The sequence below is a fragment of the Ptychodera flava genome, chromosome 1, assembly GCF_041260155.1.
Source record: "Ptychodera flava strain L36383 chromosome 1, AS_Pfla_20210202, whole genome shotgun sequence".
Lineage (NCBI taxonomy): Eukaryota > Metazoa > Hemichordata > Enteropneusta > Ptychoderidae > Ptychodera > Ptychodera flava.
In genome coordinates this window covers 27014435-27157485 of record NC_091928.1, presented here as the reverse complement: position 1 = coordinate 27157485, position 143051 = coordinate 27014435, and the positions used below count along the sequence as shown (strand labels likewise).

The window sequence follows — 143051 nt, the reverse complement described above, 5'->3', positions numbered from 1 at the left end:
GTTATCCCTATATACCAAAAATCAGACCTCTAGCTCTATTGGCTCGCTCAAATTAGATATGCGCATAATTAATGAGGTACAATATGTGGCGTCATAAGTTGTCCCATCATACCATATATGAAGGGTGTAGCACTTGTGGTTACTGAGTTATGGACAAATATATATATATTTGAGGTAAAAAAGTCACCAAGGTCACGTGACATTTTGTCAAAATATCTGAGATATCTACGTGAATGGATGGACTCACGGATGGACTCAAGGACGGACATGACCCAATCTATAAGCCCCCTGGACTTCATCCGTGGGGACTAAAACCTGTGTCACTGCATCCTTTTTGCAATATGAATACGATGAGAAACTAAATTTTTATTTTTCTTGGCCTTATACATGGGAGTCTATGGACTACCTTATACATGGGAGTCTATGGACTGCCTTATACATGGGAGTCTATGGAGGTGAAAACTAAAAAGTCCTCTAACACGGCCAAATTTGATCGCATTGTGAAACAAATCGACGTGCATCTGTATGGGGTAGGGTACTATCCTTGTGCAAAGTTTGAAAGAAATTGACCTGGGCATGTCTGAGATATCTGCGTGAACGGACGGACGGACGGACGCACGCACGCACGCACGCACGCACGTACGCACGCACGGACATGACCAAACCTATAAGTCCCCCCGGACGGTGTCCGTGGGGACTAATAATGCACCCCCTCCCGACCCATAATGGACGAAAGCAAACTTTGCACTTCATAATGTACTCGGCTTCGCCTCGTACATTATGTCGTGCAAAGTTTGCTTTCGTCCATTATGGGCCGGGAGGGGGTGCATTATTGCTTAATTGCAGCAAAGTGAAAGACAATAGATAGCCCTCAGCATATTGAAGAATGCACTGAATTGAGATGAATTTGTCGTTTCTTAACGCAAGAATAGTTTTAACGCTATAGTGCAGGTTACTCAGTTCTGAGACAATTAAATAATTTTGTAACATAGCTGGTACGGTCAGATAGTACAGATTGCTTCAAACTATTTTCGTCTCACAACTACACGCTACGGTAATCTTCTCAACTCATGTCAACTTTTTATCTCATAATTCGACGAACAGCATTGTAAAGTTGGTATCTATTAACATCACAAGGTATGTTATACAATGGTAACTGTTCTGGTTGCATTAATTGAGATCACAAGAAAAGATCTCGTGCGAACAAGAAAAGATCTTGTGATCACATGCACAAGAAAAGATCTTGTACGCACAAGAAAAGATCTTGTGCTCACGAGATAGTGTGTTCAGACCGTGTTTGCATACAAACTCAGACTCCCTTTTGACCTCCACTGCACTGTGCGTAACCTACTTTACCACCTTTGTGCTAAAAATAGCGTCTCTACAGTGGTTAACATATAAATTCATTGAAATGTGAAACTTTAAACCATACTACTTTGATATGTTAACCATATAGTCATAAGCTACAGGTAGTAGCCATTGGGGGTATCAATGGGAAGGTATAGCCATATCATCATGTCAACGTCATTCACAGCGTTGTGCCGAGACTGTGGTTGAGCTAACCTCTAACTACCGCGTTCGTCAGTAAATACAGCCTTACATGGCATTACAAAAATGGCAGTTTAAAATTTACGTATCTAAAGCTCAGAGGCAATAAATGACACTACCATTTTAAATCTCTTGCCAATAATTATAATAAACGGAATCAGGGATGTTTTAATGATCTGATTTATACTTTCACTTGTCAAAAATTAGGTTTAAGTTGCTTCTAAATTCGACTGTTATGGTGACACCGGGCTTTATTGAAAGAATGCGACTTTTCGTGGGAATTTGTTTTGTTTTGTTTTGGCTACACTGAGCTTTGCTTTAAGAATATTACTCAGTGGGAATTTTTAAACAATGCACCACTCCCTGGACTGCATACGCAATTTACTTTGAATCGTTTGTTTTTCGCACGATGGTAGACAAATACCCTCGTGTCTGAATGTGTCTTTTTCGTAAAATTACACGAATACCTATCAAAGTTTGTGTATAAACCCCTAACACTGCAAACATTGTAGATAATATCAGGCAACGTGAATGTCTGAAATTATTATTCACAACTATGACTAAAAGAAAAAGACATCACAAATAATCCACTCAAAAATATTTTCGTTTCCTTTCGCACACTCGGAAAATAACAGGCCATGGATTTATCAATGCTTGAGATACAATTACGTATATTTACGCAATGATGAATCCCGCACCAGAACCATAATGGACGAAAGGCAACTTTAGAGAGCTTTCGTTTTTATACGGGGAGGGGGGGGGGGGGGGGGGTCGGTGGAACTTGATCGACAAATGCAATTAAAACAGCGACCCCCTCCAAATCAAAATTCTAAAATTTGAACCCCCAAATTCATCAATTGTAAAATGTGAAACCCCCCCCCAAAAAAAAAAATCATTTGATATGATTCATTAACCCTTCGCAACCTATGGCCCCGGGCTGAAAAAATTAGGCCCTTCAAAAGTGTTTGCAAGAAGAAGAGTTACCCATCCCAATTTATACGCACAAAAAACAGCGACCCTCCCCCTGATGTCACAGTCCGTATCAATAATATCTTAATTGACTTATCATTTCCCATTACCCTTTGAACTTTCAAAGAATCCTTTTTGAACTTTACAAATAATCACTGGGCGAAATTCCAATATCATATTTGTTTTTCAGAAAAAAAATTATTCATAGTTTCCCCATAGACCAACATGTGAATCAACATCTCGGCGAAATTCCAAAATCCAATTTCTTGTACAAACATCCACTTGTAACTACCCTAGTCTGATAATGTACATTGATATCAATAATCAAGAGTCATAATACACAGATCTAGCTCTAGTTTTTTATTAAAAAGAAATTATTCATAGTGACCTTATAGACTAATCATAGATTATGTATGTAGGATCAAGCAACATTTCGGTAAAATTTCAAAGTCACTTTTTCCATAACTCCATACAAACCTTTGCAAAATTTGACCCCCTTACAATCATTGATTGTAAAATTTACCCACCCCCCAAAAAAACAAAACAAAACAAAACAAAACAAAACAAAAAACAAAACGGTTTCGTAAAAGGCAACCCTCCTGATTACCTCCGACCCCCTCCCTGTAAAAAAACTAATGCTCCCTAAGGCGAAGAAAAATTAAAAGTTTGTTTCTCATCCTAGACATATTGCAAAAATGAGTTTTGACATTGCCAGGGACTTTGTAGACTTAGAAAAAATCTGGGTCCACAAGAATGGATAATGCGATACATTATCAGTCATAATCTGGTGATATCATCACAAATTCACTGGTTTTGACAAAGCTGTAGTATAATATATTGTAACGTCTAACTCTTCAGAATGAAAAGCCAGTCCCCAAATTAAAGCTGTAGCTGTCAACAGTGGTTCGCAACTTTCTTTTCTACTTTGTAGTGTATATAGCCTTCAATATCATCAAAATTCTTCAAACTTTAAAGTGCCCCTCCTCACCAATAATGCTTGCTAGACCGATGTGATGCTAATTATCACGGGGCGAATTGATGCATGCGATTGATAAGCATAACCATGCGCTGCAACCATACACAACACCGGAGTATTTACGCACCGGATCTCTCTGAGCCGTGTGGATTTCAACGGGATGGACTCTAGCGCCATCAAACGACAATTTTATAGGAGACAGTTCAGCTACTAGTATTCAACCTTTGGCCCGCTTGTTATTTTTTTGAAAAGCGTCCAGGCGTACACGACTACAGGTCAGTTCAACAAACACAAGTACCCGACTAAAGTAGGTATGTTGAACAAGTGGTAACGCATGCAAAACAGTGTATGCCATTTAAGGCAGTATTTGCCGACGAACGCAACGACGCGGTAGTTAGAGGTCTGTTTAACCACAGTCCCGACACAACGTAGTGTTTGATATTGGCATGATATACCTATACCTTCCCATTGATACCTCCTGTAGCCACTACTTGTAGCTTTTGACTATATGGTTAACATATCACAGTAGCATGGGATAAAGTTTCACATTTCACTGAAATTTTATGTTAATAGAGACACATCGTTTTGCATTGTTTTTAAAAGTTAGATTTTTAAGTGCAGTTCTATTTTTAGCACAAAGGTAGTATGTTACGCACGGCGCAGTGAAGGTCAAAGGCCGGGAGTCGGATTTGGTAATGCACACAAGATTTTGACACGGCACTATCGAGCCATAGTCGTCCATGCCATTCAGTGTACATGTTCTCTGGGGATATTTGGGGACCAGAACAGAACTGTCATATATATGCCAGCGAATGGAGGTAGCTACTCACTCTAACAAGGGCAGTTTCGCAACACCCGGAGGTCATGAACTGGGTACCCTTGAATAGAATAGTATGCAGCTGAGGGTGTGTCATTTTTAACGTGAGGCAAGAGGGCGACTAATCTTGTGTTTTAATAGGCCGTGGTTATATTCTACTTATGATACGTATACCCACATTTTGAAACAATAGCCACAAAAGCTGCGCTGGTATCAATCAAAGTGGATGTTGAAAGCGTAGGGGTTTCGCACTTTGAACAGGGAGGGAAGATTCAAGTAGCAATGTCCCCTATTAACAAATCATTGTGGTGGAAGCATCAAGCAGATTTTTCGATTGCATATAATTAGACCAGAAGCATATAATACTCGTGGGACCGATGAGGGCGGTGGAAGGGGGGGGGGGGCAATACGTAACCTGCGTTTCTTTTAAAAATTGTCCCACGCTCCGAAATATACGTATATAAGTTAATTTCTATGTGTTAGTGGCAGATTGTCACGACTTACTCTTAGCCAAAGAGTGGCGGAATATAGTATTCGTGACGTCATGTCGCCTGGCTTACACGAAATTGCGAATGGCAAAGAGAATAAAAGTACTGTCAAATCTACTTCAAGTTTGCGAACATAAATATCGTGTAACTGCATTTTTAACTATCACACACACACACACACACACACACACACACACACACATATATATATATATATATATATATATATATATATATATATATATATATATATATATATATATATATATATATATATATTGTTTATGAATTTGTTTTAAACCATAGAGAATGGCGTCTTCCCTGGAAAGCATATACAGCGACATCGAATACTATTTCTATACTTACGAGCTGTACGGACAGAGAATGACCACTGCATCTGACGAACAATGGAAGGCTGAATGGGAGAGCATCATCAAGGGTTTGTCGGAGAGGGCAGTAGTTCAACCTGAAGATGACGTTGGGATGTTGGCAGTAGCAGCGGGACAAGGTAGATTACTATCATCAATATTTTCGTAAACAGCTCAGATCTTAATTTAAGAACTACTTGATAATCATTATATGGCTGTACGTTCCAATGTGCGTCTTTAGGTGGTGGGCCCTATCATGTGCGTCGAAATCGAAAGACTTGAAAATTTGCTGATCTTTCCTTAACGAAACTTTCAATTCTCTTCTCTTTTAAAATCAAGAGTAAAAATCTGGGGTCACGTGCACCTTGCAATTGTTGGTACTATGAATACAAGTTACCTTTCAGGTTTTTTAAAAGTCAAAACGGCAACATCCTTTTGATAACTGTACACAGAAATTTTCGACTTTCACAAAAATAATGCGACGGAAACGTTAACTTTACTAACTCGGTAGGCCATGATCTTCAAAATAAACTCCACAAGTTGTAGCCCACATGAGCGTAGCTGTGATATCGCAGCTATTGTGGCGTATATCGAACGCGCTCGGGTCATCGGGGTGGCCATGACCCCAATGACCCGAGCGCGTTCGATATACGCTGCAAGTACCGGCTTCGATATCAAACAGCTAACATGAACGATGTACGAGTTTTAGGCACATTGTATCTTATACTAGAAATTTAATCATTTTAATAACAGTTTCACAGCCTCTAAAAGTTTTCGAAGTGCAACCTGTCATCCATTTTGAATTTGCCGATTGAAATTTAGCTGATCATATCCGTCATAAAATTAATGCAGAAAAAAGTACTGCTCTACGGTTACACACGCCGCCGACTAAAGTAAATTTACCATTGATACGGTCACTTTAGTTTCCCTTTTTTACGATAAATGAGATGTCAAAGGTTAAATGACCAAAGCCCCAAAATAGATGAGCGGGAGTTAATTCTTCCTTGCTCATGTGACAAGTGTAAATCGCCATTTTGTCTTGTTATTCCTATATGTATCTGAGCACTTCGATTGGTCGCCTTAACTTATACGGTATGTAAATGGACAAAATTCTTCAATCTTCTGCAAACTTTAAAATGAGTGCCACGGATAGGGTGCATGGTGTATGACATTAACTATTTTAATGTGATTATTCAATCTCACTAGAGCCTTGGATTTTGGACCTCAGCATTCAAAACGTTGTACTTGGTATATTTCCCCTTTGCATTCTAGGGCATACAGATGCGAATGCAGGAAATAAAGTGTAACACGAGTGGAACTAATTTGGGATAATTTGATTTCATATTTTTTGAAATTTCTCAAATTGTTAGGTGCCAGATAGTTTAATGTTGCAGTAATACAAATTACTCATAAAAACAAGTGTGTAATGTAAACAGAAATGTAGATAAGTTTACATTTGTAGATTAAATCGATATTAATTTACCATCCAATTATCCCTAATTAGTTCCAATCGTTCTGTGCCCTTTCTGTGAAAAACAAAATCTAGTATTCCAAGAAGATAAAACTCATCTTCTCAGTGTATTTTCCAATTTACATAAAACTACACAGGACTTATTGCCTAGCCTTATAAAAATTAGTAACCATGCACGAGAGAAAGTGGCATCATTACTTTCAACACAGAATACTGACATTTTATTACAGCTGCCGTCTTTATTTATAAATCCATTGATAAGAGAAGAAAATGTAAAAGCACTGTAATTTATATTTTCTTCTTTTCGGAAATAATAAGTTTTTGTGTATACTTGGTTCAGGTGTCCACTTCTGTATACTTGCTGTATCGTCGTAGTTCGATGATGGGCGATGGCCCTTTACTTGATTAACGATTTCATTTCATATTTGCACGATAATCGTTGTGATATGTTTCGAAATTAGAGAGACACGGACTTGGGCTCACCTGGTCTCGTAATTTCAAACAATATTTTCCCAAGTTGTGCCTAATTGATTCTTTAGGATACCGTCGAGAAAAGACTAAGTGATACATCTATACGCCCAACGATTAAGACCAACCTCCCTCGCTCATTTCTCTACCTTTGGTCTTTTTATAGGATACTTAGAGAAAAAGATCATCGAAATACTGATAAATTGTTCCCTAATTCAAAGCTAAAAGTCGAGATTGTCGAGCCCGCCAAAGAACAGCTTGACAAGTTCAAGGCAAGTGCCAAGGACATGACCACGGAACATCCGAATCTCACATTCACGTGGTTTGAGGACACATTCGAGGGATACATGGCTCAAAAACAAGATAATGGAGACGATCACAAATTCCATTTCCTGGTGTGCTTAAATGGTCTCCACTACTTCGATGACTGGGCATGCGCAGTCGACCAATTTTATGATCTTGTGTTGCCAGGAGGAGTTATGACAAACACGATCGACAGTGGAGACAGTAAGTTACACATTCCAAGTAGTAGTGGCGCTCCAAAAATACTTCACCACAGGTTGCCAGAATGAAATTAATTAACTCACATGGCCACTGAAAATTGTACCAAAAAGTCAAGATACATGTTTAGCTTGATGACCTTTATTATGGGGGAAAGACTTAGATCTAACCATTACCAAGCCGAAAGCAGGTCAAAGTGATATATCACACGAAATGTGCACACAATCCGTGACAAATTACGTCCACTCCTTCTGATGTCGTGATTCTTGATATATCATATTCTAAAACACTTGTTTTGACATTTTCGATTTGAAATTTCGATAATCTAAGTCGTGACAATGCCCCAGTCCTCAAACGTTCACAGTGAATAAAACAGAAGGAAGATGCACGACATCCTTCTTTTTATATATGTAAATACAACGGCACCAGACTTTAAATCAAATAAGTCAAAACGTCTTTTTAGCGTGACCAATCACGTCCAGGTGATGTGTCATCTTTCAGCTGTTCTGGGCTATCATCGTGCCAACTATATCATTGGGCACATTGCTTTTATTCCTTCTGGCCTATACAAATTTAATATTCGATAAGGTACACTTCTTGCATGTGAGTTTGACCCAGAGTTTGACCCACAGCGCCCTCTATCGTTAGTTTGATGGAAACGGGGCAGAATATACAGGGCAATCATCATTGCTAAAAAGGTTTAGCTAGAGAGTGAGATTGTTTAATGTTTCTTGTACCGTGGACGAAAACGAAAATTCTCCGCGCTGTGTCAATATCTTCGCGCTGTGTAAAAATCTGCGCGCTGTGGGAAATTTATCTCCGTGCTGTGTAATCTCCCCGATGGAGGTAGTCTCGGTTACCCAGACTCCTCTGCGCTACCGGCGAGAACTGTTCTCGCCGGTAGCGCAGAGGAGTCTGGGTAACCGAGACTACGATGGAGGGAAAACCGGTAAAGGGAAACCTAAGTCTAGGGAGTGTCACCATTTATCCCTTCTAAAATCCACCTTGAATAAAATGCAGCTCAAATTTGCCACATGTTTGCACCCGCCAGCGACTGCGGCGCGACGAAGGAGACGTTGAAGTAGTCGACATTTACGAAAATAAACTCGAAATCCCATGGGCGCGAAAGGGCTCATGGGAGGAGCGTGCGTGATGTCATCGGCGATACATGAGCGTGTGTGACAGTAAAAAAACAGAGGATAAAAACTGCAACAAGTTAAAACAAATACAGTAAAATACTGACCGACCAGCGGGAATTAAAACACTTGCAAAGCACAGTGAATAAAAACGCAGACGTTTCGAGTGCGACACTGACGAAGGGTCGCACCCGAAACGTCTGCGTTTTTATTCTCTGTGCTTTGCAAGTGTTTTATTTCCCGCTGGTCGGTCAGTATTTTACTGTATTTGTTTTAACTTGTTGCAGTTTTTATCCTCTGCGTTTTAGCAAGTATTATCTCTCGCTGGTCGACCTAATTTTTACTGTATTATTTTCCACTTGCTGCAGTTTTAGCCCTCTTTTGAGGTCGTTTGTAATTTTTATCGTGTGTGACAGCTTACCGTAGCATTGGAGTCTATGACTGTCTAGTGTAGTTCTGCACGTTACAACTTTTTCATGCTCAGTAGAATGAAGAATGAATTAAGTGCAGTTAGGTGCAAAAACGACTAAAGGAAGAACAAAAACGGTGTTAGCTTTTACTGTTTTCCCACAGAGCAGCTCCTTCGAAGACAGTGGCTATTAAAAGAAAGTCCGGCGAGTCGGAGGTAATAGGGCCTAAAATGTTAAAAACTGTCAAGATACTAAGTTATGTTCTGCACTTTTCAAAGGTCTGCGAAATTGCCGAGATAAACCGATAAATATGGGCAATTTCGGGACTACACCTCAGCCTAGAACGACTTCTTGCCTATCGTTTCTTGGCACGCTGAGAAATAGCTGATATTTACCCTATAAATATTGGCAATTCCGAGACTCTGATATCGATACCAAACGATCATACTAGATTTCCTTGCACTGTGTCTCGACACGCCGAGTCTTCAAAATCACCAATATTAAGCCGATAAATATAGGCGATTTCGGACTTTAACTCTGATACTAGACGATACTTTGTCAAATCGTGGGTAAATATCCAATGTATATCGGAGATCTAACCACCTAAGGGAGCATTCGTTTTTACGGGGAGGGGGTCGGTGGAATTTGAGGGACAAATGAAAATGTAAGCTACCCCCCTCCAAATCAAATTTCTAAAATTTAACCCCCCCCCCCTCAATTCATCAATTGTAAAATGTGACCCCTCAAAAAATCATCAGATTTGATAAACCTTCGCACCCTATGGCCCTGGGCTGAAAAATTAGGCCCTTCAAAAGTGTTTGCAAGAAAAAGAGCTACCCACCCCTTGAATTTTCATGCACAAAAAAACAGCGACCATCCCCCAGATGTCAAAGTCCGTATCAATAATATCTATTGAATTATAATTTCCCATTTGACCTTTGACCTTTCAAAGAATCTTTTTTGAACTTTACAAATAATCACTGGGTTAAATTGTCATATTGGTTTTTCAGATCAGCTCTTTTAAATATAATATTCTCGTCACGTACATTTATATCAATTGTCAAACTTTTTTAAAACACTTATTTTAATAGCTAGTTTTGTATTGTAAAAAATACATTCAAAGTTTCCTCACATACCACAATTTAAAGAGAATCAATATTTTTGGTGACGTTCCAAAATCAAATTTCTTGCACACACATGAACTTGTAATCGCCCTTGTCTAATCAAGAACGTTAATGTCAATAATCAAGAGTCTATAAAAAGACAGATTTAGCTAGTTTTGTATTTAAAGGAAATTATTCATAGCTTCTCATAGACTACTCATAGATTTTGTATGAAGGACCAAGTAACATTTCTGTGAAACTCAAAAGTCAAATTTTTTCCATAACTCCATACAAACCTTTGTAAAATTTGACCCCTTCCAATCATTGATTGCAAAATTTGACCCCCCTTAAAAACGGTTTCGTAAAAGTCAACCCCCCTGATTTCCACCGACCCCCTCCCTGTAAAAAACGAATGCTCCCTAACAGATCTGACCACCCGACTACCTCTGTCCGACTCTTAGTTCAAAAATAGCATCCATGGCCGGTAGTCAAGAATCCTGCATGTTTTACATTATTAAATTTATTTATACAAGAAATACATTTTTACATTTAAAGCATTTTATCATTAAATGTCCACATGAAACTTCATACACATAATTACTAGCGGGACTTCGTCGAAAGGACCGATCGGATATCATCGGGAGTTTCCGGGAGGGCCTTGCACGAAATACATTCTTTACATGTAGGCTTTAAAAAAATTTACTTGACGATCAGGACTTGGACAGAGGACCGATCGGACATCATCGGGAGTTTTGGCTTGTCTTCCACGAAATACATTATTTACAGCGATAGACGATACTCGTAACTGGATTGTCCATATCGCGGGTAAATATCCAATATAAGCTTATATCGAAGATTTCATCACTTTACAGATCTGAGCAAGCACGACTTCCTCAGTTCGACCCCAACTTCGAAAAACGGACGTTACTACAGATTTTTCAAATCGCGGTAAATACTTTCCGATATATATCGGAGATTTCGCAACCTTACAAAGACCAATTTTTTTTTGTAAAGATCTGGCCAAGCTCGCGCGAAAACCAGCCTTGCAAACAAATTAACATCGCGATGTAACAGTCTGTAATTAACACTATTTCTAACAACCACTCGGCTATTTACTATCGACGATGAACATTTTCTATCCTGTAAATATTTTTCGTTTTTCTCATCAGATTTGTTACATATTTCATAATTTTCTCTGGTTGCACTCCTCGATGAACGTCGACTTTAGAAGTTCGATATCGCGATGCTCTTTTGTTCATGTTGTTTGCAGGGCTGGTTTTCGCCCGAGTGCACATGGGTTGAATCAGATTACAACCATTTTCAGTAATAGATATCGAAGCCACGGCAGTGAACTGCAATAAAAAATGCTCACACTAATTACGAACGCTTCCCCGCATATAGGCCTAGAGAGAAAATTGGGCTCTGCGTAAATTTACAAGCGCAGCTAAGCACAGTCATCATGTACCTAAGCGAGGTGGGTGTGCTCGAAAAAGTAGATCAATGCAAGTTTTGGATTCAAAATCGGCTGTTTCGGCGGAGAAACTGCGGGCCGTATTTCCGAGGTGCTACCAGCGATTTTGTCTATGGCAGTCAGCCGGGCTGTGGTGGGAGGCCGTACAACTCCGTAACACACAGCCATGCAGAGCTACGTTAAATGCGGCCGTACCCTTCTTAGTAGACACCCGTCGTACTGACATTTGTTTAGCAGTGCTGTTTCATTTATGAGTGTTTTCTTTCGCTGTTTTCGCATTCTGGTAGCTAGCAAGCATATAAAAACTGGAAACTAACACCGACCGCACAACAACTCCGTGGATACGTACAGCTACCCTGTATCCGCACACGAGTAGCGGGTGCTGCCAATGAAAGCCGATCAACAGCTGCGACCGGCCGCCCGTGCTGGGTGATCTCATTACCGTGCTCGAGCTTGACTGGTACATTTTATAACTAGCGAAATTTTAGTTTTTTAAAAATCTTGATGGTCGTAATGTGACGTTCATAAAATATTTTGTATATATATGACATCTTTAACAATTTGAAAATATGAAAGATTAAAGTCGGTGCTGTAGCAAAGCCTTTTTAGTAACATGATTGCCATGTATTCTGCCCCGTTTCCATCAAATTAACGATAGAGGGCGCTTTGGGTCAAACTCTGGGTCAAACCAGGGTCAAACTCACATGCAAGAAGTGTACCTTATCGAATATTAAATTTGTATAGGCCAGAAGGAATAAAAGCAATGTGCCCAATGATATAGTTGGCACGATGATAGCCCAGAACAGCTGAAAGATGACACATCACCTGGACGTGATTGGTCACGCTAAAACGACGTTTTGACTTATTTGATTTAAAGTCTGGTGCCGTTGTATTTATATATATAAAAAGAAGGATGTCTTGCATCTTCCTTCTGTTTTATTCACTGAGGACTGGGCATTGTCACGACTCAGATCATCAAATTTCAAATCGAAAATGTCAAAACAAGTGTTTTAGAATATGATATATCAAGAATCACGACATCAGAAGGAGTGGACGTAATTGTCACGAATTGTGCACACACTTATATTATCATATATTCCAAATCACTGTGGCAGTGCTACATCACTTGTTAGAGCGCCGCTACTGAGTTTTTTGCGTTTTTTCTTTCTCGTTTTGTTTTGTCTTTGTTTCTTTTTTGGAGCAGGTGCGGTGTGTACGTGCACTCTATTCCTTTCTGTTGTCCATTACATAATTGGATGGCATAGTTAAACGATGCCGTGGTAGAGCCGACCGGCACAGTAAGGGCTTGGAATATCGAGTTTGATACATTGAGCGAAGCAACAATATTAATATGAGAAAATAATTGTATTTCACCCATATTTGTTATTTTAAGGTGAAAACCTCAGTGGAAAATCTAACTAATTTTCTCTTCTCTGATACAGATAACTTCAATAACCTCTATGGGATTGATGAAATAATTTGTCCTTAAATTATTATTTTTTATATCTTATATCACTTTTTCCAACAGGTGCTTGCGGTATGCTGTTTACAAAGTACAGGGAGTGGGAAGGAAATCCCATGAACCTCCTAACCGCACACGATATCACTTCCTACATGAAAAGGAAAGGACTGAATTATCAAATCTATTTGCGTGAGGGCGCTGTTGATGTGGCCGAAGTATTTGACGACAAGTCTGCAGAGGGCAACATGATTCTTGATTTTCTTGTGCAACGGAAAGACTTCAGGAAAAACGCTCGAAAAGAACTGTTGAAAACAGTCTTAGATTTTGTAATGGAACATTCTCACGAAGAGAAAGGAAAGCGTTTTATGAGTGACGATGAGATTGAAATAGTTGTCATAAAATCTGCGTAGTGTCACACTTTACACTCAGCAAGCAGACTAGTAAAGCAAGACTCAATTTAAACTGCCCTTATTTCACTCCTACCAAGATTGAGAATAACACTGCGAGATTAAATCAAATTTAGTCCAGTACTGCACATACTTCATGTTGAACACATGAATAATGGTAACAGGGGGCTTTCAAATGCATCCATATTGTATAACAAATTAGTGTAAAATTACTAAAGTACAACATATACATGCTGCCAGAATATTAAATTACTCACTGTCATTGACTCTATGACCACAAATGCATTTGGCAGCCCTGTGTTATTACATACACTAACACCTAAATGTGTAATCACGTTTCACCAACCTATATCATGGTGCAAAACTATATCGGACAGGTCAGCAAAAAGGAAATGTATGTGGTGGGTTTTGAATAAAATGATAAACCAGATCTCTAAATAGTAGTTATTTTTACCAACAACGTATCACACTGCTGTTATTGAAGGATAATCGGTGTAAGTGAGAAATAAATATTCACGATGTTCGACCTTTGACATATGACCCGAGGAGAGTCGTCTTGATTTTACCTGTTGGACGCGTGCTTTGTCACTGACGTTACTCGATTGTTGGGAGATCAAGTCAAGTTCATGCAGAGAAGAACGCGTAGCAATCCACCTAGTCACGTGCGCGTTTTGTATTCGATTTTTCTCTGTCTTCAAAGCATGGTATCAGACATACAAAGACGTACTGTACAAGAAATTTCAGACATCAAACTAAAAGTCATCCCATGTGTAGACAAAAATGCAGTCGTTGATATTGTCAATATCAAAAGTTGATGGGTAAATTTATTCAGCCCCCCCCCCCCAAAAAAAAAGGAAAAACTGTTGTTCTTCCCTGACAACCTACGCATTGAATTCAGTGATTATCGACTCTCAGAAATATTAACATTGTAGGTCAAATTATCACCGCGAAGACGTATCTATACAGAGTTAAGGACGTTGCCTTTTTATCGGTAGATTAAATGAAAAATTGATCATAAATTAAAATATAAAATAGTGGGAAAATCATCCAAATTTAGTATGACTGGCAGTTCATCACATAATAATTTTCGAGCTACAACAATTACAATGTATACACAGATGACGATTTCATCATTTGAGAGAGCGCATTGACGTGCAATACGTTTGACCCTTTCACCACCATGGTTTTGCCCAAACCCTTTGTTATCTATGGCATTGTGGACCTGTTTACAGGGAATGGGGTGAACAGCAAAACATCTCAGCTTGTCAGCGATTCCTTGCATCTAGCGTACCTGTTTCAGCTGTTTGCCGGGTCATGATATTGTAAGAAAACAGTTCAAAGGTCACCTTATGAGAAGCCTGGGTAATACAGTACACGACCTTGAAAACGTTACCGTACGGCGACTTGAGCCTCACCATTACATTCGCAAACATTTCATGCGACTGCACCAGAAACAACGTTTCATAATTGTCAAGTGTGGAAATTCAAAGTGCATTTATGACAAAAACAACCAGTGGGTTTCGTCGCGGATCGAGGCACAAGGTAGCTCCATGGGAGAAGCAGTTGTGGATCAATAGCGTCGACCATTGTATACCTACTTGACTATTATTAGCGACTGACACAAATAAGTTAAGCAGAGCCACTGTAATACGTATATTGACCGCATGACGCACTGTCGGGGTGCTCGTGTTTGTGTCGTCGAATGCTGACAAGACGCATATGGCTATGTAAATCTGATGGTCATTAAATCATTAGTGACAACAAGGCTGCGTAGAAGCGGGACTTCATAAAAGCAGACGACAGGCTGCAGCTGTAGTAGACTGGCTATACAGGCCAAAGTTGATCGCCCTATAAGAGGGTATGCGACAAAATGAAACGAATACGCAATTGTAGATGAGTACGGTCGTCGTCTTATATGCTACAAATTGTATGGGATGGGGAATTTGAGCAAGGTTCTGAGTCAGTATAAATAACTGGATCGACACCCGAATCAGCGTTCAACCGCTTATTGACTAGAACTCAACAACACTAAAACTAGTACTGAACAGTAACATCTAGAACGTGAGAAATGTATCCATTTTTGGCGGGATACCGCAACATCACAAACTCGATGTGATGGCTAATGAATACTGAAAGCTGATTGGCTATCATAGTTCAAAGTCTGAATCCGCACAACAAGTCCACGAAAATAAACTTTCATCTCCGATATTTCTCCCGGGCCGCGGAATTTTTGAGAAATAGCTCAATCAATATATCGAATGAAACATGAACATTGTTTTATCTAAACACAAATTAAATGTGTCTTTACTCAGTTCTTGTAATGCACATTAATGAGAGCAAGAGTTAACTTCTAATGGGTAAAGTTTGTTCACGGGTCTACTTGTATGTCCCATGGCTGTCTTAATCTCCGCTGATCTTACAAGGTTGTCGCGTCCGTAGTTGAGTCTTTCAACTTTAGCCAAACTCCAATTTAGGCGTCGCTTTACGTCGTCCTGCACAAGTACTATGTCTCCAACCTTGATGGCATTTGCAGTTTTTCCGGACAAGTTATGGCTCTCGCGTAGAGCTGGTAAATACTCCGACACCCATCGACGCCACAATCGCGTGTGAAGTGTTGTTAGCAGAGTATAGCGTTTGTTTAACTCATCGTGGTTGCCATATGTAGGGTCGGTAAGTTCGTCATCGTCAACAGATAGATATGGCAACGTAGTCAAGGGACGAGCTGGAGTTAACGGTATATTGTCTCTAGCGTCGGCAGAGACGTACGTTATCGGCCGATCGTTCAGCTTAGCCTCGACTTCAGTTAGCAGGGTGTTCAGCTCATCGTAGGTTACATATGCACATCCCAGAGTTTTCTTTATGGCGTTCTTCATTAGCCCAATCAATCGCTCCCAAACCAACCCCTCCCCAAACCATGGGACTCCATTGGGTATGAATTTCCATTCAACTCGTTTATTCACCAAGTAGTCCTTCACTTCAGGCGCGTCGAATAATCGGTTCAATTCGTCCGATGCTGATATGAAGTTAGTCGCGTTGTCCGAGATCATTTTACTAGGAAGTGAACGTCTCGCTGCGAAGCGACGGAAAGCTTGCAGGAAACCTCTCGTCGATAAGTCAGTGACTAGCTCTAAATGAACCGCGCGTGTTACTGCACAGGTGAATAGACACGCGTACACCTTTGTGTCACGTACAGTTTTCGTAGATTTGATGTACAACGCTCCAGTAAAGTCTACTCCTGTCACAGTAAACGGTGGTGTAATGTTCACACGGTCTGTTTGTAGAGGTGCCTGTACTGGATATGTGTACGAAGTTCCGCTTATCTTACGGCATGTGACGCACTTTCTCAGGAGAGATCTCGCAGTATGTCGTAGTTTCGGGATCCAGAATCGCTGCTGTAAGTTTGTTACAGTTGACTGGACTCCAGCGTGAAGAAGTCGTGAATGTGCGTCGAGAATTAAGAGACTGGTGAATCGATGATTGTTTGGCAATAAAATCGGGAATTTCACATCGTAGCCGATAGGCGCGTTCTGTAATCTTCCATCGCATCTCAGTATTCCGCTTTCGTCGGCGAAAAGTTTCAGCTGTTTCTGTGTTGTAGCAAACTGTCCTTTCTGTTGCACTGAACGTCTGCCGTAAGTCTCTTGTTGGATATGTTTGATCCAAACGAGTTCCGCGTGTTGTATTTCATCTGCAGTGATGGGTCCGCGTTTCCGATCAGCTGATTTCTTCAAATTCGAGACGAATCTTATGACCAAGGCAGACACGCGAAGGAGTTTTGGCAGGTTGCTGTATCTGTTCGCGTCCACAATGAATTGTATACCAGTCGCTGGCATTTCGCGTTCCGGTTCGCTGACAATTTTGTTATCTCCTGTCTGATCTGAGTTACCAAGGAGATCGTCGTCTCTTGCAGCTGACAGTGAAACGTGGTGTATGGCACTGTCAAACAGTTCGCTGATTGGCCAGTCGCCGTGGTGTAACCAAGAGGGTCCATTCCACCAAAGTTTGTTTGTCTCAAGGTTACGCGCAGAAATCCCTCGGGTTAGCAAATCTGCTGGGTTTTCCTTGGTAGGACAGTATTTAGCGGTGCAAGAAATTCCTCTGATTTCCTTGACGCGATTGGCAATAAAGACTGGAAGTTTCTTGTCGCTGTTTAACCAGTGTAGAACTATCTCGCTGTCTGACCATAAAGTACACTGTTGAATACGTAGTTTATCTGTAAATGCGTTGCACAAGAACTTGATTAGCCTCGAGCCAACCAAGGCAGCCATCAACTCCAACTGAGGTAGAGTTAGTTCTTTGAGAGGTGCAACTCGAGTTTTGGCCATCACGATTGCGGTCTTGTTGCCATGACGAAGGTATGCGACCGCACCATATGCCTTCTTGCTTGCATCAGCAAACACGTGTAAGTCGTAGTCTTGGCTGTCAGGTTGAATTGTAGAATCGAAGTACTGTCGCTTGAATTTCAGCTCTGTAGTTTTACTCAGATCATGCGCTATATCTGTCCACTGTTTACACATTTCGTCACCAAGGGGTTCATCCCAGGCCAGTCCTTTCTTCCACAATTGCTGTATGAACACCTTTGCCTTGACATGAACTGGAGAGAGGTAGCCAAGCGGGTCGTACAAGCTCGCTGTTGTTCTGACGACTTCGCGTTTCGTGGTGAGACTATCGACCGTTTGTGATCTTCTTGGCGTACGTTAGTTCATCTGTTTTGGTCAACCAACGAAGTCCAAGTGCGTTTACGGTAGTGTCCGGTTCGAGTTTATGGTCTCTTTCTGCAAGCACGCGAATGTCTTCACAGTTAGACGACCAGCTTCGTAGATTAAATCCGCAGGTTTCAAACAAGTGGTTTGACTCTTCATAGTATTCGACCGCATCTTCGTTGCTATCGGTTCCGCTGAGGATATTGTCCACGTAAATGTTGTTCTCGAGGTCGGTCGAAGTTGGGGTGCGTTCGTGAGATTCTAAGTGGGTCTTTACAAGTGCGTTGAGGATGAATGGGGAGCTGACGGCGCCAAAGAGTATCACCTTGAAACAATACGTTTTGAACGGACTTTCCGGGTTCATCGGTTCGGATAACCACAAGAACTTTGTAAACTGACGGTCACTTTCATCCAATCGCACGTGTAGAAAGGCCTTTTCGATGTCGCTCGAAAAGGCGATGCGGTTTACCCGAAATCGAAGTAGAATTTGCGTTAGGTCGTTCAGTAGAGGCGGGCCCGTTAGTAGGCAATCGTTCAAGCTTGGAGAATCGGTCGACTGCTTGCAACTACAGTCATAAACAATCCGTATTGGCGTCGTGGCTGAATCTTTCTTGACTGGGTGATGTGGCAGATAGTGGCCGCTGCGACGCTCGCTTTCATCATCTGTCGTTTCTTCGATGAAATCCCGCGCCTTTTGGTCGGAAATGATTTTGTCATAAGCCTCCAGAATGTCCGGTGTCAGTCTGCGAGCCATAGAACGCGTACGCATCTCCGCGATATTGTAGTTTGTAGGTAGGGCCGGGTGGTCTGGTTTCCATGGTAACCGTGCCACATACTTGCCATTTTCAATGCGTAAGTGAGTGTCTCTGTACAGTTCGAAGTCATCTTTCGTTTTATTGTTTGCGAGCAGTTCGTCTTTGATACCGATTGTCTCGAGATCCCAATAAACTTTGAGTTGAGACTCCTCTTCGTAGGTGTCTGTGAGAATGTGTAGAATCGTGGCTGGGTTTTTGGTCGCCTGTCCTGAGTGAATGGGACCGGAAAGGAGATATCCGAACTTTGAGGACACGGCGGTAGGTCCTGAGCCACGAATCACGCGATCTTCTACAAAATCCCAATAGTAGTCTGCACCGATCAGCACAGATATCTCGAACGAAGTGGCATCCGAAACAGGGTGAGCTAGGGTCAATTCTCGTAGGTAGGGTACATTGATGAGCGATCGTGTGACAAAGTTAGTCATTCTTGTGGTGATCTGAGGAACTATGAGCACAGAAATGTCTATTTTCTGTCCAGAGAGCGTATTCAGTGTAAGCGTGGTTACATCGATTGATCTTTCGCGGGGTTGATTGTCACCGAATGATGTCAGCCGAATTACTTCAGTGCCTTTAATCTTCAAACCGAGTTTTGTAGCGAAAGTTCTCGTGACGAATGAACGCGTAGCACCTTCGTCGAATAACACCGTGGCGTCAACTGTTTGGCGTTTCGTAGAGACTGGAACGACGGCTGTTTTGAGAAGGATTGGTCCGTTTCGCGAGTTACTGGCATTGTAGCTCTCCTCCGTCTTGGCAAATTGAACGTGTGTCTCAGTAGCTGGGGTATTTTCGGTTGCCTTTGCAGTTTTATCAGTGTTATTGTCCGTGCGATCTTGATGGAGAGACGTGTGATGTTTTCTGCGGCATACACGACAACTGAATCTTGATTTGCACTCACTCACTCGGTGCTTTCCCAAGCAATTGAAACAAAGTTTATCGCGTTTCACAATATCAAGTCGCTTGGCGCGATCTGAGACGACAATGCAGTCGTTGGGAAAATGAGGTTCCTTACAATAGGCACACGATTTCTTGGGTTTAGCGGGAGAAGCTTTGGCGTGAAATGCGGCAGTCATGGATGGTTTGTCGGAGGAACCGCAGTCAAGTTCATCGGTTGAGTATCCAGCCTGTAGTGCGTCGATTTCCTTGTAAATCGCTTTCCGTAGATCGGCTAGATTCCATTCGTTGTTACCGTGTTCCCGTGCGATTTGTTTGCGAGTATTTACTGGAAGTTTTTCCAAGACTATGGGTACAAGTAAATCTCCGTACGATTCTTCACTTTTCCCAAGAGATTGAAGGCCGCGAATGTAGCTCTCAAGGGTGTCGTAGAAATTTCTGAGACTACTGAGTTCTCCTGTGGGAGTAGGCATGTCCCACAACGCTTTCATGTAGGCGCTTATGATTTTGTGTTTCTGGCCATACCGTTCATCCAAAAGTTGAAGTGCATGTCCGTAGTTTGAACTTGTGAGAGATAGACCTTCGATGGTCCGAGCTGCCTCACCTTGAAGCTGAGCGCGTAAGTACTGGAATTTCTGTACGTCTCCCAGATTTTTGTCGTCATTACAGCAGACTTGAAGGCGTCAAAAGAAACTCACCCATTTCAGTATGTCCCCGGAGAAGGTGGGTAGTTGAAGTTTCGGTAGACTAGTGGTTTTCACAGAAGTAGACTGAGTCGTGGGTAAAGCTCCTCCGTTGTTAGATCTGACTGGTGATGAGCTTTCCGAATTTCTGTCGATAAATCTGCATATCTTACGTTTCCTGTCGAACACGTTATGGAGATAGTCGTCAGCCTCCTCGATGACTCCTTCGAGTGCACCCTCGTCAACACTTTCGATATTTTCAAATCTACTGATGCAAGAATATCGTACTTAGAGTTTATCAACTCACTCAGAGTGATGAGATTGTCGAGGGCAGTCGTCTTGTTGGCTGCAGAGTCGAAAGAGGCGATGAGATTTTCGGCTTTGTTGAAGAGTTTGGTCAGCGAAGCCCGATGGCCTCTTCGCGTTCCCTTCAGTCTCGTGAGTGGTGTCGATACGGGTTGCTCCGGAGCGTCTGCCATCCTGGTCTCGGCACCAAAAAATGTATGGGATGGGGATGTGAGCAAGGTTCTGAGTCAGTATAAATAACTGGATCGACACCCGAATCAGCGTTCAACCGCTTTATTGACTAGAACTCAACAACACTAAAACTAGTACTGAGCAGTAACATCTAGAACGTGAGAAAAGTATCCATTTTTGGCGGGATACCGCAACATCACAAACTCGATGTGATTGGCTAATGAATACTGAAAGCTGATTGGCTATCATAGTTCAAAGTCTGAATCCGCACAACAAGTCCACGAAAATAACTTTCATCTCCGATGCTACAAATTAACATGATACTCATCAATACATTTAAGTTTATTATGTCATTCATTATGTCCATAGTCCCTCCACCCTCGTGATCTGGCCTTTATGTCCACTCGGGCAAAGAGTGGGGTGTAGAAACTGCCGTACTTTTGCTGCACGAATCCGTGACTCCGAATGGCGAATTTAGATCTAGGTCAAAACGGCAGGACGACGTCTGACCGTCTTGTTTGTCGTGAAGGATATTTTGTTTGACCGAGATTTTTTTCCTTTTGAAATTCTTGTTTTGGTTAAGTGGTCGCCTCGACGCTAAGCTCTTATGGGTTGATGTTTGATCGGTTCTGAGAATTGCATTGTTATTCAAATATGCAGGGTGATCAGGAGCTGCCATTTTGTCTCACAGACCTCGGAAATCGGTTTGCCCACTCTCGATCATCGCACAACGGGCCAGTCACACCTGGCAAACAATCTGAGTACACCTAATGCAGGTCTGCTTGTACAGGTAGGTTTATTCTCTCGTGTAAATCTGATGCAATTTCGGATTTGTAAGACCGTTGAACTAAAACTGCCCCATTGAAGACTGCATGACCGTTAATTGCCGCGTTGCTGTAACGTAACCCTACCGACCATCATAAACAACTCTGCGCGTCGAATGGCGACGCACTTACAATGAGCAAGCTTAATGGGTCGACTAAAGAGCATTGTCAGTGCAGCAAGATTGCATTCTTGTTATGCCCGGACCTGTAAACTAAATAGTATACCTTGTTCATTCGGAAGTTGACCTCAGCTGACCCGGAAATGTTACCAAGAGTACAGACGGCTGCACCGTGGCCGCGGAGATGACATATCCACCATCATTGGCGTTCACATTCAGTCAACCCTCGTTATAGCTGCAATAATTGTAGCCTTGGTTGGCCGTTGGGCTTGGGCTTCTATCGTGCGGCTCGCGCCTTGCCCCAACCAAGCAAGGCGCGAGCCGCACGACAGAAGCCCAAGCCCCACGGCCAACCAAGGCTACAATTATTGCAGCTACCCAAGTAGTGTGAAACCTCCCTGCCTCTGCCTGCCACATTCGCTGCTTGTGACCAACAGCGCATTGTGACAAAAACAACAAGTGGGTTTGTATTTTATACACTTTGTAAACGTCTTTCGGCTCTCGTAACTATTGATGTATTTTCCACACAGCAGTTCATTAAATTTGTTGTGTTTGTTAAATATTTATTTGGGATATACGTGTACTCAAGGAATCCTGTCACAATGTTTAGTGTTGCTGGTGTTCAACTTGTATTACCCCTGTCTGTATTTGTGCAGTACATTCGTTTATCTCGAATCGCTTCTAGTGCCTATGATCCAATGTTATTTTAGACAGCCAAATTCAAATCCGCACTAAATTACATGTCGACACTTACACTGTATGTCTCGCTTCCACTGCATATGATGCTACTATACATATTAGTGCCGATAATAAGGCTAATAAATACATGAATATCTGTTTCGGAGTGATGTAAAAAGTATCAAAAGTTGCAACTACCGTGCTTTTTTATTCCCTCTTTCAGCATAGACCCTATGCTTTCAGGGAGGCACACGCTAAGCTACCTGGTTATAGGCCTACACACAAATAATGGAAATTACATCTACATTAAATCAACCATCTTGTTTGCATTTAAATTTCCTGGTATTCAATCTTAACTCCTGGATGTTATTAATGCAGATCCACATCTTCTCAGTTGAAATTATACAGCAATGGCTTCAAGGAGTAGCATACGACCGTTGAATGCATTTTATCTGGAACTACAGAGACAGCTGTCATCATCAGATGTCACTAAGATCAAGGATCAACTACTCCATAGCCATGTCGACAGAGCAGATTACGAGAGATTGGAAACAGCAACTCAAGTATTCCAATATTTAGAAGACAGAGGATATATAACAACGGAAGACCTATCTTTATTATTCGAATTGTTCCATGGAATTCAACGACCGCATTTAGCGGATCAGGTGAGAGAGTTTTTAGAAAATCCTCTGTCACCTACCTCGCCACTACGGTCACCACTTTTATCCCCGACTCAGCGGTTACCTCCAACACCGTTACCTTCGCCATCACTGGTGCAATCATCGCCATTACAACGGTCTCCACCATTGCCAGTGTCACAGCAACAGCAGTTGCTCCCTTTCTTTGAAGGAAGTGTAGGTGAGAAGCGGCCTCAACAGGATTTTGGAGGTAAGGTATTTGAATAAGCGTATTTTTCAACTGCCAAGAACAAACGGTGCGTTTCTCAGAAACGAAATGAAAGTCAGAAGGTTTAACGATCAGAGTCAACGAATGTCATCATTTAAAATTTATTATAAAATGTACAGGTGTTTTTAGGGCCGGGGGTTGTACAATTGTGTGAATTCAAGTGGGGCACATCGAATGCATTTTACTCAACAAACCATGTTTGATTTGGCATTGGGACCCACAGACCAACACTTTCAATGCATCTACTCGAAAGCAACAATATTTATCATTTCTTCAGACCGACAGGTTGCCAAGAGACCTACAAGAGAAATCATGATTCCACAGCCTCACTTTGGTAAATATTTCAATTATTTACTTTATTTATATTAGTATGGGGTTACTTCCAAGCTTGGCGGCCAATTGTAAAGAAGTAAGATTAACAAACTACGTTCCTCGTTTTTGACTTTCTCTTTCAGTGAAAGGGAAGCAGAGCATGCTGTTCGTCAACTCTGATTGGTCGAATGAAATGCACAGAATCTCAATATTGAGCCGCCTTCTCGCCGACGTTCTGGAGTCAGAAGCCGTCGATAGGTATGCCACTACCTTGGAAGTCAGCGATACAGGTTTCACTGTCGACAAAAGCGGTGTCACCGTCGTCAACGCGCTGGAAAGTAAAGTTGACATTCTCCAAAACAAGACACCGACTCTAGACTGGCTTATTAACTACCCGAACGCCATCTACGATCACATGCAAGGCATCGAGAACATTAGACTTGTGGTTGGACACATGTCGACCGGAAGTGACGAACACTTACACCAGGCCGGCCTCGCAGTACACGAAAACATGAAGAAGTCCAAGTTCTTCTTGTTCAACCATTCAATCCCGGAAGGTATGTCAGTGGTCACTCCTGATGTTGAGGTCGCTGCCAAAGCCGAGGTGGTATTTTCGGTTGGTCCGACAGTATACAGTCACTTCCAAACTCAATATCACGTTCCTCCTTCCCCAAAATGTCACATCTGTTTTTATCCGCCGACCAGTGCACAGCTTATGGGCTTAAAAGTGAAAGTTCCGAGTACAACCGGCATGCAGAGAATTCTCACATTCTGTGAAGTGAAAACGACAGAAGACTTCAAGAAATACAACGAAATCGCAATCGCCATGGGAAAAGTTGCGGAGAAGTTTCATGGCACTAAACAATCTGTACCGATATGGGACGTCATGGTCTCGACCAAAGACCTCGCTGGCAAATTTCGCGAGCATCTGAGAAAGGCCTCGGGGTCCCCGCAACTTCAAGTTTACACAATACCAAGCCCATCCAACCAATCCCTAGTCGTAAAATTACAACAGAGCGTGCTACTCGTTGTTCCAGAGAAACGAGACCCATTCAACTACGTAGCCTACTTCGCTATGCAGGCAGGGCTGCCCGTGGTCGTAGCAAAGCGCTCCGGTATGGGTGAATTTCTGTTTGAACTGTGTCCGCTCATCTGTGATGCTTATATGGTCGACGCAGGAGTGCACGATTTCAGTACATCAGATGCAGACAATTGGCGGCAGAAGATAATCGATAACTTGAAAAACCAGGAACTGTCTTTCGAGAGAGCAAAGCAAGTAAAGGAAGCCCTTGCCAATAATGATCTCATCAGGAATTCGACGACAACATTCGTAGAGTACTGCAGGCGTGCATTTCAGGGGAAAGGTCAGTTACGACTTTAATTATATTGCTCCAAGTACAAATTCTCAGATGAATTGTAAATATTTCTGGTGCATAAGTATTTTGAGTGTTGTTTGGACTTGAAGACTACACATCACTTCGTTGTTTGCTGGGGAAGGCAGTTAAATGGATGTTGTCGTCGGAACTGTGCGTGTCTGACTTTCATGTTTACAAACAATGTTTACAAACAATACATCAAGTCAACATAGCTGCAACATTTAAATTTCACGATATTCATTATCAACAAAAATGTTTTAACTTTCATCAATCGTCAACGTACCCCAGATACAGCGTTTACATCGGTCGTAGAGGTCCTTTGCAACCTTTGAGCAGAGTTCCGACGACTGTCTCCCTTTAGATTTGTGTAAACGCCTAATGTCTCCTCCGACGTTGTTAGAAATATCATGAGATAGAATTTTACGAACTTACCTAGCCAGTTTAAATCAAAGTGAGGCCAAGAAACTATTTGTTCCGATAACGCATCCTAACCTATTACACTAACTTCACTGTATAATACTTTTATTTCCCCTTTTTCAAAAACAGTGCATCCATTGACTATTTTTGCCGTTTTCGTGGACTTTAGCTGCAGGAAACGTTCACGCTTTTACTATAAAGGCTTTTCGTGTATGTGCAACTGTTTACACATATGAAATATTTATATTACGAGAACATTTTGAAAAATTAATGCTGTGTGTATACATTTTACTTCTACATGCTACTACGAATATGGCGTACCTGAACGCAGAAGATCTTGCAGCGAGCAATCAGGGCGGGAATATTCAAGCAGTGTTGCCTTCAAGTGATGACGGTAAAGTAGACGGAGACCGGAGAAATGATAGCGACGATTCTGAAGGTTTGCAGGTGAAGAAACTTGTTATGTACTGCTGACATCAAATTGACGAAAAATTCCTATCACTGCGACAAAGACAGATTACGGGTTTTTCGACTACTCTGATTGCGTTAATTACTTTTAAGGTTTCCGATCTGTGGACTGTGGAGAGAACTTAATATAATTTCCAAGATCTTCTTCCCATGTTAATGACAGATGCAGTACACTTGTCTCTTATCCTGTCTAATTCCTTTCGATTTAGATCCACTTTAGAAGTACCGTTTGGCAGGAAAAACTGGAAAAGTTAATGGCGATGACTGATGATCAGCGTATTCAATACTTGGGTGACGTAAAATTATGTATGACGGATGAATTCTTAATCGCTAGAGGGTAAGTTCCGCCTGGCTACTGACCAACTTGAAAGGATTCGACAAACCATCGAGCAACTTCTTTTTAAACTACGAGATTTGACGACGGTTTTCGTTGCTGGGGTGGAAGGTCATTCCCGATAGACGCTCAGAGAAAGTAAATCATTTGTGGAGTCATAGATCCTAAATAGAGAAGTCAACAATTGCACAAAATCGCTACTTTCGCAATGTTAATGCCAGTGGAATCAACGGCCATGTAAAACATTTTCGGCCTCACTTTGCAAAAAATAATAATGTCATATTCAATATCAAATTCTCTCGCGAGATCACAGTAAAAAGAACGACTGTATATCTTCATTGTTAATGACACATTTATGGATCCCTTTGATTTGATTTTTGAAGTTAGTAGATAATACTATTGATAGTCGGAAGTTTCATTAACCTCTTTTACCTCTAGTGGGCATCTTACGGAGGTGTACGTCGGAATCGACCTGAAAAAGGAAGTAGAAGTTGCTGTGAAGAGAATTGATCCAAAGGGTGCTTCAATTGAGAATGAAGTAGCGGTGATGAAGAGAGTAAACGGTTTATCGATGAACATTGTAGAACTGTATGTAAGTACATCTTCCTGCTTATTTAATAAACCATTATTTAAACCATAGTTTAATGAATCATTATTTAAAAATAATTGGTTTGTTTCATATAATTTCACTCCTTACAAACTGTTTAGAATCTATAATTAGTGTCTGTAGGACAGTAAATTATTGAGAAGCTTGGTCAATCATTTTTCAACTCGTTTTACTGCCTTAGGATCACATACACCCGAACACAATATACGATCGAAGTCAATATCTTGTGATGGAACTGTGTGAGAAGACCCTAGAGAGCTATATTCACCAGCTGAGCACAGGTTCAGATGAGAAAACTCGCCAAGTCGCCTACAGAGATGTCATCATAGATTTTCTATCAGGCTTGAGAACTCTGCACAAAATGAAGATTGTTCACAGGGACCTAAAGGTAAGCAGACGCGATGAAAGTAATGATTGCAAACGTACGCGTGATAAGGGAAAACTGACCATAATGGATGAAAGACTTCATAAACTCCGTTAGCGATACAATCTGAAAAAAGAAAATATTTTCAGTGTCTATCTGTAATACGATAACCATACTAGCAAGTAAACAGGCAAGACCAGTAAAAGTTACGGAGACGGAAAAGATACCATTGATTATTGTTGAAGATTTTGCTCTTCAATTCTTACACAGCCTCGGAATATCCTCATAGACTATAGTGGAAGAACAAAACTCAGTGACTTTGGCATAAGTCGGCTCCTCGCTGATCAAACCCGCATCCATACGAAGAAAACGGCAGCTGCAGGTAGGCATCATTATAAGAGTATCATTCTCACTTTTTTTGTCCTCTCAAAGACTCAACGTCGTGGAGGATGTATTCGTTTTGCATACAAAACAGGTAGATAAGTATAGCCTTTCAGTTTGAATTAAATGTTCCACACCAGTCCTGCATGCTACCAACTGATGTTAACTTTTTGTACCTTCCTCAACACTGACTAATCGGACTTGTCGTTATCAGGGACGGAGTGCTGGGAATCATGGGAGACGGTGGCGCCGCTAATTGAAGCACGAACGGAAGCAAAATATAGCGACAAAAGTGATATTCAGGTAAAAAATAATGGTTGACTATTGTTGCGTCTGTGTTCTGCATTTCATGGTATTTGAATCAGTTTGTTTTTTTGTTTGTTTGTTTGTTTTGGATTTATCAAACTGAAATTGTAGACAGACGGACTGACAACTGTACAATCTTTAATGTGCTGACGTAACACTGGGGCTGACAATGGGAAGTATGCGATTGCCTAATATTCAAATTTTCCTTCGTCAAGTGTTTTTGGTTGGGATTTGGATAGGATATTGCGAATCCCCACCTTGTATTCAAGTCAAGATGTACGCTCGCCACACAAGACACAATAATAGGCTACTGCTGACTGTGAAAGCGATAAACTTTGATTTTAGGAGCAATTTCTAAAATGAAAAGTGCACACAAGGTTTGTATAATTTCTTGCACAACATCACAATTATTTATTAACACGTAAAAGTTTGCGTGTGCGTATATTAAAGTTCACAGAAAAATGTCATACAAAACCATCGCCTCTGTGAATTTGCAAACACTTTTATTAATCAATCAATGCATTTAATGCAGGTGTTTCAGTAATATGAAGTGTCACTTATTGCATAATTATGATATGTAACCAGTCTTTCTCAGAACGACATTTGCCCTGAATGTGTATATCGTCAGGTTTCTGCTCTGTATCATAAATCGGAATGTGAAACGAGAGTGTCCTTCCGCGACAGAAGAGGGATCTTGTGAGAAGAACTGGCTCAGCGTACGGTCAGAAATTGAACTGTAATTTTGCCAAATCATGTTGGACTCTGAGCTTTGCACACTGGCAAAGCAATAATGCTGCAGTTGAAACTCAATGAATACCAGTTTGGCCAGAAATATTACACATGCACAAAGGTTTACAGGTGACATATATTAGTAGTGACATATGACAACGCATTTGGTGTGATATATCATCTAAGCATAGTTTCTTCTTGATTCTAGGTCGCTGGAATGCTTGTCTTCTACACACTTACTGGTGGGATTCATCCCTACGGAGACATGAATAGTCCCATTGGAATCGCCATAAATATGAAAGATGAGAAGGCAGTCAACATGGATAAGCTGAAGGACTGCGTGGCAAGACATCTTGTAGAATGGATGATACGGAAGGACAGGAAAAGGAGACCCGAAATAGATGAAGTGTTGAGGTAAAGATACAATAAGGCTGGCCCATCTTATCTTCAGGATGACAATCGTTGGTTTCCATAATAAAATAAGTTGTAACACACGTTAACACTTACTCTAAGAAAAGACCAGATATGAACTGAATATGCTCACGTGTTTTACAACAGGTTCATTAATAGTAGAACCCTTCACAGAACAATAAGATATATGTTAGCACTAAATGAAGCAGGTTTTTTCAACATCGCACGGTACTCTCAGATTTTAATCACTAACTACAAAACTTTATTTAATATGCAAATGAGCTGTTAATTAACTTGACACTGCTCAATGCTTCATGGGACAATTAGATATCCATCAGATCAACATTTGTAGCACGTTTTATTTAATTTAATGCAGTAATTTTAGAGTAATGTCACTAATTACAAAATTCATTAAATATGCAAATAATCCTTATATTAACTGACACTGTTCAATGATTCATAGCACAACTAAATATTTATCAAATCAATATCTGTAGCACGTTTCACAAAATTTGTGCCGTAATTTCAGAGTTATATACCTAATTACAAAGTTTATTAAATATGCAAATGAACCCTAAATTAACTTTACACTAGTAAATGCATTACAACACAGTTAGATATCTGTCACATCAGTATATGCAGCAGTTTTTATCACATTTGATGCAGTTATTTCGGAGTTATATGACTAATTATAAACCTTCACGAAATATGCAAATGAGATAATTATTAACTTGACACTGTTCAATGCTTCTCAGTACAATTGGATATTTATCAGATCAACATCTGTAGCAAGTTTCATCAAATTTACTGCTGTAATTTTGGAGAATATCACTAATTACAAAGTTCATTAATATGCAAATAAACCCTTAATTAACTTCACACAAGTAAATGTTCTACACCACAATTAGATATCTGTCGGATCAGTATCTGCAGCATATTTCATCACATTTGGTGCAGTTATTTTGGAGTTATATCACTAATCACAGAACTTCATAAAATATGCAAATGACCTATTTGTTAACTTGACACTGCCAAATGCTTCTCAGTACAATTAGATATTTATCAAAACAATATCTCTACCCAGTTTCACTGACTTGGGTGCCGTAATTTCAGAGTTATATACCTAATTACAAAGTTCATTAAATATGCAAATGAACCCTTTATTAATTTCACTCTTCTAAATGCTTTACACTACAGTTAGATATCAGTCGGATCAGTATCTGCAGCAGATTTCATCACATTTGGTGAAGTTATATCGGAGTTATATGACTAATTACAAAACTTCATAAGATATGCAAATGAGCTATTTATTAACTTGACACTGCCCAATGCTTCTAAGTATAATTAGATATATATCAGATCAATAGATGTTGCAAGTATCATCAAGTTTGGTGCAGGAATTTCAGAGTTGTCTCACTAATAACAAAAGTTCATTAATATGCGAATGAGAAGGTAATTGACATGACACTCACAGTATCATCATTATGTTCTGAGATTGTCATCTGTGAAAAGTTTCATGAAATTTTGTACAGTATTTCTTGATATATGTCTACACTGTCATTACCGTCTCCATAGGGAAACCATTGTACGGAAAAAAAAACGATATTGCATAACTTCATTAATATGCAAGCCACACTAACCAAAATCTAATAAGTTCTTGCAAGTAGCACATGGTACCTGTGCATCAAATCTGACTTGTATCCGTTCAGGCGTTTTTGAGTTATCAAATAAAACAGATAGACAGACAGACAGACAGACACACGCACACACACACACCACAACACACACACACACACACACACACACACACACACGGACAGACAGACAGACATCGCTATGACAATAGCCCACGTGTTTACACACGTGAGCTAAAAATGGTAGAGGAATCTTGGGTGCCGTTAGAGTCCCAAACTTCGAAAAATCTTCACAAAGAGCCGCTTGTATCGAAATTGGATCATTTCCTGAGACAAGAACAAGAACAACAACGCACACTGTCCTTGTCTCAAGTTTTAACAACCAGATATGAACTGAATATGCTCACGTGTTTTACAACAGGTTCATTAATAGTAGTACGCTTCACAGAACAATGAGATATATGTTATCACTATATGTAGCAGGTTTTTTTTAAACTTCGCACAGTACTCTCAGAGTTTAATCACTAATTACAAAACTTTATTTAATATGCGAATGAGCTGTCAATTAACTTGACACTGCTCAATGCTTTATGGGACAATTAGATATCCATCAGATCAACATTTGTAGCACGTTTTATTTAATTTAATGCTGTAATTTTAGAGTAATGTCACTTATTGCAAAGTTCATTAAATATGCAAATAAACCCTACATTAACTTGACACTGTTCAATGATTCATAGCACAATTAAATATTTATCAAGTCAATATCTGTAGCACGTTTCACCAAATTTTAGTGCCGAAATTTCAGAGTTATATACCTAATTACAAAGTTTATTAAATATGCAAATGAACCCTTAATTAACTTTACACTACTAAATGCTTTACAACACAGTTAGATATCTGTCGTATCAGTATGTGCAGCAGTGTTCATCACATTTGATGCAGTTATTTCGGAGTTATATGACTAATTATAAGACTTCATGGAATATGCAAATGACCTATTTGTTAACTTGACACTGCCAATTGCTTCTCAGTACAATTAGATATTTATCAAAACAATATCTGTACCCAATTTCACTGACACTGCTCAATGCTTTCAGTACAATTGGATATTTATCAGATCAACATCTGTAGCAAGTTTCATCAAATTAAATGCTTTAATTTTGGAGTAAAATCACTTATTACAAAGTTCATTAAATATGCAAATGAACCCTTAATTAACTTCACACAACTAAATGCTCTACACCACAATTAGATATCTGTCGGATCAGTATCTGCAGCAGATTTCAGCACATTTGGTGCAGTTATTTTGGAGTTATATCACTAATTACTAAACTTCATAAAATATGCAAATGACCTATTTGTTAACTTGACACTGCCAATTGCTTCTCAGTACAATTAGATATTTATCAAAACAATATCTTTACCCAATTTCACTGACTTGGGTGCCGTAATTTCAGAGTTATATACCTAATTACAAAGTTCATTAAATATGCAAATGAACCCTTAATTAATTCACACTACTAAATGCTTTACACTACAGTTAGATATCAGTCAGATAAGTATCTGCAGCAGATTTCATCACATTTGGTGAAGTTATATCGGAGTTATATGACTAATTACAAACCTTCATAAAATATGCAAATGAGCTATTATTAACTTGACACTGCCTAATGCTTCTAAGTATAATTAGATATTTATCAGATCAATATTTGTTGCAAGTATCATCAAGTTTGGTGCAGGAATTTCAGAGTTATCTCACTAATAACAAAAGTTCATTAAATATGCAAATGAGAAGATAATTAACATGACACTCACAGTATCATAATGTTCTTAGATTGTCATCTGTGAAAAGTTTCATGAAATTTTGTGCAGTATTTCTTGATATATGTCTTCACTGTCATTACCGTCTCCATAGGGAAACCATTGTATGGAAAAATACGATATTGCATAACTTCATTAATATGCAAGCCACACTAACCAAATCTAATAAGTTCTTGCAAGTAGCATATGGTACCTGTGTATCAAATCTGACTTGAATCCGTTCAGGCGTTTTTGAGTTATCGTGTAAACAGACAGACAGACACACACACACACACACACTAACACACACACACACACACACGGACAGACAGACAGACATCGCTATGACAATAGCCCACGTGTTTACACACGTGAGCTAAAAATGGCGTTGTATGCTGATTTTTAGCTCCATAAATGCATATGTATATATGCAAATGGGAGGTATTCTTATTAGGTGGAAAAATGTCGTCTGTATGTATGTATGTATGTATGTATGTATGTCCGTCCACGTCAAAAACTCCTAAACCGTAGGACCTGCTGTCTTAGTATTTGGTGTACCGGTGCACCTAGGGGTGGAGATGTGAATTTGTTCAAATGAACATGTCAGTGCCAGAAATATGCAAATGAGGGGGAAACAAGGAAAAATTCTGCAAATGGCTAAAACTCAGTAAGCATTGGTCAAATTTGGTTGAAACTTGGTATGCAGATTTCTTAAGGTATTTTAAATTATGTGTCAAAAATTGGAGTGAAATTTTTATGTTTCTATTTTGGGGTATTTTTTCATTTTTAGTCAAAATATGTTCTTCGCTGACACCACTAGTCTGATTGCCTCGGAAATTGTATGCATGTTCTTCGGATGATCTCATTCAAGCTTGTAGAAATTGTATTTATATTGCCATATTTGTAATTTGGGCAATTTTCCCAATTTTTAATATTTTTTTTTTATCCAAAAACTACTGATTTGATAGCTTGATATTTGATATACAGGTATCTAAGATTAATCTCAATATAATGTATTGAAGGTATGTTGAAACTGGCATTTTTTTATTTTTGGGGCAATTTTTGCCTTTTTGGGTCAAAATTTTTTTCTCCTAAAACTTCTGATCTGGTAGCTTTGATATCTAGTGTACAGGTTCCTAGGGTTTATGTTAATTAGATATATTTAAAATTAGGATGAAATCTGCAACTTTGTATTTTGGGGGCAATTTTTCTCATTTTTGGTCAAAAAATTTGTTTTTCAAAATTTACCAGTCTGATTGCTTTGATATTTAGTAAACCGGTTCTTAGGGTTTTTGTTAATAAGATATATTGAAATTAAGTTGAAATCCGGAATTTTGAATTTTGGGGCAATTTTGTGAAGCTCTCAGTTTTAGTTGGATATCTTTCATTTTGTATTTTAAAGATTTTTTTGGGGTAATTTTATACCTACTGGAACTAAGAGAATATAATGTGGTGATTTAGTAAGCATTTGATATGGTAAACTGTATTTGGTGTTGAAATGCGGTAAAAAAATCCTGGCAGATTTTAAAAAATTCCAAACAAATGCTAATAAAAAATTCAGCCAGGGAAGATTTTACAGAAAGAAAAGGTTGGGAAACTGGGAAAAAAAGAATGTACAATATATCGGATAAAAAAGATAATGTATCTCATCGATCTTCCAGACACCATCCCTTATCAAATGGTCCACCCTGATGTATTTTTGCACTCAATTAACCATGCAGTGTATTTTAGTTTAAGATGTCAAGTTAGGTAAGGATTTGAAAGGAATAGTCAAGTTCACCACAGTTTAACTTTATCTCTTGTGTCATCATCCCTGTGTAATTGGTTAAGTTTGTAAGTTGTTCCAGAGTGGATGCACCAGCTGTTCTGGAAGAAAACAATGTTTACTTTTCCTGTAGGGTTTCTGAGTTGATGATTGTACCGGTATGTTGAAATTTCTCCATGTATCTTGTGTATGGGCAAAGTGTAAACATTGGTTGCATGTTATGTATTTAAGTCTATGTCAAATTTTGTAAATGAAAATCAAGAACAGTTTGCTGTGTGCTTGTAAAAGATAACATATTGTCAATACATAAACTGCCTTGCAGATTGATTGTCTTAAAGATTATCACAGAAGTAGAAAAGGAAAAGAAACTAATCAAATTGCTGTAACGTATTCACTCTCAGTGCCTGTATAGGCCTATACTTAACTATTTTATCATTACATTCAGCTGTTTGTTATATCTTTATCACTCTCCATGGGCCAAGGCACACTTGGGGTCAATGTCATCACTCTGTGCCAGTCTGTGTTTGTCAGTCTGTCTGTATGTATGTCCATGTTTCATACAATTGTTGACTTGTTTTGATAACTATATGGTAGCGAACAGTGATGTTGTCACTATTTTTGTAAGATGGTTTAAGACATTTCTTCTTGTATAGACAATTGTAAACTTGGAAAAAAGTTAGTCAAGGCTTCTCTGATGCACATGGTACATAGTTGTCCACACTAAAGTAACACAACATGTCAAGTTGTCACCAATTGTCACAGTAAGGCACAACATGCAGAAAGTGGGTAAAGTTGGTCCTTCGAAGTGTAAAACCTATTTCCTTGTCCAACAAAGTCCTTCATGAACGAAAAGGTTTGTTTGTTTGTAATATCTTTAAACAAAGATAAATATTAAAGGAATCGTACTGGCCGTTTTGATGAAAAAGCTTGGGATGTAAAAATTTGACGACGATGCCACACATTCACCTATTAGATAAGCTCTGCGTCGCTAACAGCAAAGCTAAAAACAGTAACAAATCGAGATCAAAAGACGTGCTGATCTACAATACAAAATAATCTAAGATTTGGTAGGCTATGATCAACTAAATGTTACTGGAGCATAAGTCTTTAAAGACGTGAAGTCTCCTTCATCAGATGCAAGGGTGGAATGAAGAATTGAAGCAGAAAGCGACAGAAAATTCAGAGTGAAAATTTCAGAAAATTCAGAAATTCAGAGTGTACATTTTTCACTCTGAATTTTCTGTCGCTTTCTGCTTTAATCCTTCATTCCATTCTTGCATCTGATAAGGGAGACTACACGTATTTGAAAGCTTATTCTCCAGTAACATTTAGTTGATCATAGCGTTCTACCAAAGCTTAGATAAATTCAGAACAAAAATACAGAAACATATCAAAATTCAGTTACTGACCCTCGAAAGTTACTCTACATTAGAGATGAACAGAGGTTCTAAAAGATGTTTCCAGGCAGCTACCTGTACACTCATCTTCTTCAATTTCTATACCATCAGCTTGTGTAATAACTCTTCGATTACCAGGTCAATCCAACTTTTCACATCCTGAAAATAATGCAACAATAGGTAATATGGCGACTTGAGACTTTAAATGAAAGACAAGGTAACCTTATTAGGTTAAGGAACAGGAGTGACTTTGGTATACAGTACCTCTTTTCGATACTGTTACAAAATATTGGCTTCTTCTTGTCATCAACTGATGAAAAGTAAAAAAAAGCAACTCTCATATGCTGAAACAATAGCATGTACACTCTGCGATGTTTAACTAATGTTTTACATGCGATTGTGATTACTAAAAGACATGTGTTAGCTGTGATTACGCAGCGGTAATGTGGCATATCGATCGCGCTCGGGTCAAGGGTCATCGCCACAGTAATGTGGTGATGACGCTTGACCCGAGTGCGATCGATACGCCATGGCCCAAAACACCGCTGCGTATTCACAGCTAGTGTATGGTATACCAGCCACTGAAAGAAAAAAGGTTTCTTCACGTATTTTAGCTATTCCGAAGTACTATACAAATAATTTCAAAGGATAATAATACAGATGCTTCAAAATTTAACACGTTTTACTATTTTGGAGAGAAAACTTACCCTTTCTGGTCTTGCTTCCGCACGATCACGACTTCGGCGTGCGTTTACAAGAAAAATGTCGCAACTTCCGTTTTGATGCATGACGGGATAAGAAAAGGCACCAAACTTGAACACCAAGTGTTTAGAAGTAGAACGCCTCTTGCACGCCAATGTTAAAATTAAAACGTTCATGGTGGTTATCTGATTTTCATTTCAAAATTTTAACCCGTAATAAACGTGTAAAATTATTTTGTACACTTCCTTTTTTAGAAAAAACTTGCTTTCAGCAATTTTAGACCGGAGATATTTTTCACTTAGTGGCAAATTCGTTACTTCAAAATCCGTGTACGTTTGCCGGACAGCGAGGCAGTAATAAATTTAATTTAGCCATAGAAAAGTGAAAAACACTAAAGATTGTTAATTGTTTCACAGCATTGTAAAATTTCTGTAATGCTGAGTTTTTGAACACTTGAAGGAGATGGTTGTTAACACTCCGTGTTCAGGTTTTGAACATCAGTGTTAATAATATGAACACTAGTGTTAACAATATGAACACTAGCCGTTCGATTTTGAACACCGACATCTACATTTTGAACGCGTAAAGACGGTCTAGCATCCGCTATTTTACAGTGTGTGTTTGTCAGTCTGTTTGTATATGTATGTCCATGTTTTATACAATTGTTGACTTGTTTGACAACTATACGGGGGCGAACAGTGATATTGTCACTATTTTTTCCTTTAGCATGCGTTTAAGAAATAAATGTTTGTCCAATAAATGAATGTTATGGCTGAATTTAATCAATTTATTTCTGTATCGTTCTGTTGATCACTTTTCAGTATGTATGTATGAATTGATGTGTAGTCATGCGTATATATGTGTCTGGTAATCTAATACTTTTTTTCTCTCGGCATCTTTATATTTGTCTGCCAGTTTGTGTCTGTTTGTCTGTCTTTCTGTCTGTCTTTCTTTCTCTCTTTCTGTCTGTCTATGAGATTGCTCTCCTAGTACTATCCGATTGTCTTACCGGTCTTTTTGTCCATCATCGGGAGTATGTATCTATACTCGTCTTCATACAAGAGCTTGCATGAAAATCTTTGTGGTTTTTTTTCACATTCATTGTGATATCCTAAAGGAGGCACTTTTATCATTTTTCTTTCAGGCATGCTTTCTTTTGGCCAAACGAAAAGCGATTTGGTTTCCTCGTTGCAGTTGCTTCAGTCTTGGTATCCGGACAAGCGTATGTAGTTTGTTAAGACTTTCGGTAACTTTTAATGAACCATCGTCTTGGTAACTCACTTTTATAGAAGGGTCTTCAGGCATGAGAATTGTTCCTTAGTGCCAAATGACTTACTGATGATCTAAAGTATCGTTAAGAATTAATTATTCTACGTAAAATCTTGAATGGCTGTGTTTTTTAAGTAGTCGTTTAAGAAGTTCAATGGTAGACAGGGAGATGTGGTATCGAAGTGTTACACGACTGTCTCAAAATGTTATTCACTGCCGTCCTGGCTTTCTGGTACCCCCACTAATATATTTTGAGATGACCCTATTGTTCTTGTGATTTTCTATTTGTTCATTGACTTTGTTAAATTGTTTCTTTTCATTGTTCCTTGAATGACGTCTTGTTGCAAATTCCAGCCGTATTCTGCAATCGGAGATCAACACATCAGGAGAGAAGATGAACATTGTGAATTGGGTAGGAATATAACATTTGATTTGATTATATCCAAAGATAGATTTATCTATAACTGAAACGTAATGGGAGCATTAAAGTTGAATAGTTATTTGACTTATGGGCAAAGGAAAACAAGATTTAGTTACCAGTTACCAGAGAATTGCAGCCAAAAAGAGGATTAAACGAACCTTTGTTCCATATTCGGTTTATTTCAACTAGCATGATAAATGCGTTTTATTTGTTTATTTTTCATACGACTAGGTTGACAAAGTGAGGACAGGACCATATTCTTCAATTGTCAAGGACGCCACCATTGGACCAAAAGCTGTCGAACTGTTGAAATTCATGAAAACATGTTACTATGCCGACACTTCAGTGCCAAAGGATAGTACGTAAGTGGATCAACAATGATATCGTATCCCTCAAAACAAGCTACATACGTATACAGACTGGTATTACCACATCCTTTATGTGTAAGGCATTTAGTAAGATATTGTTTACTTTTTATACTGTTGCGTATCATGTGGTGTATTTTTGAATAATGGCAAAATCTTTTAGAAAATTAATCATGTTACTGACGGTTATCCATATATAATATGAGGCATCGCCGTTTTCATTATGATCTCGATTTTACCATTGCTTCATCAGTGTACACTGTCCATAGACCTGTTGATTTGGTTTCTCAGCCTTGCCTCAATGAAACTGTTTCAAAAGTGTTGCAATTGATACGCAGTCATTATCTTTCACAGAACCAACGCTGCTGCCACAGAGACACCTGCTGCCTACTTTCTTGAAACGTTCCCGGATGTATTTCTGACTGTCTATGACGTCATCCACCAAAGTCGATACAGCACTGGTACTAACTGGACCAAAGACGAGGCTCTTTTACAATTCTTTTCCCGCGATGAGTTTTAACATGTGTAGCTTACATCCTTTGCAGAAAAAAAAGTGTAAGAAAATTCTGACCAAACACAATTGCCAACACGCCAAGCGTGGTTTATTGTGATATTATTGTTTTAACCGAGAATAGACCGTACACATATTCAGGCAGCTTTTGCTCACTTGCTATATAAACTAGCTTCCTTTGCGTATTGTTCTAGTTCTGCCATCCTACCAAGAGCGCCCTCTTCAAGTGAAGAAAGTAAGATGTACTTATGAACGGAAAGGATAGAGTGTTGTAATAGCATTTAAAGTCTATAACTTACTTTGAATTCGTTAATATTGACACCAAAATATTATTGATATGAGAAGCTGAAATGTCACACGTGCCGATGATAAGTAATGATTGGATATTTCTTCAAAGCGCACTCGATGTAGTAGCTTTTAACTTAGCCTAGATAATGTGAATTCTCATTCCAGGACAAAACCTTGATATTGTTGTCTTGTAAGTTATTTCAATTTATATTTTTACCTTTTCTAAAAAAATGCTGTACTTGGAATGACCTGTATTAGTCGATGTGTCTAGTCAGGGGGAGAATTCGTGATGAATATATGAAATTCTGTACTGATATTACGATAGCACAACCATCTTCATGAACATACTACTAATGACATTTGCTTCATTTAGCCTATGAAATGGCATTGAAATACTCGGACAATTTTGTGAAAGGTACGTCGTCGTATATGTAGAATACAATTTGAGGTGTATTAGAAAGTTCTAGTGACGTTCTGACGTGCAAGCGATGGAAAAAGTCGCTATTTTTCAAGTTATTTCGTTTCATTGTTCGAAGCTGTTCTGCTCACTTAAACTTGAACATGTCGAATTATTAATCCTTTATTTGCTCACACGCAATGTTAAATATGCTTATGACGTATAGACCACAAATTACGACTTCTAAAGCACTTGTTGTAATAACTACGATCAGGGGTGGGGGTCTAGCGACTGGCAATGTTGCGTGTTTCAATGAGCAGAACAACATGAATGGTTGCAGTCGCTCAAATTAAAAAAGATGACCGAAATATTTTAAAAGATATCGACTTTGTCTCTTTAACTTTAGCCGAGACCCTGTTCGTTGTTTTCAGCCTTCGTCCACACTCTGTCTAGCCTTGATGCCCACTTTTAGCGCTGTAACATAAAATACAGCTCATTTGAAAGTGTCACTGGCGTCCCTATTTAAGTCAATCTGTCCAAATGTTCCACTCATTTTTATAAACTAGCCAGAGAACGTTTGGTTTATTGGCTAGTTTATGGACAACACCGAGGCTAGACGGAGTGGGGACGAAGCCCGAAAGCGACCAATAGGGTCTAGGCTACCTTAACTTCAACAGACGTAACCTGTATTTGATGACGTATTGCTAAAAAAATGTGTCAGTGTGTGAACTTACGAGAAGATCTTTCATACATGAAACCACAAGTTTGACCTTCTTCCACATTGAACTTTGTCACCGTGTAAAGCTTGATATAGCCTGCGTTGCTTTGTAACATTGACACATGAATGCAGAGAAATCTTCCATCCTTTACCAAGAGGAATCCTTTCTGAAGCTTGGCTACAACGCACCGGCGATTGTAGTTGGTTTGTTCGTGTGTTTTCTTGAGGTGGTGTCACTCAGTGCGCCTCGGAAGTGGAAAAAAAACTAAACTTTTGCTCAAACTTTCCTATGTGAAACGTTCAACCAAACCACGAAGACAAATGAGCGGTCTCCTTGCAAAATTTTGTACTAGAGAGAAAAACAACCTAACATTTACCGACATTCGAAATTCAAAATGGCCTGTGCTAACTCATTTAGGAAAACAATTCGATTTCTTACTCCAAGAACTTTAAAATGGCCCTTCAACTGGTAGATCAGAAAAGAATTGTAAAGATATGAGAGTCCGAATATCCCCAATAAATCACGCACGGTCCCTTCTTCACAATTTTTGGCAATTTAAAAGCAACAGTTTTCCTCTTTCTTTACAATCTGAGGCTTTCTTTTAAAACCAGTATAGATATGTACGACAGAGTATATGATGCATATTTGCACGGTCACCATGCAGGGACTTTGTCAAGGTCGGGCAGTCAACGAACTTTAGAGTTTGGGACACAGCTCCCCTAGAGTTGACTCTATTACCGCTGACGCAAGAGGGAATTCCCTACCACATTTGCATATGAACAATGCCAACGATAAAGTTTTACAAAGAAAATACAGTTATCCATTCAGTTATTCATTCGCAAAGTCGCGCACAGAAGAGAGCTAAGCGCGGGAACTCTGTCTGAAGGACTGTGAAGGAATTCATACCAGCTCGATCGTCTGTTGGACATTTCCGACTGGGGCAGCTGAGAAGACCAGCGATCTTCGAGTATTTCGGAAGGTTTTACAGGCTGACTTCCGTCACACTCAAACGGAGACCTGTTGATTTGTAATAAGGTCATCGCTTCAGTCCAGGTATAGTGTACTTCAAATATAAGTTTCATATTAATGCCGAAGCTCAGGAACAATAATTCGGGAAATTATCGGTCGCCCATATCGTTGCAGATATGTTCATTCTTTTCCATGATATCGTTGAATTACATGACGGTAGTTGTGTCGTTTCTGCAACAGTAAAGGGCCGCCCTCGGGTGACCCTGATCTATGATTCAAGATGGCTATGTTTGCTTTTTATGCTCATTACCGCCACTGCCGCTAGCACCCGCACGTACTCAAGTCAAACACGGTGACACACTAACGGTGACGGCCCATGACGCGGTGCACGTGACATCCAAACTGAACATCCAGTGAATCTGATTTACATAACCTAAATAAATCACAGATCCCGAGGTTTGTAGGTTTGTCTTTGTCTCACTAAAAAAGTAAGCTTCCACATTAGGACATTGACTGAATCATGACATGCCTCATGTCACGTGTTGTATTGCTATACCCACTCGTCCAAGCGGAATTTCCCCTTGCAACTAAAAAGTACCTGATCTTATCTGCGTGTTGTATTGTAATAAATCACAATAAAAAAGAAAACAAAAATAAATAAGAGTCAAGCAGGTACGTCGCGAATCCTTTGCAGGCGGTGCTGACTTTTGACTGCAAGTCTACTCAAGAAACTGAATGATGTTTTCTAAAGCTTTGTTACTGTGGACGATAACGACAATCGCCGCGCTGTGTTAAAAAAAAAGCGCCGCGCTAGTGTTAAAAGCGCCGCGCTGTGTAAAAATCGCCGCGCTCTGTTAAAGAAATGTCCGCGCTGTGTAAAAATCGCCGCGCTGTGTTAGAAAAATTGTTCGCGCGTCCATCTCTCGCTGCATCGGGCAACACACTCTCAACAACTTTCATCACAGTTGCAGTCATCGCAAGTCTGGCTTATTTCAAAACTGCTTTTTTTCTGGTACAAAATTAATGTCCAAATTATCCATGAAAAATAGATTCAAAACTACACTGTGCCACCTCTGAATGTCGCGACGGATGATATATATCGATACCGTATACGCGTACCGCGGTACAGAATGAGATAAATCTATTTTTAGTATGCCAAAAAAAGCCAGGACTATTGTTTACGAAAAATATTGTTACTTTTTTCTTTTGATTTGAACTCTTGATCCATTTTCTGTGTGACTGCAGCAGGTATTTTTGACAAGTAGCCCTACCGGTATTATAAGTGTTCGTGTTGCATGCGAATAAAATGTAATGTCGATATCTGTACGTAATCCCAACTTTAAAAATGCTCGGTCTCGGGAGCAGAATTTCCGACGTTCGATCTATCGGACGTTCGTTTTCGGCATTTTGGGCTTAGAGTGATGAAAATAGTCCTCCCCCTCCCCTGTGCCCTAACTAAAGTTACTCAACTCTGGTCTAACACAGCTAGTCTGCATTGATTCTTTTGAGTCCTCCTACAACTAACTCAAGCCCTACAAGTAAGACAACAAAGACACGCAAGTTTATATAATATAATAGCAATAACCCCCTTCGCCGGGTATACACTCGATTTTGGTACAATTCGCTCCATATAGCACTCGCCTATCGGCTCGTGCTATATGTCGCGCATTGTACCAAAATCTCGTGTATACCTCCTGCGGCGGGGGTTATCGCTTAAATGAACATGTAATCTGATGTAATTCTTGGTGTGTCCATTGAAAAACAAAATATTGTGGACAAAAATACTGAATTAAATCAGCAAATGCTGACAATTACTTGCCTTTAACATTTAATCGCTTAGTTATGTTTATATAAGTATATATACCTTTGCACATGCACATAACTGACTTTATTTCAAAGTTACACAACCTTTAGTGATAAATCCAGAGATACATGAATGTCTGTGCTTGATGCACATGGCATGAGGGGATTGTCCTATAGAATGCTGTCAGTTGGCCCCTGCCTTCTCCGGTATTTTCAATCTATAATCCATCATGGCATATACTATGGTATAGTAGAGCTTATGTGCGTAAATCGTGCCGGTCTTCCCAAAACAGATCCTAGCTGACACTTCAGATTATTTTAATATACATAAATCATGGATAATGTTACCGCTACCATTTTGTACTTTCTTATAACTTTTGGTCCTTATTTTTAATTGGTAGTCATTAAATTTTCCTGGAAGCAGTTTATGTACATCTTTTAAAAATCCGATTACTGGTTCTAGCGTGCTAAATTCACGCTAACCCGATGGCCCGAGACCAGCTATTTTCATGCTGGACCAGTAACTCCTAAAAAATGTCCTGCAGTTCCTAAAGACGCCGGCCAGTAACTTTCACTATATGGAAAGTAAGTTTACACAAACGTTTTCCCAAGCTAAATACCAGACAAAATTATTCAGAGAAACGAAATTTATTCTTTCAAGAGATTTGCAAAACGTGAAATTCGCAAATAAAAACCGAACAGACTGATCGGTACTGCATCCAGGCGAAAGACCTTACCTCACCTTTTCTCGCGAGAGTAGTGGCGCTATTTAATACGCTCCCCATTTGCTTTCTGTTCGTGATCTCCTTGTGGCCATAAAGGATTTTTATTGTTTAGCGTATGTCGAGGTAAAATGGATTTCCAGGACACCGCAACATTGCACTTTTATATGACATCGGACATTTAGCTACTGGACAACACAATATCGAAATTAGAATTATTTGGTCATATATTATATGTGAGTTGGTGAAATCGCCAATATAGGATATTTACCCACAGTTTTAGACAAGTCCAGGCTCGTATAATTTAAGTTAGAGTCGGACTACGGAAATCGGGCTTGGCAAGACAGCGGGGCCAGATCTGTAAGGTATAGTGAAATCCCATATATACATCTAATATTTACCCGCAATCTGACAAGTATGGTATCGTCTAATATAGAAATAAGAGTCGGATATAAAGGAAAATGAGGGCAACTCCACACATCGGCTCTACCAAGTTTGTTTAATATTACGATACGGTCCGGGTGAATAAAAGGATCATTTCATTTATTTTGTGTGGAATACATGGCGAGACACCGGTGAATCGACAGTGTCTAAACTTCGAAACTAGAAAGTAAATGTCCGATATTTAAACATTGTGCAAAATTGCGCCTTCATTGTAATTTGAACTTGATGGCCATTTGCCTTGGTCGCCTGTATAAAATATTAAATTTTTGTGATTCGTCTTTTAACGCGGGTTTCGACACTTCGGTATTTTTTCTCTTCATCACTAGCCCAAACTTTTTGTATTCCCTTTCTTAGATTTGATGATAGTCATCTTCCCTCAAAGAGGAGAGAAGCCAGAATCATTTTTGAAAGAGTCAACTATTGTAGTGACTGGATTAGCGTGTGATCCTGTGTTTAGTGCCAAACATTATCCATCCCTGATCGGAGTTCTGGACGCTTAGCCTTTCATATCGGGACATATTTCAACTTCAAGCTGAGCTTGTGCTCGTTTTCTCAATGTTAGAAATATTTGTCGTGAAAGCTGTTTTAAGGATACAAACGTTTATGTGTTTTGTTTAACCTTTCACTGATTTCACATGTTTTGGCACTGAGATCAGATGCCCAAACTTTTGGTTTGATAGTCATCATCATTTGCTTCCCTTTCAATAAATTAAAAGGCACAAAAAAGTTTGATGTTAGGATGTTGAAGTGGTGTGTTTTTATTTTTTTAATAAAATGTTCTTGGCCCCCTGAGAGCGGTTTACGGCCAGTGATTTTTTAAAGTTGCTGGCACGCTTGGCCAGTGGAGATTTTGCGTGACTTTCACACGTGAGATGTTCATCTTCAACATGCAGGTCAATGTCACACAGTGTGTTGATTTGAGAATAGCTCAGCCTTTGTTGAACAAATATGCAGAAAAATCATTTCGGATTGCTTGCTGTTAGCACTTTGGTTTCCAAGCATCCCAAGAAATTTGCTGTTTTATATCAACTTGTTAAAGGTGCAGGTTTTTTATCAACTTTATCTCTAAGCAAATTGAAGAATGCAAAGGAGAATGCACGACATTCACATAATTAGTCAATGTCAACAACCACCTATGTAGAAGTTTTTAAATGGAAAAAGTCCCTCCCTTTTACCTCTTCCTGAAGTACAATACATATATTTATAGAGATTTTTTTAACACAGCGCGGCGATTTTTACACAGCGCGGACATTTTTTAACACAGCGCGGCGATTTTAACACAGCGCGGACATTTTTTAACACAGCGCGGCGATTTTTACACAGCGCGGACATTTTTTAACACAGCGCGGCGATTTTTACACAGCGCGGCAATTTTTTTAACACAGCGCGGCGATTGTCGTTTTCGTCCACCGTACTTTGTCTCTTTGATAGTCGTGTTATATAGTGTGGCGAGGTGAGGCGAACTTCACAGCCAGCAAGTTCCGCGTATTTATGAGCCCGAACAAGATACACCATGAGAGCTTAAATACCGAAAGGAATCAAACCATTCAAACACAGATTCTGAAGAGATTTCAACAACTGATACAATATGGGATCTCCTTTAAATATACCAATAAAGTCCAGGAGGCTATTTGGTATGTTTGAGAGCGGTTTCAAATCGCAAAATCCCTAAGTTTCGGTGAATGGATTTTCCAGATTTATATGAGGAAACCTTTCATAATTTTTCTTTCTCACGGGCTAAAATGTGAACGACGACACAATCGGCTCATATTTGTGTTTCTTTTGGCGACTAACGTATCAAATAGACAAAAAAATAGTGTGCGCCGAATGACGCTTGCCGAATGAATGTCGTTACCTGGAAGTATATTGAAATAGATTGTGGTCATTACATGTGGTCATTACAAACTTGGAGGTCGACTAAGAAATGGTTATAAATTTTGTAATTTTAGGACTGGTTAAGGAATCTCTCATCGTCGAACCCTTATGACATCACATTTCAGAGCAAGCATGAAGATGCTGACCACTGTGATCACCCTCACCACTTTGTTGTGTTTTCTTGCAGGCCAGGTACAGTAAAGTTATGCTTTGTTCATGATACTGAAGTATATGTAGAATATGGAACTTTGTACCTTCGATTGAACAGAGATCATCCGTTTTTATGTTGAAAATTATACTTACTTTTGTATCAATTGAATTAGAACTTTGAGCTGTCTATTGTTAATCGATAAGACATATTTTACTCGCCTCATGAAATCCTTTCTGCCAACCTCCGGTCAGTGAACAAAACGTCAACTTCGGCTTAATTATAGAATGCGCATCGGGTACAGAGTTTCGGACTTTCAAACTTTTATGATATTTTTTTGCCTACCTTTCGTTGGGGCTCATTTACAGGTTACGGACTTAACTCTTTGAGCGCCAAAGTCAATCTTTGTCACCATTATTAAATATACCCCAGTCATTTTTTTTCAGATTTTTTACATAATTTTGATAAAAACACGTTAGCCGATGAAATGTGATATCCATTCGGCCCAAAATTATCAAAAGAATTACAGAAAAATTAAAAAACTTTGTGAAATCTTGCACTAAAATTTTGCCGGGAAAAATTACAGCACTCAAAGCGTTAGCCTAATAAAGTTTTGCCGCCTTTGCCGTAGAGATAGTGCAGGGGTGGCGGCCATTTTGAACTTCATGAAATATTGGGTAATTTGTTTCAGTCTCCAGTACCAAAATTTGCGCGGTGAACCCCATTTTTATTCTTGATCATAAAAGAGAATGGTTGAAAGTTTTCTTGAAGAAACTTTGATCAAAGATTTAAGTCTTTCATTTTCAAGGCGCGAACTACCTTAATTTCAATAAAGTGATGTGGGCTTCAAGTTTCACTTCGCTAACTTATCATCTGCGTTTGAGTGAGTCTAGATATTTAGTGACTAATTTCAACATAACATTTCCCCTTGAGTCAACGTCAGTCCGTCAGTCGATATAACAAGTAATCCAAACAACATTCTAAATGAAGAATTTTAGTGTGCAAAAGAGACAGACAGATAGACAGAGAGACAGACAGACAGAGAAGACGGACAGAGAGAGACATAGAGAGTCTGCAATAGCTTGTAAAGGAGATAATCACATACTCCCGTATTTAATTGCCTACCTTTATGAATCTTACAAAGTTGATATGAAAGTTCAATGAACAGTATGTTTTTAAGAAATTAAGGGACTGGAGAGAAATTGCCCGTGAGGGTCGGGGTATTTTGTCAAAATGACGCTGCGCGAAAAATTGTGATCCTGGTGACCTCTTCCTGCATGTCACAGTTCATATCAATAAGGTCTTTATTGACATAATATCTAGTTTAACCTTTGAAGTTTGACTTTTGAAAGTTCAAGGAATAATTGTTCACGTTTACAAATAATCACTTATGCAAGATTTCAATTAAATTGATGAAAAATAGATCATATTTCTCAGTGTCATTGAATATTCTATCAACTACTCAAAGGACAATTGGCTATTCGACTTAAAATGGACAATAGCACTAATTTTTCATAGTTTTGCTTGTAATTGTAATAGAGCACTTTTATGGTTTGTCAAGAAATTGATACAGCCTTGCAAGTTTTGTGGCTTAAAACTGTTTAATAGTTAAGTCCTAAATTAACATGAGAAGTGGATTAACATTTTTAGTTTATTATAATCATATTTTTGTTCCAGTCATATCTACACTGTCAAACACCCTATTCTAACCAAGTTCATTCATATCACTCATCAAACGTATACACGTGCGCAAATGTTGCTAGCTTTATATTTGAAAAAAAATCATAGTTTAGGTTTACACATAGACTATACCATGTATAATGGATTAACATTTTCGGTGAAATTCAAAAATTAAATTTCTTATACACACATGTACTTTTTACCATCCTACTCTAACGAAGTACATTCAATATCAATCATCGTACGTCTATAAATGCGCATATATTGCTAGTTTTATATTAGATAATACTTTTCTCATAGGCTACCATGTATAGTGGATTAACGTTTTTGATGAAATCTAAAACCAAATTTCTTGAACAAACATGCACTTTTCCTCCGCTTCAAGCAATTAGTACATTTACATCAATAATCAAACAAAAGTCTAATAGAACAGGTATATCTTGTTTTGTAGGCGAACATCGATAAACGTTTGTCCTGTAAGCTCTCATGTATTACGATTTGATATTTCGGGTTGAAGCACTTTATCAGCCACATCCTGCCGTCTTCTTATAGTTACGCACAGAATGGTCACCCTCCAAAAATACGTGAAGTTTCACATGACCCTTCAAAAATGCTTGCCCGAAAAAGGGCGACGACCCATCCCCCCCAAAATACATCGGCCCTCCTCCTTGTTCGTGTAAATCTGTCCTGTTTCTAAAGACGTTTATGTACTTTTCTCATTATTTTTTTGTTTTTCTACTGTTAAGGTCTGCTCGGACCCCCCTCGTCGAAGCAGATGCCACCAGGTTAACTGCCCTCCCGGGTATGGAATTTCGGGTCCTTGCTTTGTCGACGAGCCGCCGCCTGTCTGTAAAGCGTGCACGAACGGAACTTTCTCTTCTCACTCCAGTCGATCCGCCAAATGCCGACCGTGCAGAAGATGCGACCCAGAGCGAGAAATGGTGCTGTGGCAGTGCAGCCCGACACTGGACACTGTGTGTGTCAAGTACCGACGACGACTCGATGACGGTAATGAATTTGTGGTACGACCTCGAATCTTGATGCAGAAACCTATAGACAGTCATGTCATCGCAGACATCTATAACAAATCGCGTCAAGAACACGCTGAAAGAGAGCGAAAACGACAAGAGCTTGAGCGACTTAGGGCAGAAAACATGACTTTCGACAGTAACGTTACGGAGAACACTGGAGACTTCGGTATTGCAGGTCATGAGTTCTCGACGGAGATGGACATCACGACTTCATCGCTTGACGCAACGGTAGCAAAGATTGATACGATCAGTAAGTACCAAGATCATATTCGATTTAATACAAAAACAAAACGCGATCATTCTACTGAAGTTTCGTTGTTAAATTCATCAATAGGTAATTAAGCTACTTATTGGGAAGCAGATCTTCTCGTACATATCTTTATATAAACATTTTGAATGGTCTAACAAGAAATACATATTTCGACCACAGAGAGCTGACTATTAAAATCAAAAGTTTTTAATAAATTCTTAGAAGATTAGTTTAAAGTTACAATGTAAAACACGTATCTGCATTGATTATTAACAAACTTCTAACTTTTAGGTAAAACGTCACATGCAAATGACAAGCATTTCACAACGTCTTTACTTAATCACCTGACCGTTGTGACGATTGAAGACCCCGGTATCGACCTAGAGGAAGACGATGGCACGCCTGGTCAAATTCATCGGAGCACAACCCTCTACATCGCGATTATCTCGACTGCCATTTTCTTTGTTGTAATCGCAGTCCTGACGCTTCTTATAATTTGGCTACGAAGGTAAGACGTGCAGGGATTATGAATTTGATTGTACCTATCACCCAAGCAAATATGCTCATAATGTTGATTACGTCATTGAGTAGACTACTCAGACACTGTGCGGTGCAAGTTGTCAATGAACTCCGTTGAGAAACAGACTTACATCAGAAAAGCATCTGTCAAAACGTGCACGTGCGTATCAGACAAAAATCACCCCATTTGGATGTAACCCTACGCGTTGTTCTAAAATAATCCGAATACATAATAGTTACTGAGTGAAAATAAACACGTGGCACCAAATCAAAACATATAACACGTTAACAAAATTGCAAACTCCCAAAATCAGCAAATGAAAGTTATTGCATAAACATCATTTGTTCCCCGATTCATTCACTGTTGCTGGCACTGAACAAAGTGTCACTTAATTAGACCATACGTTAACTGGTCTTTTATATACGCCACGCATAATTAGTGCACTTTCCTGGACCGGAAAGCATGCAACTGGTAAGGCCAAAGACGTGTTTTGTTTCCGTCATCGCGCGCGTGATGTGAAAACATGCGCGTCACGACTTTTTTTTACGTCCAGGTTTGTTTCTTTCAGTGGCAGCCATTTTACTTTATGGCGGCTATGTTTGAAAAGTGGGTTTGCCATTATATCATTTCCAAAACAAAAACAAAAAACAAACCCAAAAAAACAGAAAAAAAGACCCTATCATTTTTCAATCCGACCATGGACGAGAAACATTTTTTGGCCTCGGGAATCGAGAGATGTTGAAAGTGATATTGACTTCACCGTTGGTGGCGCTGTTAAAATTAATGGCAACAAGGTCGACACGTCGACACACGAGTTGCTCAACACTGGGGCACGCACTTGTCACAAGTACCTCAGATTCTGTCATGTACCTCAGAACCGAAAAACAAATGCTCGTTGGCAAGTTCCGAAAAAAATGCACAAATCAGGCTATTGACAGTCTAAGGTGGTCGTGCCTATATTGTGCCTTACACGTAACATGTCGTACAGCATTTTTTGCAAGTGCGTGCTTTACGATGGATTTTGGCCGATTTATGACCGAAAAAAAACACGCGCTCGTCCAGGCAAGAACGCGCACTAGCCCAAAATGTTGCGCCGTAAACGAAGCGAGGTCAAAAGGACCACGGTATCTCGAATATACACCGTATTGACTGACTGAGTCTTCAAGGAGGTTGCCAACATACTGCGTGGCCTACCTTTTCAGCTCTCATTGATATGTTGATGTAGATGCCATACTGCATCTTGCTCTTTTGTTTTGTTTGAACACATCGCGTTTCAAGATTTACAGGGCCAGTATCTGGAACTTTTGATGATTTTTTTACTTTTTTTTTCGGTTTTTAATGTCAACCATAATTTCTTGTTCTACTTCCCAAAGCATATGTTGAGGTACACAGTATTCACAATGTAAACTTATTAACTGCATTGTTATTGTTGATTTAAACTGGTCTGAGACAGAATTCTAATATAACGAACAGCTAAATTGTGGGTGTTCAACATGCTTTGGGGAGTAGAATAATAATGACACACAATACAGTGAGAAAAAAGTCAGAAGTTTCAGTTATTGATCGTGTACAAACTGAATTAAAAAACACAACACGCACACACACATACATACAATCACAAACTGACTGTGACACACATTTGAAAGGAGGTAGAAAGCTTATAATTAAAATTTCAGAGATTATTTTTTTCTTATTAAGTTAGTTCGCGCCTCAACATTAAAAGACTTATCTTTGCTCAATCGTTTCTAAAGAAAAAACTAACAATTCCCTTTCGAAATCAAGAATAATAATCAGGGATAACAAAATTTGGTAAGAGAGAAACAAATTACTTAATATTTATCGACAATTGGCCGATATCCTGTGTATACTCTATCTATGGAATAAAATAAAATGTTCGACTTTCACAAAAAAACTTTATTAGGCCTACTCTATCATGAGCTTCAAAATTAACTCCACAGGTGATAGACTAAAGATGTACTGAAAAAGTTGGAGAGGCCAAATATCTGTCCCCGAGGCGCATTCTACCTTGAGTTAATGCGGGAAGGTTGACAAATCTTTCTGCATTTGCTTTCAGCAATGCTTACCAGTACCAAAGCGTGTATCTTTTATCAGTGAATCTTATTTTGCAGGGCCCGTCTGATTATGAGAACTACCGGGGACGAATGTCGAGGAAGTCCGTCCGATGCCAACACTGCAAATGTTACAAACCGGGAGGTAAGTCTACTATCTTTGCTACTTTGATGTCTGTGTGTCTCCGTAACCTTCTTTGTAATTTACTTTTCAATCTGCAATCTGCACTTCCTTCAACAACTGACGCATTTCTAACAAATTTACCAACAAACGAATTTGTTCCTATTAGTATAAAACGTTGTACAGTAACCCCTAATTCTATTTTCAATTTGCTAAGAGAACCGAGTAAAGTTTCAGATATTTGGACTCTCAAACTTTTGCAATAGTTTTGGTCTACTTGTAGGGGCTCATTCGGTGGCTTAATTGGCTTATCGAACGGTGTATAAGTGTTAGAAAAATTTGGTAGTTTGTGTTGGTAACCGAAGTTAGAACGGTGACTACTGATTTTGATCTTCATTTTGCAAGTGACTTGTCATGTTAAAAGTTTCTTTACGAAAGGTTTGAGCAGAGGTGACATTTTTTAACTTTCGAGGTGCATACTACTTCAACCATTATTCCCACTGCACACTGTCATTCTGCGATGCACAAGTATGTCACACACGATATAGCTGCCAGTGGTATACACACGATATAGCTGCCAGTGGTTTTAATGAAAATTTGTTTTTATAAATTACAGTGCCATCAGAATGGGAGTTGTTTAGTTGTTTCACTGGATGTGAACGGAGAAGTTACAACAGGAGTGATAGGAAAGAGTAACAATCCTGCCAGTAATTACTTGCCACCGATAACTCTTGACACCGGTGAAGATGGTCAGTTTTCCACCTGTCACGGAAGTGACGTTTCATCAAAAAGAGTTCAAGATGTACAACTCCTCGCAAGGTTACTAACAACAGCGAGGCTGCCGTGAGCGCGACGGAGTCACCATTGACAAGCAACCACCTGCACAATCCAGATAACATCTACGACATCATTTTCGAGGGACTTTTCGACCAGAAAGGCGGAGTTTGTGCCATGAAGATTCTGACGTTCAGTTGCACATTCCAAGAGGGGCCATACCGTCTGGTGAGAAACAGCCAATCATCGTTAAAGTGAGTCTGAGAGTGAGCTATTTCAACGTCGGCCTCACAGACGAACAGATACCTCTCACGCCTGTCGTTGAATGTCTCTCTCCCGGACTTGAGAACTTCCTCGATTATATCACTGTAAAGCTTCCACATCGCGCCCTGCTGCTAGGAAAAGATGCCAAGTCATGGCGATTTCTGGTACACTACAACCAATCAATGAACCCGAGAGACAAGTCTTGGCTTAAGGTAGACCAGTCAGAGCTCAGCGTGGAGAACAACGTCGTCGTGCCGGTAAAGTTCACCGTCGATGAGAAATACGTGAACGTTCGGACGAAACACTTCACCAAGTTCACCTGTTCAAGCTGCGGCAAACAGCGGCCGATATTCGCCATGGACGCCGTGGCCTACGGAAAGTACATACCAGAAAGAGAACAGGTTGCAGTCAAAGTCTACCTATGCGATACCATCAAGGAAACTAAGGTGAGAGTTGCTGCCGAGGAACGTTGCTATTCGAACAAATCAGCAATTGGAATTAAACCCAAAGTAGCGGACGGTGACTGGCAGATCTCCTGTCTGGACAATCCATCAGAGAAAGACTGGAAATGGCAGATCAACGAGACTGAAGGTCTTCTGCCTCGAACGCAGGTAAATGTTTAGCTTTGCATTCGGCTGGGGTTGCCGAATAAAAAGCTGGCACGCTAACCCCATAGCTCTCCATGAAAATGAAATTTTTTTATGATTTGCGTAGCGTGCGTCCTTGTTTGAAGATTTCGTCTTTATCGTTTATGATGTGATTTTTTATGAACTACATACTTATACATGTTCGTTGTTACAATATTACCAGGTATTTTGTATACGTAAACCATTTTCGTATATTGCTTAATTATGAGGGATATAACGGCGCCCTCCATGTTTAGGCTGTACCACACATGATGTTGTAATTATATGACAAATGCGTATATATGTGGAAATGATCTGAATGACTCTATGTGATTTCCTTTCAGGTTAAAACCATGAACGAGATCGTCAGCTGCTGCTCTGAGAGCCTTCCACCCTACGCCGAATTCTTGTTTGAGCCCAAGTTGACTTCCGAGTGTGGACCGCCTAACTATTTCAAAGTTTACTTTGCTTTGCAACAAAGTCTACCCGGTGAAATGACAGAACAAGAACAGAAGATTTTGTCATTAGATCTTTCCGTGAATAAGGTGAAAATTTGAAAACATTTTTAATAAATGCGAAACATATAATGTAGGTGGAAATTTCTAATACTTATAAAAGGCGTGATGAAACTAGCTAAATCACACACCACTCAAGCACATCTTTTCAAGGTTTCGGGATGAAAAAATCAAACCGAAAATTTTTATTGTCGCCGAAGCAAAATTTAGATACACTGTAAGGTATTTCGCATTTTTGTCTGAACACACCAAATGCTCACTAATATTTTTTCAGGTTTAAATAACGTTAAAGAATGTTAGACATTTCTACATTCAGAAATAGGACTGTTGTGTAAGCCTACTGACGTAATGTTGGTAATTTCTTTTCTCCAGGTACCAACATCAGGCGAGCAAGAGCAAGGGAACTTTGATCCACAACACAATCTTGGTCTACCACGTGATACAAGTATGTCGCAATATTGAATTCATTGAATGACCGGTTTTAAACATAAATACGTACAGATAGATACACCTCTACAGAGCATTATTAGATATAGGAAACGACAACAACAACAACAACAACAACAACAACATAACCAGCAATTTTAAAAACAATAACAATAACGATAATAATATCTTTATTTATTATCATTACAATTATCAGGTATTAATAACACCACTCTCGATGTATAGGTGACAAGAAAACCTGTATTGCAAAACATCAACAAGGTATATTAAAAGTGATAAATGTCTCATCGAGAATATGGTAGTGGCAAAGAAATAAAAAAGAACAGTTATTGCAATGTTAAAAGTCTTGAAATTTATTTCAATTTTTAAACAAATGCTTTTGTTTTTGTCTTATATCACAGTATGTGACCCTTCTGGCTTACAAAAAGTGTGCAAAGAACTTGATCTTTTCCAAGCGAAATCACTTGTTCGTACATTACTTCCGAACCACAACTGTGAAGCAGATCTTGAAAATATCGAACACAATAATCATGATACACGCGAAAAGAAATACCAGTTCTTGATTTACTGGCCAAAAGTTGCTGGGATCCGGGCTACCTATGAAGCCTTGTATAATGCACTGATCAAAGAGGAAATGCGGAAAGCAGCCGAAGTTGTTGCAGAAATATGGCGCTATGAAGCAGGACGAAAAAAGCCAAAGATGACGCAAGTATAGACATGATATGTGCTTGTTTGTTGATTTCACTGTTATTGCAAACTCCTGTGAATAACAGTACTAGTACAGATTCACTTAGCTTGATCTCACCATGCTCACAGCACGAGCAGAAGGTCTTTAGGTGATTGCCATGATTGCCTCACATCTTTCACTGGGATCTGGAGTTTATCACTTCGCCGTTGGTGGCATCAGGTCGAAAGAGACTGGCGTCGGTATAAACGGCTGATGGGTGGACAAAAATCGCGCTGATCGAAATTTGAGATTTGTTACTACGCGCGTATGATGGCAGAAACTCGGACAAATTTGTTGTTTTGCAACAGTGTATTACTGCTGTTGGTTGTTTAGTAAATTGACATGTGGTTTTTACAGTTTCGATCTACAATGTTCGAGAACAATTCTGCATCAAAATGTAATGTATTCTTGATGTACATATTTAGACTAAGTCTTGCTGTTATGTAAACCATCTTACTGTGTGCATACTATTAGTAAAAAAAACACAGGGACATACATAACAAATACATAATGATATCATCTTGTTAAGAAAAGGAGAACGCGTTGAATTTCTGATGATATAGTACACGGAGTTCCGCGGCGGTTTTTGTATTTCGAATTTTTCTATTGTAAATTTGAAATATAAGGGCTTAATCATGTATTCTTGTATTTCCTTCAGCGGGGCGCTTTATTCAAACGGTTTGTTAAACTTGGATACTTTGGAGACCAAATGTAAAATGTGTAAAATGTTAGCAAAGAACGCTTTGAGGTCAAATCATGAACTTCTCCAAATTTTTCGTTCCGAATGTTACTCATCATAAATATCAAACATGTGTGACTTTCAAAAGCAGTACAAAACGTAAACACAATATTTAAATTGTGTAGGATGTTCATCTCTAATATAAAGAGTGTAAATGTCTAATTCTTCACGTCTTTTTCCTTCTGAATTTTTTTTCTGATGAAGTGCATCAAGGTTTTAAATATTTTATTATTTGTTTTAAACATTTTATCATTTGTTTTGGTGGCGACATTTTAAACCAAATCAGTGCGTATGTTTAACAGCGTGGATATACAGGCATCTATTATGATTGTGTAGTTTTTCTTTTCAAAAGCTACACATATTCAATGCTGATAAATCTCTACAATTAAACAAACGCTCTAAGTTGGTTTTAAATTGACGCCGCCAAAACAAATATTACTCATCATTTCATCCCCACCTAGAAACAAAGTATAATGGTACGTCCTGACAACAATACACATGTAAATAACAGTGAAGCACTAGGTAAAATTAAGTTCAGATATCCGTGTATCTGCCTGAAGATTGCAGGGTGCATGAAACTAAGGTAAGAGATATTATTACTTTGTACTTGAGGGAATTTGTGTTATATGTTACTAAAATTTCATGCAGCTCACAATCTTCTGACTTTTTACTTGGTCTGTATTCCCATCTGTATTATTTCGAAAACGAGGATGAACACCTGAGAACAGGGGAAAATCTAGTCTGAAGATTGCGAGATTCGTGAAACTCAAGTAACATATATTATTACTCTGGATTCAAGACAGTTTTTATTATTACTTGGAATGCTCTGCTTTTAGTATCGAGTACTGTAACTTTTACACAAACAAACAAATATATATATATATATATATATATATATATATATATATATATATATATATATATATATATATATATCGAGAAGTATACAGATGTCCTTGTGGGAAATTACAGTGCTCGATGTGGAAAGCAGAGCGTTATAAAAAGTAACACAGATTACTTCAAGTACATAGTAATAATATCTGTTACTTCAGTTTCATGAAACGTTAAAACAAACCAGATATATATAGAGAGAGAGAGAGAGAGAGAGAGAGAGAGAGAGGAGAGAGAGAGAGAGAGAAGTATACAGATGTCCTTGTAGGAAATTACAGTGCTCGATGTGTAAAGCAGAGCGTTATAAAAAGTAACACAGATTACTTCAAGTACATAGTAATAATATCTGTTACTTCAGTTTCATGAAACGTAAAACAAACCAGATATATTTTTTATTGTTTTGATATTGTTGAAAATATGCAAATTAGCACAAAAAAGGCGTTTTTGATAAAAATCTTCTTCTTCATAACCGCTGGTCAGACAGCTTTGATATTTGGTGAACAGGTCCCCAGGGATAACTCAACTTAGATTTGTTCAAATTGTGATGAAATATGCAAATCTGTATTTTTAAGGAATTTTTGTCAAAAATTTATTTCATTAAAACCGCTTGTCTGACATCTCTGATATTTCGTATACAGGTTCAAAGGGATGATCAAAATGTGGTATATTCAAATTATGATGAAATCTACAATTTTGTATTTTGGGGCAATTTTTTTTCATTTAAAGTAAAAAAAATTAATTCTAAAAAAGTTCTAACCTGATAGCGTTCATATTTAGTATACAGATTCCTACAGATGAACTAAATACGATATATTGTAATTATGATGAAGTCTGCAATTTTGTATTTTTGGCGCAATTTTTGGCATTTTAGTCAAAAAATTTGTTTCTCAAATGTTACACATCTGATAGCTTTGATATTAGGTATACAGGTTCCTAGGCTTTATCTTAATATTATATATTGAAATTATGATGAAATCTTCAATTTTGTATTTTTGCAGCTAATTTTGCCATTTTTGGTGAGGCCATCCTGAAATGAGCTATCAAAGATTTCCACCTTCATCATCAACACATGTGTCACAAAAATTTATTCTCTACATAACACAGTGGAGCTCTTTTGACTGTTAGATCGCTTGTGTTTTTAAATTCGCTGGTCAGACAGCTTTAATATTTGACATACAGATCCCAAAGGATAATTTCATACAGTCAGGAAATACTTAATTTTGTAGCCAGGTCTATAGTACCTTCAGGGACAATGGCCCTATGCTTAGACTTTCTGACATTCAAGCGATAGATAAAGTTGCTATTTTTCAAGTTATTTCTGGTGTTTTCGTTTCATTATTCAGAGTTATTTATGTTGTTCTGCTCACTGAAACGTGTTGAATTATTACAATTATGTACTCACACCTTGCGTATACACATGACAATATACTGACGACGTAATGCATTGTATAGACCATAAGTTATGACTTCGAAACACCAATTGTTCAGTACGAGCAGGAAGAGAGTAGAGGTCTGACGACTGGTAATGATGTCTACCATTTTTCAGTGAACTGAACACCTTAAATGGCTGCAATTGCTCACATGTAAAAATTTCACCGAAATACTTTTAGGCCTAAAGGACTTCATCCCACTACCGTTGAAATTTTACATGGCTGACTTTTATCAACGTATTGATAACGTAGATCCTTAAATTGATATCTCGATGTTAATTCAATAGATCTTTCGTAAATGTAAACCATAGCTACAATCATTTGTCCTGTTTTCTTCCGTGACAGGGCTCGCAATTAACGGTAGTCCCGCGTCCACAGACTACCAACTTTCCTCTTTGGCTACCAAAATCCATGGGTAACCCTCACGGACTACCAAAGCCTGAGACCTGAAATTCGGTCAGTACTTGGCATGCCATGCCGGGTCCGCCACTTTTGGACGAGCTATTAAAATGCAGTCAAACCCAGCTGGACAAATACAGGCCAGACTGTGACCTTGTTATGCAAATTACTAAGACAACTAGTCATGCGGTGGAACCTCGCAACAAAGTTTCAATATCTGAACTGACGTACTTGAATGACAGGCACAGGAAATGATGACCAATGAAAACGCATTTTCGTTGCATTTTGATCATAATGTATCAATCACAATTATACGGAAATTATTTCTCCATCCTACAGAAAGTCCCATGGTCTATTTTTAGCCCTGCTACATTATGTCTCAGTGCTGAGAAGGTCGTGTCATTGTCCTGACGACTATCAAAATTTAATACAACACTGAGAGTAAAACGGGTGTCACCAAACTTTTGAGTATAACTATCGTCCATTGTACCTGTTTCGTTGGGTATTAAAGGTGTGCAATATTCACACCAAATGACTAGAAAATTCACTTTATCATGTTTATGGGCAGAATCTTGAAAAATAGCCTTTTTGTCTCGGTAGCCAAAAAAGATATCCCTGAACTAAAATATGCATGGGCTACCAGCCATTGTCACTGGGCTACCAACTTCAGAAAGTGCTAGCCCAAGTGGACTACCAGGGAAAAAAGTTAATTTCGAGCCCTGCGTGATGACCTAAGTCACAGTGTAAAGATTGTCCGCCTGACAAATAGGCGAGCGGCAGACACACCCATTTTTCACACTTAATGTACCCACCTTACATACGGCCACATCATACATCATTTGAAAGCTTATTATCTCTACTTCAAGAAAATTGACGATGTGGAGCTGCCAAGTAGGGCCATAACCCCTAATTTGCATAATTCACATGGGTACCCAATTTGCGTAAATGTGATATAAAATTAGGAAATTCATTGTTAACTACTCTAAACATACTTTTTAAACTATTGAGTGATATATTAAATGAAAGGTATTTGCATGTAGAATACAAAATTGATATCCAAAAAGATATTTAAAATGGTTTTACTGAAATATTTTCATATTAATACTGAAAAAAATATTTAACCCTTTTGAATAACAATATCTCAAAAATTTGAACACATACAGCCACATCATACAGCCATATTATACATCATTTGAAAGCTTACTATCTCTACTTGAAGAAAATAGACAACATTTAGTTGTCAAGAACGGCCGTAGCTCCTAATTTGCATAAGTCCCACGTGTACCCAATTTGCATAAATGCGATTAATATTAGATATTTATTATTCACTACTCGAAAAATACTTTTAAACTATCGAGTGATATATCAAATGAAAGGTATTTGCATGTAGAATACTAAAAAGACATCCAAAAATATATTTAAATTCATTTTACTGAAATATTGTCATATTTATATTGAAAAAATATTTTCCCCTTTTCAATAACAATATTTAAAAAAAATTAATACAAAAAGCCAAATCTTACAGCATCATCATACGTTATTTAAAAGCTTACTATCTCTACTTCAAGAAAATTGACAATGTGGAGCTGTCAAGTACGGACGTGGCCCTTAATTTGCATAATTTACATGGGTACCCTATTTGCATAAATGCGATATAAAATTAGAAATTTATTAACTACTATAAACATACTTTAAACTATCGAGTGATATATCAAATGAAAGGTATTTGCACGGAGAATACAAAATGGATATCCAAAGAGATATTAAAATGATTTTACTAAAAATTTTTCGTACTAATGGAGAACAATATACTTTCCCCTTTTTAATAACGATATTATAATAATTTTAACACATAGAACCGCATCACACAACCACATCAAACGTTATTTGAAAGCCTATTATCTCTGCCTCATGCAAAAAGACGATATGCAGCTGACAAATAGGGCTGTAATGATTTAATTTGCATAATGCAAACGGGTACCTAATTTTCATGAATACAATATAAAATTACAAAAATCAATTGTAAAGTACTCTAAACTTACTTTTCAACTATCAAGTGATATATTAAATGATAGGTATTTGCATGTAGAATAGAATCATGAACTCCAAACGTGTATTCAAAATATTCTTATTGAATATTTTCAATTAAATCGTAAACGTTTTGACTAGTTTATAATATTCAAAATATTGTGTACTAATAACGAATAATGCTAAAGTTTTGGGGATAAATATCTGAATTCGTTTTGCAATTGATTTTTTGTTTATTAAGGATACGAAAAACTGGATCATTTTCCTGTCTAATTCACATATAGCTGAACAACAAGAATACATAAAACCAATTGGAACTAATTTGGGATAATTGGGTCTTCATATTTAGCAAATTTTCTAAAGCGTGTTTTGTGCTCCATAGTTGAGTGTTGAAATATAACAAGTTACTCTTAAAAACATTACAAGTAAAAAGAAAAGCAGATGAGCTTAAATTTGCAAATTAAACCGACATTACTTCACCATCCAATTATAAGTGGATGATGCAGTCTAACCTTTCACCGATCAGAATGCATTGACTATCTTCTCAAACAAATCGTGAAGAAATAAACAACATACATCAAAGATACGACAGATTTTACACGGAAAATTGAGACAATAAAAGTTCCGGCCAATGCGACATTGGTAACACTAGACATTGTTTCAATGTACACTAATACAACGCACAATGAACCAATGGAATCAGTCGACAGAGCATTAAATCAGGAAAGATCATCAAATGATTGCATAATCAAACAACCAACAACAAAATACATGATAGCTATGCTGAAAATAATCTTGAAAAACAACACTTTCAAGTCAACAGTGAACTTTACCGTCATGTATTTGGGTGCGGTACGAGATCTCCAGTTTTACACGAAATTCCCGACATTACATTTCACAAGACAAAATGAGAATAATTCAGCAACACACTGAACAAATTATCGCTCTGACTGAGATTCAGAAACGATGTATGATTCTCATTGGAACTCAACACAAGCTTAATGAATTCATATCAAACATGAAAAAATGCATCATACTTTCAAATTTTCGAAAGCTCTTCTCAAGAAATCATATCGTTAGACCTCATTATCTATAAAGGTCATCGGTGGAACAAAGAGGACATTCTCGACTGCAAAACACACACAAAACCAACAGATACATTGCGGTTCACGAAACCAAACGGCAACATTCAAGGGCCTTGTTAAACGCGAAACATTACGATACATTAGAACAATCATGCAACAACAAGGCAATAGAGAATACAAGATATTTTCGAGATAAAAGTAATGAAATGCGACCAAACGATTCTAAATCTTGTTAAATTATTACTAACTTTGGACAATTGGAAGACATTTAAATGTTATTAAATTTTCATTAAATTAATTTCAAAACCTTGGAATCGTAAATAGTAAAAGGGAACCAAAACATTTTCAGGTCCCCTATATGCTGATCAAAATCTCCAAGTACCCCTCTACAATCTCCAAAAATTTTCGAATCCAACCCGAATTCCTCTGCCTCTCACCGTTATTTGTGAGCGTAGCCTAATCACATACATAAGAAACGGAAATATAAGCGTTACGATGATGCCAAACTTCACAAAACCTACAACAGTCCGATCTCCGATTCAAATGAGCGTACACAAATACAGCCTGAACGAACAGTAGACATCCTAGCTTCCGTACTTGAACAAACTGAACTTTCAGTGGAACAACTCGATTGGCCTATACAATTATTCAATCAGTGCACATGTTTCACCAAAAAAATGAAGGACTGATGAAAACAGCTCAGTACTCTCAAAAGGTAGCATCAAAGGATCGCGGTGTCACATTAGTCTTGCTACCCCATGGGGCAGAACACGTAGATTAGGGTTACGTCTCGCCATGGCAAATCAACACTATACATAAAACGACCAAACATAACATAATATACACTTACAATATACACATGTACCGTACACAAAATTCAAACAACTAAGATATGAACGATTTGCGGAGCTGTTTTCTCTTATTACATGTCACCAATTGTGTCTGCTGTCAAATTAATCTTCCCTGCACAGACCTTTGTTCCTGCCAAGGCAGCGATAACTGTGGCAACCCTTTTACTCATGACAATGCTGGTGAAGAAGAGGATGATGAATTCCTACAATAACTAGATTTACTGGAAATGACATGAATGATTTGGATCATGAATCATGCCATTACTTTGACTGCAGCTTACTCTGACACATTGTTTCAGCTACAAAGCTACATTTTAACAACTACAATAGTGCCTTTCGTGTGGATCTTTTTGTTGCATTGATACTTAAATTATTTTTTTAAATACAATGATTGAAAAGAGGAAATATTTATTTTGACAGAAATATGAAAATATTTCCGTAAATTAATTTAAATATCACTTTTGATATCAATTTTGTGTTTTACATGCAAATACCATCACCACAGACCATTATCACGCGATAGTGTAAAAGTGTGTTTAGAATATTTAACAATGAATTTTCTAATTTCATATCTCATTTCTGCAAATTGCTTACCAGTGTAATTTACGGACATAAAGGGGTACGGCCTTCCTTGATAGCTCCACATTGTCAATTTTCTTCAAGTAGATATAATAAGCTTTCAAATGACGTATTATGTGGCTGTATGATAGGACTCTATGTGTTAACATTTTTAAAATATTGTTATTCTAAAGGGGAAAATATTTTTTCCATATAAATATGAAAATATTTCAGTGAAATCCATTTCAATATCTCTTTGAATATTCATTTTGTATTCTACATGTAACTACCTTTCATTTGATATATCACTCGATAGTTTAAACGTATGTTTAGAAAAGTTAACTATAAATTTATAATACTATATCGCATTTATGCAAATTGGGTATGCGTGTTTATTATGCAAATTAGGGGGTTATGGCCCGATTTGGTAGCTCCAAATTGTCAATTTTCGTAAAGTAGAGATAATAAGCTTTCAAATGACGTATGGTGTGGCTGTGTGTTGTTGCTGTATGTGTTAAAATTTTTAAAATATTGTTATTCAAAAGGGGAAAATATTGTTTTCATATAAACATGAAAACATTTCAGTATAATCAATTTCAATATCTCTTTGAATATCCATTTTGTATTTTACATGGAAAGACCTTTCATTTGATATATCACTCGATAGTTTAAACGTATCGTTAGAAAAGTTAACAATAAATTTCAAATATTATATCGCATTTATGCAAATTGGGTACCCTTGTTAATTATGCAAATTAGGAGGTTATGGCCCTACTTGGCAGCTCCACATCGTCAATTTTCTTAAAGTAGAGATAATAAGCTTTCAAATGACGTATGATGTGGCCGTATGTAAGGTGGGTACATTAAACTCCTAAAATAAGGCCCTTTTTGTGAATTCGCCGCTCGCCTAAAAGGACACAATCTCTCTATCACATGATATGCAGAGAACGTTTCAAGCCTTATTGACATTATTTGTGATTATGTAATTTGTAATATCTAGAACAAAAAATAATTCAGATTCTGATCATCAAAAAATAGAGAGTGTTTTTATACAACTACCAAAACAATAAACAATATTTAGGCAATAATGTATCCCCCTACGCCCACAATGGACGAATCCAAACATTGCAGGACCTGTATGGAGGTGAAGCCGAGTACATTATGGAGTGCAAGACTTTGCTTGAGTCTATTTTTGATTGGAGGTGATACATTATTGCTAATCATTATTTCACAGTTTTGGCATTGCCGATGAAAAAATATTAGGCCACAACGCTTGATAATCGGTTCATTATCAGTAATAATCTGCACGCAGTGCTGCAGAATTAAAATAATATAATATTTTCATCATCGTGGGAACAACTAGAATAGCTGTGTGACCAATGGTCGGGATTTCTGGCATCGCACGGTTCTCCTCCTTGCAATTACCGTAAAAGAAGATGATTCTCCATTTTCCAAAGAAAATAATTTCCGTTTGATAGATGAAACAGATGTCGTCCACGGTTATGTCAATGTCAGCGTTTGGAAATTTAAACAACTCCCTCTTGAGGTCAGTTCTTGATGTATTGCGACCCCAGACTCCAACCCCAAAGGCTGAGTTCGATTGTAACCCGAGTAGCGACCCGAGTCGCCTGAGTTGCAACCGAACGATGCAGAGTTGTACTCTGATGACGCAAATTACGTCATTTGACCTTTCAACTCAACTCGGGCTTCTCCTGCGTCGGGAGCTGGGTTGGTCGAGTGACAACTCGGCAAAATGGCCGCCAAGCAGATGTAAGTAATAGATAGATTTTACTCGTTTACGTCAGTTTCAGGAAAGAAAGTACCAATATTATTAGCTGTGGCTATCGCATGAAGTTGTTAGCAATTTCCCTTAACTTTCATAGTGAAAGGTACTTATTGTTTCCGTGTGCAGACGACAAATTCCACTGCATGAAAAAGCAATAATACAGATAAATTCACAGTAATGACTTGACTTTATTATAGAATAATACACGTGAATTCACATGAATCCACATGAATACAGGCTTGCTGAATACAAGCAATGGATTCTGGACTGTATTCATCTGTATATGCACTCTTCAGCTAAAATACAGGCGATAAGCCATGCTAATACAGTATGTATTATTGGGTTTTCATGCAGTGTTCAATTTCTAGCGGTCAAAGTAGTAATGTGTAAAACTATAGTTTTATAACACAAATTGAAGAAATCAGACCGGACATTTTTCAATATTTTGCTTTGATGAATGCAAAATGATAATCAGACTTGACTTGCTGATGAAAAAGCATTAATTAAAATATTTTTGTATTCGTCTTTGTTTAGTTTCCCGATAGAAATTGTTGATAAACGTGGTGCCTGAACCGTTCCATTTAGGTACAAAAAGATATAGCTTTGGGTGAGTATGAATTACATGTCATAATGATTGTAAGCGGAACCAACATTTCACTGTCGAGATCCATTTCAGCATTCGTCCACCGCATTCTGTTGACGGCATTTAGCATGTTTGTTTACATTTTTGTAATGCGCCCGTGAAAGCAGAGAGAGAGAGAGAGAGAGAGGAGAGAGAGAGGAGAGAGAGAGAGAGAGAGAGAGAGATTGTCCAGTCAAACCATTTTCACCAACCATAATCTCATGATTTCTGTAAAACAGATGCTAAAAAACTTGCCAGGTGTACATTTTCAGGGCTTCAAAATCAAAGTGCCCCAATACTTGCCACTCATGAAATGCATGACAGATCAACAATTTTTGCATAAGGACAGGCTGGTGCTGATGCTGTTGACCTTCAATGTTGATCAGTGTGTGGATAATTATTGTTTGGGCTCAGTAGCCCCTTTGGTGAACAACAATGTTGTATAACCCCTCTTAATTACATTACATGCACAATGATGCAGTATAAACATTAAATCACTGACAATTAGTCACAGTTTCACAGGGTTTTTTTTTGAGGCGCTTTGATTCTGCCATGAAAATGCACACCTTTCATGTTTTTCACGTCAGAGAAATTATGTGATTTATGGTCAGTGAAAATTACTTTCCCCCATGAACCCAACCTAAAGAAGACACATACTACAAAGTCAGCCTTGGTAAACTTTCCCTAAATTTGATGTATTAAATAAGATATAACTCAGAAAAAGTCAGAGATTGAGTTCTATGTGAACCACCCATAAAAAATATTAATTCTCTATTGAACAATATATTTTGACAGTTGCCAACACAAATCAAGCTATCTTGAATCAGGCTATTGAGGCAAATAATGGAAAACAACACGAAGGAGATGGAAAACATCAAGACCAGGTCTGTCAAGAAAATGCCAACCAAACAAATATAAAGAGAAACAAGACAAAAATCAACACCAACAGGAGCAAGCCCAGCCACCACATGAAAACATACACAGCAAAGATGTTGGTAACTCTTATGATAAAGTTCATATTTGGACTGATCGCGAAGAAAGTTTACTTGTTGTATTACGTTCAGAATATGGAAGATATATTTAGACAGAGTGTTAGACCATGAAAAGTTGTTGCAAAAAATTGTATCTGAAATGAAAGAATCTGGTATCAATATCTCCATAACTCAAGCTAGAGACAAGTGGAACAATTAAAAAAAAATATACATGGAAGTGATAGATAACAAGAAACGTACAGGCACAGATAGAAACATGTAGACATGTATATGGAATGAGAGAATCAACTCAGCCAAAAGTTAGTATGGATTTTCTTGATTTTGTAAAAAAAGAATAATCAAATGAAAGATACTGAAACCAAAACGGTAACAACAACAACAGCACCAACAATGACAGAAACAACGACAGGGACAACAACTGAAGTAGCACATGAGACAACTGATAATGCAACAGCACCTCAGATTGTAAAACAGAGAAAACAAATCAGCAAAATGTCTGACAGAATTTACCACAAGGATAAATTGATGGCCACAATGTCTAAACTTGAAAAGAAAAATGATGATCTGTTTGAACTCATGGAACAACAATACAAAGAAAAAAATGAGAATGGATAGAATGTTGGATTGATATGAGCACTCTATCACTAATAAGAATTAAAGATGTAAAATTGTTCAAATTGTAATGAAATCTGTTATCTGATGGTGTTTTCAACATAATCTGGCCCAAAAGGTTAATGCAGTTTACCATGGAAATAATGATTGTTTTGAATGTGCAGTGATAATTGATCTTGAAAGTATATCTAGTATTGTAAAACACTATGCAATGTATGCGTCAGTGTTAAATTTAAATGTAATTTTTAGAGATTTTTCATGTTATTTTTGAATGACGTTTATAACCCCCTTTCAGACCTAATCCGAAAATCTAGCAATATATTTATGAAACCTTTGTAATTTTAAAGAAAACCAAAAGATAGAAATGCATCATAATCTTTTGAACACCTATATGTGTGATATTGCCTGGCAAAAAAACCTATGTATTTAACCCTGAAAGGGCAATTCATTGAAGAGCAGTAGCTTGTAATATCATTATAACTTTTTATCATTATGATTGCTTCATATAATGTATAAATTGTGTATTTATTAAATAGTATTAATATATTAAATATTATAAAATATAAAAATTGATGAACTAGTGTCAAATTTTTAAAATACAAATATCAGAGGTTTGTCCTTTCAATGGTCTGGTGACCCAGATATGTTTTGTGGCAAGAAAATGATGTATTTAACCCTCAAAGGGAACCAAGCAATATTATTAATGCCTAATGTTATTTATAAATTGTTAATTTGTGAATTAAAGTTAATATGATATAAACTTAAAATCAATGGTGCAAAGCCCATTTATTTCCTCCTGACCCCTTTCCCCCAGTCTCAAAAAATAATGGTACTGTAGTGAGCAGCAGAAAAATTGAGAGGGACAGGAGCCATCTGTAGCTTTGATATTTTTTATTGTTTTTTAATCTGCGTAACATGTATGCACAGCATTGTTAATGTTGACAGGTGACTTAAACTCTGGTTTACAAATTGATGTTGACACAATGATCATTATTGTCACATTATGCTGAGAGTTGTCTGTCTATGGACGGACAGGGAGTAGAGGTCATGTTGAGAATTTCTGTCTATAGACAGAGTAAGGTTAAACTGTAAGATATAGTGGCATGCAGGTGCTGCTGTGCCTGTCACCCTGGCCTTGGAATGAAATGCACACAACCCCATATGCAAATGTATTTTAGAGTAAACCCTTTGTGGGAGAACTGCTGTTGGAAGGGTACAATTTGTACAGTGATTTTGACAATCTTTATTATTGATGTAAATTTTGACAAATGAATGATTGATTCATTGCATAATCCCATGACTATGCCCATTTCTTCCACAGGCCTATGCATAACTGTGTCATACGCTGATGGCTTGGAAAAATACACTGCTGTTTTAGAAAAACGTGCTGAAAGAAGCTCCCCAAAGGGCTGCATGTATGAGTCAGCGCACCCACTCTGGGTCACATACTTGTGCCCTGTCTAGCCATAGGAACATTGTTCAACCCCCCAAAAATTAGTGTCAGTCAAAGAGATTTTTTATTTCCAAATGGTGGCTCAAAAATGACTCAGAGACAATCTGATCACAAGAAATGACAGACTAGACAAAAGGCCAAAACTTTACAAATATTTTGGCATTATCTCTCCAATTGCCATTCACACCTTTCTCTAATCAAATTTAACAAACAATATACAACCATTGTATCAATAGTAGATATCTATTCCCAAATTTTGTATGTATGATTAATTTTAGCATTGTGATAGGCCCTTTTGTATACTGCTTTGTTTGATCAGGAAAAGGAGTGAAATGGTATACCATTGGAGTGATAGCAATAATCTCCGGAATATTCTACCACATGGAAGTGTGAGAACATTGATCCACAACCACTCAATAAAGACATTTCACAATCAGACAAGTTTTAATTACTTTATTACCAACAACAAGTGAAATTGGCGGAAAATTCCATCTTATCTCTAAAGCTGGTATTTATATATATTCAAAAATATGTTTGTTTTTAATTTCATTAAAAGTAACACTTTTTATAAATATGTACTCATAAAAAGATCATTTTTATTTTGTTATTAAATATTAATTATTTCAGAGTGTTATCTGAAAATCATGCAAAATTCTAATAAATTTATTTTTTTAATTGACTTCATTCATCATCTGAACATTGGCAATTCCTAAAATTAGACTACTCTTTTTTTTTTATAGGTAAGTTAATAATTTCAGAAACACTTCTATAATAATATTATATTGTTAAATTGCCAAACAATGTTAGCACAGAAAACTCTCAGTGCAAAGCATTCATAAGTTGCTGCCTTCTGGCTACCCCACCTGGTGCATTTATATGAATATTAGGATATTGGTTTGGATCATCGATGTACTGTGGATCCAAATCAATATAATTCTCCACATCATCCTGGTGAATGATGCACAGATTGTGAATGATGCATCCAGCAATGACAGTCTCACACACATATTCTGGATCATGCATTGGCAATTCCCTTAGCCTTCGGACACGCCCCTTTAAATGCCCAATTGATCGCTCAACACTTTGACGGCAGGAGGAAATTGCACGATTGAATCTGCGTTGCTGAATAGTTAGGAAACCATTATCTCTGAAAGGAGTAATAAGCCAGTCTCTCAGAGGGTATGCAGAGTCACCAATGATGTAAGTTCCAGGAGCCATCATCATTTCATTGGTCTCCATTCTTGTAGACAGGGAAGAGTTTCGGAGAACACGAGCGTCATGTGTACAGCCTGGCCATCCAGTGTAGGCATTAGTTATCAACAAGTTATCATCGACAATTACCTGAATAAAAATGAAAAGTATTTAAACCTTAACAGATGCACAACTGTCAATGGATAGTAAAGTAAACTACATTATTGATCTGTAAAATTTATTGATTAGCTGTTCATTCCATCATTTTATATTAGTTCAAAAATATTTACAGTATTCTCAAGCTGGGACATAATTGAGTTAATACTTCTGGTCTAATACAATAAAGGAAGAAATGAGTATTCTCAGTTTGCTCACCTGGAGTTGCATTGATGGATAACCCTTCCTGTTCACATAATCTTGAACTCCACCGATGCAAGCACTCAGTCTGATGTGAGTGCCATCAATAATGCCTGCTATCCCTGGTAAACCATGTTGAAGCTGGAAGTGCTGTGAAATTTCCCTCTGCATATCATGCCTCGGCCATCTGATAACCTGAAAAATATTATTTTATACGTTTTGAGTTTTCATTTGTAGAAAAAAGAGGAGACTGGTAGAAATTGTTTTGCAATATAGAGATGTCAAAGATGCATTACAATGCTGTCTTAACAATTTGATGCTATCAAACAGATTAGTTAAACAGATAGATTTTGTTCTAGGAAACATTTCAAAGCACATTCCGAACATTATTTGTGCTGCAGCAGATAGATTTAAGACTTTGATTTCTGATATTTAAGCACATTTTTTTACCTGCTCCAGAGGGAAGTAGCATGCTTTTATTACAATCAAACTTTCAGGTTCCACGACGCTTTTTTCTTTGTTCTCAATTGGTGCAGTGGCCAGCTTCTTTACCTCTCCCCAAAGCAAATCAAGTCCCGGCTCTCCCCTTTACATGGAAAATGAACCATAAAGTACTTTAAAATTTTACAAATCTGATATGCTGAAAGTTGAACATTTTCCTGAAAATACTTACATCTTTCATCTCAGCAATGACCGCTTTGGTGACACGTTTTATAATGCCATGCACTGTTGACTTTGAGAGGTTGAAAATGTGCCCAACCTCTCGTATAGACTCTTGGTAACCATATACCATATGAATACAAGAAGCTGTTTCTCTGGAGACACTTGAGACCGTCCACCAGCATGTTCCATCAATAGCAGGTTGGCGATTCTCTCCAGCACGAAAACGAAAATACCCTTGCCAAGCCGGAAGTGCACACAGAAGTCTTGCAAAGAGTATTGTGGCACGACATCTTCTGCAAAATTCCGAATTCGAGGAACAAATTTCGACGCAAAAATAAACAAGTGAGCGAAACAAAAATGGCAGCGTTGATCCGAAGTTGAAAAAATATACTAGGGTCTAAATCTTCGTTAAAATCTTCAAAAAAATTACGCAAAATGAAAAATTCTTCGAACTCTGTCGCCATATTTGTTTACGAGGGTTGCTAGGGTTTGTCGTTCGTTTCGAATCTCCGGGTTACATTTTGCGCATGCTAAGTAGTGTCAAATGACGTAAGCCTTAACTACTCGGGTCACTACTCGGGTCACAATCGAACTCGGCCAAAGTGAATGCTACCCATGATGTCATTAGACGCTTGCACGAGGGGTTTCCCCACCAGTATATTTGCATATGAATCACTGCAAAGTTTCCAACAAGTTATCCACTCGGCGTGAGCACCGCCAGTCCATCGCGGGAATTCTTGCAAGACTATTAGGTCGATCCACAGTGAATTGATCGTCTGTTTGACATTTCCATATGTGTATGTCTTGCCAGACAAAGCGCTGGTTTTTGTGCTGATTCAACTAGTGGTTCAGAGTTTGCTAAGGATTTTACCAAACAACTTCCGTCTTGACCCGCGTCAGAAACGGATACCTGTTGATCTGTAAAATTATCCGTTTTACTGAATAGCGTCCCACGGCACGCGGTTGGCTGCCAGCGTCACAGACGAACATTTTGAGAAATTGTAAGCTGGTCTCACGTCCAAGGTATGTTCCCCTCTTTTTCCTTCGTAAAAATTACATTTCTGCTGTTTCTGCCATCTGCTTGAAGTCCTGCTGAGCACCACGGCATTGTCCACTCACTGTCCCACGCGGCCATGTTCACGCCGGTCTGTTTGTGCGTATTTGCATATCGATTTGTATGTACAAAGTATCAGTTGAATAAACCAATGCATGTGATGCTCGGTGCATGTTTGCCAATGTGATTACTCGATTTCATTTTCACCTTTTTTATAAAATTTGGCGGAGACAATTTTTAGTTCACAGTTTTAGACTGCTGTCATACCAATCATGCGCTATTGTTTTGAGCCCAAGCAATAGCAAACAAAGCAATGTCACATTTTACCGATTCCTCAAGACGGGGAGAGGTGGGAAATCTGGTTGAGAAATATAGGGAAAGCAGATGTACACAGTCCAAAATTCACTCGACTGGGTTTACATTTCGAAATAAGATTTGAAGGTTAGTACCCGATCATTTCGACCAGAATAAATAATTACGATTTGATACCGTCGAATTAATTGGAAGTTAGCACTGCTGAAATAATTTAGTGGTCGAATTAATTGAAAGGACGATGAAACTGCTTCAAAGCGTGGACTGTGACGTAAGGTCGAAAAAATTTGTCATTCAGCAGTATTGTGTTGTACGTTACAAATAAAAAAAAAAACAAGAAAAATCGCACTTGGGTATAATGTCGAAGTCAAAGTGACTGCGATTACAGAAGGAGCGGTCTGTGACATTTCGCCACTGGCCACTCGATGGCCATATCCGAAAGACTATGATCAGTTCTCAGCAGCGTAACTCACTCTCTCTCTCTCTCTCTCTCTCTCTCTCTCTCTCTCTCTCTCTCTCTCTCTCTCTCTTCATATCTTGTTTTATTTTGTCGACATTTATCTAACGGTTTTAGGTCACTTGTCATGACAATGCAACGTTGGTGTAAATTTCCCGTATCGGGTATGATCTCTGTCTTCACTCACGTTAGTTTTTTCCTGCTAATTTCAATATCCGATCAAAAAAAACAACGCGAACAGCGCTTATAATACTGCATCCTTCATATCGAAAGACGGTAAAGTTGGTAACTGGCGACATGTCACGGTCTGGGGCAAGTTATCATCGTCGAATGTCTGTAAACTTTCAAAAGCCCGTCTCGAAATTGACCGGGATCAGGGTTAGTGCCAAGTTTGGGTGGGCGTTTTAGGGACACGGCTCTGCATAATAATCTGTTGGTAACGGTGGCGATCGTTCGCATTATCTGCGTAATCGGTTTGCTCTCAAATCTTGAATCATGCTTGGACTAAATTATAGGTACGTACAGTTCGTTTCAAGTTCGTTTTAGTTATACCATGGCAAAACTTGAAAAAAAGAAAGAATAATAATAAGTTCATCAAATTGGGGCTTGCTGAGTGGATTTACTAAAGTTTTGAGGCCATGAGAATGATTCGGCTACTGACTGCCATGTATGTACTATACGGAATAGGTGCCATACAATCATCAAAAAAGTAATGAACATATAAATAAAAAATAACCCGAAATCGGCAATTTCGTATGTGAAATCACGAATTACCGATGAACGTTGACGAAACTGTATTCATCTGAACATGGACGGAAGAACTCAGTCAGGAAAATGGTAGGAAATAGGTGAACGACGCGACGAAATGACCGATGGCTAAAATCAGGAAAGCAAGAAAGTTCACCACATCACGTAAGGATCGAGACTTCTATGTATCACGATATGTGCAATAGTGATCTCAGTGGGCCACTCGGCTGCTTGACGGGTAATCTCGACAACTCATCCCGAGACGAGTTATGTTTATTTTCGGAGCAATTTTTGAACGAAGCGTTTGTTAACCATCGACTAGAGTCAATGACAGACTTAGTTCATCTTCGTCATCGAACTCCAGCCTTTGTCGGAATTTTACGATGTACGCGGACTCAATGAGCTGTCCTCGAACACGCTTATCCTAACGCCTTTGAGATCGGGTGATGCCGCTTAGTTACACAACGGCATCATGTACTGGCTACGAGATCGATAATCCAGATTTCATTGGGAAACAAATTTCGATTGATCCACTAACACACCAGAAAGAGCGTTTTCTTCAACTTGAAAAATTAAGTCGTCGCCTTTCCTTGACATTCCTGTTTTCGTTTGAAAATACTCTGTCCCCAGTAGGTAAGAATGCCCGGGTTTTGCGTCGGCTGTAATGCCCGACACATCGATATTTCTTCAGCTATTTTTTCAGCATTTCGCAAAAGATACCGCCAACTATTCCTTTTAGTGGACGGGGCACATCTCTCTTCGTGTGTCAGGAACAAGTAACACGTGGTTTCGAACATAACATGTCAAATTAGGAAGAATACTGATTATGAAAATACTGTGCTGGATTCACACGCAGAAAAACTGAGTCAGTAAATTTCAATCGACAAGGGATGGAAAGAATTCGGAAAAGACGATGGGAAATTAAAGAGAGAAAGAAGGTAATGTCTTTTAATTTCTTTCTGCTATCAAGGTGGGAAAATAATTTAAACTGAAACGACCAGAGATTAAAAGCGTTTGTACTTCACACACGCTGAAACTTCACGCATATTCAAGTTGTGATATCGAACTTACCAGAATCAGTAGGCCTACGGTTTACCATTCGGCGAAAATTACCGTGTCCCAGTGGAAACCCGGAGTATAAAATCAATCTGAAAGCCGGTTACAAAGCCCTTTGCGTTTCAACATTTCTGCCTTTTGTTTGCACTGACCGTGGTTCAACACATCCAACGCTCTTGTTTTCGATGTCCTGAAGTATCGTTCATTTACCAACTAAAGAAATTTTTGAAGGCTAAGTCATTCGATCGAATTAATAGAGATTGAGAAAGTCCAAGTTTCCGTCGGTGGTCGAATTGATAAGGGTAAGAATAAAATTATGTTTTGAGAAAAAACATATAGGGTGGTCAAATGAAAAGAGTGGTTGAATTGATCGGGTAAACAGCACCACAAAAACTAGATACTGACAGTTTATTTAACTGATCCATTGTTTATACAAGGATACTCCGTATGAACAATAGATATGCAAATACGCACAGCCTGGCGTGAACGTTGGTGAGTGGACAATGCCATACCCATTGGAAGATGGTCCCTTCCATATTACGTTATGAAAGCGCCAAGTTTGGCGCTTTTTACCCATGATTCAATTGACATGGAGTTGATGAAGCCCTAAAATGCAACCTCCGGTGTTATTTTTATCGTTTTTTTTTTGTAAAAAATCGGGCGAGTTATGAATTGTGAAAATGGCTTTTCCGGAATAAGCAACCACAAAGCTAGCACATATGTAAAAATCATCCTTTGTGAACTTCCCCTTAACTTATGAATTTACATTACGTCAGTTGAAGAAACCGAATACTCCATGGGACAATAGGTTTGTGGGAGTGTATTATGTGACTCTCACCTGCCACGACGGGCCAGTGTGTGACAAGAAATCATAGTATTTAACTAGGTCATCGGCCGCGGCCGTGTCGATTTTTAAATGTAAATAAAAGGTAACTGATTAACATGTGTTCTAGTGCTCTGAAAGAACGTACAAAAAGTTAAGTGAGAAGTATCGAAACAAGTACGTCACACTTCTATTTACATAGCTGTTTTAACTTTTTCAAATCGTTCGGCTATGACTCAACAGAATAAATTTAATGAGTAGACTTTAGCACACCCAACTCATGTCTGTGAGCAATCTTGCGTTGTTAGTTGCGTACTCGGTTTGTAGAACTGGCAGAGGGCTGGAACGCCGCAACCGACTCCAGAATTTACGTACATGCCGTAAAGCTAAATATATAGCAATTTAGGCTCAACTGTAATTACTTTTTAACTTCAAGCGAATAGAAAGCTACTTTATATCGTAGTAAATCGCACATTTTTTTCAGATTTCAGCATAACTATTCAATTTTTGTAGATATGGAAATTTGAAATAGACTATATTCTAGTGTGCGACACGATCAATGATAAATTTAAAGAAATTTGAACTTTTACAACTGATTATCGTATTAAATATATCAATAAATGATACAAATATAGGCATTAATTTGCTTGTGAAATTGACATTAGACAATAAACTTGTTTGTTTATTGTTTTGTCAAGCACACAACCCTTAATGCTGCGACGAGTGTTGGTCGGTCTCGCGCGGCGTCGTTTACAGTCAGACTCAATATCGAAGGCTAGGTTAATAGTCGCGCCAGCGGCTTACTGACTACGCATGCGCTTATTCATAATATACTATGCGAGTAACCGGAAGTGTACCCTTCTTTCATGGAGGGCGCCGCCATGTTTTTTTTTTTGAGTACTCGTAATAAACAAAAACGAAACAAATTACTATTATATATATTAAACATGTCTTTTATAAAATATACCTCTTTTATTAGCCAGTAAATGTTATTATGCACCTTGTCGCTGATACAAAATATCGTTAATATAGATAAAGGGAGAAAACTGTCGCGTCGTGCATATGAACGGGGGCATACGCAAAGAATGCTGGGATCGAATATAGAAGAGCGCCCCCTGTGTCAATAATTAGATTCAAAAATTGCCAGTTTTTAGACGGAACGCTATACTTTTCAGCTTGCAAGTGGAAGGTGGGCAGTGCGGTTACCATTGCAATTATAACGATTGCATAATACGTCCCTTGCTAATCGCAATAGGCTGTTATCATTGTAAAAATTGCCAATTTTTGTCCAAAATTTTACACACTACAGAAAATCTATACCTGCCCTGCTGCAGGGTTTGACGTCGTGTACGTACGTGAACTGCTTTCATCAGAGGGAAACTGGGCATAGTTGTCATATAAACGTTTATGAAGTAACAATTACAGTTTATCATGAATCAATACAAATAACATTGCCAATCTTTAATAACCCCTGGCGCGACACCAAGGGCTGAGCCCTATATAATATTAGTCAGCGAAACGGCTGACGGACCGGGTACCGGACCGGGCCTGGCGTACTGCAATGGTTACATTATTTATACAGTGTATCACACCTATCAGCTCGCCGATACGTTCAAATTTAAAATGACATGGTCGCTCGTCCTTTTTGATCACACTGAATAATTTTTTATGAGTTAGTAGAAACCTAAAAAATTTTCATTCCCGTATAGACCGCTGGGCTGCTATGCCGCAGTCTGCCATGGTGTCTCACTGTTGAAACAGTTTGGTTTATTTAGAAAAGTTTGATTTTCATTAAAAGATGACTCTTAATCGTTGTTTGTAAAAAATAGGCATGGTGACGCTTGTTATTCCCTTATGTCGGAATTCAATTTTTAATTGTACATCCCTAAAAACACACATCGCCATGCATCACACAGTAGTGTGGTTCATTGACTGAAAGTGTATCGAAAGATGAAGTCTTAGCGTGCATTCATCACACTGTTTTGGTTTATTTAGAAACGATTGATCCCCTTTTAGGATTTATTCAAGAAACCGAAGGCGTTGGAACCATTCACTGCGTCACGCTCAAGACCAAGCATGAAAAACCTGATGATCATAATCGTTTTCGTTATACTAAGTCAAGTCGGGGTAAGTGCAATAACACGCTCACTGAAAGGAGGTGGAATGAATATTCTACTGTAATTTATATTTTGAATTCGCATTCCGAACTTTATGCGTTTCAAGTCGATTAACGTTTAAGTACATGTATTATAACTTGATTATAAAATCCTTTCTGTCGTCGATTTTTGATCAGAAAAAAATGTCAAGGCTTCCAAAATTACTTGTTATTTGAGACATACAATTTGAATGCTAAAGGGTTTCTAAAAAGTGCCTTAAAATGTCGAGAGCTTAGGTAACTTGTCATATGTTTTTAAATAAAACTACTATTTACAATTTACATGAGCAACAATATGAATCAGAGAGAGACAGAGAGACAGAGAACAAACGAAATTGTGTCACTCCACGAAATATGTTGATTGATAAATGATAGATTTCAACAAAATGAAAGAAGAGCATGTACAGTTTAATTGGTCATTTGTTGATTGATTGATTCATTTATCGGTCAACCAATGGGAGAGAGGCCATATGAAGTTGTGAGTATGAGGAAGTTGGTAAACACTACAGTAACTGTAACAGTATAATGATAATTACGGTTTTTTTTCGTTCAGTGTTTTTTGTTAAGGTCGGTACCCTGGTAAATGTTACCTGGGTTCCCCTTGGTATATCAATGCAATCAGATCAGGGGACAGCAATAATGTTACTGGGGTTCCCAAATCATTACCAATATTCCACAAACGTATCAAAAATTCTGCCATTGAACGACTTTACTGATGATTTTTTGTCTTATCTAATAATGTAGGTTTATTCCGACTCTTCGCGTCGCAGTAGATGTCATCAAGTCAACTGTCCTCCGTTACGGAATTTCTGGTCCTTGCTTTGTCGACCAGGATCCACCTGTCTGCAAAGCGTGTACAAACGGAACCTTCTCATCGCACTCCAGTCGATCCGCCAAATGCCGACCATGCAGACGATGCGACCCAGAGCGAGAAATGGTTCTGTGGCAGTGCAGCCCAACACTGGACACTGTGTGTGTCAAGTTCCGTCGACTCGACGACAACGGGAACGAGTTTGTGGTACGACCTCGAATTCTGATGGAGAAACCTATAGACAGTCATGTCATCGCTGACATCTATAACAAATCGCGTCAAGAACACGCCGAAAGAGAGCGGAAACGGCAAGAGCTTGAGCGACTGAGGGCAGAAAACATGACTTTTGACAGTAACGTTACGGAGACTTTGAACACAGGCATCGGCGTAGAAGGTCATGAGTTGTTCTCGACGGTTTCGCCGGAGATGGGGATCATGACTTCATCACGTGACCCAACCGTGGCAAAGACTGGTAGGATCAGTAAGTACCAACATCATGTGCAATTTTTTAAAACAAAACGCTATCATTCTCCTGATAGAAGCTTCACTGTTAAATTCATTAATGAGGTTATTAAGTTGCTTAATGGGAAGCAGATGTCCTCGTATATATATTTTTATAAAACGTTTTGAATCGTCTGACATCATTCATTACACACATATTTCGACCACCGCGAGCTGACTAGTAAATCATAAGATAAAATAAAACCCCTCAGAAGATTTGTTCAAAGTCACAATGTAAAACGCGTATCTGCATTGGATCATTAACAAACGTTTAACTTTTAGGTAGGCCTAAAGCGTCACGGACAAATGACCAGCATTTCACCACATCTTTGCATAAACATCTGAACCTTGTGACTGTCGAAGATCCCGGTATCAACCTAGAGGAAGACGGTTACACGCCTGGCCAAGTTCGTCGGAGCACAGGCGTCTACACGGCGATTATTTCGACTGCCAGTTTCTTGGTTGTAGTTGTAGTCTTGGTGCTTCTTACAGTACTAGTTTGGCGACGAAGGTAAGACGTGCACTGATTAGTAATTTGATTGTACCGATCACCAAAGCAAACGTGTTCATACTGTTGATTCCGTCATTGAGTAAACGTAACTACTCAGACACCGTGCGGTGCAAGTTCAAGTTGTCAATGACCTTCGCTGAGAAACAGATTTACTTGTACACCAGTAAAGTCTCCTGCTCTGCTCTGCTCTGTCTGCTCCTCAGACAAAAATCACCCAACTTGGATGTAACACTGCTTGGTCTAAAATAATCCGCGCACGTAACTGAATAGTTACTGCAGGAAAATCAACACGTGACACCAAATCAAAGTATAACAAGTAAACAAAATTGCAAACTCGTCAAAATAATTAAATAACAGTTATTGCGGAACATCAATGACATTCCCTGATTCATTCACTGTACCTTTCCTTTGACCTTCGGGTAACTTTTCTTTTATCTACGACATGCATAATTCGTGCAGTTTTCTAAGACTTGAAAGCATTCAATGTGTAAGGCCAAAATCGTGCTTCCCGTTATCGTGCGCGTCATGTGAAAACATGCACGTCATAAAATCTAGGTTTGTTTCTTTCAGTGACAACCATTTTACTTTATGGCGGCCATGTTTTAATCGCCCCAAAGAGGGTTGGCCATTTTTCATTAAAAAAACATAAAACAAAAAAAGGAATTCGCTTGACTGAGAAACACTCTTTTTGGCCCAGGGCATCGAGAGATGTTAAAAGTGATATTGACTTCACCGTTGGTGGCGCTGCTAAAATAAATGGGCGGCTACAATGTATATCTGGAGACGCGAGTTCCTCAACACTGGGGTACCGACTATTACAAGTACCTCAGATTCTGTCATGTACCTCCGAACCGAAAACCAAATGCTCATTGGCAAGTTCCGAAAAAAGATTGCACAAATGCAGACAGGCAATCGTGTCTACAATGTGTTTATAATTAGACGCAGCAACTTGTTGTACAGCATTTTTTGCAAGTGCGTGCTTTACTCGATGGATTTTGGCCGAATTCAGACCAAAAAAAGACCCGCGCGTCGAAGGCAAAGAACGCGCACTAGCCCCAAATGATGCGCCGTAACGAAGCGAAGGCAAAGGGGCAACGGTAGACCGAGTATACACCGTGTTGGCTGATTGAGTCTTCAAGGTGTCCAACATACTGTGTGGCCTACCTCAGCTCTCATTGATAAGTTGATGTAGCTGCGATACTGCATACTGCATCTTTTGGTGCTTTGTTTTGACCACATCGCGTTACAAGATTTATAGGATGAGTATCTGGAACTTTTGATGATGTTTTTTTCACTTTTTTTATTTTGGTTTCTAAAGTCAACCATAATTTCTTGTTCTACTTCCCGAAAGCATATGTTGAGGTACATAATATTCATAATGTAAACTTTCTTTTGGGAGTAGAATAGGTATGACACACAAAATCAGAGTTCCAGTTATTGATCCTGTACATACTGAATCAATGAAATACTGTGACAGACATACAGACAGACAAACACACATGCACACACGTACATACAATTACACACAGACTGTAACACACAGTTGAAAGGAGATAGAAAGCTAAAAGATAAAATTTCAGAAACTAATTTTTTTCATGAAGTTATTTCGCGCCTCAAAATTAAAAGACATATATTTGCTCAAGCTTTCCGTAAGACAAAAATTTAACATTCCCTTTCGAAATCAAACATGATAACAATCAGGGATAACAAAATTTGGTAGGAGAGGAACAAATTACTCAATATTTTCGACAATTTGCCTATTTCCCGTGTATACTCTATCTATGGAATAAAATGTTCGATTTTCACAAAAATTTTATTACTCCATGAGCTTCAAAATTAACTCCACAAGTGATAGACCAAAGATGCACTGAAAAATATCTGCCCTCGAGGCGCATTGTGACCTTGAGTTATGGCGGGAATGTTGAAAAATCTCTCTACCATGTCCTTTCAGCAGTGTCTGCCAGTACCACAGCTTGTATCTTTTATCAGTGAATCTTGTTTTGCAGGGCCCATCAGAGGATGACGTATTGTGCAAGGGAGGAATGTCGAGGATATCAGTTTGATGACAACGCTGCAAATGTTCCCGGGGTAAGGCTACTATCTTTGCTACTTTTGGCAAACGTCGACGTAAGTGATTTCGAAAACACTCACCCTGTGACCAATTCAAGGTAGAATGCGCCTCCGGACAGATATCGGACTCTCAAGTTTTTCAAATACTCTTCTGACCTACCACTTGTGCCGGGCGTGGGGGCGGGCTTAAGAGTCAGAAAAAATCAGTGCTGTCCTAGTTTTTCAAAAACCATTTGTTATTTTTCTGAATGAATTCAAAATAGCGATTTTGGCCATTTTGAAATTCAGAGATCGATGAAAGTACGGTAATTTCTTCCTGTAAGTATACAATTTTGTACGGTGACCCCTGATTGGCATTCTGATTAATTTGCGAAGAGAATCGTGTGAACTTCGAATTTAGATATTTAGACTCTTTGTTTTGGTCTTGTTGTGGCTCATTAGTGGCTGAACGGTTTTGTTTTTCCGTTCGTAAGCGTTGGTAAACACTACGTAGTTTGTCTCTCTCGCACCAAAGCATACAGGGTGACTCCAGATATTTGGTCTTTATTTCGCGAGGGAACATGTTAAAAGTTTCTTTACGGAAAGTTCAAGCAAAAGATGGGATTTTTTAACTTTCGAGGTGCATACTACTTCAACCGTTATTCCCACACTGTCATTCTGCGATGTACAAGTATGTCACACACGATATAGCTATAGCTGCCAGTGGTATACACACGATATAGCTGCCAGTGGTATACACACGATATAGCTGCCAGTGGTATACACACGATATAGCTGCCAGTGGTATACACACGATATAGCTGCCAGTGGTTTTAATGAAAAATATGTTTTCATTACTTACAGAATCTTCCGAATGGGAGCTCTTTAGTTGTTTCACTAGATGCTGGCAGAAACGCGACGACAGGAGTGATAAGAAAGAGTGATAATCCTGAAAGACACTACATACCAGCGATAACTCGTGGTGAAGAAGATGGTCAGTTTTCCACCCGTCGCGGTTGTAGTGTTTCATCAAAAACCGTTCAAGACGTACCGACTCCCCGCAAGATTACTAACAAGAGCGAGGCTGCCGCGAGAGCAACGGAGTCACCATTGACAAGCAACCACCTGCACAATCCAGATAACATCTATGACATCATTTTCGAGGGACTTTTTGACCAGAAAGGCGGAGTTTTGTCTCATGAAGATTCTGACGTTCAGTTGCACATTCCAAGAGGGGCCATACCGTCTGGTGAGAAACAGCCAATCATCGTTAAAGTGAGTTTGAGAGTGAGCTATTTCAACGTCGGCCTCAAAGACGGACAGATACCTCTCACGCCTGTCGTCGAATGTCTCTCTCCCGGACTTGACAGCTTCCTCGATTATGTCACTGTAAAGCTTCCACATCGCGCCCTACTGCCAGGAAAGGATGCAAAATCGTGGCGATTTTTAGTACACTACAACCAATCAATGGACCCGAGAGACAAGTCTTGGTCGTGCTTGACCAATCAGAACTTGGCAAGGAAAACAACATCGTCAAACAGATTACATTCACTTTCGATGAGAAATACGTCAACATTCAAACAAAACATTTCACGAAGTTCACCTGCTCCAGCTGCGGGAAGACACGGCCGATATTATCCTTTGACGCCGTGGCCTACGGAAAGTACGCACCTGAAACGACTGAGGTCACAGTCAAGGTCTACCTGTGCGATGACATTAAGGACACGCAAACCGCAGTTAGAAAAGCGGAAGGTGATAGGAACCCTAACTCAACTATTGGAATTAGGGCCAAGAACGGGATATGTGACTGGAAGATTTCGTGTCAAGGCAGTCCTGGGAAAGACTGGAAATGGCAGATTAACGAGAGGGGCGGCCACTTTCCTCGTACACAGGTGGAATATACACTACTTCTATGATTCTCAAGCGAAACAGGCATACATGATAAGTGCTCTACGCTATTGTTAAGCTTGGGATGGAATTAAAAAAATAATAAAAAAATTACCTGTATTGAATTTCAAATGGCAGTCGTATCCTGTAATCACTGTTTGAAAAAAAAAACATATGAGGTGAATTGTTCAATCTTATCCAAACGGAATTTATCTCATTTCCCTCCACTGGCAATACAGTGAACGCACACCATCGTAGCATCATATGCTGGAAAATTACTGTACAATGTTTAGCGCTCGAAAAATCCGTCCAAGGGGCGGAATATAACTTTAATCGCAATTAATTTTTTTTAATATTATACTTATTATCATTTCAATTGAATTGATCGTGGCCTAGAGTTGAAATGCATGTAAAAGTCTGATTGACTGAATGACATTCCATTCCAGGTCATACTCTCGGATGACATCGCCAGTTGTTGCTCTAGGAATCTTTCACCGTTTGCTGAGTTCGTGTTTGAGCCAAGGAGGTCTTCCAAGTGGGAGCAACCGAACTATTTGACGTTGTATTTACCTTGCAACAGCGCCCACCTGATGCAAAGAAACGAAAAGCAATGTCACTGGTGTCGAGGTCAATGTCAGTGAAATTCCCTGTAAACGAGGTAAAAAACTTTAAAAAAATTATCGGAACATCGAGGATATAGACAAAGCTACATGTACCGTCATCTCGTCGTGTCATCAGGTATCAGAATGCATGTAACATGTATAATAATGACTATTGTTTGCTATGATAGGTGGCACAGGCATTGATACTATAGCAGTGTTCGATGTGAAAAGACCAAGAGCTTCGAAGTAAATCTTTTGAGTGATAAAATTAATTTGGCAAGATTTAAGGTGATGTTTACACATAGTCAATTCTCCGCCAACTCTCCCCTTGAACAGGTATTGGCTTTGAACCAAGTCGAGCAATGTGATCCCTTGAAAAATCTAGGAGCCCTGGAGGACGCAGGTACGTTGGTAACCTTTATATTGCAATTCAAGACGAACAAGAACTAGGGTTCAAAGGCAATAACAGAAAGTCTATTTCAAAAATATCTTTAACAGCTACAACAACAACAACAACAACAACAACAACAATAATATGGGGCAACAACGTGGCAATTAAATGAATAGATAAAAATCAGTGTTGTTGTTGTTGTTGTTGTTTGTTGTTGTTATAATTAGTTCTACTTTTCAATAGCGCCTTCTCAAGTCAGCCAGTAATCCCTCGTCATTACAAATCACCATATATCGCTCTTCTTGAGTGAGGAAAAGAGACTTTGCTTTTCTCCTTAACAATTGGGATTGTACGTCTAGGTACGTTTAGGTTATTAGTGAGAGAGAGACAGACAGAGACAGACAGACAGACAGACAGACAGACAGAGACATTTGAATACGGGAGAGAAGCGTAGAGTGTGTTCCAAGTGAAACTTTTAATTCTTGAGATTTCTATCCGCTTGCTTGTTCTTTAAAACCACAGAATGTGACGGCGCCGCCTTGGATAAAGGCTGCGAAGAACTGAACGTTGCCAGGGTTAGAGAATTAGTTCGTAAGCTGCTTGTAAATTACGACTGCAAGTTTGAAACATCCCTCGAAGACATCGAAGAGAGACACAGAGATACACATGAGAGGAAGTATCAGTTCATGCTGTACTGGCAGCAGGTTACGAGCTCCGAGGCAACCTATTCTCGTCTATGTACAGAACTCATCCACATGGAGATGCGAAACGTAGCCGAGGCTCTGGCAGAGCTTTGGCGCCGTAAAGTAGCAAAAACAACACCAAAATTACCGCTGTGTAGATTCTGTACTTACATGGAAAAGGTGACCATCTGACTTATAGTTGCCCTTGAGCATTGCCTCACTGAATTTATTTTTCGATTGTGACCTTCTTTTAGCCACAGCCCTACAGATCTTTATGAAGGATCTACATGTAGATTGCTTGGTCGATTTCAGTTACATGTAAACAAGCCAATATATCAACTTCGAACATTTCTAAGTCTATACATCTCAACATTTCAAGGAATGAAGATGAAGAGAACTTTTGGACAGGTTTTGGACACTGAAAAAAAAAGTTGACAAGTGAATACCAGTTGAGTGCTTGAAATGTAGACTCAATCTTAAAGCTGATATAACCAATTGCTATTGTCTTTGTAACCGTAGCGAAACTTACATTGAGCCTGTTGTTTTTCTCTTAAAATCGCTTCAAGTTAAGCGACTCCATCTTGGGTATTGTAAATTTCAAATAATACGTACACCATATTTCTTTCGTTTTCTCCATTGGAAGATCAAATCAAGGTTGTACGCTATTAAGAACATTTCATAAGAACGCAGCTTCCTTAAAGTTGCTTTAACTTGAATTTCTATTCAGTTTCAATTTCTGATTGATTCTCAGAATTTTGCGAAAAAGGTATGCTGTACTTTTAATCGCAAAGTTGAACAACTTTCTGTGTGGAAGAATTGTATCTTACTACACACCGTTTTGTATAGCCCATAGGAACATTTGCCGTACAATTCAAAACAATAGACCAGGTTTGAGCCACAAGTTTCATTGTCCGGCTGGCTATACATTATGGTTTTTTTCTGTTGATTTAGAAGATAAGTTTTAATTATATACTAACTGAACGGTGAGTGTCAATTTTAACAGAGTCTGATTTCATAATGATTTACTGAGCACATGATCAATTTGGTTGTTTCGGCTAATAAATCTGTTTGTGTGTTTCCATAACAAATCAAGGAATTACACACGCCTTGGTTTCTGACTCGCCCGTTGTTTAACTGGTGGATAAATTGGCGTTTTAAATGTACAAGGCCATTATTATAGTAAACAGGATGTTAATATCGTTTTGATTCTCACAATTTGCAAATAGCTATACTATTTTATTCGCAAAGTTAAAACATTTTCTTTGGGGAAGATTATATCTGCCGATGACCATTTCTCATGCACCATTGTGTATTGGCAATAGGAACATCAGTGGTAAAATTTAAAACATAGACCGGGTTTGAGTCACGAGTTTAAGTGTACGGCTGGCTATATGATAGTTTTTCTTTTGATTGAGGAGTTGACTGTTCATTACATTAACTTAAAGGTACGTGTCAATTTTTATTAGGACTGATTTTATAATGTTTATAGTGAGCACATTATCAATTTGGTTGTTTGGATGAGAAATATTTTGTGAGTTTTTCATAATAAATCAAGAAATTAAAGACGTCATGTTTTTTGGCTCTCGCATTGCTTATCGGGTGTGAATGAGTACAGAATATTATACAGTGGGGGAAACCACAGTGTCACGTCAATGGTGTTGCAATTTTGTCATGGCGAATGTGCATGTGACACGGCCTGAGTCTGCGCTTTCACACAAGTCGATTTCACACACAGGAATCACACACGTACATTACATACACAAACCTAGAATACTGGTGGTTCAGTATCAGTATTTGGGATTCCTATCCACTCCGCCTAATCAATCAAGAGTCACTTTCAGTGTTACAGTTGCTTTATCGCTCTCTACACAAGTTTACCCAACTGTTTAGCACTTTTGGTGTACATGAAAGATATTGGACTGTGTACCAAACGCTCGGTATCGACTATCGGGAATCGATCACGGTCACTAAATCTCTAGAAAGGTTATTTGTGACCGAAAGTGCACTCGGATTAGTTCTTCGGAGTATAAATCTGTAACGTTTAATCCAAGAGTAATGTTTCAAAGTAAAATATCGATAATATGCCTACAGGGAAAATATGAAAAAGCAAAAACATAATAACTTTGAGATTCCCTGCCCCTGTATAGAAGTTCAAAAATGTTCACCATTGTAAGGTTATGATTCCGACAAATTCTCAAGAACGTGCTCATGGGACTGGATCGAAGTGAAATAATACAGCAATTTTGCGCCGCATAAAGCAACACCAAAATATTATGCAACTATTTTCTGTGAATGTTTCATCACAGCATGGACGTAACAGCTACTAATATAGTCGACTGCTCAGCGTCAGTGGAATGGAGTCCGGCATTGTTTTGATTTGTTTACAAAGCCAACACCTTGACGGATAAGAACGATTAAAAACACTGCCTGAGATTCACGCTGTTGTTTACATAACCGTTAGTTTTATTGACAGCGATTTTTCAATACACACGCCATCGTTTGTCAGCCTCTAACTTTTTTAAAAAAATCGACGAAGGGCAAGTGTAAAGCGGTCAGATTTCAATAGTAAGCGCTTTAATCGAGCGTTGATGTATTTACGGACGACAACATTAGTTTTTGTGACGTTTTTATCGAAACAAACTCAAAAAATCTAGATTTTCTGGAGCTCTGTCCCCATGTTGCTCTGTCTGCATCTTAAATAATGAGTTTCGCCGCCATCTGCCTCCTATCATATTACACCCTCCCCTTTACTTAATGCAGTTGGCGTTATTGTCTGTCGCCAGAAACTTTTTTTCTAATCACCAAAGCATGTTATAATTCCAAGCTATTTTGAAATTATCTGTAAATTGTATTAATTCTACCCACTTTAAATTGTATTAAACTTGGGTATAATATCCAGCACCATGGTGCGCAGTGACAGAAAAAAAAAACACTCCAGGTAATATAGGGCAATTATCAGGCATTGATTTAAACTGTTATGAGCCTTACGACATTTAAGGCAGATTGTAGCAAGCCAACTCCTGCAAGAAACTGAAACAGAACAACTATAGTCTATTTATTATGAATGTCACTAAATCACTATTTCTTTCCAATCGTGATGCGTCTAGATGCTCTTTTTCGCCAGATTATGAACAAAATGTTAGAAATTTTATTCGTGAAATACTGATGTTCTTGTGTAATATCACCGAGTGCCGACTTTCCGACATTCACAATGTTTCGATCCCAACCGGACGAATCTCAGTAATAGTGTTATTAAAAGACTGCCTTTTGTCAAGAAAGCCTCTTCGAAAAGCTACGGTATCTAATCAAAATAACTAGTTGTAAACGGTTGCATTTATTATATTGCCATTGTGTAGACTTGTGCATAAGTTGCCGAGGGTTTTCAAATTTATCATTTGGAATCTAAGGATGCTATTACAGTTGATCGTCAGTGGAATTTTCTGAATGAAAATTTCGACAAGACATTAAAAGATTGTATGTCGAATAATGTGTACAGTCACTACTCGGAGAATGATTGCATATAGCATGACCTGTTCATCGATTAAAATTACATCTCACAAATCCAGAGTAATTTACTTTAACGACGGTTACTGAAAGAATGACACTGGATGCAATCTGAAAAGAACAGAAAGAAATGAAAGAAATGTGTCTTAATTGTCGAAGCCCATGTTTACGTCATCATTTCAAATCTCCCCTTTCTATGAATCAACAAGAAGACCGACAGGTTCAACATCGTCAACAATTGAGATACCAAGGTCAAGTTACAGGAAATTTTAACGCGACAGGCTTGACTCATTCTCAGACACCAATTACATTTCTCTCCTCTGCACTCCAGTTCGACACATTGATGCACTCATTGTTGTATTGTATTTCCATGGTACGTAATGCCAGATGCCTCACTTTCAGACACAACCCATTTGTTCCCGAAACAGGTTCCAAGACAAGAAAATCGCCCTTTTAAGCTAACAATTCTCTAGTGGTTAATAAGCTCAGACCCCCCCCCCCCCCCCCGTAGATTATATATTTTCGGAAAGCCTAGATATAGGGAAACATTTTGGTTACCATAGTGTCACCATTGTTTACATAACTATCACGTGACAGGTAATTTGCATAACCTTTCAAAAATCGGTTTTCCCTATGTTTTGTTCAATGCTTTGAGATATGTGGCTGAAATTTGTGTGTGTGCAAGCTGTCCTAAGGATCTTTTAAAGAGTGTCTCAGAAGTTTTTTACACCTTCTAAAACAATTTTTTGCTAGAAAAACTTCCAGAGCGGTGAATTTAATCCTAGTTGATTTCTTTAAAATTGTGCTCAAAAAAAAACTAAGCAAGATATAAAAAATCTGAGACACACTTTGGAAGAGCGTTGTGACAGCTTGCATTCCAGCAAGTTTTAGTCAGATATTTTGAAGTATTGACACAAAAGACAGGAAAAACCGATTTTTGAAAGGTTATGTAAATTACCTGGCAGGCGATAGTTATTTGAATAATGGTGACCCAGTGGCTACCAAACAATTTCCTATATCTAGGCTCAGAGAAAATGTATAATTTATGGGGATTCTCAGCTTATTAACCACCAGAGCATTGTTAGATTAAAAAGGTCAATTTCTTGTCTTGGAACCTTAAGAAGCATTGTCTTTGGTGCATGTTCAAGACAATTGCTAATAAGCGAGCATGATTGCCAAACTAACGCCAACTGCAGTTAATCACTGCCGAATCCATCGTTTTGTTGCCATCGGCTACGCACTCGAATTCGACCCTTTGATACAAAGGGCTAACCAATATTGACGCTGTTGGTAGCGTGGGTGTGCGCGTATACGTGAGTGGATGTTGTAAAGTTACGCTATTTCGTCCACACAGACGAATCCTCTGAAAGGTAATGGTTCCGAGTCACGCTTTAAGGTGCAACTAAGAAGGTAAGATTACCGCTGTTGTGTTTGTGTAGCATGTCACGCAGATGACAGCTAGGCCCTTAACCTTCTCACTCTGTCCATTGTAGGGTGTTAGCAATCATTCACAGGTGACCATAACTTTTTCAGCTACCTGCAGAGCCCTGCTCTGCTTGCTCGTTGACGTCCTTCCAAAGTTCACGCCCCGACTGCGCTGTATGACCGGCGAGGCATTTAATTTGCCCCTGGATTCCATGGAGGCCTCATCATTCGAGCAAAGAGTAGAACGATTTTGTTTAACACCATGTCAGCCGTTAGAGAAGGTTCTGAAAATGTGTTACTAGATACATGAGAGGCTTGGCCGAAACTTTGTTCGATGTGAATTGTGATCTTGTGGTGAACAGCCGTATTAGAAAAACAAGATCAAAGTTCGTTGATCATTGAGTTGGAGCAGCTGGACTGAACAATGGAGTACAAATTCATCAGCAGATATCGTAAATTTCGCGTAGCATTACAGTAAAGCATGCGCCAAATTCGGAAAAAAAACCTTCGAACTCATTATGGAGATATATATGTATTTAATCGAATCGTGGAGATCTCGCTCGGCAAACAGAGAAATCCATTATACTACTCGCTGCAGTACACCAGTTGTTTGCTCAAAATGTCGCGTCACGGTAGGCCGCCATTGTAGCTATGATTTCGATACTAGGCAATCGACAAGTGCGTGTGTGAGAGACGTCATCACTCAAACTGTACTTTCCCGGTCACTTTATATGCCACCGTATTTACAGGTCTTGTGCTCTCATAAAGAAGCATAAATAATCGCATTGGAAGGTTAACTTATCGGGATGATTTGCTACGTCGTTATGGCTGCATTCTATTTTACATATATTGTCACTAATTACGCTATGCATTGTTAATCAGGAGATGTTTGATGCGAAGAACTTCTGCGAAACGGCTGATAAAATACATGGATCGTCTCCCACAAATTACTTTTGTATCCCTGTAGTCCTTTTGTTTGTTTGTTTTTTATCTTGAAAGCTAAATTATCAAAAAGAAAACACATTATCATACACCGATTCATAGCCTTGCCGAAGCAAATGTTTCATCGTTTGTTCAGAACGCCATCACAATCGTGATCTTTCATTCTGGTATTATTAGTGTTTTGTAAAGCATAAAAATGTTTACGATTGTGCAATAAGAAAAAGTTCATATTGTTATCAATTTCTATAATTAATTACATTGGCAAGTTATGTAAACTTCAATAAAAATGGAGGATTCTTAACAATTAAAGGGGCAATTCTCTAGTTCTCGCATCAGTTGTTGTTGACTCTGAGTATTAACATGGTGTTAGTCTATTGTTTGTCTTTGAATTTTGTATCATTTTTAACAGTTTGCTTTAAAATAAACTTAAAATGACCTGTCCCTTTAAGATAGACTGCGCCATGGGGACAAATGTTTTGACTCTGAAAGGTTTACAATTCTTTTCTCGTCTACCACTTTTGGGGGTTTCTTTCAAAATTCCTGGAGTATGATAAGTTTTACCGTCATTGTTTTCGAAAATGGTGAATTTTATTTTTCCCCATAGAGTTAATTTTGAATTTCAAATATCGGTAAATGTGAGGTAATTTGTTTCCCTAGTACCAAACATTGCAGGGTGACACGCCTGATTTTTATTCTTGATTTTGTATGAGAATGGTTGAAAGTTTCATTGAGGAAAGTTCTGAGCAAAAGTTGATTACTTGTCTTCCACTTTCGAGGTGTATACTACCCAAATGAGCGGGGCGGAGTTTAGGCGATGAAGGATGGCGGGAACATTAACGACAACTTTAAAAAGTAATAAAATGCCATGTGTCAATTGGCGCTTACAATATTTTATAAATAATTTTTACAAACTTTTAAGTGCGATGTTTTCCTCTCACCGACATTGGTGTATTTTGTGTTTGTTAACACTAACGTTTTTCCAAATTTCCGATGTTGTAATTTGAACAGGAAGTACTTCCGATCGGTAGGTGAAGTTTAAGCAAGGCAGCATTGCAATTACCGTGCAAGATCACCAAGAACTATTATTTAAAATACCAAAGATTTTGCACGATTTGCCCATAACTCAAGGAAGACTTGATAGAAGCTTTGTCCTTATATTGTTAGGGTAAATAGCTCAAGGTAATATGGCATTTCAAACCTCGCATGTGATAAGTAGGCTTCGACTAAACTTCAAAATAAAATTGAGGGAATGGATCAAACTGCTCACGTATAATGCAAGAACTCTTATGAACACAGACGAAGGGTTTCATAATCTCTGTACAGTAACATTACTGCTGATTCCATTATTTCCGTGTTCATGTAGAGATGAGAACTTCGGCAAAATAGCCCTGAAATTCCGATGAAATTAACAAGCCGACACGCCATAGACCCTGATGGATACAGAACACACGTGTAGATATACTCACACACATACACATGTACATGTATTACCTAAAACCTACATACCTACCTACCTACTTAGCCACCTATACACAAACATACATACATATACATACATACTTACATACATACATACATACATACATACATACATACATACATACATACACATACACACACACATACATACATACATACATACATACATACATACATACATACATACATACATACATACATACATACATACATACATACATACATACATACATACATACATACATACATACATACATACATACATACATACATACATACATACATACATACATACATACATACATACATACATACATGTGCATAAGAAAAACATTGATAATCACATGAATGTGTGTTGACAATCCAATGACTATATTTGCTAAAGATTATTCCCTAAAAAGTATCAAATTTTCTTGCAGTAACATGTCGGAGAAGAAGGGTATAAATATGCAAGTGGTAGAACCACTGATTGAGAAAACTACAAAACGGAAAGGCCAATGAAGACACTGGACAACCACAATCATCGGACGATAATTTGATACTACTTGTGGAATCTTTAATTTCAGGCCAAGATGGCTCCAGCGATTTGCGACCATAAGAGTAATGTTTACATTATTAGCACTTACTGTCTTATCATTTTCTCTTGCTATGAGCGTGACGATTGTAGGTATATCTAGTTTACAGAAACGGTATGGTTTATCTAGCAGTTTCATTGGCCTGTATCACACAATGAAGGATATTGCCGAAATTATATCTGTGATTGTCGTGACATATTTTGGCGGGAGACCGAACAGTCATAAACCACGTTGGATCGCCGGAGGGCTAGCCCTATGTTCCCTGGCTTCTTATTGAAAGCATCGACTCAATTCGTTTCGGAGCCCTTTGACTACGAATCCTCCAATTTGGTGCGAACGCCAGCGCCGAGATGGAAGTCTGCAAGCCAGAGAGAGACTTGGATGACGTCAGGCAATTCCAATATGGCGACTCTGACGTCTGCAACGACAACTTTCTGTCGTCCATCATTCCAAAGGGTTCAGAAGGAGTCCTACTTCTGATACTTGGTAATATTCTTCTCGGATTCGGTAACACTCCCATGTTCACGCTTGCTATAGCATATATTGATGACAATGTGCCCAAGGAAAATCACCCATGTACACAGGTAAGGTTCTGATCTTCGAGACAAAAATGTTTCGGCAATGTTTTAGGCTGGAAAAAAGTGTCGCGGGGCATGTGGAAAGTTTACCCAAACATCCACCTATCCAGAAAGGGAGAGGGAGTAGAGCGACGGAGGGAGGGACACAGAAAAACTGAGACAGACACACAGACACACAGACACACAGACCAGGAGACAATGCCACATACCCAGGTACAGGTCACGTTGATAAATTTAGAGTTGTCCTTTTATCTGGATAAGAATTGACTTTATATTTTAGTTAACTTTTCATCTTGATTGTGCTGAAGAGTTAACTCATTAAAGTGTGAGTTGGATACTCATCTTTTGGGTGTTTTGCTTTTAACTTTCTTACAGACTAAAGCTTTCAAAACTTGGTTGTCATCAGGCCAAGGCTATCGTCCCTAAGCTATTGTCGATACAATCTGAAGGTACAATGTACCCAGGGACAGATATTCGATTTACTACCACTTGTTAAAGTTCATTTTGATGCTCATGGAGTACATAAGGTTTTCACCTGCTTATAGTAACGAAAATCGAAAACTTTATTTCCCCAAGACTTAACACAGGGAAGCCTAACATTTGAAATACAACTGTCGGTAAACATTTGGTAATTGGTTTCCCCAGTGCCATACTGTGCACGATGACCCTGATTTTCATTCCTTACTTCTTAAAAGAATAGTTTTCAGTTTCCTAGGGAAAGTGGGGCAAACGTTTAAGTCTCTCGCTTTCGGGTTGCACACTATCTTAATCATTCTATAGAGCATTGAAAATCATAATTGAAAATTGTTATTTGAAAATAAATGTACAATTCTTATTTCCTATTTGTCGCAGGGACCTTCTTTTCAATTTTTGGCATTGGACCAATCGTTGGAATGCCCATGGCTTCGTACTTTATAAATCTGTACGTCGACTTTTACCGAGTTGACCCGGCAGACGTGGACCTACACCCCAGTGATCCACGCTGGGTTGGTGCATGGTGGCTGGGCTACCTGCTGCTATCCGTACCTATCATGATTCTGGCGTTCCTGGTGAGCTTTGTCCCGAAACGCATGCCGGTGAAAACTGATTCCCAGGAGAAACCAGATCAGAGTGCTGTACAAGATAATAAGACGGCAGGACGAAAGTTTAAAGGTATATTTATTGCATATTCTTGTATTATTGACCGTTTCAACAAAATTGATTTGTCAATCGCTTGATCTCGGCCGTTATTTACACTTACTTCAGACATGAAGCTAGATGTTTTTACCCGTTTTTTAGTAAGGTTTACATCCGAGTATCCGAGTATGCATTAATATTTACAATTCATGTAAAAAAAAATGAATGCTTCAGATAGTTACTGCTTTCACGCTGTTAATACACTGTATGTATGTATGTATGTATGTATGTATGTATGTATGTATGTATGTATGTATGTATGTATGTATGTATGTATGTATGTATGTATGTATGTATGTATGTATGTATGTGTGTATCTATCTATCTATCTATCTATTGTGTATCTATGTAAAACTATCTACTAATGTATAAAATTGACGTACATGTATCTAACGCAAGTATCCAATATACGCTTTCTGTACAATCTTTAGTTTAGTGTACCTGACAAGATAGCGTCTATGTGTATTAGTGATCTAATCTGTCTTCTATATTTGAACCAACCGTACTATGATATCATCAAGTACCCTTGAAAGATCCTTTTTAGATTTCATGTAGGCCTAATTAAATTATAACATTGCAATTTGGAACATTTTAGAATTCCCAAAGGCGCTGGGGAGGATATGCTCGAACGTGACCCTGATGGCAGTAATTTTCGCACGGGCAGCCATGATGGCGAACCAGGGCGCCATCACGTTCATTGTCAAGTTCACAGAAGAGCAGTTTCGCGTCACGACGACAATATCAGGCATTGTTAGTAAGTTCACTTGATATCATGATTTATATTCGAGATAATTACAGAAAGCCCTTTTGCAATGCTGGTAATTTTCTAGCTTTTCTAGTCAGAACTAATAATCACAAAATTTTTATTTTTTGTCTCGCGACTATTCTGGGTTTAGCTGCGCAACAAATAAACAAATACGTATACCTGCGTTTGTTCGGAATAAGAACGGATCCTCCCGACTGATGAATTAATACTCTCTTGCAAACATAGTTAGCGGTTATCATGATACATATAGTTATATCGTTAATGGTCGGAGTATTTCAACTACAACTCCAGGTTTTAGCGTTTGGTTTTGTCAATGATGGGACGAGATAGATACGAGAATAACCAGGACTGTGTGCAGATATAAAAATGCGTAGAAATGCAGTACTGTTTTTGTTTTTTTAATTGACAGAAGACTATTACGACCTTGGTTTGTGAAATAATGAAGTCTTTTGGTTTCTTTTGCAGTTGCAAGCATGATTCTTCAGCGCTTGTTTGGGATTTTTCATCGGCGGTATCATTTTACGGCGATGGAAACCAAGTCTGATTAAAATGGCGGCCTTCATGGTAGTCGTTGATATTTTCTCACTGTTGGCCCCCATGGTGCAAATGTGGCTGGGATGCGACACTGCTGTATTCGCTGGAATCACCGAACCGTATGTCGGAAGGTGAGAAGCCCCAGCAATCGGAACAATGGCGCAGTCAAGGATGGGGTCATAGGGGTCATATGTAGAAAAGGACAGTCGAACAAAATCACAGACTCGATACACTGAGATTGGAGGATAATATTGCGACCGACAGACAAACAGACATAATTTTGAAGCCAGGCGCAGATACATACATACATAGATACATGCAGACTTGGAGCGAACGACACTAAAAGTTTAGTTGCAAACACAAAGACACAGAAAAAATAACGAGAGAACCCTAGGTGTAAAAGGCTAATCCTTACTCCATCTTTCACTGTTGCAGAAAAAAATACTACTTTGTCAGTCATCTTGTCTAGGAAGTGTGTTCCAAGAGGTGACAGGGCAAAACCCAGACACTATGCACAGCATGTCTTCTACAAATAATTAAATAAATGAACAAGAACGCAAAAAGAAATTGACAGAGTATCTATGTAATTTAATTTGAATTGTTTTGAAAAAGACATATTTTGAGATAGAAATGAAAAACAGTAAAAAAATGATATAGTATGAGTTGCAATTTGATCGTTTCAACACATCTTATTATGACCTGTAAATGTGGTTTATTTTTTGACAGATAAGTTGTAAATGAGCTTTGTTTGATTGAAGGAAATGTTCGTTGGTGTAGGTAGCGATGACCCGTCCATTCCGCAAATGTAACGCATTCCTATGTTATCTTTCTTTCCTATTATCAGCACCTTGGACGTACCTGTCTATGACATCGAAGGCCTCAACTCGAGCTGCAATGCAAATTGCGCGATGCTCAGGACATTACAAGCCGATGTGTGGTTCAGATAATGTTACATATTATTCACCTTGTCATGCAGGTTGCAAGATTACAAAGGACGCTCAGGTAATCTCTATGACAACTAAAAAGTCCCTTGACCCTATACTGCAGTCAATGTTCCGAGTCTTTTGCAATTCATAAAATCGAGATTTCTCATAAATTTATGTCTCAACTATTCGATGTAACTTTAAAATGTCATGACGATTGTGCTCTAATGAAGAATGTTACTATTTACTGGTCTTATGACGTTTATTTTCGCAGCGAAACAAAAATGTCATTAACCTTTTAACAACTCATTACACTTATCAACATTGCAAAGGAAAGCAAACAAATGAATTCACAAAACAAGTAGTCCTGAGCATTTATCGTCAGGCGGACCGGCGATATTCATCTTATCAATTGTTGGAGTAAAAACAACAAAATAGTCGCGGGAAATGTTTTATCATATCGGTCTGGGGGGAGTATCTTTTCTCTTCGGTTAACAAATTGTAGAGAAGGTCAGCGGAGTTTACCGAGGTGGAGGCAAAATCATGTTGCGAGGAGAATTGAAAGCGACTGGGAGACTTGTAATCAGCATGGACAGGGGTTTCGTAGCGGGGAGTTGCATGAAAAATAATGGACAAGACAGGGGATATTTCTTGAATTTTAGCAGGAGGAAAGCTAGAAAAGAGTTCACTTTCTCAGAGAGATGTCAGTTTTGTTCAAAATGAATACTACGTTGTAAGGTAAAACACTACGGTTGCGATGTTTTTCGAAGTCAGACACTTGGCGTGTCCTAATTACAAGAGAAAGAAATGTTTTTAATCTCAAAAGTTCTCTTACCTCAGCTTTTAAGCAAGTTCATTTGATAAATCGTGAATGACCGCTAAATAATTAACAAAGTGAAAGTTCTTAAGATCTTCCTGAAATGATCTCGAAAGAGCACTGTCAGAGAAACCAATTCAAAAATCAACAACATTTATAGGACATTGTAATTTTCCCCTTTTCACATGGATGCATACATTTGAAGCCAGTTTAGATTCTTTTCCTTGGAATAGTAACAATATGCTCAAAAAGTCCTGTCACAGTCTTCTTGAATCTTTTGAATTTACAACTCACAATAATTTGCTGAAAATCAGAATGAGGTTATATAGGCCCATTATTCATGGTTGTACCGGAAGGTAGTATAAGTCTCAAGTCGAAAGTGACAGATTTTTGCTCAAACTCAACTCAATGAAACTATCAACTTTTCTCTTCCAAAATCAAGATTGGTAATCCGGAGTCATCGTGTAAAATTTGATACTGAAGAATTACCTAACATTTACCAATGTTCGAAATTCAAAATGGCAGGCACCCCTGTGTTAACTCGATGAGGAAAATAAAATGTCTGATTTTTCGAAAAACTAAATCGGTGATGATTTAGATCTTTAAAACGAGTTACCACAAGTTGTGGATCAGCGGAGAATAAGTAACTTTGAGAGTCCGAATATCTGTCCTTATCTGGCAGCCACCCCCCCCCCCCAAAAAAAAAAAAAAAACTGGAGGCGAATCAATGAGGGACATATCTCGCAAATTCCCTTGCCTGACTCAAATTTTGCGCTTCCACAGTTGCAGAAAATTTCATGCGGTTTCAATGCAGATGATTAAACCTATTTTGAATCACGTGGTCTTTCAAGATGTTCACCACATATTTGTATGGATATTATTCGGATTGACTAGTCATTTTTTGTGTCAAATGGAAATCATGCTGAAAGGCCATTTTTTTTACCTTGAGGTCCATAATTCGGCAGAAAACAACTAAAATTTCTCAATAACTACGAAAACAAGAACTTCTAAATAAACAACGTCATAAAGATAAGTTGACAGAATTTTGAAAGTGATCTATTGACTTGAAGTTTCGTCTAAAGTCAGCTGTTGCAAGAAATACCGGTCAAAGTCCCCGATTACTGATTTGGACAAATAATTTGATAAAGCCTCCGTCTCTCACCAAAGAGGAAAATGTTCACTTACGAAACTCTTTAAAATGTCAACCACATTTTTCTGCTAATTCTCTGCTAAAATAAAAAATAACCAAATGCACACATGCATGCGTACGCATATTTTTAGAGAGACTTTGTCTTCCTTCGAGTCTCTGTTATGAAAGTGGACCGATATCGTACTTTATTGACTTTCTGCAATGCATGTCTTTCATATTTATTTCTCCTCATTGTTACACTTGTAACTATCCTCTGCAGAATTTCACCAGCTGTGGGTGTGTGCTTAACCATGAAGAGTTCAATGGTATAAGTTACGCCGTTGAGGGCGAAGCACACGCCGGGATTTGCGGACATTCCTGCTTCTACGAGTTGATCTGGTACACCGCCGTCAATTTCGTATTCACTGCTCTAGCCGCGATGAGTATGACTGCCGAGCTTACTTTATCTCTAAGGTAAGTCGAATGATTGATACAGGAATTCCATTTCAATGAGTATCAACAAGAATCATAAACATCGTACTCAAATTGAGTTTAATGGTCAATATATGGTCAGTGTCCTGACTAAATATAAACTATGTCTTTGGTTTCTTTCATATTACTGTCAAGGATGTAAACTACCCTAAGCATCGTCATTATCATCATCGTCATCGCTTTTAATGACGTCATTGTCGATAACAGAAGCAAAGACAACATTATCGGCAACATGATGATCGTCATCATCATTGTCATCATCATCATTGTCATCATCATCATCATCATCATCATCATCATCATCATCATCATCATCATCGTCGTCATCATCACCGTCATCGTCATCATCACCATCATCATCATCATCATCATCATCACCATCATCATCGTCATCCATCATCTCATCGTCATCATCATCATCAACAACAACAACGGCAGCAACAACAACATTGTTGTTGTGGCCATCGTCACCGTCGTTGTCGTCGTCCTTATCACACTTGTTTGGACCAATAGCTAATTTTTAAAAGGTAATTATATTGTTTCATGTATAACAAGAATGTCCAGCAGTGCAAGATTCAAAGAGAATAAATTTGAATTGAATTTAACGATTGCATTATTTTTTGTTAAAACTTCAATTGCACATCAATAGATTTAGGACAGCGTCAGTTTATAAGCTTTTACTTTGTTTATCATCTCTTGTCTCTCAAGGTGTGTTGCCCCGTCGGATAAACCATTCGCTTTAGGAGTAAGGTCTTTTGTTTCACAACTCATAGGTAAGATACAATCAATGGCTGACAATCAAATGTCTATGCTGAATGAAATCGTAATTAAGACACAAGTTTCATAGAAATATCTAGCTAATGTGTGTATTTATGTATGTATGTATTTATTTATGTATGTATGTATGTATGTATGTATGTATGTATGTATGTATGTATGTATGGATGGATGGATGGATGGATGGATGGATGGATGGATGCATGGATGCATGGATGGATGGATGGATGGATGTGTGTATGTGTATGTATGTATGTATGTATGTATGTATGTATGTATGTATGTATGTATGTATGTATGTATGTATGTATGTATGTATCCTCAAAATTGTGTTTTCTTAAAAGCTTGCTAACAAACAAATAATTTCCAAATAAAAGACACTTTTAGTTATTTATGTCACAAACGTTTCAAACTGCAATGACAAAGTATTTGCTAAAATGTGACCGTTACCATGTTACTGATTACACCGACGTAGGATCTTCATAATTAGTTTCCTGTTATTTTTACCATCTTTTTCATGTAAGACCATTTAAAGAAAATTCTTTGTGTGCCGTCCTTGGATTTTTGGAAAACCTACCAGCCAAACAGGGAAAACCACAAACAAACAAACAACACAAGTGTATTGACATAAGATCAATGTTTAGCTGGGGTTTTTTTTGAAAAATGATATTTTTAAGTAATATTTGTAATAGTGTTAACATTGTGTTTGATTTCTTAATTTCCTTTGAAAATCTACAAGCACTCGGATGGCAAACAAAGAATTTTATTTAATGCGCCTAAGCATGTTTTCGCCATTAAAGTTACAAGTATTTTTCACTTTCGCAGGAACGCTGCCCTCGCCGCTTTATACAGGACTTCTCATCGATTCGGCGTGCATTCTCTGGGGTACAACAAAGTGTGACGAGAGAGGAGCGTGTTTGCTCTATGATCTGCCAGACTACAGATTCAAATTCATGGGTTTGCTAATAACCTTCAGATCCATAACCATACTGCTGTACGTGGTGGCGCTGCTGTCACTGTTGAGGAACCCAGATCCCGGGAAGACTGCCGGACTTACTCAGACAGGCAAGGATAAGGATGCCATTGGCAACTTTGATGAAAAGTCTCCCCAAGTGGTTCAAATGGTCACCAGTATATGACATGCGTGATTGGCGTCTTTACTCAGCCGGGACGTTGTTAGCTAAACTAATGAAGTCATGGGAATTTTAATGGAAAGAAATCTTAAGATTAATTTGCTGTCTATATCAATTGTAGCCAGAACCTGGCTTGTCGTAATAATCTTAGTGTGGAAAATTGATCAAATTTGTTTTATAACGATTTATTGGAACACGCAGCATGCAATACACACGTGCTGTAATGGTCGGCGTGTACGTGTGTCATGATCCCGAACCGGGGGTATTTTGCAGCTAGGGTATTGTGCCGGGCAATGATACCACTAAATATGCATATTGCTGGGTTTATCCTACGTTGGTACACTTGAATGACGGATGTTTCGCTAGCGGATATTTAATCGTAGATTATATCTAAGATATCGGCGATTGCCACTTATGAAAGCTGTGTTTTCAGTAGAGAACAAAATTGACAATTCCATTTGCTATTATAATCGACTGCAATTTAAGCCGAAGACTATTTCTGAGTATTGACATCATGTGGCCAATTGACTTGAGTATACCCTTTGGCAATGTAGCTCATCATGGTGACCTATGTATTTAAGTATATCATTTGACAATGTTTTATTTCTGTGTTTTGCAAATTCATGATACTTTAACCGTCCGAAATTTATGGATTAAGATAAATGGATTGGCAGAAACTAGAATTGAATGCAAGAAATCCTTACAGTGCAGTGAAAAGGCAAATCAGTTATTATATTCCAAAATGACACACAGTAGTTGACACACAGTAGTTCCCTCGTTTACATTCGAAAATAATACTTTTTTGACTTTCGAAAATTACACTAACCAACTTGAACAGGCATCTAAAAAATAGTACGTTTTAAATACTAGCATTAAGGTTACAAAAAGTTTAATGTAATTTCTTCCACTAGTGTACAGCAATAAAACATCCAGTGACGCAAAACGCTGCGCATGCGTTGCTGTATTTAGTTATAAACCTACAATTGAGATCACCATTGCTTTCATAAAAATATGCATCACACAAGGCAATAAAAATGAAACAAAGATAGTCTAAGACCTGATCGTTTATCATTAATTTAAAATAGTACTGTTCTTATACTTCAAAGCAGTACTGAGTTCTAATATACTCAATATACACTGGCAAATTTCGACCTGGAAAGTGTTTTACAACGTAATGTCTTCACTTGCAATATTGAGTGTGCGTTTTGAAGGCAATTTTCACCATACCCTGTTACAAAAATATGAAAAGCAAATTTAAATATGGTCAATATTTTTTTCTATTTTTTCCAATGGCAGCAATGTGCAACAAAGTCTCAAATATCTGGAAATGTCGTGTAAATCAACTTACTCTGATCAAGAGAACGCAATTTGGTGAAATACTAATTATAGAGAATTCATTTACTTTAAAGCTGGAGCTATGTAGTACATTTGCAAGGTTTTGTTGTTTTTGTTTCGTCGGAAAAAAAAAACTTATAAAGAAATTATATAAACGTCTCCACATTTCAATAATTAAAAACAGCAACAAAACAAAACATTATCAGGATTTCCATTGGTTTGTTGCTGCTTTCCTATGTGAACCTCTCCCCTTGTCATCCTCCTTACAGCCTGGAAATAACAATCAAATAAATATATCATTCTGATATCGCTCTTCGCAAGAAAAAAACGAAAGTATGCAAATTGCGTTCTGCATCCGTCACAAACTGACTCTCATATGATATCAAAAGCGTTCGGAAAAAAAGGTAAAGAGATTTCCTGACGGTACAATCAAATAATCAACAAATTTAGCACCATCCAGGAGACCACACCCCACCGAACTTTCTGGGATCAGCTTTCTTGGGTTCTTTCGGAACTTGTATAGCCGGTACTAATTTCTTTTTCAATTCTTCGAGTCTGGCTGTCATTTCTTGAACTTTTCCAGGCATTTTATCAGCGAGATTGAAATGTTCGGTAGGGTCATCTGTGAAAGAGAAAGAAAAAAAGAGAAAATTGAAAGCCTTAGCTACAATATTTAGTCATACGTATTTGTCTTTCGCTTTACACAGAACTGTAGCTGGCATGGGAAACTAAGCTTGTCATGTCCTGGCGCGATCATACATCATAAGTCTATGGATACCAAAGTCTCTCATGTATGCACTTCCAAATCGTGAATGGCGTTATCACAAGCTTGCAGGTGCACGTGTTCAGAATACCTCTTGTCCCGTGCACTTTGTAAGTATTAGAATGGCATGCACATACCCTTTAAGTTGAACAGGTATGTAGAATTGGTCGGATCAGCACAGACACCGGGCTCCACTTCGTAATCGTCCATCGGCACGATTTCCTGCCAAAGCCCATTGACACCGGGAGGCGGAATCCAGCCACCTAGCAATGATAAATAAAAGTAATATAAGTGCATGCATAAAAAATAAATAAAAATAAATGTGCAAAGGTCAGTAAGCCTGTGTAAAGATTGTATATGACGCTTTTGAACAAGCGAACCTCTCCCCATCTCATCTCAGTTATCATATATTCATAAATTCTTGTCAAACACACACACACACACACACACACTCTCTCTCTCTCTCTCTCTCTCTCTCTCTCTCTCTCTCTCTCTCTCTCTCTCTCTCTCTCTCTCTCTCTCTCTCTCTCTCTCTCTCTCTCTCTCTCTCTCTCTCTCTCTCTCTCTCTCTCTCTCTCTCTCTCTCTCTCTCTCTCTCTCTCTCTCTCTCTCTCTCTGAGTAGCAAAGTCTTACCATGCGCACCGGCATACCCAAGGATCAATTTATAGTCTCCCATCCTGAAATAGATGTATAATTATTATGTTTCAATAATAGAATCTTGTTACAAATTCAGCTAGCAAACGCAATGCTTCACCCTTCCGTTGGTGTCACAGAACTTCAACGTCTTCAGACTTGGAGAACTGATCGAAGGGCTTGATCTGGTAAACGTATTGTTATTTGATAGAGCATCATGTGTTGCTCTCAAAATTGTAAGCTATTTCAAACACTTATATAAGTCAGAATTGTCTGTTCAGTTAAAGGGTGTGCATTTTATGTATAAATTGGCCACGGATTTTTTGTAAATCATCACCGAGGTCGCAATATATATCCCCCATATCTAAAATTACATGGAATATTCGTACTCAAGTCCCGCAGGCCGTGCTAAGGCGCTTATAGGAAGGCCTTTCGGTTTCTGAAGGTACATATTTAGCTCGAGATTACGATGGTCGCATGTGGAAGACTAAATTGAAGTTTGTAAGTCTCTCAGAGTATTCTCCGGAATATTGTTGACTTGAAAAATAAACATCTGAATTTTTTATCTTGCATAGATGTATATGCATGTTACCTACACTGTCCCCGGCGTACATTTCAAAGAGGTTGTTCATCTTTTCCGTGAAAATCACGAGCAAATAAAAGTCGTTCGAGACAAAATTCACCGTTGGACTTTATTTTAATAGTCAACGCAGTGTGCAGCAAGACATCAATTTTTTGTGTCACCCTCGTAATTTCGAAATCTTGTGATAATATAATTAGTTCAAGTTTGATTTACCTTATGGCGGCGCCAGAGGGCTCCACCTCGTCAATGTTATACACGAATTCTTTTCGGGGTGAAGGGTCACCCTTTACCAAAGTGTTCCACACATTAATCCCGTCCATGTCAGAGTCTATCATGATTCAAGACGAAACAAGCACACAATGCTTTAAATATATACAGAGGAAATATTATAAAGAGGAAATATTATAGTTTTGCAATGTTTTAAGAAACTTTTCACACCTGTAAACTTAGAATTCATGGACTGATTTTGTCCGAGTTAACATTAATTCGGACAAAATCAGTATTACTTAATTACTTAATTCATTCATTCATTCATTCAATAAAATTGAAAAAAAAAATTATGATGCTAAAAATTATGATGGAACAGGTGAACATCAAATTAGTTATAATATTATTTACAAAACTGTTTATTATCGAATTTCAAAGATCTAATAATAATTAGGTAATATCACCTTGCTTTCCTCCGACGAGTTCCAGCAAAGTCGGATACCAATCCACCACGTGTATCATTCTACAAGAAAGAAGACACTTTCAAAAGTCTACCACGAATATTGCTTCAAGAAATGAGAGAGTTGAAATGAGAGAGTTTCATATGTAACTTGTATTTAATTTTTATCGCATGTATGACACCCACAGAAGCATAGACATCAGGCTGTTTACAAAATGTTACAGCCAAGCATCAAAGTCAGTACTCAAGATTATCATTTTGTATGTATGAAAAAACAATTAAGTTTGGACTGCTGTGATCAGACATTTTAATACGACATTCAATCAAAATATAGTGTAACTCAACGAAACGTTAATTACTCTACACATTGCGAGGCGAGGCTGAAGTTATGAATATCGAAAATTAATTTTATATACGAGAAATATGTGCTACTCACTCGTTGTTGACGTAACCTGTCTTCTGTAATATACTACCATAGATGAAAGCAACGCCCCTGGTACCACCCTCCCAAAGTGTAGCTTTGGTTCCACGTAATGGCCAATTATTGCCGCCATTCTGTGGTTTTGATGGACCTCCATTCTGTGAATGTAGAAAGTTGTAAACGCACTAGTTATCAGCGCTCAGACTTTTGCCTTAGTTACATATGGAAAACATGTATGCATGTCTATGTATACTATGTATTTATGTATATTTATGTATGTATGTTCTCTAATATTATTTACATGTTTAATTATCTATCTCTCTATATCTTAAAGCAGTCCACCTATATGTATGCCTATCTATCTATTTCTATCTCTCTCTATCAACTTCTCTCTCTATCTCTATCTATCTATCTATCTATCTATCTATCTACCTATCTGTCTACTCTCTACCTATCTATCTATCTATCTATCTATCTATGTTTCTCTCTCTATTGTATATATATATATATATATATATATATATATATATATATATATATATATATATATATATATATATATACACGAGGAGTATAGAATGTGTGTGTAGAATGTAAGTAGGGCAGACGTATTGTTTGAACTTCAAAGGATGTAAAATAACATATCAAATGCATTACTGCTCCAAATTAAGACAAATTGTCAAATTTCAAATGTATTTCAAAAAAGGAGTTGTTTTGTTATGACAACTTACGTCTGTAGTAAATATAAATAGAGTATTGTCCCAGTATCCAAAGTCCTGTAATGCTTGCACTAAAGCTTTTACTGTGTCGTCCATGGCTGTAACCATACCTGTCATATGAATGGTAATAATAATGTAAGTACTATAATTGCCAAACTGTTAAATATACCAGGAATTAATGTTCTTGTCACACACTTAAAACCAACCTTACCATTAATAAAACATCTCAATACTACTTTAAAACCATTTACACATAAATGCTGCATTATTCTTATCTTCCATTTAAATCACTTATCGAGCAATATCTATCATTAAAGTACCATTGTCTTCTGATGGCAGAAAGCGATCCTGGAGATCGTTTCGATTTATGAATTCTGAGAAAAATGTTATGAGCAATTGTGCTGACATCGATTTCTCTTGTGTGCTTAGAAAAGCTTTGTCAAAATCTCCTCGCTCGCCCAGCATATACCTACACAGAAATGTCGTTACCACGACTACAACCAATCTTTCGAAAATTAGATTATTTCTTTATATGAAGGGCATTAATTTAGAAGTCGATAAAGAATACTGTACAGGATATTTTGCCAAGATGTATACTTTACGTAAATTCGAAAGCCTAATCATAATATTAATCTCTCCAATTGTGTCTTATGCATGCTGCATGTCTTTCTGTCTGCGTGTCTTCTCGCTTGTCTAAAACGTGTCAGGGCTCATTTTGACTTGTAGGCATAGATTTCAGTTTCAGAGTGGGATGCCCTACCTGATTTGATACGTCTACTCTGATCGTGTATGAAAGGATACATGTCATAGTATTTCTTTGGTACCTGGAACGAGGAAAGATATAGGGCCGAATATGTAACAAGTCGGCATCGAACTATGACGGTGAAATTCTGAGTTATGAAATAATATGCTGGATGTCAGAGAAGATGTTCTTTTGCTATGTTGTTGTGCACAATAAACGATATAGTGAGAAAAAATAAACCTATCCTCTCTTGTATTTCTTTAATACAAATTCACAAAGTTTGTAAAACAAAAACGTTGACTATATAAATGCATGCATTTGCTGATATTCTAGGATAAAGACTATACTTTTGTTTGTATTATGATACCAGTGCCGCAACACTTTTCAGTTTATTTTAAGATTGTTATGATTATTCCTTCTTTCCGAATGCTAACAACATATGAATAGATCATAGATCTGCATAGCTTAGACAAAATATCAAGCATACACTCAAGCATCTTCAATTCTCTTAATAATAAACATTTCTTTATCGCGGCCAGATTCGAAGATGTCTTCAAGTGGGAGAGGTAGGAGTATGGTTCACTTTAAAAAGTGGACAAAACAATACTTACTGCAATGGGTCCATGAACGCTTTGGTAAGGCAGATACAGGTAGAATGGTTTACTTTTGTTGTGAGTAGCGAGGTAATGAATGGCCTTGTTAGTGAAGATGTCCTGTGAGTAATTAAAATTAAACAAACAACTTGTCAGATAGAATTACGCTTGAGAGTTATGTATGGAATGATGTCTGTCTTAGAACTCTATAATGGCGATTTCAAGATGTTCCAAAATAAACTGTATATATTTTGAAATGAACACGATTGGAACTAATTTGGGATAATTGGATTTTTATATTTTCAAATTTCTCAAAAGAGTTAGGTGCCATATAGATGAATGTTGCAATAGCGCAAAGTACTCATAAAAACAAGTGTGTAATATAAAAAGAAAAGCAGATGAGATAACATTCGTAGAATAAATCGACATGACTTCATCATCCAATTATCCCAAATTGCTAGTTCCAATCGTGTTAATGAAAAGGTTGTCTATCCAGAACTGAATTTTTTATCACGATACTTCCAAAATTAAAAGCAAAATAGTGAAATAATAACGTTCTAATCCGTGGGATGAGAAAGCACGCCGCGTACATAAGACAATATCTATCCTGCAAATGCACAGGTGATATATCTTCTAGAATCATCGCACCATTCTTGGCACTTCCGAAAAATATTGTTATGGTCAACAATGTGATAGAAGCACGTTCCATGACGTATTAACCACGTGTGTCCTTTTGTTCCATAAGAAAGATTTGTATATTAAATTTGTTTTTTAGAAAAGAGATCATGTGGATCACTGCCGACAAATGAACATGTCCTTTATATCTATCGCCCTTCAACGCTATCTATCACCTGCCAAAGCCTGTCCTGATGTATTTCTTTATGAGAATGAAACTACTCAGTCACGTGTTTCCGTCGTCAAAAACTTCATGACTTACCGTTGAATAGGTGCCATTCTTACTCCAATCGGGAGTCAGGTCTTCTCGTAAATCAAGATAACCACCTGGAATTAATAATGGATGACGTTCATATTGAGAGAGAGAGAGAGAGAGAGAGAGAGAGAGAGAGAGAGAGAGAGAGAGAGAGAGAGAGAGAGAGAGAGAGAGAGAGAGAGAGAGAGAGAGTAGAGCTTTCGACACGAAAACATCGTCATAAAAAGTACTCACCTACAGAATGATTGTAGTAACCCTCGTCTGCGTTGTAGTAACCATAGAAGCGGTCGAAACCTCGAGCATTGGGTGTGTAGTTGTAGTTACAAAATCCAAGATGCCATCTTTAAAGGGGATATGAACGAAACGTTACTTAAAGAACAGAGTTAGCCCAAATACTGTCTCGTTTACATTAATTTGCCGATTGAAGAGAATTATGTAAATTGTACTGACTTTTATATATGAGCATTAAACAAGTTCTTGTCAAGTAGGCGCATTAATAAAAGACTTTAATTCTGAAAATTAATGTTATATCTGAAGACCTCTGAAGGTAAAGAATTGTGTATACTACTTTGACCGCCTACTTGCTAAACGTTTTGAAAATTTTGAATGAACGAAAGTAGAATAAGCCTATCCATTGAGTTTTCATGTGTCTCAGTCACTCCTAGGTGCAACAAAAGTAACTCTTACATGATAAAGCTATCCTCAAGAAATTACACTACTATGTGATATGTTTTTATTTTTCTCCTGTTACACAGCAAGTCAACTTCATACACGATTTTTTCTACTGATTCCTTACATTAATTTCACCCTTAAGGAAAAATGGCCCGTTATGGTAATACAAGCATGAATCGATGTTCGATGTGGCGGGACACAAATACATGTCCCTTGTCAATAACAGTTTTACGTCGTCAAATAATTTTAAGGGTAACAGAGAACTTCGGATCCGAAATTAATCATCACCATGCGTATGAAAATCCGCTCTGCAAGGCTACTTACTTTCCGACAATGTACGTGGAATACCCTTGTTCTTTTAGCTTCTGGGGCAGCAACGTGTAGTTGAGCGGTAAGCCGGACGGATAAACGCTATGAAACGATTTATGCTGGTAAAGAAAACGATAACAGGGAATAGGTAAGTTGTCTTGAAAAGAATAAAATTGAATGAGATAAAAGTAGAGTGAAAACGACGTGTATTGTACCAGTATTTACGCAACTGAAACTGTCGAGTTTGGATGCATGTCCCGACCCTTCCTTATATAACAATGTCGCCGAGGTTAACGTAGATGAAAACAATGAATTTGTTCTGAGCTGAATATGAGGGATGAAATTAAAAAGGTAAATTCACGTGGGTCTTAAATTAAAATTGACAGGTGATGTGAACGAAATCAAGATAACGACAATCGAACCCTGTAAATTAATACAAGCTTTACTTCAGCCTGGCATTTATCGCTGAGACCTCTCCTGGTTTGTCTTAGCTACATAACAGAGATAAATAATGACCGAAAAGTAATTTGAAAGTGGCTTGGCAATATCCCTCACAATTGCATAGTATCAAAGTGAAGACTTACCTGCAGACCCAGTCGGTATGGATAGTACCCGGTCATCAAAGCGCCTCGAGTCCTTAATCAGAAATATTAGTGAAACTTTAAATACTGCGAAACTTCAATGACAACTTTAAATACTGCGAAACTTCAATGACAGTAAAATTGATTATAGATATCTAACATGTCGAATAATTAAGCTTTAAGCTACTATCCTATACTAACAGTTTTTTCCTTAGCAACATAAGAACTTCAAAATTTAGAAGTAAAACTGTGGTACTTCATGTACATGCAAGCTATTGTTTATAATAGCCCTTCAGAGATGAAACTTGAATTTGTAAACCGAAAGGACTGCATAGAAGCGTGGAGCCGGAACGAGTATGCTTGTAGGTCTATACATACGGTGAACAGACTTCTTGGACGTAGGACTGATTCAAAATCACGCCCTCCCTGGCCAAACTGTCAAGTGTGGGCGAGAAGATGTCATCATTGTTGTAGCCGATATCGTTCCATCCTGAGAAAATAACAAATTAAATGCGATAATCTGTTAAAGAAGGGCTAGAAGTTAATCTCACATACATATCTTGAAGTAGATACAGCTGTATACAATATGCATCACTTAAAGGCACTGTTTGCGATCCCTGGGATCGCCTTTGTTCTAATCTGTAGGAGGATTATATTAAAGAGGAGTAATAACCTTTTGTTTTCCATTGAAATTGTTATCTTGTGAGTAAATTTTCTGATGAGACAATCTGGTGCTAACACAGGCCTTTAAATCTTTGGAGTTGGTCTGTTATCATAATAGCCAATACATTGTATGTTGGCGAATGTTACCTGGCATGTCAGCTTCGTTCTGTACCTGATGTGTAAACCTGAATAAAATCGATACCTTATCAAAAATAACTTTCTGACATCGAAGTAGATTCGTGATCCTTGTAAACGTCAAATATATTGACGTCTCCTCACATATTATTGATAGACAGAATTCCCTAAACGTCGATAAATGGAATGAATTGATTTAAGGCACAATAAAAGGGTCAGGGACATTCCTGTCGGGGTCAAAATCGTGTGTGCGCTGTCAGTAGGACGAAAAGCACTGGCAGGCCACAAAGGTTTCGCGTGGCCTTTGAAATGGGAAAGGTGATCATTTTGAGACAGCTCCACATGCATAAACTACATCCATGCAAGACCTATTTATTTAAATCTAGCTATTTCATGCAGTGATGCGCAGTACTAGTGAAGGTTAAACGTTTGATTGTTTATGACGCTGTGACGGTACAGAGTGTTACCGAACAAAATGTACCAGACTGAGTGCTTTTACAACTTCACCCAGGATCATGTGGTCGCCGGCCATGTAGGCAAGGTGTAGATGGCACGCTGTGTTCAAAGACTGTAAACATGTTCTAAATCGTGCAACAGGAACAATTGTTCTCTTTTCGAAAACTGAAATCGCGGTTGGACAAGCCATGACTCCTACTAAATGAGGGGATAAATACAGCAGTTCCCTGGATACATTTGGATCCCTCTTGTCTATTAAGATTACAACACTCACCTAAGTCATCAGCTACCACGAACACTATGTTCGGTTTCTGAGCTTTACCAGGGTAGGCTGCTGAATTGCCAACGGCTACAAACGCCGCCAACAGCAATATAGGACCACAAAGCATAGAAGTCCTCATGTTGAGAGGCTGGAGTGGAGTGCCGCACTAGTGTCCGTTGTTGATCGAGTGGGCTCTCGTGCAATAAGGTGTATAGATTGCGCAGTTCTTTATCTTTCTGAGGGTAGAGTTTTATTAGGAGTGAATCCTTTATGTTTGATATCACAAACAGACTGGCATAATGACATGCAAGAACAATTGTATGAAGAACCACAGCTGGTGCTGTAACCAGCACATGACAGGAGCCATGTGACTGTGTGTCACATGATAAGTTTGTATTTCATTGTGTTTGTGCGTGACAAGTGTACACAACCACAAATCATGGAATAAACAAGGCAGGCGATGGTCCCCTGTAACCCAAGCTATTTATAGGGTCGTAAGCTGGTCGAGCTTCACTGTAATTTATATTTAATTTGCAACCAGGGATAATCATTATTTATTCCAACAACAGCCATAAAACTAACTCTCTCTCTCTCTCTCTCTCTCTCTCTCTCTCTCTCTCTCTCTCTCTCTCTCTCTCTCTCTCTCTCTCTCTCTCTCCATATACATCAAAATCTATTGACGATATATATGTCTGTCTGTCTGTCATCTGCATTTTTAATATAACGAGTCTCTAACATCAATATGTTTAGGTAAGATGCGCCTTATACCGACAGATATTCGGACTCTCAAACTTTTACAATATGTACCTCATGTAAGGGCTCATTTCGAAGCGTATGGAATGAACAAAGTTTTCTCCGGTTTATTTTATGAAATCGGAAAATAAATATTTTCTCCATATTAGACTTAACACAGGGATGGCGACGATTTCAAATTTCAAGTGTTGGAAATTATTGGGCAATTTGTACGTTTTCTCCAGTACCAATTTTCGCCTTATGACCCCTGATTTTCATTTCTGATTTCGAAACGGAATGGTTTAACGTTGAATGAGAAAAGTCTCAAAAAAGTTTTAAGTCATTCAAGTTCGAGGCGCAAACAAACTTTAACCCACACCAATCAGTTTCACACATGGACAGATGTCTTTCGCATTGCCATATTTGCGTCGTAGTTTGTCCGGAAACTTTTGAGGAAGAGGTTTCAAAGAGTGACGTAATGACTTGCAATTGTAATTTACGCAAGTTCCTCTTTCGATATCCCTCCCTCTCGTCCCTTGCAGAATAAAGCACTTAATATAAATAATGTACCAGGAACAAAACCTCAAATCGAACGACAACACAAATGAAAAGCATTACTTTTTATTCATGAAAGGACAACAACGACAATGAAACTGATTTGGCTGTTAAAAAGATGACCTCAAATGTTTCAAGATGATAAGAAAGTACAATAACACAGCTGTACCTCTGAAGCTCATTATAGGCTATAAGATTCTAGAGCATAACGCAATATAATACATGTCACAGACAACACTTTCATGTACACCGTGACAATCGTGCAGGGAAATCTCTTTGCACATCATAAGACGGAGGCCAATAATTCTGCCTTTCAAAATTTGATTCAACACCATCTTCTAGACATGGATGCTGCAGACCTAAAGTTGTCCTGAAGCGAAAATCTAACGTAACGCTCAGGCTGATGAACAAAGTGACATTGCCACGCTTATCATATACGCCTTTCCCTGCCAGTAAATAGTTTGGTATCAAAAAAAGAACCTTGACGCAAAACTGTCATCTTCTTTTTTGTTACAAAATCACGAAAGCTAAAACTCACAGGTACATGCCTGAAGATTGTTGCACTTTTGTCACAAAAATGTAAGTAGTCTTTTTATTTCACATCATGACAATGTATGTGAAGTGAAAGTACTGCAGAACGCGGCCAAACTTGTCATATATACGATGATCGAGGTTATCTGAACGTGATTTTATGCCCATCGTGGGACCTGTCCTGGTCTTTTTTGTCCGTCACTTTTACTTAATCCTTCACACTAATTGGTTTTGAACGTGACACTGAGTTACTTTTAATTTCGTCATCGTTAACGATTACTGTTGAATAAGTAATATATTCTAAAAAGGTAGAATATAAAGTTGAAATTAATCCATGGTTTTATTTTATTGATAACAAAAATGTCATGCAAGCTGACAAACAAAAGTGGCCTAAGACGTCATCCGTTCTATTTTTGGAGGTAAATCAAACTCCACAGATTTGCACGTGCGGAAGCAATATGGGAAATGTGTATATCTGACTCCTGATTGGCTTTACTGCAGAAAAAAAAAGTGAAAAGTTTATGACACGTAAACTGCTGTGACCTTTGCTGGTGATTGAATCTTAGCTAACAACAACAATGTAATTGTTTCTAAGTGAATTTAACGGATTCTCGTGCAAAATGTTCACCGATTAAGCAGCATCTTGCTCTAACTGGGAGCTTCTCTTTATTATGAAAAGAAATGTACATAAAGGGAGCGCCAAGCGTCCTACGCGATCAATTAGTCACAGTCTTGGATAACTGCGTCAGCGAGTTTAAAGCTAGTCTCAGCACCAGCCAGGGGACCATACACCACCAAACTTTCTCGGATCAGCCTTTTCGGGTTCTGCAGGCACTTGAATCGCTGGAACCAACTTCTTTTTCAGTTCTTGAAGTCTAACGGTCATCTCTTTGACTTTCTCTGGCATTTTATCAGCAAGATTAAAATGTTCGGTAGGGTCGTCTGCAAAAGAATTGCAAATCGTTTAGATTTATATCATATACGCTACCTAGATATCGAACCATGAGGACAATACAGACGTATCTACATGTGTGAATATAAGGCAAAGTATCAGTCAATCATGTTCCCTTACGTTTTCTTTGGTCAAGGGCATTTTCTTTACCCCCGACTGTTTGTCGTTTCCGAACTGGCAATTATCTTTTTCTCTGACTTCGTAACTTATAGAAATAATGGCATTACCTTTTATATTAAATAAATAAGTCGCGTTTGCTGGAGGAGCATAACAATAATCTGTTTCTTCTTCATGGTCTTTCATGAGAACAATTTCGTGCCAAAGACCATCCACGGAGGGGGGCGGTACCCAACCGTCTGCGGTTAAAAAAACAAACAAACAAAGGAATAAATAACGGAAATGAAATGGGAATGTTGACATTCTCAACGATTTATGTACTTTGTGTCACATCAGCTGCAGAAATAGGAGAATTTGTGTACTTGAACGGAGACAGGTGTTGTATGACGTCTACGTTCCGACCTGTTGAACAATCACTCTCTGCCACATTTTTCCATTCATTCATTCGTGCACCTGTCCGTCCACCAGCGTATAATCGCAGTTTTTAGCGATAAAATTGTTCTTACCTGGCTTACCAGCATGTCCAAGGATTAGTTTGTAATCCCCCATTCTATCAAGGAAAATGTAAGGACGTCATAATTAGATTATATACACCCAATTACTGACAGTGATGTAAGAGCTATCTTAAGGAATACCTACATCATAACGTTGTCCCCATAAACGTATCGCTTTCTTCTTTTCAGTAAATGTATAATAAACTAGGTTAATACCCTGTCGTTGGTCCCGCGGGAATGGGAGTTTGGACACAAACTAGACGAAGGAATGATGTAGCCAGTCGCCATGCTAAGGTGACCAAGGCCAAATATGAATTCACAAACACATATGAAAGCATTTCTCTCAATGTGTAAAGCTACAGGTTTATACTCAGGTACGTTAGAGCTCAAGCAAACTTCCACGTTAAATAGCTGTATGAAGTAAAGCATAAGGTCTATGCAGTAGTGAATCTTTGCTCACCTTAATGCTTCTCCAGCGGGATCAACCTCATCGATGTTATAGACGAATTCTTTCCTGGGTGAAGGGTCGCCCCTTGTCAAGGTGTTCCATACATTCATGCCGTCCATATCAGGGTCTGATGGAGAGAGAGAGAGAGAGAGAGAGAGAGAGAGAGAGAGAGAGAGAGAGAGAGAGAGAGAGAGAGAGAGAGATGCTGATGGTTACTTTCTACATCAACAACAAAAATCACTACACGATATAAGTTGGAGGGAATACCACAAATTAATTTGAAGCCAACATCGATGCATGCGTAGTCGTCACTATGAAGAAAGTAACAATTCACAGTTAGCAACCAATGATGACTGATAGGATGATGTACATGTTTCAATTCAAGTTTCAGTTTCCGTTAGGCGAAAGTCATGTGTGACATTCACTGTTGACAATAAGGTCTACACTATATTGAAGATACAAATAAGTGTATCAATACTGACATAATGATCAGATGAAGGGTGTTCAAGTACCTCGCTTTCCTCCCACAAGTTCGAGCAGAGACGGAAACCAGTCCACCGCATGTATCATTCTGTAAGAAAATAAAGGTTAATAAAGTTACAAATCCTTAAAGAAAGCATCTTCAATCAACATCAAATGATAACATCCGCTAATTATACATTCATTAATTAGAAATGATTAAAAACTATTAAATTTATGAAGATACCGCCGTGCTTCCATAGGGTTGAAAAAAAAGTATAATGCCAACAAAGTATTACAATATTCTTATTACATTTACTTTTACGAAAGTTATATAACAAGATGACTATCAAAGGTGAGATCTTCTCTACCACTCTTTTGGTGTGCAGTGATTTTATTTTACACTCCAAATATACATTTTCAAATGTTTTCCTTCCCAAACTCTCAAGCTTAAGTTCACTGCAAAAGAATTCATCGTCACTGTGAAGAAACGCAAACGAGATGCCTCCTTTGAGAGTACTTTTGTTGTAGAATGTCACGCAGGGTGAGAATAACTCAAACTCACTCATTATTGACGTATCCTGTCTTCTCAACAAGATTGCCGCGGACGAAGGCAACGCCCCTGGTGCCGCCCTCCCACAGTGTGGTTTTGGCGCCCCGAAGAGGCCAATTATTGCCTCCGTTGTCTGGATTTGCCGGGCCGCCATTCTGTAACATCGAATTATATCGAATCGTAAATTTATAAACGGCCTTCGATTCTCACAAATGGTAAAGGTATTAATATGATTTATTTACTTCTGAATAGTAATAACATACAACATCAGCCTTTCTTGACACAAACCAACAAAATGCCTTTTTTGAGGGTCAAAGGTTACAAACATAGCTGTAAACATTATAAAAATACAGAAAAGGGGACACTAAAAGCAATAATGCTCTTTATGGTCTCTCTAATATCTTTCTCTTATTCGTGCCATGGAGGATATATTTAGTGAACCAAGAATTTCATATTGATCAATAAATTTTACAAACAAGACATTCTCACAGTCATGTAAAGGTTGTCTTAATGTACCAGGTGCTGGCTATAATCAAGCGTTTAATACTTTTAATAATCATTGTAAATTATAATCAAGCTTTTGTTAATGAAGTAAACACAACAGTGACGGTGGGACAAAAATAATAGCCCCTTGCAACCTTTGAGACGATGGCAGTTTTTAAGGTAAAGCTAAATAAAGAATTACTTACATCTGTTGTGAAAATGAATAACGTGTTGTCCCAGAATCCAAGTTTCTGTAACGCTACAACCACTGCTTTCACTGCATCGTCCATTGCTGTAATCATTCCTGTGAAGATGAATTCGGAACTAATGTTTTTTCGTATACATTACATGCCATCGAACAGGTGCTGTATCATCGGTTTCAGGGATTTCCATGTGTATTCCGCTGGACCTTTTTGGCATGTTACACAACACAAACGTACTGATCGTCACATTCAAGATGGCAACTGATACATTAAGAGACGCAGAAAGACAGTGTTTTTTGTCTTAATATTTATATTCTAGTGTAGTGTCTCTTCTCCTCAAAACACTGTTACCCTCTTAAACTGACAGCGCCATTTTGCTTCCATACTGTATAATAACGTGCAGTGTATGCTACCCCTGGCCAGGTTGAAACTTTGGTTGGTTTTCATTTGCAGTTCATGTCTCACCTGATTTAATTCGTCTACTCTGGTCGTGTATGAACGAGTACATGTCATAATACTTCTTTGGAACCTGGAACGAGAACAGATGATTTGTCGATACAAACTAGCCTCGATAAAGACCATAATTAGCCAGAGAAACGAGTGTGTTACAGACACAATGGTGTGGTTAGTATCGGGCTTTCGACCCACGTATTTGTTAGCGTTAAGGTTTCAATGACAGTCTACGAGCTTACTTCATTTTAGTCTACCCATAGTATGTCAACTGCATCTTTTAAAGTCTCGCTTTGACTTTTTTACCAAACTGGACGTGCATGTAACACTGTAAATGTATTTCTATCGGCAGAACAAGATTAAACGATCATGTTTGTCAACACGTTTCTCCTAACCAAAAACCGGTACAATAAATGAGCAAATATAGTACATAGTTTTTTAAGAGATGGGATACCTACCGCAATGGGTGCATGAACGCTTTGGAATGGTAGATACATGTAAAACGGATTGCTTTGGTTGTGACCGATAAGATACTGGATTGCTTTGTGTACGAAGATATCCTGAAATTTAAAGATGGCAACTTAAGTTCTTAAACCTCCAGAAATTCTCTGCATTGCTCTGTCATAGCATAGAAATATATTGAATTTCCATTTATTCTACGATTTGATGCCATGTAAATCTCTTGTGGGATAATCGAAGTCACTTTTGCTATCTTAATAAGTAAATATTATATTTCATGAATTTCATTTTTCTTCTTTCATTGAGTATAATATATGATCGAAAACTTCGAAAAGCACATTGTGATTTCATTCGAAACAGTTTCTCAGCTCTTCAAATAGCAGTCATACTTAGACTATGGTATTCCAAAGCGTCGCAGAACCTAAGAAATAGTTAGTCGACTGCCTACCGTAGAATAGGTGCCATTTTCATTCCAGTCTGGGTTCAGGTCTTCTCGTAGGTCAAGGTATCCACCTGCGGAGGAGCAGAAATGTCATTTGAATGGTATGAGGATTCAGTAAGTTATGAAGAGAGACAGTGATGATGATGATGATGATGATGATGCTGCTGCTGCTGCTGCTGCTGATGCTGCTGCTGCTGATGATGATGATGATGATGATGATGATGATGATGATGATAATGATGGTGTTAGGGCTGGTATGATGATTAGAGAGAGGAGGGAAAGGAGACAAACAGGCATAGAGAGAGACAGAGAGAGACAGAGACAGAGACAGAGAGAAGCAGCGAGTAATGAAAGAGGAATACGGTACCGTACTATCAACTCGAATGGAAAATGAACACTTCTCACCTACAGAGTGATTGTAATATCCTTCTGCTGCATTGTAGTAACCATAGAAATGATCGAAACCACGCCCATCCGGTGTGTAGTTATATTTGCAAAATCCAAGGTGCCATCTGTAAGATGCAATATAGATAGAGTCCTATCTAGACAGACATGTCGTATACATGAAGCTACATGATCTTGTCAATACGCATCCTTACAGTGGCATCCTTATAGGAAAATATGATGGAACAATCGGAAGCAGTGCTCCAATTTTTAGCAAATGAGCTATTCACTTTCAAATATGGTGACGTACTACATGCATTTACGTTTAAGTTGTTGGCACTTAAAAAAACTACGGTGTACAAACTGGTTTTGCAAAGGATTGGTTTAAAATCACGCCTTCCCCTCGCTAGTGAGTCGAAAGGCATCCTTATATAGTAAACAGTGATTAATAAACAAAGTCGATATTTGTTTCTTATTTGAAACAGTTAACTTATTGTTAGAGATATACTGATATTTCAATGTTTGGACTAGTTGTTCCCCGTTCAGAAATATAACGACAGTATTACAGCGTATATCTTGATTCAGATCGAAACAAATTGGTGCCTTGCAAATTCATAGCAACGACAGAGAGACATGCGTATAGTTGTCATGTAAGTGTTGTCTTACTTTCCAACCATGTATGTGGTGTATCCTTGCTCTTTAAGCTTCTGTGGCAGTAAAGTGAAGTTCAGGGGTAAACCGGCTGGCTCACTTCTGTCAAGTACCTTGTGCTATAAAGATAAAACAGTACGAGCAAACACTGTGAAAAAACGCCAGCAAAAAGGATCTATTATGAAAGCAAATCCTGCAACAAAACTGTGACATAAATTCACTTTATCGGTGACAGACAGTTCTACCGAAACACACTAATTAATTCTATACTTGTAGCAACTGTTGACTCAATCTACATCATTTGTCAGTGTCTGTTTGTTTGTTTGTTTCTACTTGTCCAATGCCATGTTTCGTTGAGGTGCTTGCTCAGTTGCCTCATTTCTCCGTGAAACAATGCTCATGTCGAAGACGGAGATGGAAAGGGGTTGTGTCATGGAAATGATAAAACGTTTTTTCATACCTGGAGACCAAGTCGGTATGGAAAATACCCGGACATAAACGATGCTCGAGTCCTTAAGAATGATAATAAAATACATTGCTTTATGTTATTCTACAAAGTAGAGCATATGAGGTTAAATTTCATATCACAAACTATATATTTTGGACGACCTCAGTATTTAATTTAGGAGAACAGAATGGGACAAATGGAAGTAGTATTCCAATTTTCAGCAAGTGAACTACTCACTCTCAAATATATACTTCGACATACTAGATATATGTACGTTAAAATTGCCGGCACTTGAAGAAACTTACGGTGTACAGACTGGTTGTACATAAGATTGGTTCAAAATCACGCCCTCCCTCGCCAATGAGTCGAGAGTAGGTGTGAAGATGTCATGGTTGTTGTAGCCAATGTCGTTCCATCCTGTAATAAAAGTTTACATTGTAATTGTATTCAGCTTCGTTTATCTCTGACACGACCTGCTCAGACTGACAAATAATTTCAAAATTGATCTCCATAGCAATGCACATGTACACTTTCAATTTTGATTGTATAATTCCTATCTGTGGTCAAGGTCTACTCGTAGAACCCGAAAGTCTAAAGCGTCCACCAAGACTATAGGCATGACTGAAGAAAAACTAGGCCCGTTCGTAGGTGCGGTATATGCATGAACTCAACGCTATCCTGAGGGCAATTCGTGCATTTATTGATCACCAAAGGCGCCTAAAGGCAAGTAATGACTTATTGCATAAGGAAAGCGAGCCTAGTGTTCTAAAAAGACTCTATGCTACCACAATGTTGACAGACTTGTTACGATATACAGTCATTTTAATAGGAAGGAATTACTTAAACGTTCAAAATGGATGGGTATGAGACAGGCTCTAAAACAAATGGATATGAATCAGTCAGGCAGTCTGATCAACCAGGCAGTGACGGATAATAACGGAACTTCCAGCATTATTTGAAGCAAAGGCATGTTAGCGACTTTATCCCTCGGAAAACTGCGAGTTTAACATCGACATGTAATTCTGATCAAACTTTGAAGATCAATGAGTTCGCAATGGTTTAATTCTTTCGTCGCAAAGATTCACTCTGCCTGTCATATCAAAGCTAACTCTCGTCGAAATTTCTTAAGGAAATCGGCAATACGAACCGAAAACAGTGTCATCGTTCCTCAATTATAACAAATATAAATTTTCCAATGTTCGAGATATACGGTTCATGACCCATTAATAAATCTTACGGTCTCTAACAATTTTCGTGCTGAGTTTGTATAACAAAGAAAAAAATAATAAAGGTTCGTGTTTTCGACTGACAATTACACGATAAATGTGTTGATTTGCCGTCATCTACGCGCAGTAAAAGCCATCCAAAATCGAAAAGGTCAAAAGCTTCGTGTACATGCACTGCTAAGGTGGTCATAAAACCTTCAGCTCCTATGACCTTCGACCTCAGTTGCATTAGAAAGCCAGATAATATAACATAATGGAATTTTCAAATGATAGTTTAATGTATACAGTGAAATTGCACACCATTATTTGTGAACCCTAGGCCTTTTGAACTTAAATGGATACAGAGTTTTGGCATTTTGTATGATATGATTAATCTAAAGAACCGTATATGACATTCAAAAGTCTTGTCAACACTTTTTAAGGCGTTTCAGGTGTCCAGGTGTCGATATAGGGCACTGCTTTTTGGGACCCCATAACGTTAGGTGATCGATGAGATCCCAGCATTTGAGGCCAGCGTGTACACAACCCTTCCTTGATAAGTTACAGATAGTTCTTCAGGTATACTTAAAGGGGAATTTACATTGCGCGTATATGTGAGCTTTCGTAGCCTGACAGAGGTAAATACACTATTATTTCATAAGGTCGTCGTTCTGAACTCACCCAAATCATCGGCCACAACAAACATGATATTTGGCTTCGTGGTTTTGCTTTGGTAGGCTGTCGAGTCGCCGACGGCAAAACATGCCGTAGCCACGAGAAGGCTTGCAATCGAAACGGACGAGGCAATCATACTGCTGTGATGTCCGCTAGATAGTCCTCACGCACTGACTGCGGCGGAGATGGCCTTTGGCTTGTTTTTCACCGTTCTGCACAGCCAATCAATGAATCGTTTTTGTCCGTAATCCCGAACAATCAACACAATGCTCAGTGACATAGTATATGAAAGCATCAGCTGGTGTTGCTCAGAACATGTGATCATTGCCACGTGACCTGTGTCACATTGCAGTTCTGTTATGTACTCTGTATTGTTTCAATATACAAACACATCAATTATAAAATGAAAAGGTACAATGTATGTTCGCCGTCCCTGAAATTAGCACCTGACCCCGAGTCATGCAACCGACAATATACCCTCACAGTTGCTTATCACAAAGAGTAACGTGCAGACGACACCTACAGGGCATATGTGGATGACTGCACAGTGTCAGACCAAATTGTTGTATATACTTCATAGTGCAGCTGCAAGACGGCCGTATTGCTTTGCAACCATATATGTGGTGTATCCTTTCTCTTTGAGCTTGTGTGGCCACGTCGCGCACTGAAACCAGTCTAATTACTGTTGTTCGAAGAATTATCGGTTAATTTTTGAATGCTAAATTAAATTGTGTATTTACAGTGTATGAAACACATAGACTAGCTGAACATATGATGTAATAATCTCAGGAAGCGGAACAACGTGTCTATATTTATGTAATCAATCCCTTATTATACAACAGCAGCTTTCCGATACGTGACGAACCTAAGCGTCTGCTTGTCCCCGGTATAGTGTGAAGAGCTTTATTTCGATCAGTGCTAGGCCAATAACTCAAATCGAACGATGACACAAAGGAAAACATATTGCTTTTTATTCATGAAAAGACCAACAAAAATGAAAATGATTTGACTGGTAAAAGACGACCTCAAATGTTTCAAGATGATAAGGAGGTAAAGTAGCATAGCTACCTCTCTGGCCCATCATCGGCCCGAATTCGAGAGCAGGAAGCAATACATGTGACCAATAACACTTTAATGTACACAAATGAGCGAGTAAACCGCATTATACATAGCAAGGATCATAAGACAGATGCCAATAATCCCGACTTTTAAAATTTGATTCAACACCATCTTCCACAAATGGACGCTGCAAAATTTCAGACAAAGTTGTTCTGAAGCGGAAATCTTCCATGTGGAGCTGATGAACGAAGCGCTATTCTCACGCTTACCATGTAAACCTCTCCAAGTAAATTTTTTAGTAAAAAAGAAAAACCATGACTTAAAACTGTCTTCTTTTTGTAACAAAATAACGAAAGCTAAAACTAACAGGCACATGCCTGAAGATTGTTACGCTTTGTTCCAATAATTTAAGTAGACTTTTAAATTAACATCATAGTAATGTATGTGATATCAAATTCTACAACTGAACACGGCTAGGCTTGTCACATATACGATGATTGAGGCTATACACTAAGTGATTTCATGCGAATCCTGTTACCGGTTCTGATCTTTATGTCCGCCACTTTGTTTGATCAGAGTTTGTTCACACGTGTTTTTTGAACCTAACATTGATCTACTTTTATTTTTCTAATTGCGTCATCGCTAATGGCTACTGTTGGATAAGAAATATCTCCCTGAACGGTGAAGATAAATCGAGCTTTATTCAACTCATAACCAAAACGTCATGCAAACTGATAAACGAAAGTGGCCATGGCAATGACGTCATTGCTTCTATTTTGGAAGGTAAAGCCAATTTCATCGATTTGTGCGCACAGTTAGCAATATAGGAAATGTGTAAATGTGACTCCTGATTGACTTCATACTTTCTTATTAAATTGACCGGGTTCTGGTGCAAAATGTTCACCAATTTAGCAGCATCTTGCCCTAACTGGGACCTTTTTTGATCTTTGTAAAGATATGTACATCAAGGAGGCGGCAAGTATCCTACACAATCATTTAGTCACCGTTTTTGTGGTAACTGCGTCAGCGAGATCAAAGTTAGTCTCAGCACCAGCCAGGGGACCACACACCGCCAAACCTTCTCGGATCAGCCTTTTGGGGTTCTGCGGGCACTTGAATCGCTGGAACCAACTTCTTTTTCAGTTCTTCAAGTCTGGCGGTCATCTCTTTGACTTTCTCTGGCATTTTATCAGCAAGATTAAAATGTTCGGTAGGGTCGTCTGCAAAAGAATTGCAAGATCATTTTTATAATTAAAATAGGCTAGCCAGATATTTCGATTTTTGAACCATAAGGATAACAGAAGTTATCTACGTGTATGAAAGTCGTAAGCTGTAAGGTAGAGTATTTCAGCCAATCATTATCCCACACGTATTCTTTTGTCACGGACACTTGATTTTCTTTTCCACGACCGTTTTTCCCCGACATTTATCTTTTTTCTAACTTCATAACCTATAGAAATAATGGCATTACCTTTTATATTAAATAAATAAGTCGCGTTTGTTGGAGGAGCATAACAATAATCTGTTTCTTCTTCATGGTCGTTCATGAGAACAATTTCGTGCCAAAGTCCATCCACGGAGGGAGGCGGTACCCAACCGTCTGCAGTTGAAACAAACAAACCAACCAATATAATAAATAACGGAAATGAAATGGAAATATTAATATTCTAAAAGATTTATGTACTTTTGTGTAACTTCATACTATAGAAATAACGGACCACACGCTGACCATTAACGTTTATTTATGGGCAAGTTAAGGGCAAGAGGAGAGCCAAAAATTAATGGGCGAGGATTGCCGAGCCCGCGCCCATAAATAAACGTTAATGGTCAGCGCGTCGTCTGTTATTTCCATTATATTATCAACAAACCGAAGAAAACCGTCAACATTTGCGAAAATTTTCGGAGCGAATGACAACTGGGCCCCAGAACTGAGCAATACGCGACGCACTGTCACGCGCGCTGTAAAAAATTGGCAAATCCGGAGATGTTTTCCAAAAAAAGTATTTCAACTTGGCCCACAAGTGCTCCATTTTATTTCGTGATTGATAATGATATCGATTTACGTTTGAGCTGTAAAGTTACGATACTTTGAGTTGTTAATCTTATTGTTCATATTCACGAGCATGTAGATAAACCATTACTGTGTATTTGTGGTCAGTCACGTGATTAAGCTAGACCAATCAAAATGCGACAGGCAGGGCATGGTAATATAATTTGAAATAAAAGAATATATGTATTCAAATGGAAACTGGTGTTTTTGTGACTTTTTCGTTCCGAGCTATTGAAGAATTAAAGTCACAACATTTTTCCATCCATCCATCCATTCATGCACTCGTCATTTCACCAGCGTGTAGTCTGTTTTTAGCGATGAAAAGATTCTTACCTGGCTTACCAGCATGTCCAAGGATTAGTTTGTAATCCCCCATTCTATAAAATAAAATGTAAGAAAGTCATCGACATCAATGTATTATGTACACCCTCTGTGTCGCAATTTCTAACAGTGATTCTAAGGCTAGCCATAGACCCTCTAAATGGATTTTTGGTGGGTCTATGGGCTAACATGCATAATAGTATACCTATATGTATTTATATGTATGTATTTCCATCCAGAATAGCTCAGGCTGGTTACCAAACATGTCCGTCGCATAGAGTCCAAGCGGTAAAATGTTATGGTGAAATGTTTCAAAGAGCACGTATATCAGAAGGTTGCCCCGATAAACGTATCGCTTTCTTTTTTCATAAACTTTGATAAACTATGTTGATACCCTTTCGTGAGTTCCGCGGGGATGGGAGTTTTGATAGAAACTAGACGATGGAGCAATGTTGCCAGTAGCCTTGCTAAGGTGACCAAGGCCAAATATGACTTCACCAACACATGAGAAAGAATTTCTCTCAATGTGAAAAGCTACAGGCTTATACTCAAGTGTTTGAGTTCAAGCAAACTTCCAAGTTAAATTGCTGTATGAAGTAAATCATAAAGGTCAATGCCGCTGTGAATCTTTGCTCACCTTAATGCTTCTCCGGCGGGATCAACCTCATCGATGTTATAGACGAATTCTTTCCTGGGTGAAGGGTCGCCCCTTGCCAAGGTGTTCCACACATTCATGCCGTCCATATCAGGGTCTGATGGAGAGAGAGAGAGAGAGAGAGAGAGAGAGAGAGAGAGAGAGAGAGAGAGAGAGAGAGAGAGAGAGAGAGAGAGAGAGAGAGAGAGAGAGAGAGACAGAGACAGAGACAGAGACAGACAGACAGACAGACAGACAGACAGACAGACAGAGAAAGAGAAAGAGAAAGAGAAAGAGAAGACAGAGACAGAGACAGACAGAGACAGAGACAGAGAGACAGAGAGATATTTTAGAATGCTGATATTGCTTTTCACATCAGCAACAAAAATTACGACACGATTTGATACGATGCATTGATACGAATGTGTTTTCTCAGTGAATAAAGTAACAATCCATAGTTTCCAATGACTAATGAGATGATAACTGTACATGATTCAATTCCAGGTTCAGTTTTAGTGAGGCAGAGAGCATGTGTCGCATTCACTCTTAACCGTCTGCATTTTGTTGAAGCTAGAGATAAGTGTATCGGTTTTGACGTATTGATCAGATGATGTGTGATTCACTACCTCGCTTTCCTCCGACAAGTTCAAGCAGAGACGGAAACCAGTCAACCGCGTGTATCATTCTGTGAGAAAACAAAAGTTTAAAAAGTCACTTACAAATCCCTGAAAACAAGCAGTTTACGATCTTACATTAACATCAAATGATAGCGTCCGGTAATTATGCATTCATTAATTATTAGTGATTTTATACTATAAAGTTTATGGATGTACTGAACAACGTCCTTCAATAAGATTGAAAAGACACCTGTACCGCCAGTAAAGTATTTCAATATTCTCATTATATATTTCGATATTCTAATTATATTTAATTTCACGAAGGTTTACAATATGAGACTGGATCTACAGTGTGCAGTGAATTTATTTAACTCTCGGATTCCGAATATATAAATTTCAAAATTTAATGCTTTTTTTCTCAAAAACCTAAGCATAAGTTCACGACAAAATAATTCATCGGCACAGTCAAGGAAGACCAGGGAGATGTCCCTATTTTGAACAATGTTAAGTATGGCAAGAATCACACAAACTCACTCATTATTGACGTATCCTGTCTTCTCAACAAGATTGCCGCGGACGAAGGCAACGCCCCTGGTGCCGCCCTCCCACAGTGTGGTTTTGGAGCCGCGTAAAGGCCAATTATTGCCAGCGTTGGTTGGGTTTGCTGGGCCTCCATTCTGTAAAATGGAATTACATCGAATCGTTTATTTACAGCCTCGGATCCCCACATAAAATATACGTAGATATTATAGGTGCTAGAGAAAATCAAGCGTTTTTATTCAAATAAACGTAACAGTGACAGTACGACAAAAATCATTCGCCTTTCAAATTTTTAGACGATGACATTTTACCAGGTACAACTAAATAAAGAGCTACTTACATCCGTTGTGAAAACGAATAACGTGTTGTCCCAGAATCCAAGTTTTTTCAACGCCGCAACCATTGCTTTCACTGCATCGTCCATTGCTGTTATCATTCCTGTAAAAAGAATTCGGAGCTGTTGTTTTTTCGTAAACACTACAAAGTCATCCAAGAGGAGCTACATCGGTTTAAGGGATTCCCATATATATTCCGCTGTACCTTCTTGACACGTTGCATATAAAAATGTGTTGATTGTTGCAGTTAAGGAGGCAACTGATACATTAGCAGATTTAGAAAGAACCTACTTTTTCATCTGGATGTTTTTATTGGAGTACGGTTACTCTCTCCTAAAAACAGTGTAGGGGCCTTTAAACTGACAGTGCCATTTTGCTTCCATTATATGTATCTACGTATGCTACCCTTAGGTAGGTTGAAACTTTGGCCGGTTTTCACTTGCAGTTCATGTCTTACCTGATTTAACTCGTCTATTCTGGTCATGTATGAACGAGTACATGTCATAATACTTCTGTGGAACCTGGAACGAGGACAGAATAATGGTTTGTAAATACAGACTTGCCTCGATGATGATCATGGTTAGCCATTGAAATGAGATTTTACAGACACAATGTAGAGGTTAGTAAATGGTTTTCGATCAACGTATTTGTTTGTGTTAAGGTTTCAATTAGAGTCCACGAGCTTACTTCCCTTTAGTCTACCCATAGTATGTAATTTGCACTTGCAAAAGCACGGTTTAACGTTTCGACCAAACTGGACATATATGTAGCCTTATAAACGTATCTCTATCGACGTTTATTCCTTGCCAAAAACCACGACAACAAAGAAGCACAAACACAGTTTAGATAATCCAAACAGATGGAATACCTACCGCGATCGGTCCATGAACGCTTTGGAATGGTAGATACATGTAAAACGGTTTGCTTTGGTTGTGGTTGGTAAGATACTGTACTGCTTTGTGTACGAAGATATCCTGAAATTTAAAGATTACAACTTAAGTTCTTTAACCACCCAAAATTCTCTGACTTCCTCTGTCATAGCATAGAAGTATGTGACTTTTTCCATTCCACAGTTTGATGCAATTTAAAACCGCTGTAGGATAGACGAAATAAGTTTGGCTATAGTAATAAGTTAATGTTATTTTTCATGAATGTCATATAATTATAACTTTCCTTCTTTTATTGAGTATAGCATATGATCGAAAGCAAAGGCAAATATTTTACGATTTCACTCGAAACAGAGAACCTCTCAGCTCTTCAAAATAACTGTCAGACTGAGGATGTGGTATTCCGAAGCATAGTAGAAATTAGGGAAGGTTTGGTTGGGTAAGTACCGTAGAATAGGTGCCATTTTCATTCCAGTCTGGATTCAGGTCTTCTCGTAGGTCAAGGTATCCACCTGCGGGGAGCAGAAATCATATCATTTGAATGGTATGTGGGATTTAGAAGGTTATGGATGATGATGATGATGTGATGATGACGGCGACGATAGTAATGATGATGGTGTTGTTGGTGAGAGAGACAGAGAGAGGCAGAAAGACAGAGAGAGACAGGGAGAGACACACAGAGAGAGTATAGCGAAAGAATCAACGAATAATGAAAGAGAATTACGGTATCTTAGTATGTCAACTTGTCTTTTGATATTCACTATCGAATAGAAATTGAACACTTCTCACCTACAGAGTGATTGTAATATCCTTCTTCTGCATTGTAGTAACCATAGAAATGATCGAAACCACGCCCATCCGGTGTGTAGTTATATTTGCAAAACCCAAGGTGCCACCTGAAAAAATCAATATAGATATGGTCACGTGTCGACAGAGTATACGTCGTATAAACGTAGCTGCATGAAACCGACAATAGGCATTCTTTTGTGAGTTAGTGAATAGTGATGCATAATGTTTTAATTTGAAACAGTTATTGTTAGATATATACTGAAATTTGAATGTTCGGATAACTATTCCCCGCTCAGAAATATAACGAAATAATTCACAGTACTAAAGCGTATATCTTCATTCAGATCAAAACAAAGTGGTGCTTTGCAAATGTCATGGCAACGACAGAGAGGCATGTTAATTGCCATGTAAGTGTTGTCTTACTTTCCAACCATGTAAGTGGTGTATCCTTGCTCTTTAAGCTTCTGTGGCAGTAAAGTGAAGTTCAGGGGTAAACCGGCTGGCTCACTTTTGTCCAGTACCTTGTGCTGTAAAGATAAAACAATACGACCAAAAACTATGAAAACGCCGGCAGAAAAAATCTACTGTATTATGAATGTAAATACGGCAACAAAACGGTGACATAACTGCACTTTATCGCTGACAGACAGTTCTATTGAAGACGCAAAAGTCATTTCTATCGTTGTAGCAGCCGTAGTAGCTATGTTATTTCTGAGTGTCTGTTTATTTCTACTTCTATGGCTTGTGTACATTTTGTTAAGGGACTTGTCGATTAGTCAATGTCTGTACACAAGAGATTTCTTGCGACTCCTTCGACCTGCCAACTCATCTCACAAAACTCTTCATACCCCTACATGTGAGTGAAAAGCCCAGAGAGATAGACAGACTAAGAGTACAGTGGAGATCAGCAAAATGATTTAACAGGTTCCATTGGATCATTTGTTCACTTGCCTTGTTTGCCCATGCAGTATTCACACAGAAGACGAAGATGGAAAGGGGTTATATCATGGAAACGATAAAACATTTGTTTCATACCTGGAGACCAAGTCGGTATGGAAAATATCCGGACATAAACGATGCTCGCGTCCTTAAAAACGAAAAAAATTACATTGTTGTGTTATTTTACAAAGTCTTGTAAAAGAAGTTAAAATTTCATACTATCACAAACTAGTCTGGTTGACCAAGGTATTGCATTTAGGATAAAAAAGATGGGACAAATAGAAGTAGTATTCCAATTTTCAGCAAGTGAACTACTCACTTTCAAATATATACTTCGACATACTAGATATATGTACGTTAAAATTACTGGCACTTGAAGAAACTTACGGTGTACAGACTGGTTGTACATAAGATTGGTTCAAAATGACGCCCTCCCTCGCCAGTGAGTCGAGAGTAGGTGTAAAGATGTCACGGTTGTTGTAGCCAATGTCGTTCCATCCTGTAATAAAAAAATTACATAGAAATTTTATTCAGCGCCGTTTGCTTCTGACACAACCTGCTCAGACTGACAAATAATTTGATCTTCATAACAATGCACACTTTGGTTAAAGGACACAGTTATTCATGTACCATAATTCTTACCTGTGTCGAAAGTCTACTTGTATAACCCGAAAGTTTAAAGCGTCCGCAAAGACTATAAGCATGACTGTAGAAAAACTAAGTCCATTCTTAGATGCGATACACTCATAAACTCAACAGTATCTTAGGGGGTTCACGCATTCATTGGCCAAGAAAGGCACCTTCAGGCCAGCAATGACTAATAGCAAAAGGAAGATGAGCCCAGTGTTCTAAAAGACTATATCCTATCATAATGTTGACAGACTCGTTACGATATTCATTTGAATACGAAGGAATTAAAAAAAATCCAGCTAAGTGGGTTGGCATGAGACTGGCTCTAAGACAAAGGGATATGTTCCAGTAGTGTATTCGTACACACAGACAAATTGCAAAGAGCGATATAGTACCAGATATAGTACCAGAAACAGTTCGGTAGTCTGATCAATCGTGCAATGACAGATAATAATGGAATTTCCAAGATTGTTTGAAGCCAAGTATGTTAGCGACTTTATCGCTAGGAAAACTAAGAGTTGAATGTCACAATATAATTCAGATCAAATTTGGAAGATGCAAGAATTAGAGATTTTGTCAACCCACGAGTCCGCAATGGTTTCATTCTCTCGTCGAAAACATTCACTCTGCCTGCCTGCAATGTCAAACGTAACAACCGTCGAATTTCTTAAGGAAATCGGCAATGCGAACCTAAAACAGTACTGTTGTCGTCCTCCATGAGAAATAAATATAAATTTTCAAATGTTCGAGATGTATTTGGTTCATGACCTTTTAATCAATCTTAAATGGGTTCGTGCTGAGTTTGTATAACAAAGAAAAAAATAATAAAGGTTATAATAAAACGTGTTTTCGACTGACAATTACATGATAAATGTTTTGATTTGCCGTCATCTACGCGCAGTAAAGGCCATCGAAAATCGAAAAGGTCAAAAGCTTTGTGTACATGCACTGCACAGGTGGTCATAAAACCTTCAGCTCCTATGACCTCCGACCTCAGTTGCATTAGAAAGGCAGCTAAAATAAAATCCAAACGGTTGATAGCTTGATTGTGAAAGCGAACTTGTGAACCCTAGGGCTTGTGAACTTAAATATGTACCGATTTTTCGCATTTTTATGATGTGATTAATTTAAAGAACCGTATATGACCTTGCAATAGTGTTTACAACACTTTTTATAACGCTTTTTTGAGGTTAAAAGTCTTTTGCAGGCCTGGTGTCGATAGGGTTTTGCAGTCTGCAATGATTTCCTAAGATTTCTGCAGTGGCCAACGTGTATAATAGATATACCTTCCTTGACAAGTTTAACTTATCGTTCACTTGGAACAGAGAAGGGGGAGTTTACATTTTGCGTACATGTAAGCTCTTGTGGCAAGGCTAAGATACACACACTATTATTTCATGGGGTCGTCGACCTGAACTCACCCAAATCATCGGCCACAACAAACATGATATTCGGCTTCGTAATCTTGCTTCGGTAGGCTGTCGAGTCACCGACGGCAAAACATGCCGAAGCCAGGAGAAGGCTTGCAAGCGAAACGGAGGCCATCATACTGCTGTGTTACCCGCCGGACAGTCCTCACGCACTGATTGCGGTGGTGATGGCCTTTGGCTTGTTTTTCACCGTTCTGCACAGCCAATGAATCGTTTTTGTCCGTAATCCCAAACAATCAACACAATGCTCAGTGACATGAAAGCATCAGCTGGTGTTGCTCAGAACATGTGATCATCGCCATGTGACTTGTGTCACATGGCCGTTTTGCCATGTACGCTTTACTGTTTGAATATACAAACACGCATTCAATCATGAAATGAAAAGGTGCTAGGTGTGTTCGCCGACCCTGAAAATCAGTACCTGACCCTGAGTCATCCAACTGACAATACGCCCTCACAGTTGAAGATGACAAAGGGCTGCACAGTGCCACACAATATTGTTGTACATATAGTTCATACTGCATGACATATTTGGCCACATCATGCACTTAAGCCCTTACTCTTGTTCAAAGAATAATCAGTTAATTTTTAAAAGTTAAATTGTGTATTCGCAGTGCATGAAATATATGGACTAGCTGAACATATGGTGCAATAGTTTTAGGAAGCGGAACAACGTGTTTGCATTTATGTAATAAATCCCTTATCATACAGCAGCAGCTTTCCAATACGTGACGAAACTGGTTTTTAACTAGCCAGCATTCTCATTACAGTCTATATAAAATCTAAAAAAGGAAAGGAATCGAAATTCTTGTCTGGAAAACGACACTCAAAAGACAAACACTATAGGCTGTCAGTTAATCACATCTGTTTCGGTATTGTACGACAATGCCATCTGCAGACATCGGGAGGTTTTACCTTGTTGTTGGGGGTAATTATTTGACAATGTTAATCACACGATTAGGTTCTTCTATTATTACCAAATTGCATCTATGCTGAACGCATTGGCGTCAGAAGGGAATATGTTGAGCGATGACAAGAGAAATATGTCAAAATAAAATTAGTAGTAGTAGTAGTCACGGTAGTAGTAGTAGTAGTTATTGTTGCTGTTGTAGTTGTTGTAGTTGTTGTTGTTATTAAAATATTAGTAGTTATTGTTGTTATAATTGTTTTTATTTTAGCAGTAGTAGAAGAAAAGAAAGTTACAAACACCGTCAAAAATAATTCACTGTGACTAACAAGTTGATTTATCTTTTATTGTTTTCAGATACTCTGAACAAACACTAATTTTCCTACGAAAGCGTACAAAAAGAGAGAGGATTTATGCAAGCAAAGCCCGCGCAGCAAGGCCGTGTTTGTGACAAATTCATTGAATGCGCGTATTGTTTTTACTGTAACAGTAGTCTTGTATTCAAATGAGAGGAAAATTCACCAACCACGATGAATGGGAAGCCATCACCATGACGATTCTTCGATTAAATTGTCCGGTGGAAGGTTTATTGACCAATCTGAAGGCGGAATAGTAAAAGCAAATAAGCTTGCCTCGTTTTTTTTTTAATTTTTATAGTCTCACTGTGTCATAATTGACCTTGGCAATGTTGAATCGTTTGCAACGCATTAGCACTGTGTCCTTTACAGCAGACGATAGCAGAACAACCTTAATATCATAAGGTCAAGTTCACCGTTAATCTTAGATTCAGGAAATTCAAAGGTAGACGGCGAAGTTTTCATAAAAATACAATTGGAACTAATTTGGGATAATTGGATGGTGAAGTAAGGTTATTTAACCTGCAAATGTTAGCTCACCGATTTGTCTTTTAAGTTACACACTTGTTTTATGAGTAATTTGTTTAATTGCAACATTCAGCTATATGCTATGGCACCTAACACTTTTGAGAAATTTGGAAAACATGAAAATCCAATTATCCCAAATTAGTTCTAATCCTGTTTAAAGAAAATTGTTTGTTTACAAGCAATTTCTTGGATACTATGCAATTTCCCTCAATTTGGGCAAGGCTGGCATGTTTCATTAATTTTTCAGTGAAAGAGGTGGAAGTAGGGAGAAGGAAAAACAAAGAGAGGAGGAGAAGTTTTTAAATTCTCAGTGGATGGGCAGCTGCGAACAGATTGCACTTTTTCCTTTCAAACTTTCATTTGTTCAAAATATAGCATTGCATATATACTTGCAAAGACATCCCCTGGCTAAAATGTCAAAAAAATTGGCGGTCATGTATGAATGGCGGCTGAATTACATGTACATCCATTTCGTTGTAAGTCCAAGAGTAGCGATTGCATGACGACATGCCATATGTTGATAGTTTACAAGGTACTGCTCGGCTTGTTAATTGTTTTTCCTCGTCGGCAAAGCATCCCACATTGCCTTGGTCTGTGCTTTAGCCGTTGGATCGTCGCTGTAGTCCAGCGCATCAGCCTGCCACAACCCCACTCCGAGTAAGCCCCTCTTGGTGGCGTAGTCAAACTTCAACTTCAAACTTTGTGGGTCGTCGTACCATATCTGGTGGAACTGTTCCGTTGTCGAGTCCTGTGCATAATGGAATATAATAACTTTAGTGCTGTTGCTGCCACTTCTGGTGGAATTGTTCTTTCTTTTAGAGATTTGGACTTTTGGAATAATGTAAAAATCGATTTTAAGAGGTTATTCAAATTGACTCTAACGTGGTCCCTATGTAAACAATTGTCAAATAATAAAAAACACAGTATTTGCCAATATCTAGGCTTTCAGAAAATATTTACTTTGATGGGGTTACGAGCTTAATTTTCTTCAGAGAGTTCATTAATTGGAAAGGTGCAATACTTGTATTGGAATAACGACTTTGAAACAGACTATCGGCATGTATTTCTCATTTTGCAACACTTTTTGACTTCGATGGGCGAAAGTTACTTGTAGTTCATGACCAATGCATCTATAAGTTGAGTTTGCGCAGAAAGGCTGAATGCAAGCTTGCTACTACAGGTCATTCTATTGGTCACTCGCCTGTATCGCATTCTCATGAAAACTCTGACATTTTCAAGTGAATGGTAACAATACACGAACAAATTCTTAAATCACAGATTTAAAAAAAGACACTCTATACTGAGTGAAGTCATGCGATCATACCCGACGCCCACCGACTGCAGAATATCTCGAAATGTTTACAAATAAATTGTACGATTTCTAATATCTTGTAAAGTTGTCATACAAATCAAACTTTGAAAACAAATTTTGGCTATTTTTACCTATAGCTCATTTTCTACTGAAACAATCGATGATAACCATGGTGACAATACTTGGTATACTTAACTCATATTCCAAAATAATTTGTTTCTTAAAATTAAAACTAAAAACTGAACACTTCTTATATAACTTATTTTTAAAAGTGTACAAAATCTTGTTTGCAGAGCACAAAAGGTGCCTGTGTTTTCATAACAGGCATTGCGTAGTGCAAAGGCAATTATTAAATTACACAATGGTTTTAAATTTTGGAATAAAGTTTTTTTCTAGATGTGACGCAATAAACCGTGAAATATTTTAAGTTCTTAACAGAAACCAAGGCTTTTTAGGACGATTTAAATGTGATTGTTGTTATTTCAAATGAAGAAATTGTCTAATGTATTTAAACTTGCCTTATAATTGAAATACGGAGACTTATTTACATCGCTCCAAATTCTTCCACTTGTCGAGTTGTTCGCCAGAAGTTTCATTATAACGGCGTAGTTCTTCTTTGTTCCGACATTCTCATCACACACCGGCCAAAAAGGCAAGTGTTTGACCACACATTTATTCTGAAAAAAGCGGTGTTTACTTGGTTCGTGTATCATTTATTTTAGATATCATTTAAATAACAGACGATTCGAAGCAATACTAGTATTACTCTCTCGTCTAATATGAGTTTCTCTAATTTAATTCTTAGAATTATTCATTATTTACGTTCTTTCAGAAGGGAAGCTAACGACATGTATACATTAGTCTTATGTCGATGTGCCCGTTGAAAGTTATCAATTTTACATTATTTTATCAAATTGGAAAATTAATAGAACCAAACACAAGTGGGCGGACGTGTAATTGAGTTTTGTTTTCGTTTGTTTTTTGTTTAGTTATCCTTCTGGTTTCTGGTATCATTCTCTTTAAGATGGACAATCACAGTGTTGCAAACACCAGTTCAGCAGGGTACTGACTGGTTTGTATGCAGACGGGATTACTCACCCTTGTTAGGTTCAGACACGGATAGTCATACCCATACCACGGCAATCCCATCAGCAGTTTACTGAGAGGTATGCCAAGATCGATAAAGGATTCCATCGCTGTGAAAGAAGACATTGACATTTAATTAGACTGGCACCTTGCATCTCTCTGACAGAACAGCGATATCTGGCTGTCAAAGTTGTATAGCACTTTGCTAGTCTTCATATGACTTTAATTTGAAACCTGCACAGTAAATGCCGAAGTTTCATAAAGACTGACATATCTATTTTGCCTATAACGGGTAGACAGAGAATGGCGATTTTTTTGTACTTCTTAAATGAGTAATTTGAGATAATTCGCCTCTCTCATTAACATTTGTACTATGGTTCTTGGTTGTTATTCTTCATAAAGAAAGCACAATTACTTTACAGATTCATCGACTCAAACAATACCCATTCATTTTATACTTGTACTTGCGTAATTATTTCTAAAACATCGACTATTCGCTAGTGATCATCCCACTTTCACAATTTCCCTTCTGACAATTTAACCGACCGTATAAAACAATCTATTATTGTTTGAAAATTTTCTAGACATATATTCATCGGGGCGCAAGGACTTTGTTACATATACCGAAAATCTGCAACAAAAAGCCACTAGGGGCTGTATGCCTACAGAGGATAAAGAAGAATTCTGGCAGATATCGCTAACTTTGAATTCACAGCGAAAAATGGCCATACCTGTGACCGTCTTATTGTAGGGAGAGTTGGCATCCGCTACACAGGGGTCAGCTATTGACCCCATTTCGTCGTAGTCCATGACGAATAAAAAGTCAGTGACGTCTGCAAGACCCCTGTAGTCATAGCAACGAAAACCCTGTCTTGCGCAATCCGGTGTCCAGGCGACGTCGAAAGTGACCTGTACGCATGATCAGAACAGTAAAGGACAAAGTTGAGTCTAGCAAAGGAGAGTATATAAGCACTACGGCTGAAGAATAAATGTTTTAGTTCATATATCCATAAAGCAGATGAACTTATGAATATATAGCACAAGATATTGTATACATTACCATGTTTCTCCATCGGAGACACTTTCACGTTTATGGGAATGGGAGAGAGAAGAGAGACAGAGACAGGGAGAAAGGGGAGGGAGGGGAGGTAAAGAGTAGAGGCAGGTAGAGAGACAGATAGAAACACATGCAGACAGATAAACAGACAACCTTGCAGACACATAGGATGACAGACAGACTGACTGACTGCATGACAGACAGAAATAGGCAGACAGGTAGACATACGGCGTGAGACATGTACTGATAAACAGTAAATCTCGGAGAGAGGAGGGGAGAGGGAAATGTTACGTTGGATGGGAGAGGACAGAAACACGATTGTTATCTGCAAACATAGGAAGGTGACGTGGGAAGGTATTTACAGAAGGACCAACAGGTAGTTTTGTATCATGTAACACCCGTGGTAACTTTTCTTCTCTATTTACCATCATGCAGAAGTTGTTTACACACAACTAAAGTCTAGAAAATAACGAACCTGTGACCCTGGTATTTTGCTGTGAAATACTTGTGTTGTCTGGTTGACGAAAGTCGTCAGAAGCTCTTGCCTATAGGAATCAAAGAGAGAATCCTCTATATCGATGTTAAAACCATCCATGAACCGATCTTCCACAAGCTGGACTTGTTCTGTTATCCACTTATCGCGTTGGGTCTCGTCGGTAAGGTTCAATACCGGAAACGCACCTATAGTATATTATAAATCATATAATCAGCCTTATTTTTTTCTTATTCATGATTTCTCAACATGTTACATTCGATCTTCAGTGATAGCGTCACGGGAAAGCACACAGCACAGAGGCAACGGGGCAACTGGTAGCAACGGTGTAAATTTTCAGAATTAGTTTGTAACAAGTAAAATTTAAAATCGGCGATGTGCCATAGACGTTTAAGGACTTCCCACAATAAAAGTCTCCAAACTTTGACTTTTCGGATCAAAACAGTGTGAGAGCTGAAGATGCTGGTTGACGACAATGAACATTATGACTCATGTATCAGAGTGCATTTCTTTTGAATGTAGCGACTCCTCAATGGTGCGTTAAGGTAGTACTCGCATCGAAATTTTAAGACTTAAATATTCGCTAAAACTTTTCATAAGCAAACTTTGTACCATTTCCTTTCGAAATTAAGAATAAAAGTCGGGGGTCTCTGTGCAAACTTTGAAACCAGAGAAACAAGTTTCCCGATATTTACCGACAATTGAAATTCAATATGGCCGCCATCCCCACGCTGAAATTTTTTCGATTTTTTTTCATAAAAATAAGCTGCCGTAAACTGTATTTATTCCATGATCTTCGAAATGAGCCACCCCCCCCCCATGAGGTAGACTAAAAATAGTGTAAAAGTTTGAGAGTCCGAATATCTGTCCCTTTGTGCCTTATATACATTGCAGTAATGTTAAGAATGAATATTGTTGGTTGAACTTGGTTGCTCAGAATCTGAGTCTAAATATGTCTTTACATGATGCATAAGTACTGGGTCGGCGGTTTTTCTACTGCACTTTCTGTTACCTCCTTCACATCCTATAGAATATTTCTCCTTTTGTCAATATATGTCTGTTTGCAACTAACGATCGTTACCTTCCAAGAAGGCTGTGTTTTACCACAGACAGTGTGGTTGAACTATGTGGCTAAATGTCATACCTGCCTGTACGAGTCGAACTCCATGGGCATGCGCCGTGCACATCAGCTGTGGATCATACTCTCCGAACACGCCGACGGTGGTGATCTTTGACCAGTCATAGTTTTTCCAGGTAGACCCAGCGGTACGAAATACAAATGTCTGTGGTCAATGGAGAGGAAAGAGCAAGTCATTCTGGTTGAAATCGTTTCCAACGAAGCTTCATATATGTTATTTATTTTTTGTCTTTTGTGTATGACCTCGGTTTGGCGAACTGACCTTTCAGGACGATAAAATGCAAATTCCCCATGTTTACCGAAGCCACTGTCACTACACTGTCTACCAAACTCATATAGGCCTACAGCGCATCTGAACTAGCATTGTTTACGTCATTTCAAGCACAGGGAGCTACGCTGAATCATATTACATGTTAATCGCAAGATTCAATAGGGCCGTTCACAGTTTACGTCACTGTTCTCTCATTAATATGCAAAAATAAATATTTGTCCGCATTTTTAGATTACGCTTTTGAAAATTACGCATGCAAGAACGACGAAAATACATCTCAGTGGGCGACTGCTAGTGTAACAGTGAATACTAAAAAACATATTCACGACTCAGAGTACAAGCTGCAAAAACAGCCACGCATGCAACATTGATAAAATTTGTCCGCATTTCAAGCTGCGTGTCCGATGTCGCGCGCGTACAGCTATATTTAGTAATAAACCTGTAACCGTGAACAAGGCTATTTGTCGTCTGCGCGATAAGGAAAGTAATCGGGCGTGATGTAAGCTTACTTCCGGGTTCCAAAACAGGGGATAGTCCAAAATCGCGTTCAAACCGGGCGAACTGACTGTTCTTACCTCCTTTTTAGGCTTTGCTGTGACTGTCTTGCACAGCGACGGATCTGAACAGGGACACTTGGCGGCTGGTAGCGAGCCCGCCAAAAGCAGACAGTGCGTGGTTATCAACGTGAACGTCCAAAAGGTGTGCATTTCGATAGAAGAGTCGGCAACTGAGTTGGCACATGCGCAGAGTGAATTGTATGAATAGGTAGGGGGTTTTTTGTTCGTTTTTATTTGCCGAGTGACAAATAAACGACAATTACTTTTAACAGTTTACTCTGAGCTCGGATTCGCGTCAATTAATTACAAACAATTTGTACTAGCCATATGCCCTTTTAGTGTTATTTTTCAATAAGGTCTCTTATGATGTCACGCGGACAATATACCACAAACACCTTGTGCGGTATTAAACTGTACTCAGTTAACGACGCATCTCTCCGTCTTCTCTGATCATAGACATTTATCGAGAAAGTATTTTAAAGGCGGTCATTGGTCTACATCAAGCTCTGTATATATGTGGATCAAAAGTCACGGGTGAAATCAATGATAGTGTGTTTGTTCGGTAAGCGTAACTCTCATAAAGACACCGAACCTATTCCCAATAAACACATCGTTTCATAAACGCCACAAGGAGATTGTGCACTTATAATTAGTAACGTATTTTATGTCTTTCTGTCAGTGAAATAGGGTTTCTTAAGTTGTGCTACTCCCAAAGCACGCATAATGCCGAGTCAACTAGTCAATACGGCCAGAATGTGTGCAAGGTTCAAATTTGTCGTTGACGATCCTGTTGGTTTTTTTCCGGACTGGAATTAATGTGTCAACCTAAGCCTTGCTTCATTTCAAAAACGTGCGCCATGCAGCAAGTGCAACACCACACTGGTATACTTAGCCAGCTATTGCAACGTACAATATAGGGAGAACACTAAGGGCATGCGTTTTTGTTTTACAGCAAAAAGTGATATCAAAGGTCTCTCTCTCTCTCTCTCTCTCTCTCTCTCTCTCTCTCTCTCTCTCTCTCTCTCTCTCTCTCTCTCTCTCTCTCTCTCTCTCTCTCTCTCTCGTATTATTGTTCCGACCAAAGTTTTTGTTCACAGTCATTTCTTTCTTTCAAATAAAAGCTGTTGTTGTGGGTAACATGATCCAAATCAGACGACAAAAAGTTGACTTGAAGTTTACATTTTAACCAGAATACTTCAAAAAAAAGACCTTCGGGCTGCCTCTTTTGATGTATTTTGTGAAGAAGTAATCAAAAAAGTATAAAAAATGTTCGAGTTGAACCTGGAGATCTCCTTAGCTATAAGTTTTTACGGACTTTCCAGAATTTTGTTCTTTTTCAGTTTAAAAATGCACGTTATTCTGTACTCGATATACCTTATGCCTAGAGCTCAATTTGTCAGTATAGCGCGTTTGCGTGTAGTGACCGATATCGTTATTGTTGACAAATCAATGTTAGCCATGTAAACTTCAAACAAGGTGTTGAGTTTAATTAGTTTTAATGTACTTTGGAAAACGGTGAAGAATGTCATTATTATCAAAAGGTACAGCTATGGTCCTTTTGGCGAACGGTTGACATTATTTATGGATTGCAACACAACAATATTCGAATACTTAAAAATTACGTAAAAAAATCACAGCGGACGGGTCAACTCACCTTGTAGGACCACCGGAAAGGAGTCTGCATTTCGGCCACATGATGGCGGTACGCGTTACCGTTGTTCGCAATGTGCATTTTCAACCTATTCTCTATTTGCTTTCGACCCAGTTTTGAAGACACAAGCAACGGCTTGCCATTTCCAAACGTACACTAGCTCACAGGTTAGGCACTGACGTATGCCAACATTATGCATTGAATTAAGTTTAGAAATACAGATAAAACAATGTTTTTGTTTTCTTTTGTTTGTTTGTTTGTTTTTCGGGGATTCATGAAATTTAGAGAAGCAGACTGTGTCAGTATCTGGAAGAGATGTTGTTTTTTTTGGCTGCATTTTTTTGTGAATGTCTCCCTTGTTATCTGAGCCTTTACGTAAAACATCTCCTTCAGTCTGCACATGCGCGGCATCGACTCACAATACACGCCCTCAAAATTAGCACTCAAAAGTTTGCAGCGATTTGAAAGTTAGGTGGCCATGTTTCATGATTGACCGTATCATTTTATGCGGCCGTATTTTATTCAAAGCATGAGGTATAATTTATTTGACAGAGAACACAAACACCATGATACCTCCGTACTAGGTGTTTCTCACAAAGTCATGCCACAGAAAGGACTATATATACGAGGCTGTAGTGAAAAAATGTCTCCAATGGTTTTAAGTATTAACATTCTTCTTCAATTATAGTCACCAGCTAAAAACTGAGAAGATAAAATACAAATATCAATCTGGTTCGGAATTGGAAATCTAAATTAATTTTAAATTTTCCTCGTGGTTCCTAATGGGCTTGGTTCTTTATTTATTTAGACTCCATGCATATTTCCGCCCGCATTATCCATGGAAACGGCCATATACGCATGATTCTTGGTTAATATTCGCTGACCGTTGATGATAAAATGTTTGTATCGAGCCAGAGAGTCAACGGCAGGGTAATACCGACCCTTGCACTGAGTGGGACACAGTTTTCAGCTGGTTCGGTTGCGATGCAATGCGGTCTGCGTTTAGTGAGTGCCGGCCTGTGACATGAACGATACGGTGAAGTGCTTTGAACTTGAAGTTAGCAACAGCTCACGGCCATGACAGTCTATATCAGCTGTATCTTCATGTTGGTTTGTGTCTCAAGCTGCTTGTCTTCCGTTGATCAAAGTAAGTAGCTTT

The 143051-nt window shown here is 38.4% G+C and overlaps 13 protein-coding genes and 1 long non-coding RNA gene across 17 annotated transcripts; 9 read left to right on the top strand and 5 right to left on the bottom strand.

The window, feature by feature from the left end:
- The first annotated feature begins 3661 nt into the window (after positions 1-3661).
- LOC139135847 (histamine N-methyltransferase-like) lies at positions 3662-14135 on the top strand. 4 transcript variants are annotated; one of them, XM_070703636.1, is made up of 4 exons: positions 3672-3804; positions 5105-5306; positions 7272-7612; positions 13255-14135. In XM_070703636.1, exons 3-4 carry the CDS (start codon positions 7393-7395, stop codon positions 13596-13598), a joined length of 564 nt encoding a protein of 187 aa, XP_070559737.1. In that variant the 5' UTR covers positions 3672-3804; positions 5105-5306; positions 7272-7392; the 3' UTR covers positions 13599-14135. The 4 variants fall into 4 exon arrangements, with proteins under 4 accessions (XP_070559893.1, XP_070559737.1, XP_070559812.1 ...); XM_070703711.1 differs by having other exon boundaries at positions 3701-3768; XM_070703792.1 differs by lacking the exon at positions 7272-7612 and having other exon boundaries at positions 3662-3804.
- A 9048-nt stretch (positions 14136-23183) lies between these two features.
- Positions 23184-25384, top strand: LOC139146504 (uncharacterized). Its single transcript, XM_070717775.1, has 3 exons — positions 23184-23673; positions 23969-24025; positions 24147-25384. The coding sequence occupies exons 1-3, from the start codon at positions 23196-23198 to the stop codon at positions 25382-25384; spliced, it is 1773 nt and encodes a 590-aa protein (XP_070573876.1). The 5' UTR covers positions 23184-23195.
- A 724-nt stretch (positions 25385-26108) lies between these two features.
- LOC139146353 (serine/threonine-protein kinase/endoribonuclease IRE1-like) lies at positions 26109-39272 on the top strand. The gene is made up of 10 exons (XM_070717770.1): positions 26109-26260; positions 27037-27190; positions 27387-27593; positions 27840-27951; positions 28165-28253; positions 29194-29399; positions 37842-37919; positions 38321-38378; positions 38619-38749; positions 39107-39272. Exons 1-10 carry the CDS (start codon positions 26109-26111, stop codon positions 39270-39272), a joined length of 1353 nt encoding a protein of 450 aa, XP_070573871.1.
- A 2204-nt stretch (positions 39273-41476) lies between these two features.
- On the top strand, positions 41477-53211 carry LOC139134062 (uncharacterized). Its single transcript, XM_070700950.1, has 6 exons — positions 41477-41720; positions 46555-46672; positions 49055-49589; positions 49881-50097; positions 52239-52323; positions 52925-53211. Exons 2-6 carry the CDS (start codon positions 46589-46591, stop codon positions 53144-53146), a joined length of 1143 nt encoding a protein of 380 aa, XP_070557051.1. The 5' UTR covers positions 41477-41720; positions 46555-46588; the 3' UTR covers positions 53147-53211.
- On the top strand, positions 53211-57489 carry LOC139134063 (uncharacterized). The gene is made up of 4 exons (XM_070700965.1): positions 53211-53948; positions 54308-54508; positions 54851-54923; positions 55327-57489. Exons 1-4 carry the CDS (start codon positions 53520-53522, stop codon positions 55638-55640), a joined length of 1017 nt encoding a protein of 338 aa, XP_070557066.1. The 5' UTR covers positions 53211-53519; the 3' UTR covers positions 55641-57489.
- A 7732-nt stretch (positions 57490-65221) lies between these two features.
- Positions 65222-66992, top strand: LOC139134061 (uncharacterized). The gene is made up of 3 exons (XR_011552706.1): positions 65222-65403; positions 65954-66026; positions 66837-66992. It is a non-coding gene; the product is annotated as an uncharacterized lncRNA (long non-coding RNA).
- Positions 66993-69691: 2699 nt separating this feature from the next.
- Positions 69692-70830, bottom strand: LOC139134047 (putative nuclease HARBI1). The gene is made up of 2 exons (XM_070700914.1): positions 70665-70830; positions 69692-70439 (listed from the first exon to the last, which is right to left on the bottom strand). The coding sequence occupies exons 1-2, from the start codon at positions 70815-70817 to the stop codon at positions 69918-69920; spliced, it is 675 nt and encodes a 224-aa protein (XP_070557015.1). The 5' UTR covers positions 70818-70830; the 3' UTR covers positions 69692-69917.
- A 1147-nt stretch (positions 70831-71977) lies between these two features.
- LOC139134055 (uncharacterized) lies at positions 71978-86916 on the top strand. The gene is made up of 9 exons (XM_070700925.1): positions 71978-72332; positions 77775-77885; positions 78658-79205; positions 79508-79736; positions 81743-81824; positions 82650-83677; positions 84119-84330; positions 84611-84677; positions 85188-86916. The coding sequence occupies exons 3-7, from the start codon at positions 78848-78850 to the stop codon at positions 84228-84230; spliced, it is 1809 nt and encodes a 602-aa protein (XP_070557026.1). The 5' UTR covers positions 71978-72332; positions 77775-77885; positions 78658-78847; the 3' UTR covers positions 84231-84330; positions 84611-84677; positions 85188-86916.
- Positions 86917-93128: 6212 nt separating this feature from the next.
- LOC139146247 (solute carrier organic anion transporter family member 4C1-like) lies at positions 93129-96228 on the top strand. The gene is made up of 4 exons (XM_070717690.1): positions 93129-93857; positions 94704-95003; positions 95623-95781; positions 96203-96228. Exons 1-4 carry the CDS (start codon positions 93848-93850, stop codon positions 96226-96228), a joined length of 495 nt encoding a protein of 164 aa, XP_070573791.1. The 5' UTR covers positions 93129-93847.
- Positions 96229-99479: 3251 nt separating this feature from the next.
- Positions 99480-101604, top strand: LOC139146134 (solute carrier organic anion transporter family member 1C1-like). The gene is made up of 3 exons (XM_070717585.1): positions 99480-99670; positions 100397-100461; positions 101291-101604. The coding sequence occupies exons 1-3, from the start codon at positions 99636-99638 to the stop codon at positions 101602-101604; spliced, it is 414 nt and encodes a 137-aa protein (XP_070573686.1). The 5' UTR covers positions 99480-99635.
- Positions 101605-102376: 772 nt separating this feature from the next.
- On the bottom strand, positions 102377-112362 carry LOC139134098 (arylsulfatase B-like). The gene is made up of 15 exons (XM_070701009.1): positions 112077-112362; positions 110927-111038; positions 110552-110603; positions 109983-110086; positions 109221-109327; positions 108993-109057; positions 108074-108175; positions 107481-107544; positions 106733-106830; positions 106017-106159; positions 105585-105643; positions 105127-105241; positions 104331-104374; positions 103834-103959; positions 102377-103555 (listed from the first exon to the last, which is right to left on the bottom strand). The coding sequence occupies exons 1-15, from the start codon at positions 112201-112203 to the stop codon at positions 103380-103382; spliced, it is 1494 nt and encodes a 497-aa protein (XP_070557110.1). The 5' UTR covers positions 112204-112362; the 3' UTR covers positions 102377-103379.
- Positions 112363-113401: 1039 nt separating this feature from the next.
- LOC139134081 (arylsulfatase B-like) lies at positions 113402-122618 on the bottom strand. The gene is made up of 15 exons (XM_070700985.1): positions 122312-122618; positions 120731-120842; positions 120438-120489; positions 119993-120096; positions 119348-119454; positions 118949-119013; positions 118500-118601; positions 118057-118120; positions 117595-117692; positions 116918-117060; positions 116406-116464; positions 115906-116020; positions 115458-115501; positions 115062-115190; positions 113402-114824 (listed from the first exon to the last, which is right to left on the bottom strand). Exons 1-15 carry the CDS (start codon positions 122439-122441, stop codon positions 114649-114651), a joined length of 1500 nt encoding a protein of 499 aa, XP_070557086.1. The 5' UTR covers positions 122442-122618; the 3' UTR covers positions 113402-114648.
- A 636-nt stretch (positions 122619-123254) lies between these two features.
- LOC139134090 (arylsulfatase B-like) lies at positions 123255-132885 on the bottom strand. The gene is made up of 15 exons (XM_070700997.1): positions 132528-132885; positions 130864-130975; positions 130573-130624; positions 129961-130064; positions 129538-129644; positions 129196-129260; positions 128734-128835; positions 128319-128382; positions 127867-127964; positions 127521-127663; positions 126996-127054; positions 126373-126487; positions 125748-125791; positions 124836-124964; positions 123255-124584 (listed from the first exon to the last, which is right to left on the bottom strand). Exons 1-15 carry the CDS (start codon positions 132652-132654, stop codon positions 124409-124411), a joined length of 1497 nt encoding a protein of 498 aa, XP_070557098.1. The 5' UTR covers positions 132655-132885; the 3' UTR covers positions 123255-124408.
- An 874-nt stretch (positions 132886-133759) lies between these two features.
- On the bottom strand, positions 133760-140782 carry LOC139134044 (di-N-acetylchitobiase-like). Its single transcript, XM_070700902.1, has 7 exons — positions 140260-140782; positions 139420-139558; positions 138258-138463; positions 137457-137634; positions 136738-136835; positions 136158-136316; positions 133760-135075 (listed from the first exon to the last, which is right to left on the bottom strand). Exons 1-7 carry the CDS (start codon positions 140389-140391, stop codon positions 134875-134877), a joined length of 1113 nt encoding a protein of 370 aa, XP_070557003.1. The 5' UTR covers positions 140392-140782; the 3' UTR covers positions 133760-134874.
- Positions 140783-143051: the final 2269 nt, after the last annotated feature.

Bases quoted from the DNA above. Each gene is read 5' to 3' on its own strand.
- LOC139135847 (XM_070703636.1), top strand. From the start codon at position 7,393: ATGACCACGGAACATCCGAATCTCACATTCACGTGGTTTGAGGACACA. The intron at 7,613-13,254 runs GTAAGTTACACA...TTTTTCCAACAG, and splicing joins CACGATCGACAGTGGAGACA to GTGCTTGCGGTATGCTGTTT.
- LOC139146504 (XM_070717775.1), top strand. From the start codon at position 23,196: ATGGCTTCAAGGAGTAGCATACGACCGTTGAATGCATTTTATCTGGAA. The intron at 23,674-23,968 runs GTAAGGTATTTG...TCATTTCTTCAG, and splicing joins GCCTCAACAGGATTTTGGAG to ACCGACAGGTTGCCAAGAGA. The intron at 24,026-24,146 runs GTAAATATTTCA...TTTCTCTTTCAG, and splicing joins GATTCCACAGCCTCACTTTG to TGAAAGGGAAGCAGAGCATG.
- LOC139146353 (XM_070717770.1), top strand. From the start codon at position 26,109: ATGGCGTACCTGAACGCAGAAGATCTTGCAGCGAGCAATCAGGGCGGG. The intron at 27,594-27,839 runs GTAAGCAGACGC...ATTCTTACACAG, and splicing joins TTGTTCACAGGGACCTAAAG to CCTCGGAATATCCTCATAGA. The intron at 38,750-39,106 runs GTAAGTGGATCA...TATCTTTCACAG, and splicing joins TCAGTGCCAAAGGATAGTAC to AACCAACGCTGCTGCCACAG.
- LOC139134062 (XM_070700950.1), top strand. From the start codon at position 46,589: ATGACATCACATTTCAGAGCAAGCATGAAGATGCTGACCACTGTGATC. The intron at 49,590-49,880 runs GTAAGTACCAAG...TCTAACTTTTAG, and splicing joins AGCAAAGATTGATACGATCA to GTAAAACGTCACATGCAAAT. The intron at 50,098-52,238 runs GTAAGACGTGCA...CTTATTTTGCAG, and splicing joins CTTATAATTTGGCTACGAAG to GGCCCGTCTGATTATGAGAA.
- LOC139134063 (XM_070700965.1), top strand. From the start codon at position 53,520: ATGAACCCGAGAGACAAGTCTTGGCTTAAGGTAGACCAGTCAGAGCTC. The intron at 53,949-54,307 runs GTAAATGTTTAG...ATTTCCTTTCAG, and splicing joins GTCTTCTGCCTCGAACGCAG to GTTAAAACCATGAACGAGAT. The intron at 54,924-55,326 runs GTATGTCGCAAT...CTTATATCACAG, and splicing joins TGGTCTACCACGTGATACAA to TATGTGACCCTTCTGGCTTA.
- LOC139134047 (XM_070700914.1), bottom strand. From the start codon at position 70,817: ATGCAGAGGGAAATTTCACAGCACTTCCAGCTTCAACATGGTTTACCA. The intron at 70,440-70,664 runs GTGAGCAAACTG...ATTTTTATTCAG, and splicing joins ATCCATCAATGCAACTCCAG to GTAATTGTCGATGATAACTT.
- LOC139134055 (XM_070700925.1), top strand. From the start codon at position 78,848: ATGGTTCTGTGGCAGTGCAGCCCAACACTGGACACTGTGTGTGTCAAG. The intron at 79,206-79,507 runs GTAAGTACCAAC...TTTAACTTTTAG, and splicing joins GGCAAAGACTGGTAGGATCA to GTAGGCCTAAAGCGTCACGG. The intron at 83,678-84,118 runs GTGGAATATACA...ATTCCATTCCAG, and splicing joins GCCACTTTCCTCGTACACAG to GTCATACTCTCGGATGACAT.
- LOC139146247 (XM_070717690.1), top strand. The intron at 95,004-95,622 runs GTATATTTATTG...GGAACATTTTAG, and splicing joins GGCAGGACGAAAGTTTAAAG to AATTCCCAAAGGCGCTGGGG. The intron at 95,782-96,202 runs GTAAGTTCACTT...TTTAATTGACAG, and splicing joins GACAATATCAGGCATTGTTA to AAGACTATTACGACCTTGGT.
- LOC139146134 (XM_070717585.1), top strand. From the start codon at position 99,636: ATGAGTATGACTGCCGAGCTTACTTTATCTCTAAG. The intron at 99,671-100,396 runs GTAAGTCGAATG...TTGTCTCTCAAG, and splicing joins GAGCTTACTTTATCTCTAAG to GTGTGTTGCCCCGTCGGATA. The intron at 100,462-101,290 runs GTAAGATACAAT...TCACTTTCGCAG, and splicing joins TTTTGTTTCACAACTCATAG to GAACGCTGCCCTCGCCGCTT.
- LOC139134098 (XM_070701009.1), bottom strand. From the start codon at position 112,203: ATGAGGACTTCTATGCTTTGTGGTCCTATATTGCTGTTGGCGGCGTTT. The intron at 106,831-107,480 runs GTAGGGCATCCC...TTCATATGACAG, and splicing joins GAGTAGACGTATCAAATCAG to GTATGGTTACAGCCATGGAC. The intron at 106,160-106,732 runs GTAAGTTGTCAT...CTACATTCACAG, and splicing joins TATTTATATTTACTACAGAC to AATGGAGGTCCATCAAAACC.
- LOC139134081 (XM_070700985.1), bottom strand. From the start codon at position 122,441: ATGATTGCCTCGTCCGTTTCGATTGCAAGCCTTCTCGTGGCTACGGCA. The intron at 116,465-116,917 runs GTGAGTTTGAGT...ATTTTCTTACAG, and splicing joins ACAGGATACGTCAATAATGA to AATGATACATGCGGTGGACT. The intron at 115,191-115,457 runs GTAAGAACAATT...TTTTAACCGCAG, and splicing joins TGGACATGCTGGTAAGCCAG to ACGGTTGGGTACCGCCCCCC.
- LOC139134090 (XM_070700997.1), bottom strand. From the start codon at position 132,654: ATGATGGCCTCCGTTTCGCTTGCAAGCCTTCTCCTGGCTTCGGCATGT. The intron at 130,976-132,527 runs GTGAGTTCAGGT...TTTTTATTACAG, and splicing joins TGTTGTGGCCGATGATTTGG to GATGGAACGACATTGGCTAC. The intron at 124,965-125,747 runs GTAAGAATCTTT...TTTCAACTGCAG, and splicing joins TGGACATGCTGGTAAGCCAG to ACGGTTGGGTACCGCCTCCC.
- LOC139134044 (XM_070700902.1), bottom strand. From the start codon at position 140,391: ATGCACACCTTTTGGACGTTCACGTTGATAACCACGCACTGTCTGCTT. The intron at 138,464-139,419 runs GTATGACATTTA...AATATACTATAG, and splicing joins AGTTCGACTCGTACAGGCAG to GTGCGTTTCCGGTATTGAAC. The intron at 135,076-136,157 runs GCAAGTTTAAAT...CATTATGCACAG, and splicing joins CTCCGTATTTCAATTATAAG to GACTCGACAACGGAACAGTT.